This window comes from Peromyscus californicus, unplaced genomic scaffold (genome assembly GCF_007827085.1).
Source record: "Peromyscus californicus insignis strain IS unplaced genomic scaffold, ASM782708v3 Scaffold_20__1_contigs__length_68692818, whole genome shotgun sequence".
Lineage (NCBI taxonomy): Eukaryota > Metazoa > Chordata > Mammalia > Rodentia > Cricetidae > Peromyscus > Peromyscus californicus.
The window spans coordinates 44,895,439-45,035,407 of NW_026294503.1; the positions used below are offsets into that span (position 1 = coordinate 44,895,439).

A 139,969-nucleotide genomic window follows, 5' to 3' on the forward strand; every position below is an offset into this window, starting at 1 on the left:
ATTTGAATTTTTGAAAACATCTTGAATTTTTTTAGATTTATTTATTATGTACACAGTGTTCTGCCTGCATGTATGCCTGCATGTACGCCTGCACTGCACACCAGAAGAGGGCACTGGAATGCATTATAGACGGTGGTGAGCCACCATGTGGTTCCTGGGGATTGAACCCAGGGCCTCCGGAAGAGCAGCCAGTGCTCTTAACCTCTGAGCCACCTCTCCAGCCCCCGCCTCTTGAATTTGCTCGTGTGGGTATGTGTTGGTGGGAAAGAGGGCTTTCCAATGGCTCCCGTACGAAGATCAGAGGACAGCTTTGGGGAAGCCGGTTCTCTCATGTACCTCGTGGGTCCCTGGGGTTGGTCGGGTTGTCACGCTTGCTAGCAAGCTCTTTTGCCCGCTGAGCCAAGTGGAGGGGTTGCAGTGGACAGGGCTGCTGTGGCCCACAGCCCAGAACGGAGTAAGTCTTCCATGACCATGATGGCCAGGCCCATGTCTGCATCTGTCAGGCCGTGTCCACATCTCTCTCTGTACATCTGGCAGGCCATGTCTGTGTATCTCTTGCTCGCCTTGGGGATGGGGATTTGTGGGGGAGGGGGGAGGGGGTGTAAAGGAGAGGGTACTCTGGCCTCAGGCACCAGGTGCTCTCAAGTGAACCCCTGGTTCAGGGTAATTAGTCATGAGACTGTTTAAAGATTTACAAGAGCAGTGGGCAGAAGGCTTAACCAGCGTGAGGGGGACATGGAGGGGGGTATGGAGCTTACTCGGCTGCTGGCTGCCCCTGAACACCATGGCACTGGAGGGGGGAGTAGAGAGAGACCAGCTCTGCCTCCCTACCCCTCCTGCCTTTCCCCAAGGCCCTGCTGCTTTGTAAGGACCAAAGGGAACCAAGAACTCTAGCCTTGGGCAGACCTCACTGGACCAGGGCTGCGTGACTCTCCTCCCCTTTGAACCTCAGTTTCCACATCTACAGAATGAGACATGGGAGGGAGGCTTTGTGTCACGAGCTACGCAGAGTTGGTACAACAAAAGTTATATTTCATCATGCTGACGGCCATCACACAAGGTTCACACTCTCAATTCCTAACTACGGTCCTAAGCCTATCTCCCCAAGGCTGCTCACCTATGCGACATATCTTAGCTGAAGGTCAGGTCCAGTCTCTAACAGGAGCGTCTGATTCACGGGTCAGGATCCTGGGGGAGACTGTCCAGCTGCAGGCAGATCAAGGTAGCATCTCTCCAGATGTGCAGAGCAGAGCATCGCTCTTGGTCTCTGCTTATGTATACTGTCCAGCGGGCATCGTGGGGCTCTAGGACTGTGTCTGGTCATCTTGAGTGGGTTCTGGTTATCAGGTGCAGCCTTGGGTAAAGTGGGATTCCTGATTGAGCTATTTTCACATGTCTAAAAGGCATGTTTTACTATGTGCATTTACACTTTGAGAATTTAAAGACTTATTTTTATGTGCTTTGCCTGAATGTGTGTTTCACCATGTGGGTGCAGCACCCTTGGAGGCCAGAAGAGGGCGTCAGATGCCCTGGAACTGAAGTTACAGGTGGTTGCGAGCCTCCACGTGGGTGCTGTGAATCCAACTGGGCCCTCTGGAAAAGCGGGCTTTGAGAATTTGGGATAAGGATTGAAGACAACATCTACTGAGGAGATGTCAGGAACCTGATACTTAGGTACTCGGTGACAGTCCCCCAACTCCACTTTCTGGCAACTCTCTTCTGAGACTAGCAGTCAAGTTCAGTTCCAAGCCCTGGACAAGACAAAGCGGCCCTTTCCCCAGGTGGGAAGAGTGAGTCAACTTTCTCACCTAGGCCAATCCATGCATATAAGGGGGTGGGGCCAAGAGGAGACAGACAGGCATGTTCTCTGTTATTGACTGGTACAGCCACAGGCCCTAGTTGGAGAATCTAGGAGGCAGAGAGGTGGGGTAGGGGAACCACAGATGACCTAAGGCCCAGAGAGAGACAGGAATCCCCTAGGCTACACCAGCTGGGATACCCCCAGCTTCCTTCTGTCTCCCCTGTTCTATTCAGCAGAGCCCAGACCTGCCCAGCACACCCCACCCCACCCCACCCCCAGGCTGGTCCACTCCCATTCCTCCAAAGGTACCATAGGATCGGTCTGTGAGCTGTAATGACTCAGGTATGGGAAAGACCCATGAAGTCATCCAGCAGCCTGGGCCACCTTGGGGGCTCCTGAGACAATCTCTGGACTCACCGGCTGGGGAATCCCGGAAAGGGCAGTGTCTGCTCCCCTGACAGTAAGAGGGACACCCCCACTGGTGTAGATAGGGACTGTCCCAGAGGCTCCAGACCCTGGCTGAACTCCCTGACCCCAGAATGTGGCCTTAAGCAAACAGGCTCAGGTTACCCATCCCCTTTATCCAGCTGCCCTGCAGAGAAGAGGAAAGGAAATTCCTTAGACAGCAGATGGAGGCCCTGACCAGGGCGTGGACCGGGCAGGGGCCGGTCATTTGTGTTACCTGCTGAGATGTCTAAGTTTTACCGACTGTGGCATCAGGACCAAGATCCAGGCACAGGAGTACCGAGGACAAGGGCTCAAATGCCAGCACCTCCAGCTGTCGGACCCATCGTGTCCCTGGGCCTCAGTTTCCCCTTCTATAGAGTGACAGGATTGAGAACAGTCCAGCCTAGTGGTTGGGGAAGAACAAGCAAGTACAGACATCACGTCCAGGTGGGAATCACACGCAAGCCTCCGCGGGAAGAAAGCTTAGGAAGGGGCTGAGGGGCCAGAGAAGGGAAGAAGGCCACCAGAGAACTACAGTGTGGCAGGTGAGGGGACAAAGAGAAGCCAGCAGAAAGGCCCTCTCTGCCCACCCGTCTGCCGTGGGAACCCCCCCCCAGGGCCCTGTGGGGCCTGTAGGAAGGGAGTTGGAAGCAGGCCTCACCTCAATAAGAGGAAAATGCCTTCAGGCAGCAGCATGTTCTCACTCCTCGGGTGAGCCCTGGGACACGGTGATCACGGCAGGCGAAGTTACCGCTCTACAGGGAGGAGGGAGATCGATTGAGGAGGTGGTTCAGCTACCAGAGGACCCCACAGAGTGACCAGAGGACATTTGCACAGGTGGTAAACTGAGTCCCAGAGAGAGGCGAGAACTTGACTGATGTGCCTCAGTCAGGCGGCAGCACACCCTACCTGAAGCCTCTCCAAGTTACTCTTCCCAGATGCAGAGAAACGGCTTAGGCCTGGGAGGACCTTGGAAGGCCTGCCATGCTCTCCCCATCCTCACGTTCCCTTCTGCTGGCCCAGACTCTGATCCTTGACCCACAGTGTTCCGAGTGCTTGGGCTGCCAGAGGAGGGAGCCCACTACAGGGAAGCCAGCCACGGGGAGTAATGTGCTGGCATTCCCAGACAAGCCTGGCACATTCCTGCCAGGGTGTCACTCTGCCCCCCGAGTGCCCCACCCGTGCCCCGCACACAGTGCCCATTGTCTGCCCCAGACACTTTGAGCTGCCGCTGCCTCTGGCCTCCAACACCTCCCCACATCCTCCCATTCTCAGGTGGGGCCCCACAAGTCCAAACATCCATCTCTTCGTTCCCGACCCCAAAAGACAAGCGGTGCCATTTATCTGGGAACCAAGCAAAGTTCAGAGAAGGAAAGCGGTCTGCAGTAGGCAGCTCAGACTGCCAGAAACCCTAGACACTGCCACCCCCATTCATGGCTTCTCCCACCCCCCCCCACCCAGCTGGGGGTGACCTCTTGCCAGCTTAGGCTGGCTCCCTGTTCCTCTTGCCTCACCGGCCACTGGCGACCCCACAACCCAGCCCACGTGTGCATACCTCTGTTTTACAGACCAGGAGTGTGACTCAGGGAGGGGAGCCCTTGCCAAGGCCACCCAGCAAGGAAGCAGCTGAGATCTAGCCCAGGTCAACAGCGTGAATCCCCAGCCCACGCTCTTTCCACCTCCTGCGGGGAACAATGCAGGGGTGGAAGGTCCTGAGAGCAGTCAGAGAAGAAAGTGGATCCAATCAAGCCTGGCTGGAAGTGCTTGACACACCGAGGCGGGGCCGGGCAGGCTTGCCAAGCCGGCCAGGACAGGCATGCTTAGTTAGTTATCCACCCGTTAGTGGATGCCAAGCCTGGCCAGGGGGCAGACATGGTTCCACTTAGGATCGGCGACACCTGGGAACAGGCAGTGCTGCCCCGCCTTAGGGACTGGGGAAATGGGGTCAGATAAGTACTCCACAGGTGGCAAAGGCCACTCGGCACAAGCCATCAAGCCCCTTACCCTTCTAGTGTCATTATGTTTTCATGGCTGATTAGCACTCATCATGACCTAGCCAATATGTCTACCTATGTTCCAAGAGTCCACGAATTTACAGTTCCCTCCCTGGATACCCTTCCAGTGGATAGTCTCAGCTCTTCTCACTTCCTTTAAAACTAATCAGAGCCGGCCAGGCAGTGGTGGCGCACGCCTTTAATCCCAGCATTCGGGAGGCAGAGGCAGGCAGAGCTCTGTGAGTTGGAGGCCAACTTGGTCTACAGAGTGAGTTCCGGGACAGCCAGGGCTATTACACAGGGAAACCCTGTCTTGAAAAATTGAAAAAACAAAACAAACAAACAAACAAACAAAAAACTAATCAGACTAGACTACCTTGTAAAATAGCAACTCTGCAGCCTCCAGCACTTGGCAGCTGCCTAAACCGCCCTACAAGCAGGCCCATTTAGTACCCAATGCATATGCAGCACCTAGGAGCAAAAAGCACCCAACACCTACCCCAGTACTCACTTCCCCCACCTAGTACTCCTACCTAGCACCTGTTCCAGCACCCACTTCTTCCTAGCATCAAGCACCCATCCCAACAGCAATGTCCCCCAGCTCCTGTCCCCATCATGTGCATCCTGTGCTCGGGTCTGTCAACTGCCATCTCTGACAGATACGTGTGCGGCCTGGATTTTTATTCTCTTACTAGGTGACGTAAGGAGGGATGAGAAGAATCAAAACTGATGATGCTCTTTCTTTCTTTTTGCTTTTGTTTGTTTGTTTTGAGACAGGGTTTCTCTGTGTAGCTTTGGAGCCTTTCCTAGAACTCACTCTGTAGCCCAGGCTAGCCTCGAACTCACAGAGATCCGCCTGCCTCTGCCTCCCGAGTGCTGGGATTAAAGGCGTGCACCACCACCGCTCAGCTTGGTGATTCTCTTTCTAACTCCACTTACCTGAAAAAACTGGTCCATGTCGCTTCTACCCCAGAGACGGCACTAGGATGAGTATAACCACCCCTGACTCATGGACATCCACTCCGGTTCTCTCACCAGAAGCCCCAACTTCTGTTGACCTTCACAGAAATGGGGCCCAAGGGAGAGGCCACCGGGGTATACATGATCCTCCATCCCCATTGACTCTCTGCACGGGGTGAAATGTCACCATGTTCTGTGCACTGGGTATCACTGTGGTTTAACTTAAGCAGCCAGCAGAGAACAGTGCCAGTCATCAGGAAGTTACTGTCCTGCTGGGCACGGTGGCACACACCTTTAACCCCAGTACTCAGGAGGCACAGGCGGGAAGATCTCTGTGAATTTGAGGCCAACCTGGTCTACAGAGAGAGTTTCAGGATAGCCAGGGCTACACAGAGAAACCCTGTCTAGAAAAAGAAAAAGAAAAAAGAAAAAAAAAAAAGAAGCTACTGTCCTGTTTGGGACCAGAGCAGCTTCTGAGAGGTGACAAGAGGCAGCTGGGCCCAGGACTCTGAGTTTGAAGCCAGCCTGGTCTACAGAGCGAGTTCCAGGACAGCTAGGGTTGTTTCACAGGACTGGGTTAGAGACCACAGCACTGTACTATCTGGGCATGGGTGTCATTTAAAGCCATGAAAGTCCAGTCATCCTTGGCTTATCCACGATGTTGACAAAATCACTTGTTGCTTCAAGCTCCAGAGCCATGTACTCTGGTTCAGGGGTCCTGCCTCCTCTCACTAGGAGGAGCACAGAGCGCCCTGTTGGGATGGACCAGAGAGCGAAAGTGACTTGTACAAGGCCACACAGCTGGCCAGGTGTGAGGACAGAGTCCATGTCTGCCCTGGAGACTCCTGTCCTCCTTGCTCTCTAGGTGCTCCAGGTCTGCTTGAGAAGGGCCCGGACCACAGTTCCCACCCCCTTACAACCTACAGTTAAATGGGCAGAAAGGAGAATAACCCCTGAAGGTTCCCAGGAAGAAGTGTTCCCGGCACTGAGCCAGAGGAGCCTGGGGCAGGGTAAACCCCACCTGAAGTCACTGTCTCCCCGTTGGTGGCGTCACTGGAATGGCTGGATGACTGAGCAAGCAGAGGCAGGGCCAAGTGTGTGTCTGCAAACACATCAGTAGTGAAAAAGAGAAGAAATAAGCCGGGTGGTGGTGGCGCACACCTTTAATCCCAGCACTCGGGAGGCAGAGGCAGGTGGATCTCTCTGAGTTTGAGGCCAGCCTGATCTACAGAGCGAGATCCAGGACAGCTAGGAAAACACAGAGAAATCTTGTATTGAGAAACCAAAATAAATGAGTACATAAATAACACAGGTGCACACCTCCACACCTAAGTTTACGTTTTTATCTTTTAAGACAAAGTCTTGCCTTAGCTGGGTCTATTTGCTATGTAGCTTCCAACAGAGATCTTCCTGCCTCTGCCTCCAGAGTGCTGGGACTAAAGGTGTGTGCCACCACGCTTGGCTTATTTTAGATTTCTTTTCCCCCACTAGGTCTCATGTAGCCCAGGACTGGCCTTGAACTCTTGTTCCTCGTGCCTCCGCTTCCTGTGTGCTGGGATTACAGTGTGGGAACTACACTGAGCTATGCCATGCTGTGTTTGTGCCACAGCACATGGCAAATGCTACAAACCCAGGTTCCTGCCTCCCACCCGAGATCAGACATCAGTCAGCACAGTTCTGCCCACATCCAAGCTAAGTGCAGGGCTCGCTCGCGCTCTCTCTCTCTCTCTCTCTCTCTCTCTCTCTCTCTCTCTCTCTCTCTCTCTCTCTCTCTGTCTCTCTCTCTCTCTCTGTGTGTGTGTGTGTGTGTGTTTCTCTCTCTCTGTGTTTCTCTCTCTCTCTCTCTCTCTCTCTCTCTCTGTTTCTCTCTCTCTGTGTCTCTCTCTCTGTGTCTCTCTCTCTCTCTGTGTCTCCCCCTCTCTCTCCAGAGACCTCTAGAAGTGGCCACCACTGTCCCTCCTGGGTCCATCCCTTCCTTTGTCACCTGTACCCTGTTTCCCTCGCTATCTCCTCCCAGCCCATCCTCCACCAAGCAGCCCCCCAATCCTCCTAAACTTAAAAGATGGGCCTGGAGCGATGGCTCATGGTTAAGAACACTGACTGCCCTGACAGAGGATCTGCGTTTGATTTCTAGCACCCACATGGTGGGTCACAGCCATCTACAATGCCAGTTCCAGGGGATCTAGCACCCTCTTCTGGTCTCTGCTGGCACCAGCATGCACATGATACAAACTCAGGGCAAAATACCCGTACACATAAAATAAAAAACAAAACCTAAAAATTGGATCCTGCCTGGCTCTCTGTCTTCCTCCCAGTCTCGGGTCTCTGCCTGTTCTATGCTTTCTCTAGGACTGGTCCAGCCGCGTGTGTCTCCTTCCCAACCCCATCGTTCATTTCCTAGGTAAGGCATCTCCTCCAGGAGACCCTCTGCTCTCATCTCCCTCATGAAGCAGGTCCTGTCCACTCTCCACTCCAGCACCCCCTGGCTATTTCTTCCCATTAAGTGCTTTTCTCCACAACACAGGGTGCTCTCACCACGGAAGGTGACCCTGTGTGGACAGGGGTTCTCTCTTTCTCTCAGGCTTACATCCCTGCATCCAGGGCAGGCCCAGAATGTAGATGTTCAATAATGTGTGGAATGGGTATGCCATGGACTCCATGGAAGGGTACAGAGGACTCAAGCTTTGGTAATGTGTGCCCATGGAAGGCCTGTAATGGTGGACTAGGAGGTAAGGGTGAGGGGGCAAAGCCAGAACCTGTCTCTCCAACCCACCTGCCAAGTATCTCCAGGACATAGTTTCCTCTTCCCTGCTCCCATCCCCGCTGCCAGCCTCAGCCTAGACCTTCTCACAGCAACCTCTTGCCCCAGGGTTTGTGGGGAGCAATCGAGAGGAATTCCTGGCCCGGAGTCAGCGGAGGTGCCCCAGCAGGCTGGCAGGATGCAACAGTAGGCCTATGCCAGGAGATGCTCCAAATTCCAGCTCCCACAGCCCTGTGCAGAGCCCACCAAGTGGGGCCAAGATGTACGGGTGCTCCCCCAGAGCAAGGGGGCACATGGGAGGGGGGGGGTAGAGACGACAGGCAAGTATAGAATTAGCAGAGGTAGGCAATGACAACCCCAGTGAGAGGCAGACAAGATGTGGGTGTCACTCTGTAATCAGACACCAACAGCCAGGAAATGAGCAACCCCCAAAAGGGTTGATTAATATGAGACCCATAGGAAGACTCCTGACTGACCCGAGAAAGTCCCTCTTGCATTGCCCTCAATGGGACAAGGACTACCCCACCACTGGCTGGGCCTCAGCTCCCACTTACTCAGAAGTGTCTCCAAAAGGGCTCTAGCATGCTCTGCCATTGTACAATCCGTGGCAAGAAGGATCCAGGTGTTGTGGTGCGAACTTTTTTTTTTTTTTGGTTTTTCGAGACAGGGTTTCTCTGTGTAGCTTTGCGCCTTTCCTGGAACTCACTTGGCCAGGCTGGCCTCGAACTCACAGAGATCCGCCTGGCTCTGCCTCCCGAGTGCTGGGATTAAAGGCGTGCGCCACCACCGCGTGGTGCGAACTTTTAATCCCAGCACGTGGAAGGCAAGGTGGATCTCTATAAGTTCAAAACCAGCCTGCTCTACATATTGAATTTCAAGACAGTCAGGACTACATAGTGAGACCCTATCTCAAACAAAACAAAACCAAGCGGGGCGGTGGTGAACACACGCCTTTAATTCCTGCACTTGAGAGGCAGCGGCAGGCAGATCTCTGAGTTCGAGGACAGCCTGGTCTACAGAGCAAGTTCCAGGGCAGCCAGAGCTACACAGAGGAAACCCTGTTTTGAGGGGGGTGGGGGGAGAAGAACTGGAGAGATGGCTTAGAGGTTAAGGGCACTGGTTGCTTTCCCAGAAGATCCAGGTACAGTTCCCAGCATCCACATGGTAGCTCACAATCATCTGTAACTCCAGTCCCAGGATATCTGATGCCCACTTCCGGCCTTCTCAAGCACCAGGCATGCACAAACTGCATATACTCTGTGAGTTCAAGGCCAGCCTGGTCTACAAAGCGAGTTCCAGGAAAGGCATAAAGTTACACAGAGAAACCCTGTCTCAAAAAACCAAAAAGAAAAACAAAATTAAGAAAGAAAGGAGGAGGAAGGTCCCAAGTGAGCGAATGCAGGGCTGAGCGAGTAAAAGGTTCCCTTCTGGTCTCTGGGCCCCTGGTCCCTGTCACTCCCCTCCCTGGGTCAGGGCCAGGGGTGATAGGCTCAGACAACAGCCCCTGCCCAGCTGTCAGCACCCAAGCTGCCACCAACGCCCACAGCAGTGCACCTGGCCTGCCAGCACCATCCCTCCCCACCTGCAGCGTGGCCCCGGAACCACAATGCCTTTGCAGAAATTCTAACCCAAGTTCTTCCAACCAGGAAACTCCAGGACCATGGAGTGCTGGACCATGGTCCACTCTGTCTCCAAGATCGTCGAGACTCAACCACTCTCAAGAAGCCTGGTGTCGCTTCTCTTCTTGACCTTTTGGCCAAGTCTAGAAGCTCAGAGCCTTACAAAGATTAGAACCACGGAAAATCTGGGGATTGGGGGTTTGGGGAGCACGACTCTTCGAAGCTGAAGTCTCGCAGTCATAATCCCTGTGCTCCACTCAGGAGCCCCCCGACCTTCCAGCCATCCAGACTAGCGAGCTGCAGCAAGACAGAACAAGTGCTGCTTGGGAACTTCAGACGGGTACCCTGAGCCTGGGCTGCAAACAGGATAGGACAGGAAAGAGACAGGGCCCTTGTGAGCAAACCCGGGGTGCTGGAGGCCTCTCCTCCCCACCCGAGAGGCTCCTCCACAAGGCAGGAGAGCCGCAGGAGAGAAGGAACGTGCAGATGCCAAGGGGTTGGCGGGAGGGTGTGTGGTCACCGGGGGTGGCAAGATCTTTCCCTGCCGAGTTTGGAATTTTCTCCTGGCAGGGGAGGTCCACCCTCCTAGGAGTGGAAAACAATCCCTGGCATCTGGCCCCTGAGGCTGTATGGTTTCTGACAATCCACCATTATTATCCTCCCTGCCTCACCCTAGCCTGGTGCAGAGGGGAAACTGAGGCAGGCAGACAGGCAGGCAGGCAGGGCCTCTGGCTAAATTCAGAATCTGACTCATCCTCTGGAAGATTCCAGTTTTTGCTATCCCTAGCATATACAGTGTTAAAACTGTGAGAGGGGCTAGAGAGATGGTTAAGAGCACTGATTGTCCTTCAGTAGGACCCAGGTTCAATTCCCAGCACCCACACATGGAGGTTCATAACCATCTGTAATTCCAGTTTGAGGGAATCCAATTCCTTCTTCTGGTTTCCTTAGGAACCAGGCACATCTATGGTTAACATGCATGCAGGCAAACCACCATACCCATAAAAATAAATAAATATTAAAAGAAAAAAATCGTGAGCCGGGCGTGGTGGCGATCACCTTTTTTTTTTGTTTTTTGTTTGTTTGTTGGTTGTTTTTTTTTTTTTTTTTTTTTTGGTTTGTTTTTTTTTTTGAGACAGGGTTTCTCTGTGTAGTTTTGGTGCCTGTCCTGGACCTTGCTCTGTAGACCAGGCTGGACTCACAGAGATCCCCCTGGCTCTGCCTCCCAAGTGCTGGGATTAAAGGCATGTGCCATCACCACCCAGCAGCCCTCGACTTTAATTCCAACACTCAGGAGCCAGAGGCAGGTGAATCTCTGAGTTTAAGGACAACCTGGTCTTCAAAGTGAGTTCCAGGACAGCCAGGGCTATACAGAGAAACCCTATCTCAGAAGGAAGGAAGGAAGGAAGGAAGGAAGGGAGGGAGGGAGGGAGGGAGGGAGGGAGGGAGGGAGGGAGGGATTGAAGGAAGGAAAGAAAGAAAGTAAATCTTTTGAAAATATTAAAAAAGAGCTGGGCGGTTGGTGGCGCACGCCTTTCATCCCAGCACTCAGGAGGCAGAGGCAGGCGGATCTCTGTGAGTTCGAGGCCAGCCTGGTCTACAAAGCAAGTTCCAGGAAAGGCACAAAGCTACACAGAGAAATCCTGTATCAAAAACCAAAAAAAAAAAAAAAAAAAAGCAAAAAAAGTTATACAAAACAAAACCAAAAAACAGGTCAAGTAAGCACCTGGCAGGCCAGGTGGAAATTAAGACCAGAGAGGGTAGTAGTTTGCCCAAAGTGTACCAGCATGCTTCTCTTTACAGTTGGTTTTTGCTTAAGGGTTGTTTCTTGTTTGCCTTGTTAGTTACCTCCCACCTTATTCTGAGGCAGAGTCTCATGTAGCCCAGGTTAAACCCAAGCTGGTTATGTAGCTGGGGTTGACCTGATCCCGTTACCACCTTCCAAGTATGGAGGTTGACAGTAGTACACCACAAGATTCAAGCTACCATTCTCCTACTGTCCCTGCAAAAGCTCACGTCCAGGCCCTCTCCTCCGGGAAGCCCTCATGCCTCACCCTTTCCTAGGCCCCTTTGTCCCTTAAACCTTTTCCACTCCTCCCTTGGCTCCCTGCTACCCCCGGGATGAAGTCCAAGCTCCTTCCTGGGGCTGCTCACACCTAAGTCCCACTAGGCCAGAGCTGGTCTCTCCCCAGGGTCCTCTGCCTACCCCTGTGGTCCCGCTCTCCTTCCTCACTGACCAGCTTTCCCCAGAGCCTTTCCCATGGCCCTCCCGGAGCCACACCTAGTGACCCTCTGGAGCCCTGGGCTCCATGTCCGGCATTGATGGCATGTCTGCTTCTGCCTGGTCACTGAGTCCAGGAGTCATCTGGAACAAGGCCTGGCTGGGTCTTAGATTGGGCGAGAGACCAAGGTCCAGGGGTTCAGTCCAGAGTTGGGACCAGGACCTTTCAGGGGAAGGAAAGACAGAAGAAACAAACCCCACGACCCTGGAGTCTCAGGGTATCTGGGCTAGAGAGGCCTTAGTCGAACCCTCATCTCCAAGGCCCAGAAGCCCATTATTCCAGAAACACACCCCACCCAAGTCACACAGACACCCTGAGACACAGCCCGCCACCCCCACCCCCGGGGCTGGGTTACAAAGAACACTCTGCTGCCCAAAGCTATTTTCACTTCATCTTTTCCTAATTTTGCTTTAAGGAAGTCACGGTGGCTGGGCCCTCTCCCCCCTTCTCACACGCACTCCCAATGGCTTCCTTTTCCACCTCTGCTTCTCTGGAAGCTTGGATCATGGGGACCAAAACACAGGGTCCTGCCCTATAGGGCAGCAGGGTGACAAGGAGCAGGATGGAGGCCGGTACCAGCAATGGGAGAGAAGAGGTGTGCAGGGCAGAGCGCAGGGATCAGCCTCTAGAGTGGACATGTCATGTCTTCGCATTTCTAAGGAACCAAAAGGCTAGGGAGTAGGGAGAGCCAGTACGGAGGCCCCAGGCACAGTGAGCTGTGCTCATCGCTTAGGGCAGGGACAGTATCATGTCATTCATTTTTCAGCTTCTTTATGCATGCCTCAGTCTACTGGTCTTCCAACAGATTTGGGGGGGTTTACAAGAACAACAGGGCAGACGGCCCTGACTCCAGGAGATGGTGTGTGGCTCAGACCCAGAGCCGACAGCGCCAAACGCCGAGACACAGGGACAGACAGAACACAGGGTGAAGGGGCCTAGAAAGCAAAGTCCATGGGGACTCTGGAGCAGTGGGTGTTCAAGGAGGTTCCAGGAGGAGGGGCCACTGAGGTGTCAGCAGGGTGAGCCCCCAGCCCAGTGTGGAAAAGGGAAAAGCATCCACACAAGGAAACAGGACCACCTGCTTCTCTCCCTGGGTGAAGGAGCCTGGGGGAGACTGGGACTCACTCAGGCCTGGCTCTCTGCTGTGAAATGGGGGTTCCCTTAGCATCTGTTTCCCCAGATATGAAGAGTAGGTGGGACTGTATGAGACATAAGCTCATAAGTGTGGTCTAACAGGGAGGAGCCCTCTTCGCCCAGCTCATCCTGGTTTGAGAAGAGGGTTCTGTGTGGACTGAGATACAGAAACTGGATCCGGGCAGGGAGATGGTGACTCCTAGTTCCCACCTCTGGCTCTCTGCCTGTTGTCAGGTTGTTGTTAGTATTATTATTACTGTGTGTGTGTATGTTTGAGGTAGGAGGGGCCATACCACAATGTGCATTTGGAAGTCAGAGGACAACTGGCAGTAGTTGGTTCTCTTCTTGTGGTGAAGGATCAGAAGTTCTAGGTCATCCTCAGCTACGTAAGGAGTTCGAGGTTAGCTTGGGCTATACAAGACTGTCTCAAACAAACCAAAAGTAAAAACCAACCAAAAAAAAAACCCCTCAGCTCACCCAGGCTGGTGAACTTAAACACACAGTAGGCACTTCATTTGGCCCTCTGTTCCTGAGTACCTACTATGTGCCAGGCCCTGCACAAACTGCTCTAAGACAGCCCAGCCTATAGGTGGAGGCCGGTCTGGACACCAGGCACGACAAGCAGCAGGTACAGACAGCAGAGGGCACTAGCCCAGCTTCAGGCTGCTGTGACCTCACAGAACATCGTCCAGAGAAGACTGGAAGGTAGTTCTGAGTCAGAGGTGACTGCACAGTACTGATTCCATGAATTTTATTTTTCCATGTTTAGGGCCTGGGCTGGCCCTGCCTAAGATGCTGAGTGCTCCCTCTAGTTTTGTGAATCAGATCAAAAGCTCTGGGTTGGAGCGGGACATGCTGATGCATGCCTGGAATTCCCTAGCACTTGGAAGGCTGAGGCAGAAGGATCAGGATTCCAGGTTAGTGTAGGCTACATAGTGAGCTCCAAGCCAACTTGGGTAACCCCATCTAAAAATAAAAACATTTGGGGTATAAGGTTGAGGAGAGCTGTTCCCTGTGTCCCCCCTTCCCATCCCCACCCCCACCCCCTGCATCAGCTTGCCTCTCACAGACCTGCTTCTACAGTCTGGACAAGAGAACTAAGTCATCTTCTTGTAAGGCTGTCCAGACTTCTGGCAAATATTTAGAGACACAGAATGGGGCCAAGGAGGTTGCTGTGAGGCCAACACATAGTAGGTGCTTCATAACTGGCATTGACATATGAAAAGTGTGAACCATGGAAGGCCCTTCAGTCAAAAGGCTTTGCCTGGGAAGAAATGGGTAACGAAGTGCTTATAGGGAAGAGGCCCCCAACTCTGGGTCTGACACCCCCCCTCCAACTCCCTACTCTGTGCCCCAAACCTTGACTTCTAGAAACAGCACCTACCCCATCACTGGGCAGGTGAAGGCAGGTGGATCTGAGTTCAAGGCTAGCCTGGTCTACAGAGCGAGTTCCAGGACAGCCAGGGCTACCCAGATAAACCCTGCCTTGAAAAAAAAGAAAGAAAGAAAAGAAAGGAAAAAGAAACACCTGCCTAACCTGCTCTTCACTTCCAGTTGGCTTGGGCCTCTGGGAGTCCCCAGTGCAAGACCTAAAGTTGAGGTCAGTGGTGAGCTGGGAGACGGCAGCTCTCTGGCAGAAGGGCCCAGGTCTACCATGGATGAACGGGTGACTGGCTTGGTTGGTTAACAAGCCTTAGTCCTGCGGCACTGGTGTGGAGAAAGGTAGGTGGTATGAGTGTCAAGGTGCATATTGTGTGTGCACGGGGACTGCTGTCCCTGTGCTTGGACCGCCAGGAATGACAGGGTAAGGATTCTGCAGAAGCACAAGTCAGCGGCTGTCACCGAGTACCCTGTGCTATGCCCCAGGCTGGGCACTGGCCAGGCAGCCTGCTGGAGGGGTCAACTGGCCACTGTGGTGGCTGTGGTGATGGGGAAGTGGTTGCTTCAACTATCTTTAGTACCTTCCTTCAGCCTTTGACTGCCAGACTGAGCAGAGCTCAAGGCGGGAGAGAGAGGAGGGCCACTTCTCCATAGTCACATGAAGCCAGTGACCTGGAGTCACCATAGCCACCCAGGCATCCACTGTGGTGTCTGACTCTTCTGTGCTTACTATTGGGGTGAGCACCATGTCACCCCCACTTGTGAAGAGAGCAGAGCCCATGGATGAGCGTGGGGAAGGGGAAGGACAGAGGGATTCAAGGGACTGCATCCTCACATCCCTCCATCCCTCATGGATCCTTGCTGGCCCCACTTGTTGTGGGCAGTGGACACAGTGGTCCAGAGTTTAGCTTCCTGAGGCAACCAGCATCTGCCTCTGGCTTCCCTGCTCCTAGGAGTATCACCAAGGGATGGTTAGCCTCATGCTGCCTCAGTTTCCTTCTGTAGGCTGTTGGGATCACATAGTGATGTGTGTGTGACCCAAAGAAGCTCAGAAGCAGCTATGACCTCACTTCTCCGTCTGTGAAATGGGAACAACAGCTCTAGGGACTGAAGAAGGTGGCCCTGAGTCACCAGACAGGCTCTCTGCTGCCCCCAGCAGCTGGTCTCGGCTCTGCAGCTGCTCCTAGCAGATCTGGGTCCCAGCAGGGCCACCCCACAGCTGGTCACCATGCACCCTTAATCATGCTTACTCCATCCTGGCCTCAGCTTTGCATCTGTACCATGGGGTGGTAAAAGAACCCACTTCAAGGAGTGGCCCTAAAGATTCTGAAGATGGGGCTGGAGAGATGGCTCTACGGTTAAGAGTACTGGCTGCTCTTCCAGAGGTCCTGAGTTCAATTCCCAGCACCCACGTGGTGGTTCACAACAGTCTATAGTGGGATCTGACATCCTCTTCTGGCATAAAATCATACATGCAAATAAGATACTCATATACATAAGATAAATAAATCTTAAAAAAAAAAAAAAAAAAAGACTCTTAAGATCTCAGGGCCAGGCAGGGAAAAAGGAGCTACCAGGCTCTTGGAAGCTGGCCAGGGGCTAGACCAAAGACCAGGCCCCTGATGGAGAGAGGCAGGCAGGTCTTCAGGAGAGGGCAGGGCAGGTAGGGGGACCACAAGCACTTCAGACACGTAGCTGCATGCTGAGAGCTGGCAGATATGAGGTTGCCTAGTACTGGGGAAAGGAGACAGCCTGGGGACCCATCCCCACCCCAGCAAGACTGTCACCAGGGTCCAGGCTAGAGCACTTTGAGGGAGGTGGCAGCCAGCTGGCCATCCCTCTGCCCCCTTGGGCCATCCCTAGTAACTGGTAAAGACACGGCTTTGTCATGCCTTTTAAGGTAATGGTGGCTCCTGCCACTACCTCCCTGTTCCCACTTGCTCAGAAATTCCCAGCAGGTATTCTTTTTCAGGATTGGAATGCAACTCCTTGTTTTGCCACCACAGGATTCCAGTGAGGCCTGTCTGGGTTCTGGTGAGAGGAAAGCGTGACAGGAACTACTAGAGAGACACAGTCATGAGAGATGGGTGGGGAGAGGCAATGACCCAGCCCCCATCCCAGTAGCCTGCAGAAATGCTGGCGACTCCCACCCAGGTACAGATGCAATACTCCACAGTTTACTGAGCACCTACTGTGTGCTAAGCTGTGTCCTAGAAATCAAGAATCTGCAGGTAACTAGGCAGGCACAGCTCTCCTCCCTCAGGAGCTGAGACCAGAGCCCAAGAGGTCTCAGGCCTAGAGCCTCTGCACCTTCTATTTCCTCTGCCTGAGTGCCCATACTACAGAGCTTCACCTGAGGCATCCTTTCCTCTAGCCTGAGAGGCCCCATCACTGGGCAGCCAGTGGCCTGTTTTCTCTGGATTTCTCACCTGCCTCCAAGAGGTAAACAAGTTCCTGAGAGAAGTAGCTTCAAGGTACATGTCTCTCCATTCCTTGCAGCTTCCAAAGAGGCCAAGCCTGGAGTAGAGAGGCTGATAATGAATTTTTTTGTTCTGTTTTTTTCAAGACAGGATTTCTGTGTAGCTTTGGTGTTGTCCAGGATCTCGCTCTGTAGACCCAAACAAGATCAGAGATCTTACTAGAATGTGCCTGAGCCAACTGGATACCAGTGGAGCTGGGCTGTTAGCCATGTGCTGCACCCACCCTCTGGTGGCCCAGGATGTAAGTTCAGGATCAATTGCCAGACAGCACCAAGTGACCACTGAACCACAACAGCTCCTGCGTGGACCTCCTTTGGGCTCTGCTTTTAGGAATGTATTAGGCCTGTAGAAGACACTAAAGGATTCCTGACCCTTTTGCTCACTAATCCCAGGTCAGCTAGGTTTTACAGGGCCTTATTCTCTAGTTGTGGGCCAGGATGATTAGGAACGTGGTCCAGAGAACAAAGGTCTCAGGGTGGAAATGGCAGGCGCCTGAGCTTGGAGAAAGTTAACAGCCCTTGTGGGGGATGTGGCCTTTTCATAATTCACTACTTCCACCATAGGTGAGGTGATCTTTTCAGACAGTGTAGTCCTGGTGGTCCTAGAATTTCTCATGTAGACTAGGCTTTCAGATCTGCCTAGGTGATGGGATCAAAGAGCTGGGCAATTTTGCCTCATTTACTAAAGCTTTTTTTTCTTAAATTGTTCTGTTTTTGTTTTTAGAAAGGGTTTCTCTGTGTAGTTTAGGTGCTGTCCTGGAACTCAATCTGTACACCAGGCTGGCCTTGAACTCAGAAATCTGCCTGCCTCTGCCTCCGGAGTGCTGGGATTAAAGGCATGCACCACTACTGCCCGGCTTGGTTTAAGACAAAATCTGTGTAGTCCAGACAGGCCTAAAACTCATGATCCTCCTGCCTCAGCCTCCTCAATGCCAAGAACACAGACAAGCATGTACCAGTCAAGCTCCAACTGGAATCTACCATGTAGCTACCAAACCTGCAGACTTAATCAGGCCAGAAGTCCTATCAGTGCTGCCAAAGGAATGACATCAAGTCCTACCTCCACTTGTCACAACCCAGGTGTGATGTCACCCAAGCTCTGTAAACAGACCTTCCAGACCCAGAAGAGACAGGAGGGACATAATATAATATGTCGCTCAGGCATTAAGCCAAGCATTTTAACAACCCTGAAGTGTTGCTGAGGCACTAGGGCCCTCATCACTTAAGTGTCAGTATTGAATGCCCCCCCCCAATCAATGGCTGACCATGGCCCTACAGAAAAGAAAAGGAGGAGCCAATGTCACTGGAAAAACTTTTATTGAGACCCCACCAGCTGCGCAAAGTGCTTCTGGCATTAGGCACCTTCCTCCTTGGCAATGCGGTCTTTCTTGAGTGGTCCCTGCGGAAGACAAAGAGCAGGCAGGAGTCAGTCTCCACTATCCTTGCACACAGCCAAAGAGGCAAACACACACTCAAGACAAAATGGGACATGCAGGTTCTTACCATAAATGCTTTCTTCTCCTCCATGGTCTGGAAACGACCGTGACCAAACTTGGAGGTGGTGTCAATGAATTTCAGGTCAATCTTCTCCAGAGCACGTCGTTTGGTCTGCACCAGCAAGGACTGTGGGCCAAAAGGAAAAAGTCAGTGACTGACACTCAGACAGCCCAATAGCACTACACTGACATGAGGCTGAATGGCAGAACTCAGGTAAGCTATGGAAACCGCCATGTGAGGGAGGGCGGGCCATATGCCCTTCTTCCAGGAATTCAACCCCTGACAGACCTTGTTAGTCTTACCTTGCGCAGAGTGAGCACTCGCTTCTTGGTTCCCACCACACAGCCTTTGAGCATGACGAAGTCATTGGTCACCTCACCATAATGGACAAAACCACCCTAGAGAATCCAAGTTATTGGTGAAATTAAGAATGTGGCCAGTTGGTTGCATTACAGGCAATCATGGTCAGCAAAACTGTTCTCAGAAGGAAGGCAACAGGGAATGGTTCCTCAGTCTCACTCGGGCGCTGTGCCCAGCGCACATTCCAGAGCCTCATCACAGAACAGCTGGGCTGGAACCCGCTCCTCACCACCCCACCAGCATAAGCACAGCTAGGCAGTGGGTAGAGGGGGCACGTATGATGAGCGCCATCCCGCAGAAGCCAGCACTCACCAGAGGGTTGATGCTCTTGTCAGACAGGTCGTAGTCGGTAGATGCGTTGTTCTTGATCAGCTTACCATCCTTGATGAGGTAGCCTTGACCAATCTTGTAAATCTGACAAACACAACATCAGTAACTGATAAGACAGTCCGAAGGACCAAGGGTGGGTGGATCAGCAGCCAGTCTGGTACCCAGTCTGGAAGTGAGTCTACAGATGTGTTTTCCAGGTACATGGACCTGATCAAAAATACTGCTACTGCTGGAGGACAAAGTTTTAGTCTCAACACTCAAGAGGATAGGATAGACCCAGGAAAGTTCAAGGCCCAAAGTCCTCAACTAGTCACCATGTTGGGCCACATGAGTCTGACTTAAAAAAAACTTCCAAGGCAACCTATGCCATGCAGCCATTATTCATCTAATAAGCAGAAACACTGCTTATAAAATGAACGTTTCAAAAATTCCCTGGGAAAGGGCTGGAGATGTGGGTTCTCACCAGTGACTGTCCTAAGGGACTGAGCACCTCCCCGCTGCAGGATCCCAGTCAGCCTTACCTTCTTGTTAATCTCTGTTCGATGATGGTAGCCTTTCTGCCCAGCCCGAGCCACAGAGAAGGCCACACGGGCAGGGTGCCAGGCTCCAATACAGGCAACCTTGCGCAACCCTCGATGGGTCTTGCGGGGCAGTTTCTTGGTGTGCCACCGACTGGTCACCCCTGGAGAGAACATGTCACTGTTACAAGGGTCCGGACACAACTCCCTCCCTTCCCTGCTAGTGCACACTAGAATTATCTTGAGGTACTTGTGACGAGACGACTGAATTACCTATTTATGACACAATGGGTGAACTAAGAGGAGCTGAATACCATCCCATATTTCAAATTAGACTGGATGGGTGTCTGCTGAAACAGTCCTTGGCCCCAAGTATTTGCATCTGCATACACAAGTGGAGGCCAGAGGTTGCCATGTCTTTGATTTTAAGGCAGTTTAACATTTAGTGCCCAGAAGTAAATCAAAGTTTCACCCAATCCCTAGAACCTCAATCATGCTGACCAGGGATGCTGTTCTCAGAAGGAAGGCAACAGGAAATGCTTCCGCAGTGTTACTCGGGTGCTGTATCCAGCACATTCCAAGGCCTCATCACAGAATAGCCAGGTCAAGCTCCCATGCCTCATCCACGTCACAAACCACTACAAAGCTTACCTTTGTAGCCTTTGCCTTTTGTCACCCCGATGACATCAATCATCTCATCCTGTCCAAACACCTGGTTCACAGGAACCTGCTGCTCCAGCCTCTCCCGGGCCCAGTCCAACTTCTCGGCTACAGTGCCCCCATTCACCTGGATCTCCATCAAGTGTGCCTTCTTCTGGCGCAGAGGAAGCAGACGCATCTAGGAAGAAGTGGAGAAAGCTCAGATGAGGTTGTCAGCCATCTTTTTATTATAGTGATTGGCTGGCTGTCAAAATGAGCCAAGTAGCCCATACGCTGAGACAGGAAGATTTTTAAATGGTTCCTGTGACCCATCTAATGAGCTGTCTGTTTAGAAAACAAAATACATGAACCCAGGCTCCCACCATCATTTCAATGTCAATATGAGTTCCAGGTAAGCAAAGGATAAAGCAAGACTAGAAGAAGTCTATTATGGTTAACAGGCTGAAATTTTCAATTAAATACCCATGCCACTACAGGACAGTGCCAGCACCTTGCTATTAGACTCCCATCAATTAAGCATTGATGGGTGAGCTGATCACAGGAAGCCTAGATGGAGTAAGGTGCCACAGTGCCCTCTGCTGGTCAGAGGCACCATTAGAGTACACCACCCCTGGCCAAGAGGCAAGCTGAAGCTGCAAGTAAGCTGGGGACTGGCCTGTCTACTCTTGAAGGAATTGTTTTAAGACCCCCGAGTGTCCTAATGCCCCCAAATCCCTGTGGAACGACAAACTGAACAGGAGCCAATAAAAAGCCTCCCTGGCTCCTAGGTGACGGTGCTCACCTGAGTGTGGGCAATGATGCGGATGACTTGGCAGTACTTCTTCATGCTGCTGAAGTCCTTCTCCAGCTGTTTCTTGCCCATGTCATCCTGCCATTTCTTACAGTATTTGGTAAAGGCCTTCTTCTTAGATTTGTGCCTTCAGGAGCAGAGCAGAGTTGGGGGAGGGGCCCGGTGCAGGCCTTCATCACCCTTGCAAGGGGTGAGAGGAAGGCAGACTGGCACCATGTGGGCATGGGGCTCATTGCCGGCTTCTAAGGAGCCTTTTCCACCGGCAAGCGGAGCCTGGATGGAGCTCATCGGGCAGAGCCGAGCGGAGCTGAGCAGAGGTGCACAGGTTAATGTAAGCCACACACATAGAGAACACAACTCTTGCTCCAGGGCACCAGAATCTCCCTTTCTCTACCTGGGGGAACATCTCACAATAATGATATCAGGGACCCAGGAACACAGGCCAGAGGCAAGGAACTTGTCTGGTACAGTCAAGGCTCCCGTTCAATCTCCAACACAAAGGACAAACTCAACGAATGAGGCTTGTCTGTTAATTATTTCCTAGCTGCATCTGCCATTTCAGTATCAAAACACTAACTCCAACCACCCATGAGGATTAATGGAGTCAGATTTTAGCTTAAAAAAAAAAAAAGAGAAAGAAACCAAGGACTGTCTCCAGAAACCTCTGATTAATGTACTTGCACTAAGAAACCCAGTACAAGCTAAGTGGTGGCATACGCCTTTAATCCCAGCACTTGGGAGGCAAATGGATGGCCAGTCTTGTCCACAGCAAGTTACAGGACATCCAGGGCTACAGAGAAACCCTGCCTTGAAAGGGGAAAAAAAAATCCTAAATTCTAGCTCTCTGGCTTGTCCCCTCCTTACCAGTTCTTGTAGAAACGCCTTTTACACTCATCACTGATGTGCTCAGCAAATACTGTCTTGAAGGTCCGGAGGCCTCGTGGGGTTTCGACATATCCCACGATGCCCACAACTACCATGGGTGGTGTTTCCACAATGGTTACAGCTTCCACAACTTCTTTCTTATTCACCTCTGTGAAGGCAAAGGGACATCAGTGGGCAGACAACTACCAACACATTCATGGATCCACAAGTCTCTCTGGCCTTCCAGGACTGCTCCTCACATCTCCAGGCTCTGCAAGGGGAGCTCTTTACTACAGTTGAGGCCTAAGTCCCCAGGTGTTTCACAATACCTATGCTACACTTCTCACTCTGCATGCTTGCTGTTAGAACAGACATTAAGCCTGGTAGTGATTATCACCTTTGATCCCAACATTCCCGGAAGTATTGGCAAAATGTCACATGCTTCATCTCAGACTTGAAAAAACCCTTAAAGCTAAGGATGCAAGAGAGCACTCCATTCTGAGGACTAAGTTTTGATCCTCAGGCATCCACGTGGGTGGGAAAGACCAACTTTAACTCCATCCCCACAGGACTTTACACAGGGCCACATTATCCGCCTAGCACATTACACCATAAGTGGGCACTGTCACCTAAGTCACCTGTTTCAGACTCAAAAGCACAAACCACCCAAGGTGGAACATCTGCTGTGGCTTTGCAAATTTACTCCAGTACCAACCATTCCTGAATGAAAGTATACCCAGGCCCAAGTTGGGACAAGGAAGCACTCTACATACTGGATCCTGGTCTGTCAACTTCCCGGACGATATGGGTCATGCCAGCCTTGTAGCCTAGAAAGGCTGTGAGATGAACAGGCTTGGAAGGGTCATCCTTGGGGAAGCTCTTCACTTTCCCACGATGCCGGCTGCTGCGCTTCCGAGGCAAGAAGCCCAAAGACCCATGCCTGGGAGCAGAGAACTTCCTGTGAGACTGGGGGAGAAAATCACAAACATTACAACTGCTTGGATCAACCCATTATACCGAGAGCATGTCACTCTTAAATAATCTCAGATAGTAGACCTCAACAGGGCTTTTGCTAACGTTAACTTTAAACACTGCCATGCGCCCTTCATAATCAGTACAAAACTATTAAAAATCCCTAAACGAGCTGGTTTACGTTCGAGCATGTATGACTCACGGCTAAATGGCCACATGGCGGTTCGAGCGTCAGCCCTTTACAGGATGGCCTCTAGAATTCCCAACGCCAAATCAGAACATGACAATCAGCACAGAGTTTCTGTCCGCCCGTCAGAAGGTTCATCATTTGTGGCTTCTGGGAACTCCGGAGACCCCCTTTCCTTTCGCGGAAGCACATTCCACAATGGAAATTCGTTTATGCTTCGCACAATGGCTCCCGTCTTAGTCAACGCAATCCAAAGGCCGCGGCCTCTACCAGCCTGGCCAAATGCTCCACTAAGATAAAATCGGCGTCAAAAACCAAAGACTAAGCCGTTTTAAAGCAAGAAGGGCCGTCAGGCGTGCGCCCAGCCCGTGGCCTCCCCCACAGTCCTAGGCCGCACGTCCTCTAGAGAGGTCTAGGCCCCGTCGCGGCCCGCGCCATGTGCCTTGGGCTCCTAGAGCGGCTTCTCGGTGATGGGCAGGCCGCGACGGCGCCGATGGGTCGCGGATACCATGGCACAGAGCCTAGGCGACGGCCCGCATCGCGACACGTACCATCTCGCCGTCACACGCCGCCGATAGAGGTCGGCCCGGCGTTCGCGCAGACTATATAAAGCCACTGAGTGGCTCCGCCCCCCCTCAGCGTGCGAGCGTGCTGCCGCAGTGGACGTCGGGTCGAAGGACGCGCGCAACGAACGTCCCTTTCCCGCCCACTTGGGGATTGACCAGTAGCGTCCGTACGGCAAGTGGTTGGGTTCAAACGTTGCAAAAAGCCTCGGAGACGCTGCCGTACCGAAGATAACGAATCTACGGCGTTCTGTAGCAGCCAAACTTGATGATCGTGAAGAAAAATGGCTGCGCTGTTTGTGTCCGTGCGCTACGCTGTCACCTCTAGAATTGAGTCATGCCGTACTAACCCTTTCAGCCCTACACAGGATCGAAAGCAATCTCGTTGAAGCAGGCTTAGTTACATGGAACTGATGTGCGAGCTCGCGAGCTTTTAAGTTGGAAAGACTGGATGAAACTCGTTTGCTCTCTGCCTAGCCAGTGATTTTAATGCAACAACAAATTGCTTTAATACGCCATGATTTCGGGCACACCTCCATCAAGTCCGGTCTCTGCCATTCCAGTACCTAGATGCCATGTCCCGTTCACATTTTGTTCTTTCTTCCTCTTTTTGTTTGTTTTTTAACGTGCATTGGTGTTTTGCCTGCATGTCTGCCTGTCTGCCCGTGTTAGGGAGACGGATCCCCTGGAACTGGAGTTGCAGACAGTTGTGAGCCACCATGTGGGTGCTGGACTTGAACCCCGAGTCCTCTGAAAGAGCAGTCACTGCTCTTAACCGCTGAGCCATCTCTCCAGCCCCCATATTTTGTTCTTAATTTTTAGATTTATTCATGTTATAATGTATGTATGGGTATTTTGACAGGGTGTATGTATGTGCACCACGTGTGTGCCTGGCGTCTGTGAAAGTCAGAGGAGGGTGTCAGATCCCCTGGAACTGGAGTTGCAGACAGTAGTGAGTGCTGTAAACCAAACCCTGCTCCCCTGGGATAACAAGTTTTCTTAACTACAGAACCATCTCTCCAGATAAAGAAAAAAAAAAATTTAGGAGTGAGAACATAGCTTTATTAAAGAAAATAAAGCCAGGCGGTGGTGGCGCATGCCTTTAATCCCAGCACTTGGGAGGCAGAGCCAGGCGGATCTCTGTGAGTTCGAGGCCAGCCTGGACTACCAAGTGAGTTCCAGGAAAGGCGCAAAGCTACACAGAGAAACCCTGTCTCGAAAAACCAAAAAAAAAAAAAGAAAGAAAATTTCTGGAAGTGGGAGGGATAACAAGTGCAGAATATCCTTAAGAAGTTATTTAATCCTGGGAGGCAGAGGCAGGCGGGTCCCTGTGAGTTCAAGGCCAATCTGGTCTATGTAGGTAGCTGCAAGCCAACCAAGGCTTTATGGTGAGATTCTGTCTCAAAAAAATTAAAATAGCCAGGCGTTGGTGGCACACACCTTTAATCCCAGCACCCCGGAGGCAGAGGCAGGTAGATTTCTGTGAGTTCGAGGCTAGCCTGGTCTACAGAGTGAGTTCCAGGACAGGCTCCAAAGCTACACAGAGAAACCCTGTCTCGAAAAACAAAAAATAAAAATAAAAAATAAAATAAAATAAAAAACTAACACTTAAACAACTTAGGACTTTTGGGCTAGAAATTGTTCCTTACTTGCTGGAGTCTTTGCCTAGGATGCATGAAGCCAGTACAGTGTAAAAACAGTCATGAGGGTTCACCTCTGTAATCATAGCACTTGGCGGGTGAGAGTAGGAGAATCAGGATTTCTAGGTTGTTCTTAGCTACAGATTGAGTCTGAAGCTAGCCTGGAATACAAGACCTTGTCTCAAAAGCTAAAATAAGGGCTGGAGGGGTGGCTTATCGGTTAAGACTATTTACTGCTGTTCCAGATGATCTGAGTTCAGTAACTCCAGCTCCTGTGAACCAGACATCTTACAGCTTTCTCAGACACTTGCTCAGGCATGCACACATGGAGACACAAAAATAAAATCAAATCAAATACGGCCCAATGTGGTGACACACAATTTGAGGCCAGCCTGGTGTCCCCAGTGAGACTCTGTCTCAAAATAAACAAGACAGAGTTTCTCTGTGTAGCCCTGACTGTCCTGGAACTCACTTTGTAGACCAGGCTGGACTTGAACTCACACACACACACACACACACACACACACACACACACACACACACACATGCATGCAAGCACGCACGTGCACACATACACACAGGAAACAACAATGGTAACACACATGGAAAAAAAGACTTTTAAAAAATGTATTATGTTTTGCCAGGTGGTAATGGTGCACACCTTTAATCCCAGCACTCAGGGAGGCAGAGGCAGGCAGATCTCTGTGAGTTCCAGGGTAGCCTGGGCTACAGAGTGAGTGCTAGGACAAGCACCAAAACTACACAGAGAAGCCCTATCTTGGGGGGAAAAAAAAAGAAAAGAAATTTTTTTTTCTTTTTGGTTTTTCGAGACAGGGTTTCTCTGTGTAGCTTTGCGCCTTTCCTGGAACTCACTTGGTAGTCCAGGCTGGCCTCGAACTCACAGAGATCCACCTGGCTCTGCCTCCCGAGTGCTGGGATTAAAGGCGTGCGCCACCACCGCCCGGCCGAAATTTTTTTTATTATTTTTATTTTATGTATATCGGTGTTTTGCCTACATTCTTGTCTGTATACCACATACATTCAGTGTCTGCAGATACCCTGGAACTGGAGTTACAGCTAGTTGTGAGCCATTTCATGTGAGTGCTGGGAATGAACTCATGTCTTCTGTAAGAGCAGTCAGTGCTCTTAACCACTGAGCCATCTCTCCAGTCTCCCTTCACAAGTCAAATACTTTTAACCCCAGAATCTTAGAAACACAAGCCATAAAGAATAAATTGTGTCAAAATTAAGGGTTTTTTGTTTTGTCTTTTATTTTTTGCGGGGGGGGGGGGGGGGGGGGGCGGGGCTTCCAGGGTTTCTTTATGTAGCCCTGCCTGTCTTGGAACTAGCTCTGTAAACCAGGCTGGCCTTGAACTCACAGAGATCTGTCTGCCTCTGGCTCCTGAGCGCTGCGATTAAAGGCATGCACCACCACTACCAAGTTTAAAATTAAGAATTTTTTTTTAAAAGTGCAGAATATCCTTAAGAAGTTATTTAATCCTGGGAGGCAGAGGCAGGCCGGTCCCTGTGAGTTCAAGGCCAATCTGGTCTATGTAGGTAGCTGCAAGCCAACCAAGGCTTTATGGTGAGATTCTGTCTCAAAAAAATTAAAAGAGATTGAATTTAGGACTTCATACATGCTAGTTAAACATTCTACCAATGAGCTAAATCCTCCAGCATAATTACAAATTTCACCACAAGATATTTTAGATTTTATTTATTTATTTGAGACAGGGTCTCACTTTGTAGACCAGGCTGGCCTTGAACTCACAGACATCCTCAGCCTCAGCCTCCCTAGTGCTGGAATTAAAGGTGTGCATCACTATGCCTGGCTTTTATTTTTCTATGTATCAGGCAGAGACCATACCACATGCTTTGTAAATATTAACTCTACAGATTGGTATGTTTCGCATCCTCCATAAGCATGTAAACTGAGCCATAGAGAAGCAGTATTGAGAATCCTGTCAAGCCCAAGCAGTCTGGCAAAGCCCCGGCTGCCAGCCAAGCAAACGCTCTCAGCTGTCTATGTGGAGCCAGAAATGACTATTTTTGAATACACAGTGACAGAAACATTCAGCTAAAATCATCTGGACAGGTTCTGCAAGGTGGACAGGTTCTGCAAGGTGGCTTAGCCTTTAAAGGGTGCAAATGTTCTGGAAGACCTGAATTCTATCCCAGGGACTCAAAACCAACTCCCACAGTTGTCCTCTAAACCCCACAAGCACTGTGACACACACAAATACTTTTTTGAAAATCCGAACAAATAGCACCTGCAGGAGGAAAAAACAAAACAAAACTAAACTAAACTAAACTAAACTAAAACTTCATCTAATCTTCTCAGCTGATTTAAGTAGGAACTTTAAAAAAATTGCCACAGCCCTGAATCCCCTCTCTCTGGGGTGTTGATAGCCCATGAGATGATGAATGATTTTCTTTTCGGGTCACTTTTGAAAAAGTTTGTTATTAGCATGTTATTAACTCTTAGCATTAGTTAACTTCACTGTGACATCTTTATACACGTGTGTGACCCACTGCAATTGGACGTACCCCTTATTACCCTCTTTGGACCCCCTTCCACTCTGTTGATCACTTTCCTCTTCCCAGATAGTTTTCCTTCTGCTTTCGTGTCTTTCCTGTTGTTCTAATAGTTGGTGATTAGTCAGTGAGTTTTATTAGAATTACTTCCAGGTAAGGAGTTATTTATGGGAAAAGCATGGACATCTTAACAGTGGCTGAAGAAAGTGTCCCTCCCCTAGCAACCATTTAACAGCCTTTAGGTCCTCTTGGGGAGATGGGCATTTGTGAACTATGCTCTTTCTGTAATTGAACGGTGACAGGTCAAATCTTTTGCAGGTAATCATAAAGAATTCAAGACAGCAACGTTAACGTCATTCCTGGAGGACAGCATTCGGATACTCCACCCCTGCCTTCAACTCTTACAGTCTTGTCTGCCTTCTTTCCCTTTCATGGTGTTCATGAGCCTAAGAAGGGCTTTCTTTCAGGTTTGGTGTTGGTGTTGGTGTTGGTGTTGGCTATGGAAGCCCTTTGCCAAAAGAGCTATATCTAGCCCAATTCACATTAGTTTTTATTACTTTTTTTTTTTGTTTGTTTGTTTTTGTTTTTTGAGACAGGGTTTCTCTGTGTAGCTTTGCGCCTTTCCTGGAACTCACTTGGGGTAGTCCAGGCTGGTCTTGAACTCACAGATAGTCACCTGGCTCTGCCTCCTGAGTGCTGGGATTAAAGGCATGTGCCACCACCGCCCAGCTTGTATTTACTATTTAAGTGTTGTGCTTTTGCCTGTTTGTTTGTGTGTGCCTGGAGCCTATAGAGGCCCGAAGAAGGCATCTGGAGTTACAGACTATTGTGATCTACCATGTGGGTGTTGGGAATCAAACCTGGGTCCTCTGGAAGAGCAGCCAGTGCTTTTAACCTCTAAGCCAGCTCACTAGCTCCTTATTTTAGTGTTTTTTGTTTGTTTTTTGTTCTTTGAGACAGGGTTTCTCTGTGTATCCCTGGCTGTCCTGGAACTAGCTCTGTAGTCCAGGCTGACCTCAAACTCACAGAGATCCACCTGCCTCTGCCTCCCAAGTGCTGGAATCAAAGGTGTGCACCACCACTGCCCAGCTTAGTTAATTTTTTAAATGCGGCTCCTTACCCACCTCTAAATTATTATTAGTAGTATGTGTGTGTATGTATGGTGTGTGTGTTTTCCTTGCAAGATACTTGGGGAGATCAGAAAGGAGATCAGATCCTCTGGAACTGGAATTACTGGTATTACAATGGTTGTGAGTCACAGTGTGGGTGCTGGGAACTGAACTAGGGTCCTCTGCAAGAACAGCAAGTCATCTTAACTGCTGAGCCCTCTCTCCAGCCCCTTCTTTTTATTTTTATTGTTTAAAGATTTATTTATTTATTTTGTGTACTGTTCTGTCTGCATGTATCCTGGCCCGCCAGAAGAGGGCACCAGATCTCATTATAGATGGTTGTGAGCCACCATGTGGTTTCTGGGAATTGAACTCAGGACCTCTGGAAGAGCAGCCAGTGCTCTTAACCGCTGAGCCATCTCTCCAGCCCTTCTTTCTATTTTCTTTTATTTTTTATCTTTTGAGATAAGGTCTCACCATGTAGCCTGCACTCAGTATGTAGACTAGGTTATTCCAAAACATACAGATCCACCTGTCTCCACAGGGCTGTTTCCACCTTGTTTGTTTTGTTTTTCGAGACAGGGTTTCTCTGTGTAGCCCTGGCTGTCCTGAAACTCACTCTGTAGACCAGGTTGGCCTCCAACTCAGAGATCTGCCTGTCTCTGACTTCCACTTTATTTTTGACTGAGTCTTTCAATAAACCTGGAGACAGAAGCCATTTGGGGTAGCTATACTGGTTGCCCAGTAAGCCCCCAGGATTTATCTGTCTCTACCTCCTAACTCTGGGATTACAGGTGTGTCCTACTAGATATAACTTTTTTTTGAGACAGGGTTTCTCTGTAATTTTAGTGCCTGTCCTGGATCTCGCTCTGTAGACCAGGCTGGCCTTGAACCCAGAGAGATCCGCCTAGCTCTGCCTCCCCAGTGTTGGGATTAAAGGTATGCGCCACTGCTGCCCGGCTTATATATAACTTTTTAAATAGGAGTATTTGGGATTGGAACTCAGGTCCTCATGCTTTCAATGAAAGCACTTTAAATACGGAGTCATTTCCCTGGCTTAATGGGAAACCTTTGAAGGCAAAAAACAAGGAAGATTTATTTTATTTGTAATTTTTTTCCTTTATTTATTTATTCACTTATTTTATATGTATGTGTCTGTGTGTGGGTATGTACACTGGAATACAGGTGCCCAAGGAGGCTATAGGCAGCAGATCCCTCTGGAGTTGGAGTTATAGGTTATGAACCACCCAGCGTGACTGCTAGCATCTGAACTTTGGCTCACTGCAAGAGCAGCATTTGCTCTGAGCCCTCTCTCCAGTCTGTTGTTCTTTTGAGACAGTCTCAAGTAACCCAGGCTGACACTGGAACTGAAGTACTGAAGCCAGCCTTGAACCACGGCTCCAGTCTCTACTTCCCAAATTCTAGGGTCACAGCCAACCTGGTTCAGAAATTCGGAGGGTTACTCAGACATTTTGAAACTATAATCTTTTGCCAGTGCTTAATAACAAAGATGGGGTTACTCTAATGGTGAGTAGAGTTGCTATTCGGATGTCCTCCCAGAGGTCCTTTCGGTATAAGGATTACCAGAACCTCTGTGCAGGCTGGAGGCTGAGGTTCTAGTACACTCATTAGCATACAGAAAGAGAACATCAGTTTAGAGATTCCAAGAGCTTTAGGGACTGTATGCCAGGAAGCAGGACCAGGACATATACACAGAATCACATAATCTATTTCACCAGGGCCAACTACATATGAGGAATCCATCCATCCATCCCTAGCTGATTGGCAGGGCCCGTCACGCTGAATGCCTGTGGGAGTGCAGTACGTGGGTGTGAAGGCACTCCCAGATGGCTCCGTGTAGTCTGCTATATTCTTTACAAAGTGGTGTATGCCTTTATCCCAACACTGAGAAGACAGAAGAAGGCAGATCTCTGTGAGTTTCAGGCCAGCCTGGTCTACAGAGCAAGTTCCAGGACAACCAGTGTGACACAGTGAGATCCTGTTTCCAAAGAAGGCAAAAAACAAAATGAAGGTTCTCGAATTAATTACTTATGCAACTTCCAAAACAAATAAATAAATACGAGGGCTGGCAAATAAAATATGAGGCACTTTTCAAGCTTGATGACCTGAATTCAATCTTTAGAACTCACTTAATGGGAGGAAAGAACTCTCACAAGTTGCCTACTGATTTATACATACACAATGAATATAATAATAATAAATTAAAAATAGGGTCTTGAGAAATAGCTCAGTAGTTAAGAGCACTGGCTACTCCTCCAGAGGACTCCGGTGGATTCCCAGCACCCACACAGTGGCCTGTAATTTCAGTCCCAGTGAACCTGATGCCCTCATTTGGCCTCCGTGGGCACTGCCATATCGGGTGCACAGACATACATGCAGACAAAACATCCATACACATAAAAAGAATAAATAAAATGTTCAAAAAGCTTTCATTAAAAATAAATGGAATAGCTGTTCCTGGGCTTCAAGCTCAGCGCAGTCCCTTGCTGTGGACATGGCTGACTCCTGTGCCTGTCCACCTCCCTGGAGGTTTGGAGCTGGAGCTGTTTCCCCCAGGCTTGTCCTGGCATCCCCGTAGCTCTGGTTACATCTCCACTCTCAGTGATCTCTACCGCAATACCCTCTTCTCCGAGGCTGGTTGGGTTCCTTATCTGATTAAGGCAGATTATATTTGCATTTCTGTCGGCCCACTTCTGAAACCTTGTCAGTGATGCAGTAACCTTTTAAACTCTGTACTCATTTCATAAACCACATATACGCAGCTAAATTGATCGACTGACTTACTGTGTGATGTGTGACAAGAGAGTTAATTTTAGTAATTAAGATTAGCATAAGAGAACCTGGGGGCTGGAGAGATGGCTCAGAGGTTAAGAGCACTGGCTGTTCTTCCAGAGGTCCTGGGTTCAATTCCCAGCAACCACATGGTGGCTCACAACCATCTGTAATGAGACCTGGCTCCTTCTTCTGGCCTGAAGGGATACACCAAGCAGAACACTGTATACATAATAAATAAATAAATCTTTAAAAAAAAGAGAGAACCTGCATTCACCTCAGCTAGATTACCGAGGTAGGCAGGATTGATTATCTGGCAAACTGTTGCTGGTGAAATTGCTCCCCCTTGTGAATTTATTGTTATTGGATAAATTCAGACATGGAAAGACACAAATGTGTTCATCTACATTGCGGCCTCGAACTCGGGCACAGAACTAGGGATGAAGTCAATACAGACATGAGGGAGAATGTTTCAACAACCTTGAAGAACATGTAGTAAGTACGGGTTGGCTGCTCAGCCCAGGAACCCTCCTGGCCATGCACAGCTTTTCACAGCTTTGTGCTTCTGAGAAAATGCTTTGCTAGATGTGGTAGCTCATGTCCGAGATCTCAGCACATGAGATTACCCCAAGTTTGAACTGAACGTGGGCTACATAGTGAGTTTGAGGTCACAGCCTGACTACAGCAGGAGGCCTGGACACACAACAAAAGAGCTGGAGAAATGAGTTTGTAGTGAGGAGCACTTGTTGCTCTTGCAGTGGACCCAGCACCCACACAATGACTCACCAAGGTCTGTAACTTCAGGTCTAGGGGAATCTCACGCCCTCTTCTGGCCTCCCCAGGCACTGCACTTATAGGATGCACGTAGAAACATGAAGGCAAACGCTAACACAAAGTAACCAGGGGAAGCCGGAGGTGGTGGTGCACACCATTAATCCCAGTACTTGGGAGGCAGAGGCAGGAGGCTCTCAGTTTGAGGTCAGCCTGGTCTACAAAGGGAGTTCCAGGACAGCCAGGACTGTTACACAGAGAAAGCCTGTCTCCAAAAACAAAAAAGTAAAAAAGAAGAAACTCTGCCTATCCACAAGGATTTTCTCTTGTTTTCTTCTAGCAGTTTTATAGAATCATAGTGTAATAGCTGCATCAGAGATTGCTCGTTATAGATGGGTATGGTAACACAGCCTGAAACACCATAGCTGGTATAAAGAAGCAGGATCGGAAGTTCAAAATCATCCCCGTCCACACGGCATGGTGAGTTCCAGAAGCCTTCCTAGACTACAAGAGAGTCTGCTCCAAAAACAAACCAACCCTGGAGCCCTTAGGTCAAACTGTTGGGATTTGAGGGGGGAGGCAGGATGATGATGATGAGGGCTAGGGTGTATTTGCTGACCACCCACTGTTTGGGAGACTTTTGAATATAGCAAACAAGACATAACATGGCCAGCGGGAGCCCACCGACAAGCAGAGGAGACAAAGGGAGAAATAATTACATAATTAATTACTGGATTAAGAAAAGAGGCAGGGAGCGGTGGTGGAGGGGGAAGGGAACCTCACGAGGTCTGTGGTTTCCCCCCACCCCAGCCTTTGCCTCCCTTACGGTTCCCTCCAGGTTGGGGGTGCGCGTGCATGACGTCATCGGTGGGGCTAGGAGGCAAGGTGGTTCTGGGGGCCCCGAGGCTCCCCTGCAGGTCTCTTAGAGAGGGTCATTCCTGAAGCCAGCGATTCAGCGGCGCGTTCAGTGAGCCCCGTACTGTCGAACGGGAGCCCCTTCACTCTATTTGGGGCAGACAGCGACAGCAGAGGCAAATAAACAAACAAATAAATAACGAAGAGGGGTTCCCTGGAGAGCGACAGCTCGGAGGGCACCCGAAGGCGGGGACGCGTCTGCACTTTTCTGTCCACACCCCTAATCGGTGCCACTTGGCAGAGGTCATCCCGCGGGCGAGGAGCGCGCCCTGCACCGAGACCCCCACTCCGCAGCACACGCTCCCTGAGCACGCGCTTCCGAGAGCGTCGCCGGCTGTGCACACGAACGCCCCCTGGCGGGAGCCCGGAACCGCACCAGCCCGCGCGCAGGAGAGGGGGCGGGGGCGCCGCGCACGCGCACGGGTCCGCGGCGCGCGCCGAGCGGGGGGCGCCGCACGGTGCAGCCACGATGGAAGGGGGTGCGTACGGAGCGGGCAAAGCCGGGGGCGCCTTCGACCCTTACACCCTGGTGCGGCAGCCACACACCATCCTGCGCGTCGTGTCTTGGGTAAGGACGTAGCGAGGCGGGCTGGGGCGCGGGGGACTGGCGCGACCTCACCTGGCCGGGGCGGCCGTGCGGGTGCAACGGATCCCGGCCGCACGCTGCTTCCCCGGCCCCTGCCGCCGGAGTTCCTCAGCCTCATCGCCGTGACCTCCAGGCTGTCGCTGCTTTGCAGCTAGCGGCTCGGCTCGCGCGCGTCCGTGGGGACGGAGCCCGAGTTCAAGGCCGCTTTTTGGGGGGCGCGGATTAGGGTGTGGATCTTCTCGCTAGGGCGCACCGCCGCACCTGCCACGCGCGTTCGGGGCGAGGACCTGGAACCAGGTTTTGTTGCTCACCCCGCACGCTGCGGAGCCCTGAGTCTGGAGCTGGATACCTGGGTTCCGCCAAGACCCGCATCTGCTTCGCCGCGTGACCTTGGCCAGGGAACCACCCAAGAAAAGATGAGGGGAAACGAGGGATTCAGTGCCGAGCTGGGTGGGGAGCGTCACTTCTTCTGTCATGCCTTAGTTTCTCGATTTATAGGGGTGGGAGGAGCCTCCTTGAGGCCCCCTTGGGCTCTGACATTTTATGAATCGGCAGTACTCCCACCCCCAACCCCAGCATACACCTGAGTAGCCACCTAGGTGTTGTCTAGAGAAAGGTCCCTTCCACGCAGTGGAGAGAAGGGAGGTTGGTCTGTCAGTTGCAGGAGGACCCCAAGAGCTCAGTGGGGCTCAGCGCCAATCTGGGGGGTAGTGGTGGAGCAAAAACAGCTTGAAGGGAGAGGCTCTGGGGGCTTTGCACCCGAGGAAGAGGAGGCCTGTGGGCTCTGGTGTCCTTTGGGTTTGGCTAGCTTCGTGGAAGAGGGTTTTGCCTCTGCAGATCTGGGGCTCACTTCTGAAGGGCTAAGACCAGAAGAGCCTGGATTGGTGACATGACACAGGTCAGGGACCCGTGGGGGTTGTGATTGAAGTTAGCTGTGACCTAGGCTTGCTGAGGTGCCCTTCTTTCCTGGTTTTTCAGGGCCATATCAGGATCTGATGGGTGGGATGGCTTGGGATTTATTCTGGTCTTAGGAAAGGTTTAAATGCCCTCCTTTATGGGGAGCCTTGTTTCCGGCACTCTTTAGGGCCGTGCAGCCCAGATATATCCATGAGGATTTGTGACACTGAATTTATTTATTCCTGGCACTCCCTAAGTTGCAGAAGTCCCTCCCTACAGGCCCCTGGGTAAAGTGGGAATCCTGGTCAGGTGGGTTGACTGTGTGCTGCTTTCTCTGACCTCTCTGGGGCACCTGGCTGGGAGGTGGGGAAGCACACGCTTTGTGAGGGGGTGTGGGCGTTTCTTGTGCTTGGGTCATTTCTACCCGCGATGGCTTCATTTAGCAAAGCTTTATTGAGTCTGCCAGGCCCAGAGGGAAGGCAGCATGACTCAGGCTTAGCCCTGAAGCTCAGGGAGCCCACAGTCCCACTGGGGAGGGAGCCAGGACAGGGTCTCCCTGCTGTGGAATTGAGGTTCTTCATAGAGGTGATGTCATGTTGGGTCTGGTGGGATGCACAGGGCTTGAACTTGTATACATTGGGGTAAAAGGAGGACATGCTGAGCAGGAGGGAAAAAAATTAATTAGGTCTGGCACCCACTCACTGATCTTAAGAATGGCAGGCAAGCATTCAAATCCAAGTCTTCCTGTCCAAAGGACTGGATTTCTGCTCCAGGGGAGATTGCAAATCCTGTAGTTTCTAAATTGGGTGATCAAGTCCAACTCTGGCCCAAAGGCTTTCATGTTTTTAAAATCTAGATAAAAAGCCTTGATCCTGGGTGGTGGCAGCACATACCTTTAATCCCAGCACTCTGGAGGCAGAGGCAGGTGGGTTCGAGCCTAGCCTGGTCTACAGAGTGAGTTCCAGGACAGCCAGGGCTACACAGAGAAACATTACCCCCCCCCAAAAAAAAAAAAAAGCTTTGAGTGAGTGACCCATGCCTGTAACCTCAGTATGTTGAGGCAGGAGGATCAAGAGTTCAAGGCTCAATTACATAGCAAGTTGGAGCCAGCCTGAGCTACATGAGACTGTCTAAAAAGAAGATAAAGACCCCCCCACACACACACCTGATCATTAAAGTAATACCTGCTGGTTATTGGAAAGCACAAAAATCACGGTTGGTGATTGGACAAGATAGGATACATCATACCATTAAAGTACACCCTTAGAAAGGGGCTGGGGGTGTGGTTAGTGGCAGACCACTTGCCTAGCAAGTGTAAGGCCCTGGTCTCCGACCTCGGTCCTGGGGGAAAAAGGAAAAGAAAGGAGAGCGAGTGGGGTAAATTTCATGTCATGCTGTGTTGTTTCCATCCCATCTTTTTGAATAGTCTGTGATATGTAGAGACATCTTAGCACATTCTGGAGTGAGTCCCCAATGTCCTCTCTCCTCTCCTGCGGGGTCTGGCAGCCCCAGACTTCTCCATGGAGTTAAAGGAACCTGTGCTCTGGGTCTCAGGTGACTGATTTGTTCAGGTTTGCTGGAACTTTCCTGGCTTTAGCATAGCCCCAGATTCCCAGGCCACTCAGTCCCGTACAGACTGGGACCCAGGACTCCACCATAGCCATGGTCCCGGCACAGAGACTGGTGGGTTTGTAGAGGTTGTACCACCACGATAACCTTTTCTGTTGTTTTTCCAAAAGATGGCCTTCAGACCCTTACAGTACAAGCTTCGGGGCCTCACTCAGCCTTGAGCTTGTGGACCTTGAGTCCCTGGAGCCCCTTGACCCCAATGGGACAGAAGAAGCAGGGCTTCCCAGAACCCACTGAAACTGTCTCTGCACTTCCCTGTCACTCCTTCCCCCAGGCTGGGCAAGGCCAGACTGCACTTGATGGGGGAAGGCTGGGTTGGGACATTGTCCAGGGCAACTGCAAGCTGTTGCCTCCATCTGCTTTTTACTTATTTATTTATTTTTTAAAAGGCAGGGTCTTTTATAGCTCAAGCTGGCCTCAAACTTGATATGTAGCTGAGGATAACCTTGAACCGATTCTCCTGCCTCCACCTTCCTCTGGGACTGTGGCACAACACCTGCTTTTGTTAAGTGATGGTGATGGGACTCAGGGCTTCATGCATGCCAGGCAAGCGGGGGGCGAGGGGGGGGGCGGGGCGGGGGACACCCCAACTAAGCCACATCCTCAGCCCCCTTGAAACGTTTTTAAAGTGTAATTTTTTTTATGTCTATGTGTCTATGTGTGTGTACTTTCCTGAGGGGGACTGAGGACAAAAGAGATCATCTAATACCCTGGAGTTGGAATTAGAGGCGGTATGAGCCTCCTAGGGTGCTGGGAGCTGAGTACCAGTCCTCTGAAAGAGCAACAAGTTGTCTTAATTGTAGAGTGGTCTCTCCAGCACCTTCCGCTTTTTGTTGTCTTTTTTTTCTTTGGAGACAGGGTTTCTCTGTGCAGCCCTGGCTGTCCTGGAACTTGCTCTGTAGACCAGGCTGGCCTCGAACCCAGAGATCCACCTGGACTAAAGGTGTGCGCCACCACACCCAGATAGACTGATTTTTTGAGGATTCAGGGAGAGTTCTGTGAGTATGGTGGAGGTCTTTCCCCCACTTTTTTTTTTTTTTTTTTCTTTTGAGACAGGGTTTCTCTGTGTAGCTCTGGCTGTCCTGGAACTCACTTTGTAGCCGAGGCGAGGCTGGTCTTGAGATCTGCCTGCTTCTGCTGGGACTAAAGATATGTACCTCCATGCCTGGTTTCTTTCCCCCATTTTTTAGATTACAACAGCAAGCTCAGCCAGGTGACTCTCCAGGTCTAGGAACGTCCGAGCTGCAGGGCTTCATATTCCTTGTGTTCTCTGCAGAGGTCTCCGGGAGGCCTGGCTTGCAGTTGCTGCTGGGGCAGGTGTCCTGGCTGGATGTATGTGGTCATGTCCAGCCTGCTTTCTCCCAGTGCCAGGCACAGCTCTGGCACCTAGACAGGAAGGCCTGACATTTATGACTGTCCATCCTGGAGCCCTCCTGGCCTCTCTGATTGGGCCCACTCTTGGGCTTGCTCTGTGTGTCTCTCAGGTTTAGGGTGTGGTGAGCTGTACACAGGCGTGTAGGAAATTGGGCCCATGGGTTTCTGATGTGTATTTCGGTACTTTCCTTGGTGTGTAGACAGCTAGGGGCCTGAGGGGCCTGAGAGCCTGGGCTCTAGCTTCAGCAGCAAATCTTTTTCCTAGCCTCTATCATCAACTGTGGCATGCCGGGGATTGGAGACCCTGGAAGGTTGTGGCAGTGGGGAGCTGGGGAGCTCTTCCTTGCTTGGTTGGTCTCTTTCTTTATTATTATTATTATTATTATTATTATTATTATTATTATATTATTATTTTGTAGTCCTGAGCTTCATGTATGCTAGACAAGTGCTTTAATACTGTACTATACCTTCAGCCAATTTTTAATTTTTTTCTTTGTTTCTTAAGACAGGGTTTCTCTATGTAGCCCTGTCTGTCCTGGAACTCTGTAGACCAGGCTGTCCTCAAACTCAGAAGTCCATCTACCTTTGCCTCCTGTGTTCTGGTCTTAAAATCGTGTGCCACCACATCTGGCTAATTTTTAACTTTTTTTTTAAGGTTAATTTTTATTTATGCATATATATGTGTGTTTATGTGTGCATGTCATGTGAGTAGGGGTGCTTACAGAGGCCGGAAGAAGGCATCAGATCTCTTGGCCATCTTATGTGAGTCATGGGAACTGAACTCTGGTCTTCTGGGAGAGCAGTGAGTGCTCTTAACCACTGGGCCATCTTTCCAGCCCCAACTTTTAACTTTTTAGGTGAGACAGGGCTGTGTGTGTGTGTGTGTGTGTGTGTGTGTGTGTGTGTGTATGTGTGTGTTTTAAGACAGGATTTCTTTGTGTAGCTCTGGCTGGTATTGAAGATGTCCACCACCACTGCTTGGCTTGAGACAGGGTCTTGCAGTTTAACCCAGGATGACCTGGAACTTTTGATCTTCTTGTCTCCTAAATGTCTAGGATTAGAGGTGTGTAGTCCAGTTCTTTGTTTTTGTTTTTTTTTTGTTTGTTTGTTTTGTTTTTTTCGAGACAGGGTTTCTCTGTGTAGTTTTGGTGCCTCCCTGGATCTCACTCTATAGACCAGACTGGCCTCGAACTCACAGAGATCCGCCTGGCTCTGCCTCTGCCTCCTGAGTGCTGGGATTAAAGGCGTGCGCCACCAACGCCTGGCTGCAGTCCAGTTTTATCCCCACTTCAGATGGCAGCTAAAGCCCAGAGCCAGTTACTGGGGGTGCTGGGATAGGTGAGTGAGTCCTCAGCCCCATGACCCAGAGAAGCAAAGCTGAGTCTGGGGGAAAGGCCAGGAGGACAGAGAGGAGAAGCCAGGAGGGGAGGGAGGAAGGGAGAGCAGATAGCAAGGTAGTTGGAGAAGCCAGGCTTGGAAGCCAGACCGGAAAAACCTGCTGTCCTGGTGGGAGAGAAGGTAAGCAGGGCACAGGGCAAATCTCCTCCAGCCGGAGTGGCTGTGTGACCAGAGCAAGATGTTCTGTGAGCCTCAGTTTCCCCATTCATTAAGTAGGGGGAGGACAGTGGCTTGGATTTTATTTTATTTTATATGTATGTTTATACACCACTTGTGTGCCTGGTGTGGAGGTCAGAAGAAGACATCAGATCCTCAGGAGTTATGGATGGCTGTGAGCCGCCCTCGTAGGTGCTGGGAACTGAACCTGGGTCCTCGGCAAAGGTTCCTACTGTGAGCCATCCCTTCAGCCCCATGGTATGCCCATCCTTAAAGAAGCAATGTCGAAAGGCTGGGGAGATGGTTCAGTCGGTGCGATGCCTGCTGTGCCAGGCCTCGTTTGGATCTCCCTAGCACCCTGTAAAAGCCAGATGTCGTAGCGTGCGCCTGGAACCCCAGCACTGGGTGTGGGCAGAACACAGGCAGGTCCCTGGAACTCTGCCAGCCCAGCTGAGTCAGTGACCTGCAGGCTCATTGAGAGACCCTGCCTCAAAAAAAATAAAGTGGGGAGCAACAGAGGCAGACACCCTGTGCTGACCTCTGGCCTCCACACGTGTGCACGCACACACACACAGTGCAGAATATTGCTGGAGCTTGGCAGGGTGGACATACCCCCTTATTTCTGGGGGAGCCTTCTATTCCAGGCACGGAGTTTGGCTCCTCTCCTCTGTTGAGGAGGCAGGTACAAGGGAGGTGACTTGGAGGAAGTGGTAGCTCTTTGTCTGGTAGAGCTCCAAGCTGTCAGCCCAGGCTGGGACCATGAAGGAACCCCAACAAGCAAGATTGCTTAAGTAACCTGCAGTCACGGAGCAAATGGACATGGGCTGTGCCCCAGTCCTCAGCTTCCCCGTCCCTCCTGAAGCCCTAACCGATGACCTCACGGAAATTGCTCTGCAACCTGGTCCGCCCTCCAACCCTTGGACCCTGAAGTTACCCAGTGGGGGCCATCCACTTCTTCCCACCTTCCGTTTGTCAGGCCTGAGGTGAGCAGGCTCAGGGGCCTTCTGTCCCCACAGCCGCTTGGACTCGAAGGCCCTCCTCCAGCTTGGACCGCCCCCGCAGCCCTGAGACCTCCCTTCCCTGCTGACCCGCCAGTTCCAAGGTGATTTCCCCGGGCCTCACACACTGTCCCTGGCCCGCCGCTCTTCAGTTCCGGTCACGTGCCTGCTTCTCTCCCCCTCTCTCTTTTCACACCTTGGCCTCCCCTCCTCCGTGTCTCATCCTCATCTGGCACATCCACGACCACCAGCCACACCCTACACTGTGTGCATCCACATCCCATGTCCACTCGTCCCCAGCCCTCTTGCTTGTCCCCTCACCTGATTCCTGTCATCTTGGACCTTGGACCTGGGAGCCACTGACCCTCTCGGTGTCTTACCCTCATCCCCCGACTTTCTCGTCTCTCCACCTTGGGACCTCAGTAGTTATGTGTCCCTGCTCTGGCACGTCTGTGCAGCAAACAGGAAGCTGGCCCAGGGCAGAGCTGGGAAACGGGGTTGGATTTAACACAGCTGTGGCTCTTGGATATTGTCCCTCTCACGTGCTCAAGATCCTGTGTCTACATCAGGAGCTTCTCCCCTCACTCCTCTTGCCCCTCCACCCTCAGGTTCCCCTCTCTGCTCTTGCCTGGCCTTTCCCCCTCTTCAGTCTGGGAAGCCACCCCCTCCCCATTTCCCTGGTCCCTTGCAGGGCTGAGAGTGCTCAGTCTGGTATAGCATTCAGCAGGCTCCCTCCCTCCCTCCCTCCCGCCTCTCCCTCCGGTCAGGCTCATCCATGACCTTCATATTGCCAAATCCTGTGGCTGATTGTTATAAATGGATCTCCACGGTGCCCGGCTGGCAGCGAGGGCCTCTGCATGCCCTTCCACTGAATCCAGATGCATCGGATGTGGACACTCTGTCCTCTGATTTAACCTGTACTCTGAGGGTGTTTTGCCTGCGCTAGGCAGTGAAGGCTTCCACACTGATGAGGGAAATACGGTCCAGAATCCAGTTAAAATATGGTGATAAGTGTGGAGAACCAGGAGGAAATGCATACCCTGGCTTTGAGACAGGGAGGTGACACTCGAGTTAGCAGGATAAGAACCAACCAGCCAGGAGTTGATGGCATAGGGGCATAGCAGAGCCGAGTTGGGCTGTAAGCCTTGGGGACAGGGAATCTGTCAGAGCCCCCGGTGCTGGGGTGATGGCTGCCTTCTTGGGAGGACTCCACCCTGTGGGTCTGTGAGGTGGGACTTGTCCTGCTCTGCTCCCTCGTTTTATGAGAACTGTCACCTCCGCTGTGAAGCCTTCCTGGGTTCCCCAGCTTGCTCCCTGCTCCTCATTGCCCTTGTACACTGGGCAGCTAGCTGAGGAGTGGCAGAGCTGCAGCCTCTTCCACTTTGTCTCCAGAGGGGAACCCGGGCTAGGAGAAACGGCGGCAGTGTCAGCCTGGGGCTGGCATCCTGGCAAGGCGAGAGCCAGCAGCTAAGTGGTGAACCCTGACCTCACTAGCTGAGGAACTCCAGAGCCTCGGTTGTCCCATCTCCGAAGTGGATTCACCAGGGCCCACCTTGCTGGGTGGACTGGGTGTTTAGGTCCAGCTGTGATGGGGTCAGACGGTGTGGAGACGTCTCCACTTCTTCCTTCTTCCTTCCAGAAGGGGCAGAGGTGGCACTGATGGAGCAGCCCTGGCCAGTCAAGGCAGCCAGCCGTCTGGGTCTCAGTTTCCCCCTTCTTGGTGAGGCTTCGGGGGGCCCTGTGTAGCCTCAGGAGGGGGATGTTGGTTCACATCTCAGCAGTCAGTGCAGCTGGTCCCTGTGCCCTGCCCAGCCAGCCTACCCTCCGCTACTGAGACCACGTGAGGACAGCCTGTGGGAAGATTACCACCTAATCCCCAGTGGCCACATCTAAGGCTGCAGGGGAGGAGAGGCCCAAGCTCTCTAGGCTTCGGAGCTGCTGCGGTCACGCGTCCCTGTACTGGCTTCTGTTTCCCTCACATGATCTTGTGGGCTGTGAACTTGTCTGTAGTAGGGCCCTTGGCAGCCTGACTCATCTCTGCATGGTTGCCTGGCCAGGGCCCAGGAGGCAGGATTGGGGCTCGGGAGGGGGCTGCAGCCCCGAGGCTGGCCTCTGGCCAGCCTCGGCTCATGGTAAGTTTAGGGAGTGAGCACCTTGGGTTCAGGGGTGTGCACATGGTACTACTGGCCAGAGATACTGGGTTCTTTCCCGGAGCTCTGCACTCCCTGTGCCTGTCACGCTGGCTCCTGCTCCCCTCCAGGCCTCTCCTGACCTTCCTGCTGGTTCTGGGGAGACTGAACCCAACAATTGAGCTATAGGGAACAACTTACGTAATGTTACCAAGGACGCTGATTGGAAGCTGCCCTGGATCCGAGCGTCCTGAGGGCTTCCTGGGGCGGTGTGGTTCCTGTGGAGGTTCAGATGCAGAGGAGCTGGCCTCCTTGGGAAGATCTGGGGAAAGTGAGGCATCTTGAGCCAAGGGCCAGCCAAGGGCAAAGGCCTTGAGGTTTTATAGCCTCAGGAGGGTGAGCTTGATAAGGAGCCAGAGGAAGAGGGTAAGGGCCACAGTGGGAAGGGTGACTTCACTTCCTGGGTAAGTGAGTGTCAGTTTAGCAGGGGACTAACTAACATACCCAGACTTAGGTTTAAAGAGAACATCTGGTATGACTGCTGTCACTGCCTGAAGAGCTGTGGAGGTGGCCTGGATCCAGGGTGGTAACTTGAAGTGTTACAGAGTTATGTAGGGAAACTGAAGTAACAGGCCAGGTGGCCAGATTGTTTGGGGGTTGAGTTCCGGCCCAGGTCTGGGATCTGGTGGGTAAATGGGACTCTGTGTGTGAGTGGTGGATGGGAGTCTTGGAAGAGGCTAGGGGGGAGACCCTTGCTTGCGTCAGAGTTGTGCTGGGGTGAAGAGGGTATTTGGGACTCGTGATATCTGCCTAGCTGTCTGGGGCTTGGGGCTCAGTTAGAAGGCCCTGAGGTGGTGAGCATGCTGTCTGGCTACCTGCACCAAAGGCTGGGGACCAGGCTCCTCCCAGCCACCTGGCCGAGGAATCAGTGTCTGTGCAGGACCAGAGGAAGGTGTCGTTGGGAGCTTAACGGGCAGGGGTGTTTACCGGATGTTATCTGCAGCTTAGCTGGGTAAACCTGGCATTTATCTAAAGACCTTTCCAGGCTAGTGTGGTGGCACGTGCCTGTAGACCCAATACTCGGGAGGTTGAGTCAGGGGGACTGTTGTGTGAGTTCAAGGACAGACCGGGCTACGAGAAGCAAGTCCTAGTTAAGACCCTGTCTCAAAAAGAAAAAAAAAAGCCGGGGGGGGGGTGCTGGAGAAATACATCGGTGGTTAAGAGCACTTACTGCTCTTCTGGAGAGCCCACCCAAGTTCAGTTCCCAGCACTCAATGTCAGGTGGCTCACAATTGCCTGTAACTCCAGTTCCAGGGGGTCCGATTGCATCTTCGGGTTGCCTTGTGCACCTGCACACACATGGCATACGCCAACACAAATAAAAATAAACCTAAACATAAGGAAGGACAGATTTATTAGAAAAAAAAAAAGGAAAGGGAAAACCCACCTTTAATAGCTAGGACTTTGGGACTTTGGCCAGGCGGTGGTGGTGCACGCCTTTAATCCCAGCACTCTGTGGATCTCTGTGAGTTCAAGGCCAGCCTGGGCTACAAGAGTGAGTTCCAGGATAGGCTCCAAAGCTACACAGAGAAACTCTGTCTCAAAAAAAACCAATAAACAAACAAACAAACAAATAAATAAATAAAATGCGGCTGGGGGAGAGGTTGGGAAGGGGAGCTGATCTTGGGGCCATGCATTTGGCCCAGGCCCAGGCCTTGGCCGTTTGGTCCCTCTGGAAATTGGACAGGTTGCTATCATGGTGTCCTGGAACTGGGGTCTGGAATCTGTCCCTCTTTGGAAACAGCTGTAAACAAAGGGATGCTGGCTGTGTCCTGAAGTGCTCTGGAGGGGCAGGCGGGGTCAGAGGCCATGCCCCGCCTCCTGCTGAACCTCAGCTGTCCTATTGGGTAGCAGCTACTTTGTTGGGATACATGGGTCTCAATGAGGATTAATGGTCAAAATCTGTGAGGTACTTTCTATTGGCTTCTGGCCCTCTGGAGCTGCAGGCTGGCACAGAGTCTCATGGGGAGACAGACAGTAAACATCCCAACCCCTGGGATCAGGATGGGGAGAGCCACCAAGAAGGAGGTGTCCAGAAGGTTGCCAGGGTCACCACATCCTAATAGGGTCTGCAAAAGTGAGAAGGCATTGCCTTGTTCCTGTTAGATGCAATAAGGAAGGAAACAGCGTTCTAAAGGGGAACAGCATGTGCAGAATTTTCCAGCACCCTGCAGTGGTGCCATCCTTACCCTCCAGATGCTGACAGGGCACAGAAGTCAGGGGTCACAGAGGCTCAGGACTTCTGGGGTGTCTGGCTCTGCAATAGCAGCCCAGTATCCTGAAATTCTCTAATCTGATTTTTCTCCTGGCTTGCTTCTGAGTTGCCTGTGGGTCTACCCCAAGCACCATCTGGGATCTGTTTTTAAAGACAGGATGGATGGATTCAGAAGCAGGTGGAAACCATGGCAGAGGCATGCTGTTCACCTGGGCATTTCCTTTCTATTTCCTTGTTGTATTCAGGGATGACTGCCATAACACACATGTGGAGGTCAGAGGACAGCTTTAATTTTCTCCTTCCGCTGTGTGGATCCTGGAATAGAACCCAGGACTCCAGGCTTTGACAATAAACACCTTTTACCTGCTGAACCACCTCACCTTTCCTTACCATTTTCTCCAGCTAGTGGGGAGAAGGTTCATTCTGAACCTGCCATGGTCAGGTGCCCCCCTTGGGACCTATCCTCCTGTCTGGGTCCTCTGCTGTTTTTGGCCCCTGGTTCTGCCTATGAGAACCTTTTTTTTTCCCTTCCCCAAGGCACAGCAATGCATATTCCCATGTCCTGGCTGCTGCTGGATGCATATAGAGTTTCCTTCTGGTTTAGTTTCCGGTTCTCTGGTGTCTGCTTACGCTACTCCGTGTGTTCTCTGCGGTTGTTGCAGATCTGGCCTTAACGAGCTACCCAGGGAGGCTGCCTGGCACCAAGCACCAGTTTGGATTCAGAGCGCTTGGCATGCCGGTGCTGGCTCCACCGCAGCCTGGGTGACCTACTGAGTCCCCAGGCACAGTTCTGAGATAGAAACGAGTATGTCAGTCTGGTGGGTCTGAGCATCTATCAGTACACACTGTAGACCCTTTCTCTCTCCATATCTGTGAGAGGTTGAGCAGCGACCTCTGGGTCCCCACTCAGATGAGAATCTAGATCTTTGCCGCATGTGAGGCTGAGGGAATCCTGTAGGGGGCTCTGGAAACCTCCCGAGGCTGTAGGTCCTTGAAGACAGTTTGTCTGTCTGTAGGCCTGGGCCTGCAAGATGTATGGTGTTTTCAGGTGCACACCTCTCTCTTCAGGTCAGTATTCTTCTTCTTTTTCACTACGTGAGATCTGAGCACATCTGCAGACTGCACCTCCCTTGCAGGCCCAGCTCCCCCAGTTTGCTCCCTGGCTCTTTCCAGCCTGGATGCTGCAGGGGCTCCCTGCAGTCTCTCTCTGAGCAGTCCAGCGGATTCTTTGCAAACCCCGGGTCAGATCAGGTCAGTTGTTCAACCGCTTGAGTCTGCATTGGCTCTTGGACCCACCCTGACCCACCCCAGGGGCCAGCCTTTGCTTATCTTGGTGACCTTAATTCTCAGATGTCTTCCTCTGGCTCTGTGTCAGCTTCCCTCATCTTCCTCTCCACACAATGAGTTTGTTTACATCCTAGGGACTTTGTGCTGGTGGTTCCTCCCTGGGCCATCATTTTTGAGATAGCCTATTGGTTCCCGGTCTTTGCTGTGGCCTGGCTCAGTGGTCACTTCATCAGCCACCCAGTCTGTCTCCTCTTATAGCATTTAATGCTTCTTCATGGTACGTTTCAGACTTACATACATGTCTGTCTCCTTCAGTGTGAACAGGGACCTTGCCTGCCTTGTGGCTTTGGTATGGGTACACATATGAGGTGCTCAGGAGTTGCTGTTACGTGAATTAAATACTGACCTCTAGGAAGAGGCCTTCCAGGCCCACCCCGGTGCCGTGCAGATCTGGGTATGTGACACAGTCAGCTCCTAGAATAGTGTACCCCTACAGTATGTGTGCTCTCCCTGAACCTGTCACAGACCAGCATTAAGTTTGGGTGGGACCTGTGCTAGGAACAGTCTCCAAGAAGACCTGAAAAGGGGCCTGCCACGGGAAGGAAGAGGAGCACGTAGCTGAGGGGGAGCGGAGCCCCAGAGGTGAATGGGGCTGGTGTCCAGTTGGCCTCTATACCTAGAAACTCAGGACGTATCCAGATGGTAGAGAGGAACCCCAGAAGTGACCTTCCAACTGTTGGGTGGGGACACATAGGAGGGAACAGGGCTAATGGGAAGGGGTCTGTGATTCAGAGCCGGGCCTTGTCACCCAGCTCCTTCAGAGTCCCGTGTTTGGTGCACCCGGAGACAGTGGCCACCCCACGGTCCATCAGGCCTGTGCCCAACTGATTGCTGCATCAGCCCCTCTCCCTCCCGCGCCTCCGCCGTATCCTCGGCCCACCTCCAGCCTCTCTGCTTCCATTCCTCTGCCTGGATAATGTGTGCCCCAGGTCCACGCAGGGTTGCCTCTTTCTCAGTCCGTCTCAAAGGGCCTGGCTTCAGTGCTCTTCCATGACCACTGGTGCATCCTCTTGACCTTTTCCAGGACCTGCTGTCACCCTAAGCATCTAGTCCCCTTGTTGTCCATCAGTCCAGCATACCTCTGACGGTCACTTGGGTGGTCCCCTGTGGGCCTGGCATGCATGGCCTTCATTCCTCACAGTACGTTGGGAGCCCTGGGCTGTTGTTATTCCCCTTGAGTTTGGGTTCAGAGGGGTGAAATTGCATAGCTAAAGTTGCTATGATCCAGGGCCAGGCAGGGATTCTCTGATTGTACCCTACAGGGTCACTCCCCACAGGAGGGGCCTAGTGCCCTCAATGTCCCTTTCTGTAAGGTTTCAGGTACCAAGAAGCCTACAGTCTGTGCTGAGTGCCTGACCAAAGCTGGAGCCTGCTGCTGTTGTGGGGTCACAGGTTGCCCCATTCCTGTTTTGGGGGGGTGTTTTGATCTTGCTCCTCACCTTCCCAGTCACACATGTCTCCAACCCTTTTTTTTCCTGGCCCTCTCCAAGGACTCCCTGCCTGGTTCCCCTTAGAGACCCAGTCTTAATGGTTCCTCTTCAGCTTTCCCCAAGGCCCGGATTTCCGCTTGCCTGCTTCCGCTCCCAGCTCCTCCTCACAGCCTCTGGGGAGCCCATTTTCCTTGTTTTTGACAACTGGGGCCCCGTGTTGTTCTGATCTCCTGCTGCAGTGGCGCATTTTCCGGCCACAGGAAGCATGCATCTCTGAGGCAGTATTGCTCAGCAGAGGCCTCTGGCGTTCCTTCTTGCCCATAGCCTCCAGAGAAGGAAAGCCGCCTGAAAGGACCTCTTTCTTAATCCTGTGAGGCATGCCCTGCTCCGGGTACTGGTGTGCAAACCTTCCCAAGAGGAGAGGTTGGTGTTTTGTTTGTTTTTTTAAGTGCCCGGATGGTAAGTACCTGACCTACCAATGAACTGCGTCTCCTGTGTATAGATGTGTCTGCCTGAGTGTGCCTCGGCGCACACGCGGAGGACAAAGGACGACTTGGCCGAGTTGTTTCTCTCCTTCCACTTTTATGTGGGTCCCAGGAATCGAACTCGGGTCACCCAGCTTGTGCTGCAAGTGCTTTTATACTCTGAGCCTTCTCTCCAGAAGATCATTTTTCCAGAAGACCATTGTCCAGATTTGAATTCAGATTTGAATGCAGCAGGCCTGTCTGACCCCTGTGTCTGAAATCTCTCTAATCAAGAGACTTTTCCACTCTTGCTTCTTTGGTGGCGTCTGCCAGAAGAAGTCTTGGATTGTTGCAGCTGCCAGACCCAGATGGTGGTGCACAGAGACTGACTAGCAGTCGCTCCAGGCAGCTGTCCCTCAGAGCCTGCCCCCAGCAGTGTCTTGGAGACCCTAGCTTAGGCCACTCTCCTCCTGTTCCCCTGAGCACCAGCATGGACTCAGTCTTGCTGCCTTAGCCATTGTACTGAAGTTGCAAATTGCACCAAAGCTGCCTGCTAGCCTAGCCATACCTCACCACCCGGTCCCCTGGGTCCCTGGCAGCCCTCTCTTTCTTCAGGTCCTCCCCCTGAGGCTGGTGTCAGTGTGGGGCACTAGACTCCAGAGGGTCACTTGGCCTTCTGAGTCTCAGTTTCCCTTTTCTGTTAGTCAGCCAGTCTAAATCCCCTTCTGGGATTCATGGGCTCTGGTAAGGATGTAGAGGCAGCGAGTGAGCCAGGAAACCCTTCATGGGCAGGGCTGTGGTGTCCTGGGGCTGACCCAAAGAATGACCTTCATTCTTTTTGTTTGTTTTTGTTTTTCGAGACAGGGTTTCTCTCTGTAGCCTTGACTGTCCTGGATCTCACTCTGTAGACCTGGCTGGCTTCGAACTCACAGAGATCCACCTGCCTCTGCCTCCCGGTTGCTGGGATTAAAGGTGTGGGCCACCGCGGCTAGGCTGCCTTTAGTGTTTTTACGTTGTGGGGCATTGCCTAGTGCCCACCAGGCGATCGCTCTTGTCCCCCCTCCCCCCACCCTCTGCTCTGTTGCTGTTTTGCCTCTGGGGAAAACAGTGGGTGAAAGAAATCACATGGAGCCTTGTGGCATGGTGGTGCACACCGTTAATCCCAGCACTCGGGAGGCAGAGCCAGGCGGAGCTCTGTGAGTTCGAGGCCAGCCTGGTCTACAGAGTGAGATCCAGGGAGGCACCAAAACTACACAGAGAAATCCTGTCTTGAAAAACAAAAACAAAACAAACAAATAAACAAAAAAAGAAGGACAAGAAAAAGAAGTTACTGGTTGCTAAGCCAGCTCTTGATGTGGGCCTGTTGGTTCTCTGACTGCGGAGAACAGAGTAAAGTTTTATGGAAACTGAATGGGGACAAAAAGGTCAAGTAAAAAGGATTATTGTAGGCGATCAATGATAGTAGTTGACTTGGCTGGTGGTAGAGGCGGATTTTATTTAAGGTATAAAATCACTGGGGCCTGGGGATTGGTCTGGGGTAGTTTGAAATGTGTCCTCTAAAAGTTCAGTTCAGCCGGGGCTACACAGAGAAACACTGTCTTGAAAAAACAACAAACAAACAAACAAAGCCCAGGGCCTCATTCATGCCAAGCATGAACATACGCTAAGCGTATATCTGCCGCTGCACCCCGCCCCTAGTCCTGTGTCTGGTTTCATTGCTTATTTCAGTACTTTGTTCCTTTTTATGGCCCAATCAGAATCCACCCTGTGAAGGGCTGTGGTTTCTGTTTTCACTTTTCCTTCAGTGTACATGTAGGCCGCCATCTTCGTGTCCTGAACCAGTGGTCTCAAGCTCATTCTTTCTCCCCGGGAAAGTCCTGCATGAGTCCTCTGAGTGCAGCTTTGTCTGTCTTCTGTGTATTGTGCTCTGCACCCTGTAGAATCTTGTAAATGCAGCCACTTAGCGGAGATTCATGCTAAGAAGTTCAGACATCACAGTGCGCTGAGGCCTCGAGGGAGTCATGAGGCAACAGTTGAATAAGACCATTGTTGTATGATAGAAACTTCCCACATGCAGGAAGACAGGACAAGAAAACATTGCAAACGGTCCTTGGCTCTTCCCCTGTTCCGTATCATCTGTGCCTTACTAACCCTCCTGGGTTGTCCGCTGTGGCAGAGAGCGTGCCTGGCTTATACTGAAAGATAGTTCTTTTTCTTTCTTTTTTTATTTATTTATTATGTATACAATGTTCTGTCTGCATATATGCTTGCAGGTCAGAAGAGGGCACCAGATCTCATTACAGATGGTTGTGAGCCACCATGTGGTTGCTGGGAATTGAACTCAGGACCTCTGGAAGAGCAGCCAGTGCTCTTAACCGCTGAGCCGCCTCTCCAGCCCGAAAGATAGTTCTTTATATACAAATGAAAAGTAGGGGCTGAGGAGATGGCTCATCAGGTCAGAGCACTGGCTGCTGCTCTTCCAGAGGCCAAGGGTTCCATTCTCCGTACCCACGTGGAGGCTCACAGCCATCTGTGACTGCAGTCCCAGGAGGAATCGGACGCCCTCTTGTGGCCTCCACAAGCATTGGCGCACAGACAAACATCCATGCAAATAAAATACTTTTAAGTAAATGGGAAGTAGGGCTGAGGAGATGACTCAGTTGGTAAGTTCTTGCTATGTAGGCATGAGAACTGAGTTTAATCCCTAGTATTCATCTACAAGCTGAGCCCAGGGGCCCAGTAATACCAGTGCTGTAATACCAGTGCTGGGCAGGCAGAGACAGGAAGATCTGGGGGACTCACTGGCTAGACAGTCTAGCCGAATCAGTGAGCTCCAAGTGGAGTGAGAGACCTTGTTTCTGAGAGTTAGGTGTAGCGTAATAGAGGAAGACCCAGACACTGCCTTCTAGCCTCCCCACACATGTGTGCGTATACGCACAGAGAGGCAAAGCAACGGTAAGATGGGACTGGACAGCAGCAATCCCTCCAGCTTCCGCCTCCTGCTCACCTCAGGCCACACTTGGGTGCAAGCCTTTTTCAGTGTCCTCTCTGAGATCTGAGCTTTCTCCATCCACTGTGGTTTCCCTGGAAGAAGAGCAGCCCTAGAAGGAAGCATGGATGTTTGGAGCCCATTCCTGTCACTTAGCAGTTGTACAACTTCAGGACATTCATTGATTGACACCAGCGCCTCTGATAGCCTCGTGTACAGATTCCTAACAATACTGCTATATTAGCTAGCTACTGCCACATAATAAATTGCCCCCAAACGTATGGCCTAAAACAGCGGCCACAAGTTATCTCAGTTTCTGTGGGTCAGGAATCTGCTAAGGTGGGTGCCATTGCCTCCAGGTCTCTCACCGGCTAAAGCCACGGGGTCAGCCAGGGCTGTGGTCCCATGTGATGACTGTACTGTGGATCCGTCAGTTTCAAGTTCACAAGCATGGTACTGTAGGTTTCATCCCACCCCCACTCCGTGGACTGCTGATGGAGGGCTTCAGCTCCCTTCTGGCTGTCAGCCGGAGACTTCCCTCTGCTCCTTGTCACAGCAGTCGCCTTCCAGTAGAGCAGGCAGGGACGGGAGGCCAGAGAGTGAGTGACGTGGGAACCAGAAGCGATACCTCATCACTTAAATTATCCTTTCATAATTTCATACTTACATAATGTACTTTGATCAAATTTCCCCCAGTTAGTCTTTCATCTCCCTTCTGCCAAACCCCTCCTTCTCAACAAGCTCTTACCTTCATGTCTTTGATTATTCCTATTTTATTTATGTGTGTGCGCATTTGTGTCTATGTATGCTATGTGAGTGCCATGTCCACAGAGGCCAGAAGAGGGCATCAGACCCCCTTGGAACTGAAATTACAGATAATTATGAACCACCCCAAATGGGTACTGGAAACCGAACCTGGGTACCTCGCTCTTAACCCCTGGGCTCTCTCTCCAGCCCTGTGTCTTTGCGTTAAGGTTGCTTGCATGAGCACAGTAGGAGTTTATTTACTTGGCAAGGGCAGTTCACCATGAGGAAGATGGCTGCCCCTTCCCCAGCAACCACTGGCCACCTGTAGCTCCTCGGAGCAAAGTGGGGCCTCATGAACCCAGACTTTTAGGGGTGGGATTCAAGACAAGGTTTTGCCTGCCTCTGCCTCCTGAGTGCTGGGATTAAAGGTGTTAACCACCACCACCTGCCTTTTTTTGTTTGTTTTGTTAAGACAGGGTTTCTCTCTGTAGCCCTGGCTGTCCTGAAACTCACTCTGTAGACCAGGCTGGCCTCGAACTCACAGAGATCTGCCTGCTTCTGCCTCCCAAGTGCTGGAATTAAAGGCGTGCGCCACCAGTCCCAGCTCTGCCCAGACACTTTAACCACATTTTGTCTATTAGAAGCAGATCACTGGGTCCAGTCACTATCAGGTGTGGCCAGCAGGAGGAAGGGTCACGACAGCCTGAGCTAGCTGCCAGTCCAGCTGAAGTGATGAGGCTAAGTGATTGGCTAAGACTGTAAGTGAGGTGCCTCATGGGATGCATCTGGCAGGATTGTTACCACTGTGAGTTTTTGATTTTGTCATTTCGTTCACCTGGGTTAGGACCAGGACTTGTGGCCTGAGACACCAGACTAGAACAGCCCTAGGCAGTTCAGAGAGGAACACAATACCGGGCTGGGCTGGTGTTAGGAACTGTAGATGTTGACCCGGAGGACTGGGGATTGACAGGCAGGGTTATGACTGAGGGGTACCCAAGTTACCCACTCTGGGGTCCAAGCTAGCCCCGGAACCCTTGGTGTCAGTGGCAGGAGGGGCCGAATGTGCCGTCAGAGGTCCCTTAAGCCCTGCAGCACTGTTAGGAAGTGGTTGATGCTGACCTCAAGTGCTGTGACCTCAAGCAAGCTGCCCTCCTCTGGGCTTCCTGCTCATACCTCCCTGCCGTGTGTCCACAGTGGATCGGGCGATCACTGACAGGGTTGGGGAGCCCGGCTGTGCTCACACCTGCCCCTCCCCTGCAGGTTTTCTCCATTGTGGTCTTTGGCTCCATCGTGAACGAGGGCTACCTCAACAACTCGGAGGAGGAGGAGGAGTTCTGCATCTACAACCGGAACCCCAATGCATGCCGCTACGGCGTGACGGTGGGCGTGCTGGCCTTCCTCACCTGCCTGCTCTACCTGGCGCTGGACGTGTACTTCCCGCAGATCAGCAGTGTCAAGGATCGCAAGAAGGCCGTGCTGTCGGACATCGGTGTCTCGGGTGAGCCTGCTCGGGTGGTCCCCCGTGACAGCATGTGGCGAGTTTCCTCTCCCACCCTCCCGTGAAGTGTAGGTAGTGAAGCAACAGACTAGGGGGGGCCATGGCTGATGAGGGGAGGGTCTCAAGTCAGCTCTGGGCTCCATGCCCTTCTGTACCACTCCCTGGGGATGCTGGAGCCGTCCTTCCTTTGGTCCTGGGCAGGACTACCACCCTTTGCTAGTCTTCCACCCTTGGGAGTCCCAGAGTCAGCCTGGTAGGCACTTTGGGCATGATTAGAGGTCTGTGGGCCCTGCTTCCTAAGAGACTGGGGACCCTTTGACCTTCCAGAAAGAACTCGGACTAAATGACTATTCCCCAGTTTCCATGGAGTTCCCAGAAGCTCCTCTCAAGGGCAGGATGGTACATCCCAGGCACTGTTTCAGACAGCTCTGGGGAGACCCTGGGTACCCACAGATCTTGCTCTTCTACCCAGCCACACACCTCAGCTTCAGAGGGGCTCCATTTGCCGGGGGCACAGGGGGTGAGTGAGTGGGTGGGTGGGTGGGGGCTTCTGTAAGTTGCACACATGTGGAAGTGGAGATCCAGGCCTTAGGCTGTGCGGCCACTCTTGTCCTTGTCCCAGATGTCCCCTCCCCCAGTTCTCCAGAAGTCTGAGCAGGGCCGCTGCATCCCGCCGCCTCTGCGTTAGCAGCTGGCCTTCCAGACCAAGGCAGGGAGGTGGCAGGCATTAAGAGAGACCCCCGAGCTGGCTGCCCACCCCCTCCCCATTGTCCTCCCACCCCACAGCTTGCCCTGTGCTCCTCGCCCTGTGCATCTACTTGCCTTTGACCTGCCCTCTCTGTGGTCCCCCCTCACCCCAACTCTGTCATTCCCAATCTGCACCTTCTCCTTTCTCCTTCTCTCTGCTCTACCTCCTTGCTCATCATTTGGGGGTCGGGGAGCATGGGAGCATGCTCTTGAACGGTCCCCCTGTTCCTGGGTACCCTGTTTTCTCCCCCTTCTCTGTGTGTGTCACTGACATGTGGCCTGGCCCTGGGCACCCCAGCCTTCTGGGCCTTCTTCTGGTTCGTGGGTTTCTGCTTCCTGGCTAACCAGTGGCAAGTCTCCAAGCCCCAGGACAACCCTCTGAATGAAGGGACGGACGCAGCCCGGGCCGCCATCGCCTTCTCTTTCTTCTCCATTTTCACTTGGGTGAGTACGGCGTCAGTAGAGTCCCCACTTGCCCCAGCCACACCCCAGGCTATGGCCTGATGAGTAGATAGATAGGCTGAGCTCCGCTTCCTGGAGGGAACCTCGCTCCACCCACAGCGCAGCCCAGACTGGTCTTGAACTCAGGATCCTCCTGTGTGTCTCTCTCCCCGAACACACGCCATGAGTCTTCACTCATGGGGGCTCCTGACTTCAGGAGGAAGGTTCCTATTGGTTCTGCTTCCAAACAGGGAAACTGAGGCTCAGGCACTTAGCAATGTGTTTAACTTTTTGGTATTTTGTTTTTTGAGACAGGGTTTCTCTGTATAGCTTTGGTGCCTGTCCTGGATCTCGCTCTGTAGCCCAGGCTGGCCTCGAACTCACAGAGATCTGCCTGCCTCTGCCTCCCGAGTGCTGGGATTAAAGGCGTGCGCCACCACCACCCAGCTGTTGTTGTTTTCCTTTCCTTTTCTTTTTTTCTTTTTTTTTTTTTCAGAGCTGAGGACCGAACCCAGGGCCTTGCGCTTGCTAGGCAAGCGCTCTACCACTGAACTAAATCCCCAACCCGTGTGTTGTTGTTTTTCAAGACAGGGTTTCTCTCTGTAGCCCTGGCTGTCCTGGAACTTGTTCCAACACACCCAGCCTAAAAATAAAATTCCTTAAAACAGACAAAAAATAATCTGGGCAGTGGTGGCACACTCCTTTAATCCTAGCACTCAGGGGGCAGAAGCAGGTGAATGTCTGTGAGTCTGAGGCCAACTTGGGCTACAGAGAAAATTCTAGGACAGCCAGGGCTACAGAGAAACCCTGTTTCCAAAAATGAAAATCTTGCATATGGAGGAAATCGTATTTAGGGGTCCAACATGCTGGAGCCTGTTCTTTTCGGGGCTAACCCAAGGTCTCAAGGACTCCACGTGCCACAGCCAGGCTAGCCCCTCTTTGCGTGGGTCTAGGTCACATCTGTTTCCTCCTTTCCTAATCTCCCTCCTGTTGAGAGGTTGGGTCTCAGCAGCTCCCTCTTCCCAAGGCCTCTTTCTTCTCCCACTGCACCGTCCTAAGCCCCACATTCTTCAAGAAACCCCTCGGGCTGCACACGGTCAGCTTTCCCTGTCCCTACTCTCCCTGGAGTGACTTCTTTTTCTTTTTGAGGACCCCAACACCCATCTTCTGGGGCCTTCAGCAGCCCCCAGTATTGGGAGCTAGAATTTTGTGGTTCCCAGAGGCCGGCCATGGTAACCATAGCTCTTGATGCCTTCAGGGCTGGGCAGGAAGATCAAAGTGACCCCAGGGGATCTCAATTGGGAAGAAGGTATCTGGAGAGTAGGCCTTCCCCACCCCTGCTTCTGACTGAGATGGGTGGAGCTGATGGACTGGTGCTGCTGGCCACAGCTGGCCTTCCTGAGGCAGCTCTGTCCTTCCACCTGCTCAGTGGCCTCACCCCTGCTCTCTCCGGCAGAGCGTGACTGCAGCCCTGGCCGTACGCAGACTCAAGGACCTTACCTTCCAGGAGGAATACAACACACTGTTCCCTGCCTCAGCACAGCCGTAGCCCCTGAAGGGCAGGGAATCCATGCCCCAGCAGGGCCCAGTTGCAGGAATGGCCCAGAGCTGGAGATGCCTGACCACTAGGACAGGAAAGACAGGATGAGGCTAGCTGGAGGAGTGAGCTAAGGCTCACCACTGGCTCACCCATGATGCATTGCTTCCTTTGTTTATTCTTTACATTTGTTCCTTCAGTAAACATTTATTGAGCAACTATTTTGTGCCTGTGTGGATTAGACAGGTCCCTGGTCCCAGGAACCTATAGGCTGGGAAGGGAAAGATAGCCAAACTTCTACAAAGTGGGGTGAGCTCTCAGAGGGTCTGAAGTGCCTCCAAGGAAGGGGTTGACAGTGTGATAAGCTGTCCATGATTGTGGTGTGAAAGGCCAACTTACTGTCCCCCTGGGGTGACTACCTAGAGAGGACTGGCCTGCAATGTTGGAGGACCTTTGGCCCGGCTCAGTTTTCCTATGCTGTGTGATCAAGAGTAAATTGTTGCACCTCTCTGAATCTTAGTCAATTGTCCTAGCCTGACCGATAATGGATGAACTTCTTCAGGCAGCTGAGCAGGCTGAACAGGGGCCAGCACAGGCCTTGGCACAGGATGCTCAATAAATGTCCGTTTTGTTGTTCGTCTGTTTGCTCATTCATTCATTCATTCATTCCTTGAGTAAGGTGCATCTCCATAAACCCTCCTTTGGGAGTGGGTCTTGTAGTAAGTACTTGTTCTGCCTGAAGACTGCGGCCTTCGGATCCTCCTCACTGCCTCCTTTGGGCCCCCAGAGCCTGGGCAGCCCACCTGTGCTTGTCCTCTCTGTGGGGGATCGGGATGCAGTGGGGACAAGCGGACCCCAGAGCACTGCCTCTGCCCTACTGTAGCTGAATGCAGAGAGTGAACCTGCAGGCACTGGAGGCATGCAATTACACACAGCCTGCTGCCTGGTGAGATACCACGTGGAGTGCAGGTCCCAGAGCACTGAACAGAGTCCCTCAGCCTCCCTCATAACTGCTGGGCCGGGTCCTTCTCTCTTCCTGTACGTGGCCCTTTGTACCGGCTGGCCAAGGTCGACATTGACTCAGGGGCAGGGGACTAGCCACAGACAGCCTCCAGTGCCTCTAGCTCAGGGGTTCTCAACCTCCCTAATGCTGCAACCCTTTAATACAGTTCCTCAGGTTGTGGTGACCCCCAACTGTAAAATTATTTCATTGCTACTACTATAATTTTGTTACTCTTATAAATCATAACTTTTTTGTTTGTTTGTTTTCTCCTCCTCTTCCTCCTTTTTTTTTTTTTTTTTTTTTTGTTTTTTTTTGTTTTTCGAGACAGGGTTTCTCTGTGTAGCTTTGCGCCTCTCCTGGAACTCACTTGGTAGCCCAGGCTGGCCTCGAACTCACAGAGATCCGCCTGGCTCTGCCTCCCGAGTGCTGGGATTAAAGGCGTGCGCCACCACCGCCCGGCATAAATCATAACTTAAATAACTGACATGCGACCCCAAAGGAGCGGCGACCCACAGATTGAGAACCACTGCTCTCGCTAGCGGCCTCTCCCTTGGAAGGGTCTGTGGAAGTCATTGCTCTAGTCTCCTGCTTCTGTACAGGCATCATGAAGCCAGAGAGTATAGGGAGAGCCTGGCCTCCATACCTCTCAAGGAGTCATCCTATTTGTTTCCTGCCCTCTAACCACAGCTCCAGAGAGCCCTGACCACTCCTGAGTATGTCGCAGGCCAGGGCCCCCCCGTGTTTGGGGCTGAGTTTCGGCACTCCCCCTCTCTGCCTTCATCTTCTCAGCCGTGACCTGGGACCGTGGGCCAGCAAGGCCTAGGGAAGGCTTCCTCTGCGAATTGCAGAGCCGATTTGTTGTTTAGGTCTCTGTGGTCAGCATCCTCTCTCTGCATGTGGCTGCAGTCAGACCTTTTCTGTACTCCATACTGAGAGAAACAGGACCCAGCATGTATCGAACAGTCAAGGTTCTGATGAGTCCTGTGGTTCTGAAACGTGTTGTACGGCTTCGTTCCATTTCCCAAACTTGTCTGGCCATGTGTTTCGGCTAGAATTAGCTTTAGTGGCAAGTGATTTCAATTCCAAATAATAGTAATTTCAACAAGTTCCAAGTCTGGAAGGATGCTGCAGGGCTTGCATAATGCCTCTAGGTGTCCCTTCAGTGATGAGACACATCCTTATCCCTTACCCGTCACCCATCCTAGTGTGTTTCAGCAACCAGAGCTCCAGCTGTCACAGCTATTTTCCAGGTATTAGACCTGAGAGTGGGACATAGAACGTGGCTGTGCCTCATTGGCTGGAAGTTAACCCCATGACTGTGCCTAGCTGCAAGAGAAAGAAAAAGACGGCTTTTAGGAGATGCGAAGAGTTCTCTGTTTTAGGTAGCCTTTCCTCCCATTTCACCTAACACCCCTGAGAACACAGTTTGGGAGCAGGCTGTGGGCCTTTGGGCTGCCTTAACCTCTGAAGTGGAGTCGTCTTGGCTTGGGACACCTGGGCCAGGTGACTTCTGAGGTTCTTTTATTATTATTATTTTTTTTTTTTTGGTTTTTCGAGACAGGGTTTCTCTGTGTAGCTTTGCGCCTTTCCTGGGACTCACTTGGTAGCCCAGGCTGGCCTCGAACTCACAGAGATCCACCTGGCTCTGCCTCCCGAGTGCTGGGATTAAAGGCGTGCGCCACCACCGCCCGGCCTGAGGTTCTTTATGGATAGATGATGTGGTCCTGGGCCTCGGACGGGTGGGTGTGTGAACAGTCCTTCCCCTTAGGCTTGGTGCATCGAACATCTGTAACCATCTGTATCCTGTCAACTAACCTCTACTAACCCAATGCTCTTGTCTGTCTCTCCCCTAACCATCCCTCCCTCCTGTCCTCATCCCTGCCTGCTCCCATCCCAGGCGGGCCAGGCTGTGCTGGCCTTCCAGCGGTACCAGATTGGCGCCGACTCGGCCCTCTTCTCCCAGGACTACATGGATCCCAGCCAGGACTCCAGCATGCCTTATGCACCCTACGTGGAGCCCAGCGCTGGGCCGGACCCTGCTGGCATGGGTGGCACCTACCAGCATCCAGCCAACGCCTTCGATGCTGAACCCCAGGGTTACCAGTCGCAGGGCTACTGAGCCCCCATGATGGTGGTGACAGTGACCGCCTACCCTGTCCCTGTCCTTTCATCCTAGCTCCCCTTCCAAACACCCTGTTCCCTCCCAGGTGACCCTGCCTAGCACCTGCTCAGCCTCCAAGTGACTCCACTGAGGCCCAGTGCAGCTGGGGTGGGGGAATCGGGGAGCCAGGTGGGGTGTGTCCACATGTGTGTGCAAGCGTGTGCCCAGCAGGGGTCTAGAGGGTGGGGCCCAGGGGTCACAGTCATTCATTATGTCCTTGAGCATTCACTGAGCACCTATTGTATGCCAGGCTTTGCTCAGCTGGGGAGTGAGAGAAATGGGGAGGGAAGGTGGACTGAGAAGGCCCTGCTCCAGGTGCAGGAAAGGTAGACAGACAGACAGACAGATACTGGCAAGTTTGGCTGCAGGGGGACTCAGCCACAGGTGAGTGTGGTCAGTCACAGGATGTGGGTCATCATCTCCAGAATCCTTGATATATAACTGTCCTCCTGGGATTGCCAGGGCTATCTCCATTTTATGGTTGAGGAAACTGAGGTCTGAGAGGTCAGAGTACTCTGTCCAAGGTCATTCAAGCAGCTGATGTGAGGCCACATCAAGGTAGGCCGGATACAGAGCTTCTGCCGGCCTGCCTCTCCTTATTTCCTTCTACACCTAGGCTTTGCCACTCAGTGTTACTCTGATTGGGGGGGAGGGGGGCGGTGCTTCAGGACTCGAGTCCAGTGAGACACCATGATCTGCTGCAAACAAAGGACCTCCTCTGCCTCAGCTGCTTCCCTCCATTCGGGTCCCCTCCTCAGTCCTGGTCTTCTAGAGGGCTCCCCAGACCTGCCCCTGTCCCCTTGTGTTGTTCCAAGCCCAACAGGTCCCACAGGGAACTCCTTCGGGGTGTGTCAGCCACCCCCTCTGCAGTCTCCCAAAGGAGTGGAGGCCGCCCCTGCCCCTTGGAGGGCTCCCTGAGTCTTTGCTCATGGCTGGGCAGACGGGAGGCCAGGTGGGAGTGGAGAGTGACCCAAGGTCCCAGTGAGGAAGCGGTGGTAGAGCGGCCAGGCCGGGAGCTTTCGATTACAGGGTCAGTTTGAGTGCAGGTCACACTGCCCCAGATGACTCACAATTGAGACACTGCAGGGTAGGCTCAGGGAGACCTTGAGCCACGGGAGAAAAAAAAAAAAGAGAATACCAGGTGATTGCAGAGACAGGGGAGAGTGGGCGGGGCCTAAGGGGACAGAAGATGCTCCCCTCTCCATCACAGCAGGAACCCAGAGGGAGAGTGTCTGTGCCATCTTCCTGTGCGTACCCGGTATACACCACCTGGTTCCTTGTGAAGCAGGGCAGTGGGCTGTGAGTCAGCTTCAACAATGGGTGTCCCCACCATCTCACCCCATGCCCTACAGGATGCAGATGGGCAGGTTTGCTCTATGTGAGTCATCGGGTGTCAGCCAGGTTAATCATGACATGGGATCCCTGCGGTGTGCCCACAGTGCGAGCCTACCATTTTCAGCTGAGAAACTGTAGCTTTGGGGTTATTTCTACCAGCGACACATAGTTGGCTCTTCTGGTACCCATGCTGGTGTGGCGTCACCAAGGGTGTCCTCTGAGGGCCTGTGGACCACACAGAGATACAGGACCCATTACAGTAGGAAAGCACGGTGTGAGTGTAGGCCTAAGGAAGTCAGTCAAGGAGAGGACACCACTACCCCTCCTGAACAGAAGGGGAAACTGAGTCTCTGTGAGCGTGGAGAGTGAGCATTGGAGATTGGATCCAAACTGGGGTCTCCCAAGTTCCCTAGGGGGCCACAGTGTTGGGAGAGGACCCCAGGCAGCTGAGTGACAACTGGCTGTTGCTAACTTCCATTTTCCACATCTGGGAAGGGGCTCTGTGTACACCCCCGTGCCCCAACCAGGCGGCTCAACTAGGGACAGCTTGGGTGACTTGACTGGTTCCAGACCAGAGGGGACAGGCAGTGTGGCTACTGGAGTGTTTCTGTGCCACCAAGAGGCTGTGAGAAGTCCTGGCCTTCACTACTCCTGCTGGTGAGCACTAGAGACCCAAGGACTGCCCGTCCGTTTCTCCCTGGACAGCACCAGGCAGCTGGTAGTGGCAGGCAGAGGGCAGAGTGCTGGTTAAACTCTGCCCAGCCTTGGGTGTCTGTCCTAGACCCTCGTCCTCAGGCTGGGGAGGTTTACAGGACCAGGAGCAGGGCTGCTGGGACCTTGGCAAGCACCTCCCCTTTTTCCAGATGCATGCCACCATCCTGGTAGTGATGTCAGCCTAGGAGGACTGGAGTAAGACCCAGGCTTCTGACTCAGTGGTTTGGGCGGGGTCCACCCCACACCCCCTTGGACGGAGCATAGCCCTGGGAGGACCCAAGGCCAGCAGCATCCCGACTTCCTTGCCCTCTCCACTGTCTCTGCTTTCCTCTCCTCCCACATTCTCCTTGGAGACAGCCCCCCACAGCTGAAATTGGGGGCCCCCCTTTCCCTGTCAAGCACAAAAGAAGGTCTGGGAAATATGGGTTCCACGTGACTTTATAGCTGCAGAGGTCCTTCAAGAGACTCATGTCTCATCCAAGGTCAAGCACAGAGAGAGAGATCGGGAGCCCTGTCTTCTGCCTTCTGAGATGACATGACCTGCAGTCCCAGGCCAACATGCCTGGGTGGCCCCCAGTCCACCTGGGATGTAGCAATCAAGGGGCTAATTCCCAGGGGACTGGCACCAGGCTCCGCTCCGTCTGTCCCTAATGATTCTTGATCTTCAAAGACTCTTGGGGTTCTAGGCTTTTCCCATGTAACCAAGAGATCCCACTTGTTACCCCTGAGGCACCCCTACCCTTGATCCACAACCCCTTTGATCTCTTAAAGAGCGTGAGCAGGAGTCCCCAGAGTTTATGGAGGGTGGACTGGGCTAGCCGTCTCCGAGTGCTACCCCTGATGTGACACTCCCGCCCCTGGCACCCGTGGCTCTTGTCTGGGTGCCCTCCCCCGCAGCGTTACTGCCTGTGTATAGTATAAATATATATATTTTCTATATATAAGATGTATAATATAAGGCTCCACAATATATCTGTGAGTGTGTGTGCGCGTGTGTGTGTGCGTGCGGTGAAGGGTGGCCCCCCACCGTGGGCCCTGCTCTAGACCCTCCCCCACCTGGTTAAGCCTCTCCAGAGTGGATCCAGTGGCCCTGTGGCATCCTCCTCTATGACATCCATCCATCTGTGGTGAACCAAGTGAAGGTGGTGACTTCTGGTGATATAGTAATAAAGTGAAGACTTCCAACTCACCAGTGGGCTTGTGTGACTGTTTCTTTGTCGGTCCCGAGCATGGCTTCGGCTTGTTGATCCCCTCTGTCTCCTCTGACCTGGGCCATGTTTTATTTGTTTACTATTGTTTGGTTAACTCGTTCTTTCCACGACACGGTTGCGTGTATCCTAGGCTGGCCTCCGATTTGCTCTATAGCTGTGGTTGACCGTGAACTGTGTGTGTGTGTGTGTGTGTGTGTGTGTGTGTGTGTGTGTGTGTGTGTATGTGTATGTGTTTGACAGACACACATGCCCTGATGGGCATGTGGTAATCGGAGGACAGTCTGTCAAGTCTGTTCTCTCCTGCCTTTTCTTGGGTTCGGGGGATCTAATTCAGATAGCCAAGTCTGCGTGACAAGCACCTTTACCCACCGAACCAGCTCACAGCCCCTCTGCCTTATGTTTTTGAGACAGGATCTCTCACTGAACCTGGAGTGCACCAGTTTAGCAAAGACTAGCCGATCCATAGTGGGAAGAGCTCCAAGGATCTTCCTGTCTACACCTCCCCGGAGCCAGGATTATAGACACACTGCCAAGCCCAGTTTTCACATGGATGCTGGGAATCCAAACTCCGGTCCTCATAGTTAGATAACAGACGCTTTGCCAGCCGAGCGGTCTACCTGTCTGATCCTGCCTCCGCCTCCCAAGTGCTAGGATGATAAGCACATGCCAGCACTCCTAGTTTATGTGGTACTGGAGAGAGAATCCAGGGCTCTGCATACGCCACAGCCCTGTGCAGATAAAGCTATATTCCTGACCCAAATAGACTTCTAAACATTTACATATTTAGTGGCGGGGGGATGCCACAGAGCATATGTGGAGGTCAGAGGACAACTTTTGGGAGCTGGTTCTTTACCTCTACCATGTGGATTCTAAAGATTACATTTAGGTCGTCAGTCTTGACAGCAAGTGCCTTTCCCCACCGAGCCAGCTCCCCAGCTCCAAATAGATTCTTGTTTGTTTGAGTTTTGGTTTTGTGAGAGGATCATCTCACTATGCAACTTTGGCTGGCCTGACATTCACTACCTAGACTAGGCTGACTTTAAACACCCAGAGGTCCTCCTGCCTCTACCCACTGATTGCTGGGATTAGAGGAGTGTGCTGTCATGCCTGGCTCATTGTAAATATTTTAATTTTTTGTTCATGCAATTACAAGTATTTATTCATTTTTATGTGTATGAGTGTTTTGTCTGTCTGTCTGTACTGTGCATCATGTGTGTGAAGCCTGTGCGGAGGTTAAGAGTGCAGTGGATCCCCTGGAACTTGAGTTTTCTGTGGCTGTGAGCTACTTTGTGGGTACTGGGAATGGAACCCAGGTCCTCTGCAAGTGTAGCAAATGCTCTGAACTGCTGAGCCATCTCTCCAGCCCCCAGATTGTTTATGCAATTTGATTTCCTCAATTACAGAGAAAATGTTATTGTAAAGTAGCCTTTGTTAATGATGAAGCATCTTGAGAACACATGTAGTTCTATAGACTGTGGTGAACTTTTAGATTTCTGTGTCTGATGTTTGCTTTATAATGTTATAAATTCCTATAAGAAGTCTTCCCTGGGGCTGAAAAGATGGCTCAGTGGTTAAGAGCACTGGCTGCTCTTCCAGAGGACCCAAGTTCAATTTCCAGGACCCACATGGCAGTTTACAATTGTTTATAATGCCAGTCCCAGGAGATCCAACACCCTCTTCTGGACTCTCTGGGTACCAAGCATGCAAGTGAGTCACAGATAACCATGCAAGCAAAAGACCCATACATGTTTAAAAAAAAAAAAAAAAAAAAGCCTTCCCTTTTTGGTTCTTTGAGTCAAACTGTGGGCTTTAATGCAACCTTCAGGTACACCTTTTACTTTACAGTTTGTTATCAAAAGTCCCTGCCCGAGTGCTGGCGGTGATGCCCGTTCCTAGACACCAGAGCTGCGTTTGTGCACACCCCACGTGATCATGCTCTTCCACACGAAATCTCTTCTCTTGCCATGGCTTTGGCGGGCTTCTGCCCACACTGTATCTTTTGTTACTATCCATCTAGGCATAGATCCTTGCTCCCCATTCCCTTGCATCTCCACAGTGGCACAGACTGCTCAGCCACATGAGTGAATGCCAGGTGGGCAGGCCAACTCCGAGGCACCTGTGCTGCCCACCACCTACCACGCTTGCTGGCCCGAGCCTGCTGAGTGCCATCTGGCATATCTCCCCTGCTCATCGGCACACTGCTTCGCGTACTGGATTTCCTTACAAAATTCAAGTGCGAAGGTAAAATCAGAGGCCGGGAAGATGGTTCAGTTGGTAAAGAGCTTGTTGTACAAGCGTGAGAACCTGAGTTTGGTTTCAAGCATCCATGAGAAAAGTTGGGTGTGACTGTGGACACTAATGGCTTGTATTCTCAGGACTTCGGGCAGATGGTGACTGGAGGACTCTGGGGCTTGCTGGCCAGTCAGTCCAGCTGAATGTTTCAGAATCAGTGAAAGACCAACAAGGTCCACAGCTCCTGAGGAATGACACCTAACATCCAAGACCTTAGGTCTCCACATGGAAAATCAGATGAGCATGAACACATGTGCGCACACACACGCCCGCGTGCACTTTCTCGCGTGCGTAAAATTATTTAGAATTTCAGAATGGCTAAGGCAGGGTGCTGAATCAAGTCCCAGACTTATTCTGAGAGTAGGACCCTGTTTGACAACAGGTGGCATGCCCACAAATCTGCTCCTGCTCAGAATGTTAACTCCAGCCCCTCCATTTCTCTTTTCTCTTTTCCCTTTTTTTTTTTTTGGAGCTGAGGCCCCAACCCAGGGCCTTCCGCTTGCTAGGCAAGCGCTCTACCACTGAGCTAAATCCCCAACCCCATTTTCTCCTTTATACCATTTTAGGCCTTCATTTTCTTCTTTTAGTCCCCTTGTCGGTGAGCTACACCCGACTGTGCGCTAGAGCTACGCCAAGCACTTCGTAATCAACTTCCCGTCTTCCAACATCTGTGACAGGTCCTTTTCCAGAGGAGGAGCTGGGCGACAGACGGCACAGGGTGACATGAGCAGAACCTGACCCCGCCCTCTGGTCCTGCTTTGAAACCTGCTGGGGACTTGGCTTCTTCCCGTTAAGTTCATTCTATTCCGTTTCGTACGGTGGATATCCTTAGCCTGCTTAGTTATTTTTGCTTTTGGCCGTGTGCATATTGACAGTGCTGGGGACAGACCCCAAGGCTTCCTTCTTACCACCGAGCCACATTCCAGCCCCTTAGAGCCTGCTCTTGGGGAAAGATTCCTCCCTTTTCTATGTTTCTGGACTGGAGATTTTGCCCTTGCTCATTATCTGTCTTCTTTGCTCCCCCGGCTGTAGTGTCTCCCCAAGCTGTGTCCAATGTGTATACCCTAGAAATGCTACTTCAGACATTTAATTTTTATTTTTTATTTTTTATTTTTTGGTTTTTTCAAGACAGGGTTTCTCTGTGTAGCTTTGCGCCTTTCCTGGTACTCGCTTTGGAGACCAGGCTGGCCTCGAACTCACAGAGATCCACCTGCCTCTGCCTCCCAAGTGCTAGGATTAAAGGCGTGCGCCACCACCGCCCGGCCATACTTCAGACATTTAAGAGAGTCCCGACCAAATGGGAAGCCATTTCCTCCAAGATGATTCAAAGTCCTCAGGCTTGTCACTTGTCACCTACTTTCCTTGGGCCAGGCATGGGTGGTGCTCTCTAGGACAAGGTGACTTCTGAGGCCTCTTCTCCACCTTTACACATGTCCTGACCAGCCTGTCTGGTCCCATGGTTCCGTGTCCCAATACAGGCTGGCCTTGCTATATACTCTGTGAACCCAAGGATGAGCTTAAGGTTCTGATTCTCCTGCCAGCACCTCCCAAGTGCTGGGATTACAGGTGCACGGCTTCTGTGGGGCTGGAGGTTGAACTCAGGGCTCGGGGCATGCCAGGCAGATGCTGCCAGCTGAGTCACACTGCCAGCTTTGGTTTCACATCTTTAAGTTTTTGTGTGGCTGAGCATGGTGACACACATCTTTAATGCCAGAACTTGAACTTGGGATGGAGAGGCTCGTGGATCTCTGTGAGTTCTAGACCAACCTGGTCTACATAGTAAATTCCAGGACAGCCAGAGCTACATAGAGAGACGTTGTCTCAAAAAAAAAAAAAAAAAAAGTTCATCTATATTGACCACTTCTTAGGTGGAAACGATGATCAGAGTCACAGAAACCAAAGACTTGTACCACTATCACAAAAGCATTAAACCCAGTACCTCTCCACAGAGAAGGGCCGAGTCACTGAGAAAGGTATGAGCTTTCTTTTTTTTTTTTTTTTTTAAAGATTTATTTATTATGTATACAGCATGTGTGCCTGCAGGCCAGAAGAGGGCACCAGATCTCGTTACAGATGGTTGTGAGCCACCATGTGGTTGCTGGGAATTGAACTCAGGACCTCTGGAAGAGCAGTCAGTGCTCTTAACCTCTGAGCCATCTCTCCAGCCCCTGGCTTTCTTTTGTTAAAGGCTGGAATTCCGGGGGCTGGAGAGATGGCTCAAAGGTTAAGAGCACTGGCTACTGTTCCAAAGGTTCTGAGTTCAATTCCCAGCAACCACATGGTGGCTCACAACCATCTATAATGAGATCTGGTGCCCTCTTCTGGCCTGCAGGCATACATGCAGGCAGAACACTGTATACATAATAATTTAAAAAAAAAAAAAAAAAAAGCCTGGAATTCCCCCTTCCATCATGTGGGTCCCAGGGATTGAACCTGGGCCATCAGGCTCGGCAGCAAATACCTTTACCAGCTCACTGGTCCAGGATTGGAGTTAATATAAGAGTCAACAAGGAGCTGGGGCTGGGCAGTGGTGGCACACACCTTTAATCCCAGCACTCGGGAGGCAGAGGCAGGTGAATCTCTGTGAGTTCAAAGCTAGCCTGGTCTACAGACTGAGTTCCAGGACAGCCAGGACTACACAGAGAAACCCTGTCTCAGGAAAACAAACAAACAAAAAATGAGCAAACAAACAAGAGTTGAACCAGGAAAACACACAAGGCTGGCTGCAGATTTTAGGAGCTGATTTGTCCAATGATTGTAGAAATGTCGAACAGGGCCTGCTATTTTTCTTCTAGGATGTAGTTGTCTATGCTTGTTCCTTAGCTGCCTAAATTGCTATTTCAGCAAGCCCCAGGCCAGATGTCACTGAGTGATCCCAGTATGTCGCCATCCAGTTAGAGCTCAAAGAAAACAGGGTTAGGACCAGAGGAAGCCATTTCAACTCCAGGGTCACTTTGTACTTGTCCGTTCCCTGTTCTCCATGTTCACCTCTAACCAGAGGCAACATGGACTTGCAGCTGCTTTTACGAGGCAGTCGTCCTGCGTCTGCAAGTTAATGTGCTCAAAACCAAATTCTTGAAGTTTTCCTTGGTAAGGCTCCTCCAGCTTCCCCATCAAAGCAGATAGCAGCTTCACCTTCTGCATGCCTGGGACAGAATCCTCGGAGCTGTATTCAGCCTCCCTTTTATTGTGCACGCTTGGTCTCTGTGCATACCTTGCCAGATTTTTCTGTCCTGGCCTCTTTACTTCCGCCATGGCCACCCAAGTCCCAGGCATACTTGGCAATCTGTTGGGCTACACAGGTGTCACTGAAATGATAGAAACAGATGGCACAGAAGGGGAAGAGGACAGAGATGCTCAGAGTAGACCTGGTGTTTCTGAGCTCAGCAAGGCTGAGCCTTCTGCATCAATCCCTGCAGAGGAGGGAACTTTTAAAACAAAAATGCTAGTGTGCAAAATTTGCAAAACCCAAGATAGCATTTTAAAGTCGTGGAGGAATGGAGAGACCACTCAGTAAATGAATTTCCTAAGAGCTTGGCTTTCTGTAGGGAACAAGAAAAGTGGATCCATTAAAAAAATTCCAAATAGGAAAAAAAAATTCCAAATAGGTATCCGGGAAGTGGTGGCACATGCCTTTAATCCCAGCACTTGGGAGGCAGAGCCAGGCGAATCTACAGAGTGAGTTCCAGGACAGCCAGGGCTATGTAGAGAAACCCTGTCTCCAAACAAACAAAAACAACAACAGCCCAACAAACAGACAAAAAAATCACCGTGGAAAAACACCTCTAGGTGGGTCAGTGAGGCTATTTCTAGAAATATTTAACTGAAGAAGGAAGACTTACCCTGAATGTTGGTGGCACCAACCCCTGGGCTAGGGTCCCTGACTGAATAAAAAGGAAAAGGTGATCTGGACACCAGCACTCTCTGCTTCCTGAGTCTGGATGCTCCTGTTGCCATAACAACACCCCTGCTTTGATGGATTGCGCCCACAAAACTGTGAGCCAAAACGAGCCCTGCTCTCCTCATGTACTTTTGTCACAGCGTTGAGACATGTCACTGATGCATGCTCCGTGCCCTCCTGTGCACCTTCAGAACTCAGGTACGATGCCACCTCTGAGGGGGCGCTTTTCCAAGCCCGGTCTCTTCCCAAGGCACCACAACAGGGTCTTGCTGGACTGTAGGCTCCCTGAGAGGACAGGACTCTGTTTACATTTCTCTTTGTAATTGGAAAAAAAAATATTTTAATCAGGCTGGGTGGTGGTGGCACATGCCTTTGATCTCAGCACTTGGGAGGCAGAGGCAGGTGGGTCTCTGTGAGTTCGAGGCCAGCCTGGTCTACAGAGTGAGATCCAAGACAGGCACCAAAGCTACACAGAGAAACCCTGTCTCGAAAAGCCAAAAAAAAAAAAAGAAAAAAAATTTTAGTCAGAGCCTCACCAAGCCCATGGTGGCCTCAAACTCATGGTGATCCTCCCCTCCTCAGCCTCTCAAAAAGTACTGGGATTACAGGCATGTGCCACCATATCTGGATCTGAAATTTTTGAAGTACATACAACCAAAGAACCCTCCCATGTGAAATCCCATCTCTATCCCAGCCCAGATCCCTTAGGGATCAAGTTTTGACTCCACTGACTCCATCCCTTCTTGGTCCTTTCCTTTGTTGAAGTATTATAAAACCGTCCCCTCCCAATAGTTCATCATGCTGCTGTGGGGCTGGTTATACTGGAGGCATGTTTGCCATCGACCATCTCCAGTAATAAACAGAATAGATGTATCTATTAAAGTGGCCAGTATGGGGCTGGAGAGATGGCTCAGGGGTTAGGAGCACTGACTGCTCTTCTAGAAGACCCGAGTTCAATTCCCAGCACCCACATGGCAGCTCACACCTGTCTGTAACTCCAGTTTCAGGGGACCCCAACACCCCTGGCAAAAACACAAATGCACATAAAAATAAAATTATAAAATATATAAAATAATATATATATTTTTATATATATTTCTACAAAGCAAATTCAGCCAGGACTGTTACACAGAGAAATCCTGTCTCAGGGGTGGGTGGGGTGGGGTGGGGTGGGGCAGCCAGTACTGAGACCACTCAAGCACATGGCAAAATCCTGCAACAGAGAAGATACAGAGAGGAAAGGAGCCCTGACCAGTGGTGCTTGCCCTCCTGTTGGGCAACACGGCTACAATACCTGCTTGGGGTCCTAGACAAAAATGGAGAAATCCAGGGGGAAGCTGAGGATCGGGGTGGAGATGGCAAGCCTTTTATTTTTTTCATCCCAATGTTCTCTAGGGTCCCTATATCATCTGCTCAAGCCAACATCTTCCTGAAGCAGGTCAAGGATTGACTAGAACCTGCAGGTGGGGTGGGGCTACAGGAGCACAGAGGACCTCAGTGCAGACTCCTGACCTGAGTGAGGCCTTACCAGCCTTCCTGCAAAAGCCCCATTTTGTTTTGTTTTTTCCTTCGAGACAGGGTTTCTCTGTGTAACAACCCTGGCTGTCCTGGATCTTGCTCTGTAGACCAGGCTGGCCTTGAACTCACAGAGATCCGCCTGGCTCTGCCTCCTGAGTGGTGGGATTAAAGGCATCTGCCACCACCGCCTGTTTTTTTTTTTTTTTTTTTTTTTTTTTTAAATAACTCTTTTGGCTCTTTGCTCTTTTGAGGGGCCCACCACCTAGCTCCAAAATAAATCACACGGAGGCTTATTCTTACTTATAAATGCCTGTCCTTGGCTTGTTTCTTGACAGCTTTTCTTAACTTTAAATTAGCCAATCTACTTTTGCCTTTGGGCTATTTCTATATACTTTTCATTATTTCTTACTCCATGGCTTGCTGTGTAGCATGGCTTGCTGTATAGCTGGGTGGCTGCGTGACTGGCCCCTGAAGTCCTCCTCCTTCTCTTGCTCCTTCTTTTCTTCCCAGATTTCTCCTATTTATTCTCTCTGCCTGCCAACCCTGCCTATCCTTTCTCCTGCCTCGCTATTGGCCATTCAGCTCTTTATTAGACCATCAGGTATTCAGACAGGCAAAGTAACCCAGCTTCACAGAGTTAAACAAATGCAACATAAAAGAATGTCACATCTTTGCATCATTAAACAAACGTTCCACCACATAAACAAATGTAACACATCTTAAAATAATATTCTACAACACCCCCCTCTGATCCCAGGAGGTCAGACTGACTGCAAGGCTGCCTGCTTTGTGTGCTGTCAGGGGTGGGGAGGTCACCATGCAGTTATTGGATGGTCTAGAAAATGTGTGCACCCAAAGGCAGCCTGCCCATCTGGATACCCATGATAAGACGGTGAGCCAGCCTTAAATGGTTCTCAGGACCAGCAATTGCAGTAGAAGCTTATCTTGAACTGATAAGTGTGATACGTCGGTTTGTCCCGGGGAAAATGAGACCCATTTTAGAGCATGGCTTATAGGCATACAGAGGGTCAGCAGACCTCCTTATATGAATCATCCAGTCTTTGGAAGCTCAGAACCCGGCAAACAGAAGGTGCTGACTTAATGCTCATTCTCTCAAGTGCCATGCTGAGTCCAGGGTTATCTTCACCATCTCTGGAGAAACAGAGATGATTGTGGGCAGCTAGAGAACTCCAAGCTGTATTCCGAGCTGTGCACTTAATCACTTGGGGACCATGAGACTGGCATGGCTCAGTTTCCTTCATTTGTCAGCATACTGATTCCTCTCTGCTTGGGCCTTTAATTAATTTGATGTTGCAAACATTTGCTAAGCCTTAAGAAAACCTAGGATCAAAACCAACCAAGCAAGCAAACAAAAGCTGGGTGTGGTGGTGTCCACATTTAATCCCAACACTTGGGAGACAGGCAGGGGCAGGTGGATCTCTGAGTTCCAGGACAGCCTGGTCTACAGCGTGAGTTCCAGGACAGCCAGGGCTATACAGAGAAACCCTGTCTTGAGAAAAAATAAATAAATAAAAGTCCCCCTTCAATCCCATGATTCCTTCTCTGTCTCTTATTCACCATCCACAAACTCAAGAACCGTCTACTCTGAGGTCTCCATGTCTCTATTCCCAGCCAGTCTTCCAGGCACTGCAACTCACACTATTCCACCTGAATGATCTCGGCTCAGGGCTTCTAAATGGAATGGAGTTACCTGCCAATCAGATCTCTCCCAAAGCTCTCACACTGTTGCTCACTCCTCCTTGGACCCTGCCCACCCTACCACCCTGCCCCTTCAGCTGTACGATCTGTGTTGTTTTGGCAGGCTCAGCTTCTGTTCTGAGCTCTAGCCTCCACTGACTTCACTTCTCATCTCCAAAACACAGCAAACTCAGCATGCTAGAATGGAGCTCACTCCCTTCTCTCTCCCTGTAATCCTGCCTGCTCCTGTGAAAAATCTGCAGGGATCTCTGACACCTCTTCCCATCACACTGCCTTAGGCCTTTTTCTGTTATTTTTAACAAAATACTTGATACTGGATTATTTATTTATTGAAATAGGGTGTCATGTAGTACAGGCTGGTATCGAACTTCTGATTCTCTTGTCTTTTCTTCCCAAGTGATGGGGTTACAGGCAAGTATTCACCATGCCTGGTGAGACTGGAAGATATAAAAAATAGAACTTGTGTTTGGCTCAAAGCTCTAGAGGCTGGGAAGTCCAAGAGACAGCACTTGCATCCAATGCCTTTCTGCTTCATCATGGCATGGCAGAGTATCACCTGAAGGAGTAAGTGTGTTATCTGGTTTCTACAAATTTCATCATGGGGCCCTGACCTCATTTAATCCTAATGCATCCATCTCCCAAAGACCCTACCTCAATGACCATGACCAAGTACTAGATGAGTTTTACGTTTACATTTCCAAGAACTGAACTTTTAGAGTACACAATTCAAACTACCCCAAACCAATACCCAAGCCCCAGTGATTTTATATCTTAAATAAAATCCACCCTCTACCACCAGCGAAGTCAACTACTATCATTGATCGCCTACAATAATCCTTTTTACTTGACCTTTTTGTCCCCATTCAGTTTCCATAAAACTTTACTCTGTTCTCCTCAGTCAGAGAACCAATGGGCCCATGTCAAGAGCTGGCTTAGCAACCAGTAACTTTTTTTCTTTTTCCTTTTTCTTTTTCTTTCTTTCTTTCTTCTTCTTTTTTTAGACAGGGTCTCTTTATATATAGCTCTGAGTGTCTTGGAACTCACTATGTAGATCAGCCTAGCTTTAAACTCTCAGAGTTGCCTACCTCTGCCTCCCATGGCCTGGAATTAATGGCATGGACCACCATACCCTGCATAGCCCAGTAACTTTCCATTCGACCTCCAAGTGACCACCACCTCCAGCCTGCAGCCACATTCTCTTCATTCCTCCTCCATCTGTTTCAGCCTTGGGCCCTGTGCTTCTGCTGTAACTGGTTTTGAGACAGGATCTTGCTATGTAGTTGTTAACAGAGAGGTCTCCAGTTTCCTTTGTTGTCTGTCCCAGTTCGTTCTTATGCTCTTGGGAAAGAAGAATTCAGGCAGGACACAGTAATCAAATTTAATTAGAGCAAGCAAGGAAGAATATAAGAGAAAGAGCAAGTGAACCCAAGCATCAACTGCCCCAATCGATCTTAGCAGGCAAGATGCTTACATACCTCTTTCCCTTATCCCTCCCCTAGGGGAGGCATTTCCACAAAAGGAGCCCGTATTCCCAGAATTCACTCTGCCTAGATGTATGAGATGCAAGAATATGTCTGAGGCTTAAAGTAGCCTTAAAAGTTCACTAGGGGAGAGAGTAACAGACCTCTGCTGTCCTGGAGAGGAAGTCCCCTAAGGTTGCTTCGATCTGACCTGGTTAAGATCCACCACTGTCACGCCTCATTCTTTGCATCCCGTTGTTGGTCTCCTGAGCTGGCCCATCTGGGTTTGATCACTGTCACTATCTTTATGTCTTGAGTGTCAGCCCACCATTATCTTTACACCCTGTCTCAGGGCCCTGAGCTGGCTCAGCTGAAGGACCTTATTTTTCATGTCTTAGTTTCGGGAGTCTATTTGTCAATCCCTTCCAGAACTAACTCAGGCTACCCTCCAACTTGTTATCCTCCTGCCTCAGCCTCCTAAATTCTGGAATTACAAGTATGACTCGACTCTCCACATCCAGTTTCTGCACCGCTGTGGAACATACTCCTGCTTTGAGCACCAGCAATACCTGTCAGGTGCCAGCTGACGCCACACTCCCATGCTTAACTTCACTCCTGAGCATTTACAACTATTCGGAATTGCAGTTTTCCCCAACGCTAAGGTCAACTAGTTTGGCTCCGTGTGGCCTCCACTATAAGGTCAAGCAGTCACCCAAGGCTCTTGTAGACTGAATCATTCGCTCTCCCCTGCCCCCTCCCCGACAAAGCGCCTTAAATAGGATCTCGGGATCCCCATAGAAAAGAATCCTGGAGAAAGCGCACACATAAGGACCCCAAGGAATAAGAAAGATTGCCAAGGTGCTTCGCATTCTTTCCGCTGGGGGACGAGAGTAGACAACCGCGCCTGTAGGACACGCTCTTCTGCTGCACCTCCTCCGCTCCGCAGGGGGCGCTGTGGATAAATGGGGGGGGGGGGGGTGAGACGCCGTCGGCGGGGCCGCTCTAGCCACCCATTTATTTCGCTGCTCGGAGAGACTGCCGCGCCGCGGGGGCCTCCAAGATGGCGGCGCAGAGGAGGAGCCTGCTCCAGAGTGTGAGGAAACCGACCCGCTCTCCGGGCTGGGAGGGTTGGGAGCTCGGGGGTGTCCTCGGTGCAAGAGCGGTTGTCTTTAGATGGCAGGGTGTGGACCTCCTCGCCCCAGAGATCCGTGGGTGTTTGCAGCGCGCCCGCAGCCCGTGGGAGGCTGGCGCCTCGCCTGCTCTGCGCGTGCGCGCTGCAGGCCGGGCCTTCGGGGGGTCAAGGGCGCCGGGGTCCTGTGGAGTGGGAGCGTCCTGGAGCCGGAAGGGGACGTGGCTCCGCCGAGCGGTCCATCCGGAGCGCGGACAGGACTAATAATAAATAGCCCCGGTTATGTAAGGCGGGCTGTATCTCGGGCATTGTGTTGACCGCCTCACACTCATAAACTTCGCAGCAACACCAGAAGATAGCTCGGTACAATAGTTAACTTCTTTTTCAACAGATGAGGAAACCGAGGCCACACAACGGGTGTGAACGGCAGAGGCAGGATTAAAATCAGTCTGCTTTTAGAAATGTCCCCGAGCTTTAGGTTACTCAAAGAAGTGGTGACTTGGAGTTTTGGTTCTGCCTCCCAATTCACCAGATTCCCTTTGGCCTCACTCAGGGTCCTTTCTCTAAGGTGAGAATGCCACCCCTCCATGGTAGTCTGGACCTCCGCGGGTTTGATGCAGTCTTCCTGCCCCTGCATCTTTCCCACACGTGTACACAGTTACACGTGCATGGTTGCAGCACAGATCTTTGGATCGGCCAGAACGCTGATCCCCGGGTCGATGTCTGTGCCTCCTGAACTAGAATGTGGATTCCTTGAAGGCAGGGACTTGTGACCCCCTGCTTAGCGAGTTGACTCCACCACTAACCATTCTTGCATGCTAGGCGCTTGGTCGGTGTTTGTAACATCAGGAGAAAATTGGTCTGGAACTAGGCCTTGGCTTTGCAAGGAAGAGGGGAAATGGCACGCCTGCTCTTGAGGGTCAGAAGCGTGAGAAGTGGAAGGAGGGGGATGACCTTTACTATTGTATGCCTGTGTAGGCCTTTGTAAAACCGGAAATGGCGAGGTCTGGCTTTCTGCTTTGTTGGGTCCCTGAGGGCAAGGCCCTTGGATAAATGTCTCCATTGTAGAAAACATCTCTGGAACATTGATATGTTGTGGCCCCGAGAGAAAGAGGGGCTGGAAAAAAAAAATAGTAAATGATGCATGCTGAGTTGGCTTGCTAAGGAGAGAATAGTCACCTGGGTCAAATCGCTTCTCTGTCTCCTAGATGTGATGGAGCCCAAACAACTCCAGTCAGGTAGAAGGTAGACTTTTCCCAGCACCAGAATGTGTTCTCTGCGTGCTGGTGGACTTAGGTGGGTGGGGAGTGGATAGCTTTTAACACATAGTATCTTGATGTAAGGGAAGGGGCAGGCAAAGATAACTGCCATCCTCAAGGGTATGTTAGTGTCCAGGCCAGGCGGGATACAGGGCTTGTTGACCTGTCCTCTGTCCTGAATCTGGTGAGAGCAGTTCCAACACCTGTATTCTGCAGATGGCCTGGAAAGCGGTTAGTCTGCGGCTCTTGGGCCTTGGTGGTGGGAAGATGCATCGGCAGGTGCCCGTGCTCACTATGTTCTCAGCCCAGCTTGGGAACAGGAGCATATGCCATAGCACAGTGGGTAAGGTATAGTCAGTGTGGACTTCTGTCAGGAGCCCTGGACAGGCAGCAGAGAGCCCAAGAGGCTTTAAAGGATGCTATTTTTGCAAGATGGGAGAGGACGGACACCCGAAGGGAATGCAGGTTTAAATGTGTGTGAGGTGTCTGTATAACCCATCATGGTCAGATACAGCTCAGTGCTATAGGTCTGTGTGTTGAGAGGTAGTGAGGCTTGTGGGATAGGCTGGTGGTGGGCTCATACTTGGCAGGTTGGTAGAGTATCTGGCAGAAAGGTATGCTAAGGGATTTTTACCTACCCTCTCTAGGCAGTGTGGTACTTTAAAAGGTCTTTTGAAGAAAAGAGGTTTTTTTTTTTTGATAGCTTTGTGTATGTGTATTTCATTTGTTTTTAATTAATTCATTATTATTATTTGAGACAAGGTTTTTCTGTGTAGCCCTAGCTATCCTGGAACTCACTTTGTAGACCAGGCTGACCTTGAACTTACAGAGATCTGTCTGCCTCTGCCCCCCAAGTACTGGGATTAAAGCTGTGCACCACCACCAGGCTAAATTAATTTTTCAAAAATTCTATGTGTACGAGTATTTTGCCTGCATATAAGTGTTCTAGGTGCATGCCTGGTGCCTGTGGAGGCCAGAAGGAGGCACCAGGTTCTCTGGAACTGAAGTTAGACAGTTGTAGGTCACCATGTGGTGCTCGGAACTAAACCTGGGTCTTCTGGAAGACAAGCAAGTGCTCTTAACTACTAAACCATCCCTCTAGTACAGAATTTGTTTCTTTGGTTGTTTGTTTTGAGACTCCAACATAGTGATGTAGCACTGACTAGCCTCCAATTCACTATGTAGATCAAGCTGGCCTTGAACTCAGAGATCTGCTTGCCTCTGCTTCTGGAGTGCTGGGGTTAAATACATGCATCACCACAGCGAGCTCAGAAAAGTGGTCTTAAAGGAAACTTTAGACCAGTGATTCTCAGCCTTCCTAATGTTGTGACCCTTTAATACAGTTCTTCATGTTGTGGTGACCCCCAACCATAAAATTATTTCATTGCTACTTCATAACTGTAATTTTGCTACTGTTATAAATCTTAATGTAAATATCTGATATGCAACCATTGTGGGTCCTTAGACCCACAGCGAGACCCACAGGCTGAGAAAAAGCTGCTTTAGAAAAACCCAGCCGGGCTGGACGATGGTGGCACACGCCTTTAATCCCAGCACTTGAGAGGCAGAGGTAGGCGGATCTCTGTAAGTTCGAGGCCAGCCTGGTCTACAAAATGAGTTCCAGGACAGCCAAGACTGTTACACAGAGAAACCTTGTCTCAAAAAACAAAGAAAGAAAAGAAAAACCCAGCCCTTGTGGCCTGAAAAAACCAAGTCCCTTATAGCAGTTTCTCCAATCCAGAAGGGCTGCCCCAAGAATTGATACTATTAAATGAACTGTCACAATACTCTCCAAGTTTGGTTACCCTCAGCTATGGGGGCTCTGTAAACACCAGGGCCAACAGAGTAACCATCTGAGTGAGTGAAGCAAGAAGGAATTCCGCTTCAACACGACCTAGTTACTGGTGCTGGTTCAAACCTCTAGAGTCTGACACTGAGCAATTTATTTTAGACATATTTAAGTACAGTTCAACTTTGGAAAAAAGTTTCCCGGTGACAGTTATCACAGTAATGCTCAAGGAGTGACTACGTCAGAACTCTTTGCAGTCCGTGAGAATTAGTTCTACTGACTGAGGAACTGTGCTCAGGATAAAGGTCTAGGGAGGAGCAGTCTGGGATAAACAGTAGTCTGGAGATTGAGCTGTGGCCTGGCCCTACAGACAGCACAGATCACCAGACTCTCAACTACATTCATTCTCAGCCCTTCAGGCAGAAACTGGTATCCAGCCCTTCCAGTGAAGAGACAACCATGCGTGCTTAACATTCCTGGTCTCCCTAGTGCTCATCTGTGCCCTCTACTCTCAACCACCAACTTCTGCCTTAGTGCTGCCCAGAGTGGTCCCCTGAAGTGTCTGAGTGTCCCTCCTGTGGCAGGCATCGTGCAGGTGCTGGGGACACTGCCCTCATGAAGCTTATATTCTCGTGAAGGAGCCAGGTGGCAGACAGCGAATACAGATTATGTATAATTTATAGTATCTAGTGCACCCTGAAGTCCAGAAACAGAAGGGCAGGGTCGTTTCCAACACGGTGGTAGGAATAATAACAACATGGTGGGATGTGGGAGAGGATAACGTGTTTGAAAGCCTGCCATTTTCAGGAGTGCCATTTTCAAAGAGGCCAGTGTGGCTGGAACCCTTGGGGAAATAACCATAGTCTAACGGCACTATTGGCTTAGTGACTGCTGCTACAGCCTTCAGATTCTGCAGGTGATGGGAAGTTTCTGAGGGATTTCAGCAGGGGCCTGATGACATCTGATTTTTGGTTAGAGAAAAAAATCCTCTTGGGTTTGAGTGGTAAGAGGGGAAGCCTGGGGCCTGCTGAACATCTGGCTGGTGTGAGAGAACATTGGTTTGCCCAGGATGATAGAGTGGGTGGGAAATATCAGTGTGGCTGCCTTTTGGAGACAGCTGACAGTTACTGGTGAATGGAGTTGCCTGTGAGGTACGTGGCCGATGGAGACGAGCCAAAGACTCCAGGGTGCTGTTTGAGCATCACCTGTTGCCATACATGGAGTAAGGAGCCCTGGAACAGGAATGCCTTTGGGGCAGGAGAACTGAGGGTTTGGTTTGTCACTGTGGCACATAACTGTAATACCGGCCTCAGAGGCTAAGTTGGAAGTTCTGGGTCACTTGAGACCAGGTGTCTGAGGCCAACCTCGCAACATAGTAAGATGATGTCTCATATAGATATAGAGTTTAAAAAAGAAAAGAATATCAACCCGAAATCATTTTTAGACTTAGATTTGTCCTGAGCAATTATATTTACTAAATCACAGGTGCTACGTAGATATTTTTTTCTGGTGTACCTTAAATAAGTACTGGGCTGGTGGGTGTACTCCATTGGTAGTGTTTGGGTTTGATTCCCAGCGCCTCATTAAACTGAGCTTGATGGCATAAGCCTGTAATCCTAGCACTTGGGAGGCAGGAGCAAAAAGGTCAGGCTATATGAGACCTTGTTGCTAAACAAGTTTGTCCACTGAAATGAAAACATCTATTTAGGAAGAAGAAAAAAATCCAGGGCTGATGATATAGCTCAGTGGAAGAGTATTTGCCTGGTGTGCACAAGGCCTTGGGTTCCATCCCCAGACACTGGGTGGGGGCGGGGGGGGGGGGGGAATGGGACGGCGTGGAGAACCAAGTTGGTTAGGTCATCACCTGTAGCTGTTCACCAGCCATCAGGAACGAGGTCCAGCTGCTGTGCTGGTCCGCAGAGACCACACCACAGTTAGTAGTCCTTTGAGCATATATCGTGGAGACTGGCAGCAGCACAGAGAGTATTTGATGGAGGCTCTAGAGGGCAGTGGGAGCCTGGAGTGAGCTGGCCTCAGAGAAGTGGGTCACACAAGAGGTTTTGTGGAGAGAAGAAACTGCAGTCCCCCACCCTAAGCCATCTTCCCAGGGACATTGTTCTCCCTTCCAAGCTTCCTTTTGGTCTCTTTAGCAATGGGTTGCTTTCACCACAGAACACTCAGCCTTTTCATACCATAATTTGATATTCAAGCTGTGGCCTGAACTGGGAACGGGGCTTTGTCCACTTGTCTGCCCAGAGTTTTGAGATGAGTCCGAGTGGGGACAATTCTTCGCTCCTTGATTTCGATAAGAGTGCATGAGAATGTGAGGAACTCTTGCTTAAATAAATACACACAGGTGTATGTGAAGCCTCTGACGCTACACACACAAGGGTTACTTTTCAAACCATAGCAGGACACCCTCTCAAAATTAGGCTGGAATTGGGTCTTTTGAAGTGGTCTTTTCTCTTAGCACGTTTTCTGTTGAATTTTATGAACAGCTCTTTTGAATGATGGAGGAGTCATGGTTGGTTTGTGTGTGTGTGTATGTGTGTGTGTATATATGGCTCTGTGCTGGGGCTTGGAGTGTGAAACACCCCCTTCTCAGCTTCCCCAAGGCTAGCGCCCCCTGAGCTCACGGGCCTGGCATTTGGGGACGTGGGAGAGACTATGCATCAGTTAGTGCAGGGGCGGAGGAGTGGGTGGTTTGTGTGAGTAGCAAATATGTGACCTTTCCAAAAATTGTTCAGCAGTGTGGAGGAAGGATGAGACTTGGCAGACATGCTAATAGAATCGCTGGGGATGCTTCTCATGGATAGTCCCTGGCAGAATAGGAGAGGGATAGGAGAACACGCCCAGAGCTTACTCAGCCACAGTACAGCAAGTGGATCGGTAAAGTCAGGGAGGACCAGATACCCCTGGCTCACACTGGTACAACCTTCTGGCGTTCTCTGGCTACTTGCTACTAAATCAGTGTCTGAGGCCCAAGGTGACTGGGCCCCCTGTTGAAGGAGCACCCAGAGTACAGAAGAAACTGCCCATTTGTCACAAGGCCTAAGGCACTATTATGATGAGGCCAGTGTACTACAGGTGAATTACCTGTACTACTAAGGAAAAGCACATTAATTGCCTTGTAACATCTCCAGCAATGATCACACTTGAGTAATGAAGGCCTTCAAGTAGTCAACCATTTAACAGTACCAGGTTATAGCATGACAGTGGCCAGAGGCCACACGCTTAGTGACCTGATAGTGGAATGCCCCGTACTTATGCTGAAGCCAAATGGAAGCAGGATCGGGGTGGTGGGGGGACCTTAGTGTTCTCCTGGAGCCCGTGTCTCCATTATGAGGTTTGGTACGTGTTGGAAAAGCAGCAAAGAGATGGTTACTGATTGGGAAGGCGCTTGCTTTTCAGTTCCCTTCAGACTCCAGATGCTGTCAAGAGAAGGAGGGCTCAGTTTGGTCTTTTCATGCTCTCATTACTTTGATGACTTTTGCTGGTCTTTTTCTTTTTTTAAAAGAAGACTTATTTTGTTTTAATTTGTGTGTGCATGCCACTGAAGCCCCCCCTCCCCCCTTTGAGCAGACGGCAGTTTCAAGACTAGCCCTGGCTAGTCTGTACCAGGTTGGCCTTGAACTTGTGGTGGTTATATTTCTACTTTTCCTCCTGAGTGCTAGATCTAGCTGCTAATCTCTTTTAAAACCTAGATAATGGGCTGAAGAGGTGGCTTAGCAGTTAAGAGCACTTGCTGCTCTTCCCGAGTCCGTGACAAGCAGTAGATTAAGTAGATTTTCACTTTTTTGTCTTCCAGATACTGTAAGTCACACTGGCTTTCCACTTATTATAGTACTGGAAAAGTACTTGCATTCAAAACAAAGTCATCTGAGAAACTGATAAAATTGGAAGTGGATTGATGGCTTTTAGATGGATCTCAGCCTTTGGCCGAGGTCAGATGTAAAATTGGAAGTGTATAATTTATTGAGGACGATGTGTGGCTCCCAAGGTGGATTGGAGCAGGGACTGGGGGTGGGTAAGATTGAGAAATGCAAACAGGTGGATGTTGCCTCCCATGCTTGCTTTCAGTTCTGCTTGTTGGGTAAAATTTTGTCTTTATCTCACTAGTAAGCCAAGGCAAACTGGCCAGGAACTTACTGCTTAAAGATGGCCAGTGTAGAGCCTGGTGGTGGTGGTGGTGGTGGTGGTGGTGGTGGTGGTGGTGGTGGTACTGGTACTGCACACCTTTAATCCCAGCACTCGGGAGGCAGAGGCAGATGGGTCTCTGTGAGTTCGAGGCCAGCCTGGTCTACAGAGCGAGATCCAGGACAGGCAGAGCTACACAGTGAGAGAGACCCTGTCTCAAAAAAACAAACAAAAGGATGGCCAATGTAAAGTAAGTGGGACTCCTTTGGCAAGGTGCACTGGCGTAAGTAGTTGGCTTCAGGGTGTGCTCATCTCTGTGATTGTGGCAGTAAGACCAGAAGCCTCTCCATTTGAGGCCCCAATCAATGTATTGGGCTTTGCTTTTTTTTTTCCACTTTTATTTATTTATTTTTAATTTTGTGAGTGAGGGGTGGGATGGGGTGCATGAATGTTATGTGGAGGTTAGAGGACAACTTAAAGTCATTTCTCTCCTTCCACCACGTGCATGGATTCTGGGGCTCAAACTCGGGATTCCAGGCTTGGAAGCAAGGGACCGAGCCATTTTGCCCACTCTGTTTGAGCTTTTCTTTGTTGTTGTTTTGAATTTTGTCTTTTGTTGAGACAGGATCTCTCTAAATAATCCATGCTGCTCTCTAACTCACTCTGTACACCAGGCTGGCCTCGAACTCACAGAGATCCGCCTGCCTCTGCCTCCCGAGTGCTGGGGTTAAAGGCGTGCACCACCACACCTGACTCCGTGGTGGACTTTTCAAGGAATGTAAACTCTTGGTGTGGACCCCTTCTGCCAGAGGTGAGTTTACTTCCCCTACCTTTTGTCAGGGCAGTGTTTTAGACGTCGTTTTGAAGTGCTGTGTGGAAGGCTTTGGCTGAACAAGCTTCACAGCTGTGTGAGATTGTTGGCCTGTCAGGGTGAGGTTCAAAGCTCTGTCAGTACTCTGGAAGGCTGGACGGACTGTTAAGGTGTCATGTGACCTATGTGAATGTAGGTTTAAAAGTCTTCCACAGGAGTGTGATTGGGGGACACTAACCTGCCAGACTTCTCAGGAAGGACTGGCTTTATCTGACAGTGGGTGTGTGCTTGCCCTGAGAGGCTGGCTGCCTCTTCCCTGACTCAAAGCTCTTCTTTCTCATATGTTGCTTTTTTTTTTTTTTCTTTAAGAGACAGGTTCTCTCTTTGTAACCCTGTCTGTGCTGGAACTCACTATGTGGACCAGGCTTGCCTATCTCTGCCTCCCAAGTGCCAGGGTTTAAGGCGTGTGCCACTGCACCCGGCATGTGGTTTCTATCTTGCCACTTGATTTTTTTCCCCTTGTTTTACTTTTATCATTACTCTTGAGGGCTTTCAGTAGTGTCACCGTGTCACCTGCAGGGAGAAAAGGCTTTAGTTCTTGGTCACATTCTACACTGTCATTCTTTTTTCTTTCTAATTGTCTGGGCTCACACATCCAGTTGAACGTTTTTAAGTTGATGCAGAAAGTAGGCAGCCTTACTGTATTCTAATGAAAATGGAAGTTGCTCCTCTCTGGGTTAGCCACTAAATGAGATGTTGGCATCGACATTATGACAGACTGAAGTATACACTTGTAATGTATACACTTCTAACATCGGTTAGGGGGAGGTGGCTCTGTCGATAAAGCACTTGCTGTACAAGGACCAGAGTTTGAATCCCCAGCACCCATGTAAAAGCAGATGCTGTGTGTTGACCTACCTGTAATCCCAGCACTCACCAAGACTGGCTGGAATTGTGTGTCTTCCAGGTTCAGTGAGAGATCCTGCGTCAGTGAATAAAGTGGAGCGCAATCAAGGAGACTCAATGTCAGTTTTAGCCCCTTGCCCCGTACACACCCAGACATGTGAACACACATACACTCATCCTGTACACATACAAAAAGAAAAGAAAGTGCAGTAAACGTGGTTTTGGGGTGCTTTTTTCAAGATAAACAAAGACTGTGTAAGTGCACAGTGGCACTGAAGTCTTGATAAAAATATTGTTTGCCAGCTAGTAAAAGGATAAATCTCCAGAATTTACTGACTCAACATTGCAAAAATCAAATTAAAAAGAAAACAATGATTTAGAGTCAGGCATGGTGGCACATGCCTTTAATCCCAGCACTTGGGAGGCAGAGACAAGTAGATCTCTTTGAGTTCAAGGCCAGCTTCGTCTACATAGCAAGGAGTTCCATGGCTACCCAGTGAGGCCCAGTTTCAAACCTCCCCCTACAAAAGAAGTTTATTTTTATTTCTTGTGGATGGATGCTTTGCCTGTAAACATGTCTGTGCATGGTGTGTGCAATGCCTGTGGGCGCCAGAAGAGGGCATCAGTCAGAGCCTCTGGGACTGGAATTACACAGGGTTGTGAGCCACAATATAAGTGCTGGGAATTGGACCCTGGTCCTCTGGAAGAACAGTCAGTGCTCTTAACTACTGATTCATCTCTCCAGCCCCTGAAAAAGAGATTTTTAAAAATATAGTGTATGAGTTGTAATTACTGAAGGTCAAGGTACCAACTGGGTACATTGACATTGTTATGCTCACAGGTTTTTGATTTGGGAGTGTTTGTTATTTCTTTATCAGCTAAATATGGCCTTGGTGGTCAGTACAACATCGACCCACCCAGAGCATCTTCCTGGGTTCCCACCATGCATTGCTTCCTGAGTAACACCAAGGCAGGTTTTCCAATAAGTGTATGTGTCCTTTATTTGCACATGGTAGCAACTAGCTTTTTTCTTTAAAATTTTTCCTTTATTTGTGTGTGTGTGTGTGCGTGCGTGCGTGTGTGTGTGTGTGCGTGTGTGTGTGTGTGCGTGTGTCTGCAGACATGCATGTGGAGGTTGGAGGACAACTTGTAAGAGTTGGCTCTCTTTCCACCATTTGAGTCCTGGGATCAAATCCAGAAAATTAGGCTTGGTGGTGCTGCAGGCCGCAGGAAAATGTATGGAATCCAGACACTATCAGCTACTACTTGGAAAGGTCAAGGACTTTTCCGAAGGTCAAGCCATGGCTTAAGAAGTCTTGGTATTTTAGCCTTTGTGTATTTATTAGCTGATTCCCGCAGTGATTTTCTTTTTATGCTGAGTATGCTTCCAAGAACTAACAGTGCATTGACCTGAAATTCTTCCCTAGCATCCTAGGCATAGCTTTGTTTCTTGTGCAAATGAAGCTCAGACCCTCCTTCCTCTCACAGCCCAAATGGCATCCCAGAGCACTTGACTCAGAACAAAAGGGTTTTTTGCATACCAGGTGCAATGTAGCTTTGAGGCAGAATTCCTAGCTCCTAGCAGAGTTACCCCGCCCTGCCAGTATATGGCAGCATAGGAAAATAGAGGCAGTTTTATTTTAGTGATTTATAGACTCGTTACCTAACCACCTGTAAGATTGTAGTTTGAGCACATTTATGATAGACTCGTAACGTTTCACCTAACCACTTATAAGGATATATTTTGAGCACATAAATTCCCTTTCTGATTTATTCCAGGCCTTATCTGACCCCATTTCCTCTATTCACTTCCCTTTGGGTTGCAAATGAAGTTGGCTGTCTTGGCTCTTGTAGGGAGCTTGGAAGCCTTGCTTTGAATAGGTAAGAGTCAGGCTGCTGGTAAGACAGGGACCAGTTCTAGAGAGGAAGGGGAAGGAACAAAGATGGAGAAGGAGGAGGCTGAAGATGAGGACGGAGACGGAAAAGAGAGGACAGGAGGAGAAGGGACAGAGAGGAGCTAAGTATAAGAACAGGAAAGAAGCTATGTAGAGAGAAAACTAAAGAGTTTCATCATGTACATCATAGATTAGATTATTAGCTGGTCTTAGATTCTTCCCAGGCCCTGGGAGAGGGCTATCAAGGGGCTCAGACTCCCCAGTGCTGGGATTACAGGTGTATGCCATGTTGTGCCCTGGCGCAAGACCCCCAAAGAGACCATCAGAGACACGAACTCACCGAAATGCAAAAGCAAGGTTTAATGAAGCAGTTCAAGCCGAGGCAGGGCCCTCGTCAAGCCATCCAACACAGTAGAGGCTGGAGGAGGTGCCCGCCCCTCTGCAAGCTCAGTTTTTAAAAACAAGGTTACATCATTTAGGGGTGCTAGTATGGGTACAATTGCTATACATAGTCACAATTCTCCAGTCTTACAACACAAAGCAAACTCTTAACAGAACCATTTGAATTAACATATATGGTGCTATAGATAACAATTTTCTCAGTCTTACAACTTTAATAGAGCCATTTGAATTTTCTTGCTAACAAAACATAGGAAAAACTTCTGATGTATTCACAAACTTAAATATTTCCTTAACTCCACAAAACCAGGGTGCATTAATATCAATAAATTAAACATAATTTCTGCGAACATACATTCAACCTTAATTCACTCATAACTCATCCTTTTCTTTATAATTTTTAAAACAAACTCAAACCTAGTTAGAAGAAAACCCAAACTCATACAATTCCTACAAACCCATATTGAAAAGCAATATTCTTAATCTAACCATTAACACTTTGAAAACTTTTAGCAAAACATCCAAAAGCAGTTTCTTAATAAAACTCTTTATACTTTAAAAATAGTCTCTTAGTATACTCTTAGTATACCCCATTTGCATTTCTTACTAACAAAATATGACATTAATCCACTCAACAATTTTTTAAATTAAATAGACTAAGGAATATTAACTCCCTTTTCTTTATAATTTTTTAAGCAAAATCTCAAGCCTAGTTAGAAAACCCAAACTTTTCTGTTTAAACAGTTCCATTTGTAACACAAAACCAGTTCCATAAGTAATTACATTTTTATATAAACAGTTCCACAAAACAATTGCATTTTTAACACAGAACAATTCATGAATCACCAGCATATATGCATACAAAAAACTGCAACTTGAGTCAAGGTAGAAACAATAAATTTCTTAATCTAAACAGTTGCATTTTAACACAATTCCAGAAAACAGTTTCTAGGTCATTACTGTAAGTAAACTCAAAATTGTCCCGTTGCAGTGAAATCTATTGTTCATTTCATTAAGTCCCAAAATTCAAATGATAAATTCTGGTACGAGCCTTCCAAATATGAAGAAATCCATAACAAAAATCTTTTTGTAGTTAACAATTTTAGTTTAAACAAGCATCTCTGCAACTTTTGTTCTCACAGAGATCTTTTTAGTTACAGTAGTATTCTAAACCTCACCGTTTTTGATGTTAGCTCAGGTTTTTCTGTATTGTTTCAGCTAAAGATGGTGATACTGTCCAAAAATTTTTCAGCTAAGAATGAAGTTTCTTTTTTTTTTTTTCTTTTTTAAAGATTTATTTTGTATACAGTGTTCTGCCTGAAGGCCAGAAGAGGGCGCCAGATCTCATTACAGATGGCTGGGAGCCACCATGTGGTTGCTGGGAATTGAACTCAGGTCCTCTGTAAGAGCAGTCGGTGCTCTTAACCACTGAGCCATTTCTCCAGCCCCCTAAGAATGAAGTTTCTTAAAGCAATGCTAGAAAGCTTAATCTTACCTCTTGAAAACTCAGATCAGATAAAAGGCTACCTATAAGAGCAAATAAACCACTTTAAAATCCTTAAAACAGGGAAAGCAGTTTATACACTGAACATTGTCTTAGATATGAAGAAACTTACGTGAAATTTAAAAAGTTCTCTGATAGAAAAGAAAGCTTTACTCCTGGATAGTTCTGTTCTGCCCTGGCTGGGCTCTTTCCCCAGACAGCGTTCTGATTCAGCAGCACAACTGCTTCAGACACAGTTCAGCTTTACTGTTTTCCCAGAAAGGTCCTTTCTCTGATAGGAAAGCTTTTCTCAGATTTCTTTTTGCAGCTGTGGACCTATCAACCCGGGACTTGTAGAAAAGCGGGCAACTGTGCTGTTCCCACCGGCTTTAGCTTTGTTTGTTCAGTAGCACCTTCCTACCTCAGCTTATGCTCCAGGAAGTTTACAGCTGCAGGAACCCTAGTATCCCCGAAATGCACTCCAACTCAGAGATGCTGGCCAGTTGCCTCTGGGTTTTTGCTCAGAAGAGGTATAATGCTTCAGGGGATCTTTTCGTTAGGAAGATTAGGAGCACCTTTTCATAGCTCACTCAGAAACAAAAGCCTTGATGCCTCAGCTCAGCTGTAACTGAAAAGCTTGGCTTTTTTTGCTTTTCTCAGGTAAAGTTTCCTGCTCTATTGGGCTGGCTCGTTATGGCTCTTCACTCACACTCTCCCAAGCATTTCCCCCAGGGTACTCTGACCCACTGTCTTGCTATCTTGAAGAGATAGAGCTTAAAAGACAGGCTTTTAGGAACTTGCCCTGTCTTCTGCATTGCCGGGAGGATTTTTAAAGCTTGAAAGAGAGCTTAGAGAGGTTTTGCTGTCTTTTTTTTTTTTTTTTTAATTTTAAGATTTATTATGTATACAGCATTCTGCCTGCATGTGTCCCTGCAGGCCAGAAGAGAGCACCAGATCTCATAACAGGTGGTTGTGAGCCACCATGTGGTTGCTGGGAACTGAACTCATGACCTTTGGAAGAGCAGTCAGTGCTCTTTCTGTGTAGCTTTGCACCTGTCTTGGATCTTGTTCTGCAGACCAGGCTGGCCTCGAACTCAGAGATCCACCTGTCTCTGCCTCCCGAGTGCTGGGATTAAAGGCGTGCGCCACCACCGCCCGCAGTCAGTGCTCTTAACCACTGAGCCATCTCTCCAGCCCCAGGTTTTGCTGTCTTAAGAGGTTTGTTGTTTTCCCTTAGAACTTATCACAGGTGGTCCCCATACTAGTATCTTCAGGTGATTCTAATTTTTGTCCTTCTGAGAGAGAAAGTTAAGGCTTTAGTTTTTAAGTTTAAGAGATCTTTTAGTTTGAGAAAGATTAAGGCTTTTTAGAGCTTTTTAGAGTTTTTTTCCGAATTTTTCAAGAAAAGCTTTAAGATTTTTTTCCCAAGAGAGAAAGACCAACTTTTCCCAAAGCTTCCCAACTTTAAACTTTTTGGTTTTTTACACCTGCATTTTTGCCTCAGGGAGAAATCACTTTCTCCTGCCGCTTGGCCTTAGCATTTCAGCTGTCCCTAGGCCAAAATCTTCCATAGGAAACTTTTTCTTCCCCATAAGCTCAAAGAAGAGCTTTTTTACTACCCATAAAGCTCAAAGATTTTCCCCCCCAGTTTGCGTTCATAGCCCCCCAAATTAGAAAATTGAAGAGTTTTTCTGTCTAGTTGCCTTACTTATTTTTTCCTACACGATCTTACACTTTTTCCTATACTATATTACTATACTATACCTTATACTTATTTTTCACAGAAATTGAGAAAGGGATAGAAGATAGAAAATTTTGACAGAAGGGAATTTTGCGCTGCAGCATCGGATATCCTTCCAGTACGTTTTCCTTTTCTCTCGAGGATAAAACCCCTGCCCCTCAATTTTATATATATATACACATACACTGGCATGCCACTTTCCACTGGCAGGGCTGACTCACACTTTCGCCAAAAACTCTGTAATAAAACTATTATTTTCCTTTTTCTTTAGTCCCTGTTCATGGTGCCATTCTGTGGGGCATTTACCCACCAACCCCGCAGTTCCCCAGAGTTTTCTTGAGGGCGAGCAGCAGGAAATATTAGATAGAAGGATTTATATTGCGGAGATAAACAGATAGAAAATAAAGGATAGCCTCGAGAGGGAATGGAACCTTTTCCAAGGGCCCTGACTGTCTCTGCCCCAGGGTTATTATAGAGATGCCAAGGGGTGGAGCGAAAGGCCTCCTCCCCCAGCACAGCCAAGTGCAGACCATTTCAGACACCCTGCATTCAGGCCCGTGGCCCTAATCATCCTCTATGCGGACCTGCTGGGTAAAGCCACGAGGAACCTGAAAACGGGCTCCCACAGAGCATTGTCAGTTTAATTTGTGCAGGTATACCCATGATGGCCATAACTTCTAGCAAATGAGTGATTATAGAATCAGCTTTTTCAGAACTCAAAGTTCATATTTCAGCACAATTAAAATATCACCACAGCTCTCACTTGACCTAATGTCACCAGAGCTAAGCAGAACTTGAGCCATTTCATTTCCAGAGTAACTTTTAGATATAATCCTCAAGGACTAATGGGAGACCCAGAGACTCTTCACATCCTGGGGTGAAATTGTGACTGAAGCGAACATCCCATGAGGAAAACATGAATGAGTGTGGAGGCATACCATATTCATGGATCAAGAGTTTGGTGGAGTGGAGATGGCAGTTCTCCCCAGGCTGGCCTGTGATTTAAGTAATTGCAATCATTTATTCATTTGTTTTTGAGACAAGGTCTCATTGTGTTACCCAGCCTGGTGTCAAACTTGTGATCCTACTGCCTCAGCTTCTCAAATGTTGGAATTACAGGCTGGTACTTGTAGGCCTGGATTCCCGACAAGACGTGTGTGTGTGTGTGTGTGTGTGTGTGTGTGTGTGTGTGTGTGTGTGTGTGTGTGTGCGCGCGTGCGCACACACACAGACATATAGGGAAAGTAATTCTAAAATTTACATGGGAAGGCAGAGAAACTAGACTAGCCAAACAGTCTTAGAGAAAAAATAATACAGTAAGAGAAATCCTAGGTCAGCGGTTCTCAACCTGTAGATCCTGCATCTCAAATATTTCCATACGATTCATAACACTAGCAAAATTATAGCAATGAAATAATTTTTTTTTTTTTTTTTTTTTTTTTTTTTTGGTTTTTCGAGACAGGGTTTCTCTGTGTAGCTTTGCGCCTTTCCTGGATCTCGCGCTGTAGACCAGTCTGGCCTCGAACTCACAGAGATCCGCCTGCCTCTGCCTCCCGAGTGCTGGGATTAAAGGCGTGCGCCACCACCGCCCGGCTCGCAATGAAATAATTTTATGGTTAGGGTCACTACAACCAACAAGAGGAGCTGTATTAAAGAGTCACAGCATGGGAAAGGTTGAGAATCACTGGTGCTACAGGTGAATTTAAGATGTCCTATAACAAAGCTGAAGGGATAAAATGTTCATCACAGAGATGAACAGAACAGAGTCCAGAAACACAGCAGAGGTCTGATGGTAACTCAGTGGAGGATGCTGATCTTCAAGGGTGGTGTTAGAACCATTGGACAGCTATATGCAGAGGGACATTGACCTGGAGCTTCCTGCTACAGAGATTAATTCAAAAGAGGTCTCGAATGGAGACATAGAACTGTAAAATTTCTAGTGAATGTGAGGTTCTCATGGCCTAGGCTGCTCAAGGAGCTCTTGGATATGACTCACAGCACAGACCATAAAAGGAAGAAATCAATAAAATTGAAATCATCAAAAATTTATGTTTATTCTACCAAAACCAATATGAGGTAAATGGAATGGCAAGCTACCGACTTGGGAAAGTATTTACAAATCATGTAGTCAACAAAGGACCGTACTGCAAAATATATAAAGAACTCTCAGAACTCTGTTGTTAAACAATACAGTTCAAAAGGAGGCATAAAATAAAATGCTTGCCAGAGAGGACCTGTGGGTAGCAAGTAAAAAGATGTTTTAGTATCATTAAGTGTTAGGGAAATGCAAATTACCCCACGAGATCAGGCATACTTTATAGAGTCTCTGAAGTAAAGAACGGACAGATGATACCCAGTGCTGACCAGGACGCCGTCCCCTTGGAGTGCTTGCTGCTGGCCAGAGTACACGTGGTGCAGCTGCTCTGCTAAAGCTACACACCCAGGGGCTGGAGCAGTTAAGAATCCTTGTTGGCTCCTCCAGAAGACTTAATTTTACTCCTCGAACCCCTGTCCAGTGGTTTACCACGCCTCAGGTTCTAGTTCCCCCTTTAGGCTTCCAGGAGCAGCCATGCACATAGGGTATTTGCTCACATATACAAATACATAAGTTTAAAATAGTAAGTATCAACCTATCTCTCTGTCATATTTGAGACAGGGTCATCAGCTCTGGCTGGCCTGCCTCCCAAGTACTGGGACTAAAGGTGTGTACCATCACTCCCGGCCCTATAAAGAAATTTAAAAGAAAAAGCTAAACATCCTTTTAATTGGACCTGGTGTTTTGTTTGTTTAGTTTTTTTTTTTTTTCTTTTTTTTTTTTTTTTTTTTTTGGTTTTTTGAGACAGGGTTTCTCTGTGTAGCTTTGCGCCTTTTCCTGGAACTCACTTGGTAGCCCAGGCTGGCCTCGAACTCACAGAGATCCGCCTGGCTCTGCCTCCCGAGTGCTGGGATTAAAGGCGTGCGCCACCACCGCCCGGCTTGTTTGTTTAGTTTTTAGAGACAGGGTTTCTCTGTGTAGTTTTGGTGCCTGTCCTGGATCTCGCTCTGTAGACCAGGCTGGCCTCGAACTCACAGAGATCCGCCTGGCTCTGCCTCCCGAGTGCTGGGATTAAAGGCATGTGCCACCACCACCCGGCCGGTGTTTTGTTTTTGTATGTGTGTGTACCACATGCATGTCAGCCTTCCAGTAGATGTTTGTGACCCAAGCAGCTAGGTAGTTACCAAAAGAAATGAAAAGTTAGGCAGGGCACACGCCTTTAATCCCAGCACTCAGGAGGCAGAGTCAGGTGGATCTCTGAGTTCAAGGCCAGCTTGGTCTACAGCATGAGATCCAGGACAGCACCAAAGCTACATAGAGAAACCCTGTCTCAAAAAGAACCAAAAAAGGAAAAAAAAGAAAAGTTAAACTCAGATAAAAGCTTGCACATGAATGTTGCCCAAATGTAGTCCTTTAGAGCATTGGGGATAAGCAGACTCCTCCTTTGTCCAACAATGAGAAAAGAGAACTATGGGAAAGATGAGCAAGCTGTTACTGCATCCAAGCAACAATGTGGCTGAATCTCAAGGGCAGCATGCACAAAAGAAGCCAGCCTTACAGGGTTGTACACCAACCACATGCTTTGACAGATGGCCTTGCACTGGGGACTCCCAGAGGCCTAAGCCAACTGGAAGTGCAGAGCAGGTTAGGCAGGTGCTGTTTCCTTTCCTTCCTTCCTTTCTTTTTTTTCAAGACAGGGTTTCTCTGTGTAGCCCTGGTTGTCCTGGATCTCGCTCTATAGACCAGGCTGGCCTTGAACTCACAGAGATCCGCCTGCGTCTGCCTCCCAAGTACTGAGATCAAAGACGTGCACCACCACCACCCGGCTGACAGATGCCATTCTTAAAAAGGCAAAACCACAGGATGGTGAACAGGCCAGTGTGTCAGGCCTGGGGTGGGTGGAGCAAACTCCCAAGGGATGTGAAGTGTCAGGCATTCTGTGTCCTGACCAGAGGTAGTAATACAGATATCTAGTGTATCAGCATGACTACACACCCAAAGAGATTAACTTCACTACATGATCATTTAAAATAAAACAGACTCCCACACCCTGCAACAGTGGCTCCAGGGCACTAAATACTGAACAAAAGCTTTGAAATAGATGAATGTGGTATAAAAGCAATTAAAATCGGAGGATGTGTATGTCTATAAACTGACTTCTCACTATGTAAATAGCAGAAGGTGAAATTTGCCACAGAAGCTAGCTCTTTCCATATCTGGAGCAGCCAGCTGAAGTGGTTTTACATCTTTTTCTTTCGTTTCTTTTTCTTTTTTGCCTTTTTTTTTTTTTTTTTTTTTTTTTTTTTGAGGCAGGGTTTCTCTGTGTAGACCAGGCTGGCCGTGAACTTAGAAATCCACCTGCCTCTGCTTCTGCCTCCCAAGTGCTGGGATTAAAGGCATCTACTACTACCACCCAGCTGTTTTACACCTTTTTTGAAAACTAGCATGTAAGAAATTGCATCTGGTGGTTGTAATTGTTTAATATTTCAATAAAACTTTCCAACTTTTTCAAAGTATTTTTATGTTATATGTATGAATGTTTTGCCTGCGTGTGTACCACATATAGGTCTGATGCCTGCCGTGTGGGTACTTGCTTTCTGGACCTTTGAGATAGCCTTCCAGTGGGTGTTTGTGTCTTTAATCTTATGCTGTCTCAGTCTAGGCCTCAGCTGTATATGCAGGGTGCTTTGGGGAGCCTCAGGGCACACTGGCCACAGTCTACCTTAGCCAGGTCCTTCTGCCCATCCTCCCTAACTGCAGGATAGAGAATGTATAATTGAGGCCTTGCACAAGACCAAGTTCCCTGGCTGCCAGATAGGGTCTTCTCCAGTTTATTGCACATGAACACGAAGACATGGCTGATAAGCAACCCATCCCCAGTGACCATGGGGTCAGATAGTCCTGAGTCCTGCACTCACGAGGGCTTCCATTGTGCTGCTTCCTACTGCTGTGTCTTGCCTACTAATAAGTCCTACCTCCAAAAGGAAAGGGGAAGAGAAAGAAATAAAAGAAGATACAGATGCTTACGGGCCACCTCTAGGAACCTTACAAAATTAAGAGTTTGGATGTTTGCCTGGCAGTGGTGGCACATGCCTTTAACCCCAGCACTCTGGAGGCAGATGCAGGCCTGATCTACAGGACGAGTTCCAGGACAGTCAGGGCTATACAGAGAAATCTTGTATTTAAAAAAAAAAAAAGAATTGGATGTTTAGGCCAAAACTTGGAGAGAGAGAGAGAGAGAGAGAGAGAGAGAGAGAGAGAGAGAGAGAGAGAGAGAGAGAGAGTGTCTGCAGTTATTTTGCAAAACATCTTGGTTTGAGATCTGGTAGGATGGGATAAAAGTCAATTGTAGGCATGAGAGATGGAACCAGGGTGCAGTATGAGTACACTAGGCAGTGACCCCTCAGTCGGTGATCCCAGAAGACTTGGTGGACAAGAAAAAGGGTGTGCATGGTCCTTCAGGCCGCAGCTGTTGGAGAAGATGTGGTGGGGGAGATGGGAAGGGACACAGGTGGAGGCCTCCATATCAGGAAGGATGACAGACTGACTTGCAGGCTGGAGTTTCCGAAGGCCAGGTCCCAGCTACCTTCCTGAGAGCATGTGTGGGAAGCTGTTTATAACGCAGACAACCCAGGCTGCACCCAGGTCAGGCATTGTGCCGCCGGGGCAGCGTTCTGCAGTTGGTTTCCTTCGTGCTGCCCAGTCAGAACCTTTGTGGGAGGAGTGTGACCAAAGAGTCCTCTAAGTTGGGCTTAGGCCTGTGTGCTGCACTAGCGTTCCCCGCCTTGTATTGCAGCTCTCTCTGAGAAGCCATGCTGAGCTTTCCACTTGGGAATGCTGCCGTTTTAGGATTTCCATGGGAACCAGTTTGTGGATACACCACGAAAACAGGAAACCTTTTTGTAAGGGTCTCTTCAGAGAAGTGCCATTTCCCAGACAAAACCATCTTCCGGGACTTGGAGAAGCAGGTGCAATGGGATCTGGGGAAGATGGCGGGCTTTCACAGTTGCCTGGTGTTTCTCAGGAGCAGCAGCCAAGCTGGACGGATGACCTGCCACTCTGTCATCTCTCTGGAGTCGGTTCAGCTTCCAACCGTAGCTATTCTGCTGATGGTAAGGGCCTCGAGAGCCACCCTCCAGAGGACAACTGGCTCAAGTTCAGGTACGTGTGGCATTGCTGTATTGGATAGAGAAAGTCGGTTCATGAGCAGGAAAAGATTCTGTCTTGCCACTACTGTGTACGAGGCTTGCCTGTGAAGTGGGGCCTGTGGGAAGTGACCACTACTGTGGTCCTTTCCATGTCTAGTTAAGCCAAGGGCCTGCTATGGGGTAAGGATGGAGTAGGCTGAGAGGGAGGATCAGCAAGCAGGTCATTTTCATAGTGAAATGATGGCCACCATGTGGGGCCTAGATGAATACCTGAAGCCTTTTCTGCCTTTAGCCCCTCCCCGATTCCGTTCCTCCTTCCCCATCACCTTCATGCCCCTGGTCTCAGCCCTCTTCCTGCCCTCCCTCTGTTAGAAGTGAAAACAACTGCTTCCTGTATGGGGTCTTCAATGGCTATGATGGCAACCGGGTGACCAACTTCGTGGCCCAGAGGCTCTCTGCAGAGCTGCTGCTGGGTCAGCTCAACACTGAACACACTGAGGCTGATGTGCGGCGGGTCCTGCTGCAGGTAAGGGGTTGGGCTGGCTGCCAGTAGCCTCTCTTCTCTGGAACTTGGGCCCTGCAGTTCTAAATGTGGACAGGGTGATTTGAAGATTACCTGCTTTTTCATCCCCTACCAAAGATCAATTCCGGGTACAGTTGATAGTAGCAAGGGTTCCTTGCCCCCCAGGAGTCTAGGGCAGGCGGGGAGCAGCAGCTTTTCCATTGGTAGCAGGGCTGACTTGGGAGGAGGCATCACCTGGAGTGGAGAATGGAGGCCCTGGGAGGATAAGGTCCTTACCAGTGACCTCTTTGCTTGGGATGTGGTTAGGTGCTCATTCTCCAGTGCTGACGGCATCCTGCATGTTCAGCAACTATCCCCACTCCGGTTCTGGCCTACACCTCATTGGCCAGGGCTGTGTTTCTTTTGTTGGTGTGCTGGGATTTCCTTCTACCCAGGAAGGCTTCTTGGTCTTTGAGAAATTGCCCCAGCCTTTTCCCGTTCTCCATTGCCTCAGGGCTCCTAGACTGGAGTTTTGCAGAGGCTATACCAGGGGAAGCTTTCTGCTTCCCCAGTGACCATCAGGTCCTGACCAAGGCCTCTTCAGCTGAGGTCTCCATGTCACCACAGACTCATTGACCAAGCACTCCTGTGAGCCTGGTGCTGTGGGTAGAGTCTCTCACTTCACACGAACCCCAGTGTGCAGCGCTAGAGTTTACACCTCACTAGTCTTGAGCACAGGACTTGGCCCTTGCTCCTGCCTCTCTGATTCCTTCGCAGGCTGCCTAGGTAGCACCCTTCTCCCATCCCACAGCTAAAGGTCTTTGTCAAACAGTGGACAGGAAGGCCCACATGTGAGGCAGAAATGATGTGTGTCACCCACCCGTCACATGGGATCTGCCATGAATGCCGTGGATCTGTTACTCTCCATAGGGACATCTTAGCAGGAGGTGATGGTATTGTTTGAGCCAGCCCTTGCCTTGCCCTGTGTCCCTTCAGGCCTTCGATGTGGTAGAGAGGAGCTTCCTGGAGTCCATCGATGATGCCTTGGCTGAGAAGGCCAGCCTCCAGTCCCAGCTGCCAGAGGTAATGGCCTGTCTGTACTGCTGGGTGCCAGCACTGATCCTCTGTGTCGCTCGTCACCCACGGGCTCAGAAGGCCTGCAGGAGGAATCATGAGTCAGCATCCTGATGGGGAGGCTGGGGTGGCAGTGAGTGTATCCCTATGGGACTCTTGGCCTGCAGTGGGCAGCTTTTTTCCAAGGATCATCTTTGGGTAGCAGAAATCGGTGGAAGGAAAGGCCTCTCTAGGTTCTGTTATCTGGTTCAGTCCAGAGTCAGGATCACCTTCAGGTTAAAGCACCAGTGGCCTTCCCAGGCATCCTCCAGGTATCCAGCCTGGCTTTGTCTTTGCTGTTTGTCATCTGTCTGTCTTGGCTGCTCAGGGCCCTCACATGCTTTATCTTCAGGGAAAGAGAGGATTGGTAAGATGGTCCTCAGGCACCTGTGCTGCTCTGATCTCTCTTGATGACTTACAGGGTGTGCCCCAACACCAGTTGCCACCTCAGTATCAGAAGATCCTTGAGAGACTCAAGGCATTGGAGAGGGAGATTTCAGGAGGGGCCATGGCCGTCGTGGCAGTCCTTCTCAACAACAAGCTCTACGTTGCCAATGTTGGTGAGCCACCACCCGCCCCACACCCACCTGCGTTCTGTGCATGCATACCCCGAGCTTCCCAGGGCTGCTGGGCCTGTTCCCCCCTCACGCTGTTGTGTATGTCAATCCCAGATGGAAGGCGAGCAGATGAGGCAGGGCAGGTGTCCTGGCTTTGGATGAATTGCATCCATTTTATTTTTGTTTTTAATTTATGTGTATGAGTGCTTTGTCTACATGTATGTCTGTATACCACATGTGTGCCTGGTGCTTGTGGAGGCTAGAAGTGGGCATCTGATCCCCTGGAACTGGAGTTAAAGATGGTTTGTGAGCCACCATGTGGGTCCTGGGAACAGAACTGCATCCTTTGGAAGAGCAGCCAGTGCTCTTAACTGCTGAGCCATTTCTGTGTGGGTCTCTGCAGACACCAGGGCTAGTAGAGTAATGATCTAATCCCTGTGAGGCAAATCCAGTTCAACATGATTCAGTAGCCTGTTGTTGGTTCAGACTTTTAGAGCAATGTCTCTCAACCTAGGGGTCAAACAACCCTTTCACAGGGATTGCCTAAGACCATCAGAAGACATAAATATTAACATTATGATTCATAACAGTAGCAAAATCAGTTATGAAATAGCAATAAAATAATTTTATGGTTGGGGTCATCACAACATGAGGAACTGTATTAATGAGTATCAGCATTAGGAAGGTTGAGAACCACTGTGCTAGAGTCTGACACCAGGCAGTTTATTTTAGGCATATTTAAGTACAGTACAGTTTGGAAAAATGTTTCCAAGTATAACACAATCCCGTGTGCACAGTAGAGTATAATTATATCAAAACTCTTTTCATTTTTTTTTTTTTTTTTTTTTTTTTGAGATAGGGTCTCTCCTGGCTGTCCTGGAACTCACTATGTAGATCAGGCTGGTCTTGAACTTACAGAGATCCCCTGCCTCTGCCTTCCAAGTGCTGGGATTAAAGGCATATGCCACCACACCCGGTGAAACTTTTCCAAGTACAAGTCACTTCTTCCATGAAAATGTGTTCTGTAGATAGGCTCCATTTGTTAAGGACCTAGGGAAGGATCTGGGGTGGTCTTGGGCACACAGAGAGCTCAGAGGTCATCTGAGCTATTAACCACTTGAGTCAGGTCCTGGAGGAGCCACACATGACCTGGCCCTAAAGATAGCACAGAGGTCATCTAGGCTGTTAAGTACCTCCGTTTCCAGAAAACAGGTTATGTATCTGTTCCTTTGAAGAGACAACCCTGCATGTCTGACATTCCTGATTTCCCTAGTGCTATCTATGAGTGTAAGAACCTCTATGCTCCCAACACCTCCTGCCCCATGGCTGCTTCTTTTCAAAGAAGTTACCTAGAGTGAAGGCCTGCTCTGCACTCTCCAAAACAGCAGGAAGCTGGGTGACAGGGACATTGGTATTTAAGGCCAGAGGAGGGGCTGTCAGGGGACCCAAGAGCTGGTGCAGGATGCTTGTCACTGTCAGGGCTGTAAGAGACACCATGACCACAGCAACTCTTATAAAGGAACCATGTTTAATTGGAGTGGCAACTTAGAGTTCAGGGGAGCATGCAGATAGACATGGTGCTGGCTGCATCTCGATCAGAAGGCAACAGAAAGGAGACTGTCTCACTGGGTGATATCTTGAGCTTATATGAGACCTCAAAGCCCACCTCCATAGTGACACACGTCCTCCAACAAAACCACACCCCCCATTAGTGCCTTTCCCTTTGGGGGCCATTTTCTTTCAAACCACCATTAGGGCTCATGGCATTCCTGACTCACTCCCCCTCCCCGCTTTTTTTTTTTAAGATTTTATTTATTATGTATACAGTGTTCTGTGTGTATGCTTGCACACCAGAAGAGGGCACCAGATCTCATTACAGATGGTTGGGAGCCACCATGTAATTGCTGGGAATTGAACTCAGAACCTCTGGAAGAACAACCAGTGCTCTTAACCTCTGAGCCATCTCTCCAGCCCGCTCCTCTTCTTCCTTCCTTCCTTCCTTCCTTCCTTCCTTCCTTCCTTCCTTCCTTCCTTCCTTCCTCTCTCTCTCTCTCTTTTTCTCCCTTTCTTTTTAATAGTTTATTTAAATTTATTTTATGTGCATTGGTGTGAAGGTGTCAGATCCCCTAGAACTGGAGTTACAGACCATTGTGAGCTGCCATGTGGGTGCTAAGAATTGAACCTGGGTCCTCTGGAAGAGCAGCCAGTGCTCTTAACCGCTGAGCCATCTCTCCAGCTCCTCTTCCTCCTTTTCTTAAGATTTCCTTAGGGATCAACTTGCAGAATGTAAAACGGCTGGTAAATAGTAGTTAGTGAACCGACATGCCCCATTCCAGCCCCGACAGTTACTGTCCTGTGGCCAGTCTTGTTTCCTCCAGGGCCCCTTCTTCCCAAATGGTTTGAGAGCAACCACAGAGACTGTGCCATGATGATCTGCAGACTTGGTATCGGTCCCTAAGGACAGGTATCTTAGTAAGCTCAGTCCTCTGAGCACACTGTAACATGTAGCCTGCTTCCGTCCTGATTCAGCTGTCCTTGCTTGGCGAGTCACCCCGTGTCTGAGCCCCTTGGTGTGTGACGTCTGCATGTCCCCCCTGTTGTGTCGGTGGGTGCTGTGTCTCCCTCGGCTTACTCTTGGTCACACTGTGCCGCAGGTACGAACCGGGCCCTTCTGTGCAAATCTACGGTGGATGGGCTGCAGGTGACACAGCTGAACGTGGACCACACCACGGAGAACGAGGATGAGCTCTTCCGTCTTTCACAACTGGGTGAGTGGGGAGACGGGGCTCGGGGACCTGTGGGAACAGGGAGGCCAGCTCCTGGGCTCCCTCTGCACCTTCCTTTGGTGACTGGGAGAGGGAGGTGCATGCCAGAAGGACTGGGCCTGTAGCCAGGGCTGCATCTGCTGCTGGACCGTTGTGGCGTGGGAACCTCTTCATCTGCGCTGAGGGTGGTGGTAACCCCCTTTGGAGAGTTAGTGAATGTAAACTGCTTCCCAGAGGAGTGCCTGGAACGTCGTAGGCACAGATCCCTGTTCCTGAGAGATTCCAAGAGAGCAGAAAAGCCCTGCAGTCTCAGTGTGGCTGGAGCCTTCCCTTCCCTCCCAGCCCTGCAGACATGGCTGCCTTGTGGGCTTTGAGCAGAGGCAGACAGGACCGCACTGACTAGGGCTACAGCGCCTGCAGGGAGAAGCCTAACTTGAGTTACTTTTCTCTTCACTGCAGCCAGATGCCTGACAGAAGTAGCTGAAGAGAGAAAGGGCTTTTCTTGACTAATCCTGTTAAGGGATACTGTCCGTCATGATGGGAAGGCATGGTGGCTGAGTCTCCACCTGTGGGGGCAGGGTTCTGTGACAGCTAATTATTCAATCTTAGCAAATCAGGAAGCGAAGAGAGGACCAGAAGCTGGTTAGCCTATACCTTCCAAAGCCCACTCTGCAGTCCTGCTACCAGCTAGACCCCATATCCAAAAGGTTCCATAGCCTCGCGGAACAGCACCACCAGCTAGGAGCTAAGTGTTCAGACACATGAGGCCATGGGGACATGACACCCTCCAGCCATAGCAGGGCCCGAATGAGGGTTGTTCCCTTAAGGTTAGGGACTGAGAATGGGGACACTGGGTTGTTGCGCTCTGTGGTACCTGGGCATCGTTTCCATTTCCCTTTATTTTGTCCTCACTCACCGGGTGTGTGGCCGTCTCGTCACCACCCCCTTCCACTCTTCACGAGGAGGAAGGGGCCTGTCGAGTTGTCCTCTCTTCGGTAGGTTTGGATGCAGGCAAGGTCAAGCAGGTGGGCGTCATCTGTGGACAGGAGAGCACCAGGCGCATTGGGGATTACAAGGTCAAATACGGCTACACTGACATTGACCTGCTCAGGTAGGTGGTCATCCCTGCAGCCCCAGCCATTTGTGAGACCAGAGGAGCTGGGGTAAAAACAGATCCCAGGCTGCAGCGGCAGGGGTGCTATGGGCCCTAGAAGATACTTTCTGCCTCCGTGTGGAGTGGCCCCAGGCCAGCAGTCTGGTCCTGTGAGCGAGGCCCACAAGGGTCAAGGATGGAACTCACCAAGTCCAGGGCAGCAAAAGTGCCACAGAGCCTGGCGGGAGGGTCCAGTGACCGCGTGCGGTGGTGCCAGCGTGAACAGGAGCTGACAAGACCAAAGGGCTCTTAGTCCCTGTCTGTGACTTAGGCCAGGTAGAGCTGGGGGATGACTCGTCCATTCCCTTCCAGGGCCGCTCCCTTGGGTAGCCTGGGCTACCCAAGTCCCCACGGCAGTGATGGTCCTGGTGAGCCTTTGCTATGCCTAGTGTGCTCACTCCTTATGCATGGCCTCTTGTCCACCTCCTCCTCAGACCCTCTAAGCTGGGTCCTGTCATTAACCCACAGGCATGTCCATGAGGGGAAACTGAGGCATGGAGACATTCAGGACCCTGGCCAGTCATGGTATTGGTGGTGGGCCCAGGCAGCCTGAATTTGGTCCTTCACCTCTGGCTAGCTGTGGTGGGTAACTTCTCACAAGCGCCTAGGTGGTGCCACTCCAGCATTGTGTCACAGCCAGAAAAATTTACCAGAGACTCCCTCAGCAAGGCCAGGCTTCCTGGCTAAGTTAACATTCCTTCTCCTCCCAGAATCTGAATGTCCAGTGTTGGAAAGCTTTGCCCCTAGTTTGCAGGGTTCTATTTACTTCATGGGGTAGGAGGTCTGTGACTTAAAACACTCAGAAAGGGTACGTGCAGCCTTCCTTCCCAAGCCAGACCCCACCCCCCACCCCGAGGCTGCTCGTCCCTTCTGTATCCTGCCTCCAGATGTTGTAGCACACACACACATGCACTGTGTGCTTCTGTGTGTCATGGGAGCGAGGGTGCACCCCCAAGCTCTACCTCTGTCTTCTCCCTGAACCACTTTATGAATATCTAACTGACATGACAAGGAGCAGCTCAGGGTGGTCAGGACAGGTCACGTGCCTCTGCTTCCATGAAGGTGTCTGTCCCTCCACACCTGCACAGCTGCCTCGAGCCTTATAACAGACTCGGTGACTCCAGCAGATGGCTGTGTCAGCCTCTACCTGAGCAACCCCGAGTAATGACACTCGGTGACTCCAGCAGATGGCTGTGTCAGCATCTACCTGAGCAACCCCGAGTAATGACACTCGGTGACTCCAGCAGATGGCTGTGTCAGCATCTACCTGAGCAACCCCGAGTAATGACACTCGGTGACTCCAGCAGATGGCTGTGTCAGCCTCTACCTGAGCAACCCCGAGTAATGACACTGCGGATGTTCCCAGACTTCCCTCCTCGCAGTGTTTTGTCAAAAATGTCCTCACAGGACACATGTGCTAGAGTGTTTTGACACTATAATGATTGACACACATCTGCCATGGTATTATATGGGATCTTAGTTGAAATAGATACTATCTTGGCAGAGTTCAAGTTATAGCAAGAGGATGGGCTTTTATTTGCTTTTAAATTTATTTTTATTTCAAAATAGCTCTTACTAGTGACCCAGACTGAGATGACCCATAGTAGTGCCTATGTTGTGTTGACTGTGACATCCTCCTCCTGTCACAGCTGCCCAAGTACTGAGAATACAGGCATCCATGGCATCACCCAGCTGACATGCAGGCCTTTGAAAGATAACCTCCCAGCCAGGTGCCGTGGTGGTCCAGGTTTGTCATCCAGCACTTGACAGGTAGAGGCAGGAACATCAGGAGCCCGAAGTCATCCTTGGGTACATAAATGTAAATCAGCAGAGGCTACTCGAGACCTTGTCAGTTAATGCGTACATAAGTAACAGCCATTTTGATGCTCCGTTCCACCCCGCCCTGCCGCACACCAGGCTGTGGCAGGAAGCCCAGAATGGAGCCCAAATCTGCCCTCTGACCTTTGTCTTCATGCCCCTGGGCTTTACTTTAGGGGCTGCCTCAGGAGACAGCTCTGCTTTCCCTCTTAGGAAGTCAAATGTTTTCTGTTCTGAGTGTAGACTCTTACCCTCAGCAGAAGCAGTGCCCCCTGGGGACCTTTCCACACCAAGCCCTCACTCCACTCTCCCATAGTGCTGCCAAGTCCAAACCCATCATCGCGGAGCCGGAAATCCATGGCGCACAGCCTCTGGATGGCGTGACAGGCTTCCTGGTGCTGATGTCCGAGGGACTGTACAAGGCCCTGGAGGCAGCCCATGGACCCGGGCAGGCCAACCAGGTGAGCTGGGTAGGGCAAGCAAGTGGCATGGAGCACAGCAGGCCAACCCATGGGCAGTGTGCTGGTGACCCGGAGCCCTGATTCCCAAGTACTGTCACCAGACATATTTTTAGGGCTCAAAGCCAGGACCTGAAGCAAAAAGATGGGAACTGTACTGCCTCTGGGGCTTCAGGAAAGGAAGGTAACAGAGTCAGAAAGGGCCTTGACAGGACTGAAGAGATGGTTCAGTGGTTAAGAGCACTAGCTGCTCTTCCAGAGGTCCTGAGTTCAGTTCCCAGCAACCACACAGTAGCCCACAACCATCTCTAGTGAGAGCTGATGCCCTCTTGTGGCACAAGGTGTACATGCAGATAGAGCACTCATACATAAAATAAACTGAAAAGAAAGGAAAAGAAAAGAAAAGGGCCATGGCCTGCTGCCCAGAATGCTGCCAGGCTTTGGTCTCATTTCCCTTCCCACTGGGCCTGGGGCTACCTTTGCCTCCCGTGTGGCAGATTCTCCCTCTGGGGACTATGGGGAGCTCCACGGTGAGAGGACAAAGTTACTCAGTCACTGGGAGCTCCTTATTTCTCTACACCTTAGAGATACAAGACAGACAGACAGTGGCCGTCAGAGAGACTTCCAGGGTCACACAGGACCTGTGTGTTCTGTGCCCTGAACTCGGGGCCTTGAGGCTGCTTGGCAGGCACTCTACCTCTGAGTTACAGGCACAGCCCATTCTGTTTTTGTTTTGAGACAAGCCGTTGCCTAAGCTAGGCTTGAACTTACTTTGTAAACCAGGCAGGCCTCAAACAGCATCCTCCTGCCCCAGCTCCTTAGGTAGCAAGGAATACAGGCCTGTGACACAATGCTGGGCAGGCATTTGAAGGGGAGCTGCCTGTTCCTTGAGTTCAGATCTGCCCGCTCCTCTTTTTTTGGTATGGTTCTTGTACGTGTGAAAAGGTAATCCTTTATCCTTCCCTGCTCTGCTTTGCTTTGCTTTGCTTCTTCCTTCCTTCCTTCCTTCCTTCCTTCCTTCCTTCCTTTCTTTTTCTATTTCTTTCTTTCTTTCTTTCTTTCTTTCTTTCTTTCTTTCTTTCTTTCTTTCTTTCTTTCTTTCTTTCTTTCTTTCTTTCTTTCCTTTTCTTTCTCCATTTTGAGATGGAATCTTGCTCTGTAGCCTAAGCTAGCTTAAAACTAGTGGTGTAGTCCAGGCTGGCCTTAAATTTGGAATCCTCCTGCCTCTGCCTCCTGAGTGCTGGGGTTCACAGGTGTGTCCCATAGCCCTCAGTTTGCTTCCTCCGCTCACTAAAGCCTGACTGTCTGTCACCTAGTCCCTGTGTCCAGGGTTTCCTGCCCATTATATTTCGTCCTTCATTCCAGCAGCCTCTAGCATAGAGGGCCAGTGGTGACTTCCTCACAGAGGAGGTCTAGGATCCTGTCTCAGGTGGTGTGGCGGGCCAGACACAGCCACACCTCAGTGCCAGGTCCTGGTGCTCCCCGCCCCCCACCCCCAGGATGTGACAGCCCGTCATCAGGCAGAGGACGTGAGTTTGTGCTTTTGGTCTTTTTGTTTGGTTTTGTTTGTTCATTTTTGTTTTTTGAGACAGGGTCTCACTATGTGTGGCCTGGAACTTGCAGTGATCCCCCTGTGTCTGCCTCTTGAGTGCTGGAGGACAAACATATATACCACCACATCTGCTGAGCTTTTGATCATTCAGTGTGATTTTTTTTTTTTTTTTCCCTTTTGGTCTTCACAATAGATGCACTGAGAAGCATCTACTAGGTTCTAGAATACACCGGACAGAGGACTTCTTGGAGGGCAGTTCCTGACAAAATGCCTTGCACGTAGCATAGGTGTTTTCTCCGGGAAGATGGCATAATCACAGCCTTTGCCCTGCATTTCTTAGCAGTCCTCAGAGCGCCCTTGCATCCGTTAGGTTATGTAATCCCACTGAGGTGGATGTTACCCATTTAGAGGCATGGAAGCCAGTAGAGAGATCACAGGCTCCCACACCTTTTCTACACAGTGTGTTCCAGAAGGATTATCCTGAACAGCTTGAAAAGCTCAGATTACAGTTTAACTGGCAGAGACTTTCTTCACCTGCTAGGCTAGTGATCCCTGAGTCTCCTACACTGGGCCCTGGAATTTTGGCGCCTTCCCCTGGGCCACGTTGCATTCCCCATCAAGTTCTCCCTCCACACCCCCAGGAGATTGCCGCAATGATTGACACCGAATTTGCTAAGCAGACCTCCCTGGATGCAGTGGCCCAGGCTGTGGTAGACCGTGTGAAGCGTATCCACAGTGACACCTTTGCCAGTGGTGGGGAGCGTGCCAAGTTCTGCCCACGGCATGAAGACATGACCCTGCTGGTGAGGAACTTTGGCTACCCACTGGGTGAAATGAGCCAGCCTGCACCAACCCCGGCCCCAGGTATGTATGCCATCTGCTGTACAGACAGGAGCACCTAAGATGAGTCCTGGGCTGGAGGCAGTGCAGAGTGGGATGAGGTGAGCTCACTGCTGGGAATGCAGGTGGAACCAGTGGCCTGGCCTTGCTCAGCACAGGCTGCCAGATGTATAGACTCTGAGCTGCAAGTCTGTCCTTAGTCCTTTTGTCTGTACAATGAGGATAATATCACTGGCCTGGGCCACCCCTAAAGTGGCCACCCCTAAAGTCTTGATACATGAGCACACCATGTACCATCACAAAGGCAGGTAGCAGAGGTGATAGTTGCCACCATTGATGGTGGAGTGCCTCCTAGCCTGTGCCCTGCCAGGAGCGTGGTCACTTCTCACCCTCTTTAGCAACCCTAACAGGAAAGGGAAAGGCTCTAGCATGATGGGACCTGGATGAGGTCAGGTGTGGGGACAGATGGTCCACCCCAGAACCTGGCACTGTGTCGGACCACTTTGGGCTGAGGAGACATTTCACTCTGTCCCTATTTCCTCTTTAGTCCTTGAATAAAGTTGCTTGGACAGAGGTCAGACCTTCTGTACTGGTCCTGAGGGCTATATTTCCTTCTGTTTTTAAACAAGCAAACTCTGGAGCTCCCGCCTCCGCATGGTTTTGCTCTCCCATGGACACCCGGGTTCCTGGAGTCCCTCTGGCCTGTTATTGCAACCATATTTTCATTGGGTCAGCCTCAGCTAGAAACAGACTACCCTCTGGATTGAGGCATCTGTGCAAAGCCAGGCAGTAACCCTTTCATTAGGCCGGGCAGCATTTCCTTCCACTCCTGCCTCGAGCCTCAGTGGGCTTCCTTGCTGGAGGGAGGTTCCACTGCCGCCGTTCAGGAACATCTACCCAAGGGTGGAGGGCCATGCTGGGCCTTTAGGTGCCTCTTAGCTCTCACTTAGCCCTTGTCACTTAAGAGCAGCCTCGAACCTACTACCCTGCTTCCCTCCAGACTTATCTCCATTCCTCCTGCTCTCTCTCTCTCTCCTATTGCAGGGGGCCGTGTGTACCCTGTTTCTGTGCCCTACTCAAGTGCCCAGAACACCAGCAAGACCAGTGTGACACTCTCCCTCGTCATGCCTTCTCAGGGCCAGATGGTCAATGGCGCCCACAGTGCCTCCACCCTGGATGAAGCCACTCCCACCCTCACCAAGTAAGCTGTTGTACTCTGGAGAGAGTCCTGGGGGCCTGGACAGAGAGAGCTGTGCAATCAAGCCCTGGGGCCCAGTAGAGTGGGATGAGGGAGGCCCTGAGGTCTGGGGACCCTGGAGGCTTGGACCTCTCCAGTTCCCCACAGGAGTCTCCTTAGACACAGGCAGGAAGGAGCTGTACATTCATTAGTTCTAGTAGGTGTTAAAACTGGACCTGGGGCAGGTGGAGGTTTAGGACAGGGTAGAGAAGGAGGCCTGAGAAAGGAGCGAGGCAGCTGACTGATGGTGTTTCGGGCCAGCATTCATCCGTGGGCAGCTTCTCTGGTTTTCCTCCTGTTCTGGAGCTTGTGACAGAGGGTCACTGGTTTCATGCATCTGTAGTTGGGGACGTTGCCTGGCCTGTACTGGCTCCTCAGAGCTGCTGCTCTCTCCCTCATTACCATCCCTGTCAGCTGTCTAGTTTAAAGGGCACTGGGGATGGAGGCCATGGCCTGAGAGGAGGGGCAAAGTGCAGACCTGCCAGACAGGTCTGTGGGCCACCCTCCCCCTTGATTTCTGTGACTGTGCACCCTGCCCCCACCCGGCCCCTCCAGGGGGATCTGGTTTCCACATTCCAGCCCTACATTGATGGAATAATACAGCTGCCACACCCAGCCCCTCTACATGGATAGAACTTAGCCGGATGTGGCCAATTAGAAGGGCTGGCGGGGAGGGAGTGTCCTGTTTGCCTCTGCCTCTTGAGAGGGCCTCCCTTCTGTCCCTAAGTCTTTGCTGCTGCTGCTGTTCCTGCAGCCACCTCTGTGGATGGGAGGGGCTGATCGACATCTGGGAACCATGGGTAGCCTCTCCTCCCCACCAGGCTTCCCCAGGAAACCACCAGCTGTGTCCACAAAGCTGACCAGGCAAGAGTTCATGCTTCTCTGTCTGACTCCCCAAGCCTCACAGCTTTCCTCCTCTCCTGGTGCTGAGCCTTATTCTGTCACCTAGGCCAGCCTTGAGCTGTCATATAGCAAGCTCTGTGAAGAAAGGTGGGCCACTGGTGGATGTATCTTAGTGAGCAGGCAGTGGACTAGCATGCATGAACTCCTAGGTTCAATCCCCAATAGCGTTCCTCTTACCACAGTGTTAAGGGTGCTGTGGAAACACTATGGGCTGGAGAGATCGCTCGGTGGTGAAGAGCATTTGTTGCTCTTGCAGTGGACCTGAGTGGTTCCCTATCAGGGATTATGGGGGTCCAGCCCCTCGATAGTCCCCTCCCAGGGTCCGGGAAGAATCTATAACCAGCTGATAATTAATCTTTGATGAAAAGAAATGAATCTATGTACACAAAACTCCTTAGTCAATTGGGAAAACTATGAAGGCACACATGATTTTTATAACAGAAGACAGCTGATATATAACAAGCCAAGTAACACCAAAAACTCCTTGGGATTTGGCTTCCTCTGGAGGAATTCCCTGATTCCTCCAGGTAGTGACTTTCCCATAACCAGCTGAGTTCTTATGATATATTCCTGCGGCCTGCAGCAGTTCCCAGCACCTGTATCAGGTGGTTCACAACCACCTGTAACTCCAATTCCAGTGGGTCAGATGCTGCCTTCTGGCTTCTGTGGGCACCCCTCAACACATACAGAAAAGGAAAAAACAGTTTGAAGGCTGTTCATGGTGGATGCTAGTGATCTAGCGCTTGGGAGAGTTAAAGAGGATCAAGAGTTCCTGTCTATATAGCAAGACTCTCAAAAAAAAAAAAAAACAAATAAGTACACTTGCCCTTTTATCTGTCTCTAAGAACATCTGTCCAGCTGGCTTTTATGAGATCTTTGTCAGAGAGGCCCGTGGCTAAAGAACCACTCTTGTCTCTAGGTTGGAAGTTGGGGTCCCTGCTGCAGCTACCCCAGACTGATCCTTCCCCTCTTCTTCTGCAGCCAGAGCCCCACTCTGACCCTCCAATCCACCAACACACACACGCAGAGCAGCAGCTCCAGCTCCGATGGGGGCCTCTTCCGCTCCAGACCTGCTCACTCACTCCCACCTGGTGAGGACGGCCGTGTTGAGCCCTATGTGGACTTTGCTGAGTTTTACCGCCTCTGGAGTGTGGACCACGGCGAGCAGAGCGTGATGACAGCACCTTAGTCTGGCCTTAGAGCAGTCTTGGCGCAAGTTTGTGTAGGCACAGAAGGCTAGTGCCAAGGCAGGACAAGCTTCTTGACCTTTGCAGGTGCCATGGAACCAGTGGGCAACGAGTCATTGACGTGCTGCAGGTTCTACACCATGACTCTGGGCGGTGGTCTGAGTGCAGACTGCATTGCTGGTCCACACGGCGGCTGGAGGCCAGACCACAGGCATCCTTAGACAGGGCCAAGTGTAGAAGCTGCAGGTGGCTGGCAAACCATCAAGAGTGCCTCCGACATGTTCAAAGAATAGCAAGAAGCTGTCCTGTGGACCCCAGCTACCACAGGCCTGACAGACACTGCTCCCTCAAGACTGCCCTCCCTGCCTCAACCTCCCCTGGAATAGCCCGGGACCTCTGCTAGTGCCCCTTGCTTCTGGATGGCTATCCATCCCCTGCCCCTCTTTCAGCCTAAACTCCTAGATCCACAGTAGAGAACAGTTGGAGTGGGTGCCTGTCCCTGGTTGTCACTGGAAAAGCTTAGGAAAGCCAGGAAAGCAGTGGGGCCTGTAACAGCCACAGGAGAGCAGGACTGGGGAGGACCAGAGAGAGCTGGCCAAGGAATGTGAGTCCTGGGCTGCAGGACAGCCAGCTGGCAGCTGAGCTAACCCGGGGAGTCGGCTTCCCAACGGGGTGCAGATGGTGAGGGCAGGCCAAGTCTGAAGCAAATGCCCACTAGCCCTCCTCCCAGCTGGTACTGGGGAGACTGTGATGGGGAGTGCTGAGTGCGGTGACTTCATGCCGATGAAGAAGCTGCTTGACTCTGGCTCTGCTGAAAGGAGAGTGGAAAGTGGCTGTGGGAGGAAGAAGTTCTCGCCCACCCAGAAAGGCCACTGGCACTGAGGATGGGACGATGTTTTTGGACATGAAGGGGAAAGATGGTGCCGCTCAGACCCTGAGTTGGACCAGTTCACAGAAGTTTCCTGCCTCCAATCAGGAGGGCAACCACATGGCTGCCTGCGGCATGGCCGCCCCCGTGCTCAGAGGAGGAAGCAGGCCATGGTGCTCCCTTGCCTGAGCCCTGCCATCAGGACTGGAGTCCAGGCTCAAATCTGTGGCCTTGTAACTGTGGTGTTCGCAACCCCTTTTTTGGTGTGTGCAGCCGCTAGGCAGCGTCCAGTGTGTCTCCTGTTGGCAAAGGCCAGTTCAGATTACTTCTCACTCAGATTCCATGTCTCTAAAGTGAGGCTGCTCCCCCAGTGCCGAGGAGAAGCTGGGGTTCCTTGGAGGGTGGGTAGAAGCAGAGGAGGAGGAGGCCTTCTTTGCTCTTCTCCACTAGGCAGCCGCCTGCCCTGCAGGTGAGCAGGGTTCAGCCGATGCACGAAGACTTGGGACAAAGGAGATTCTCCCCCAGGAAAGTGGTGCTGTTTGGTCTCTAGAGATAGAGCCATGTTCCTAATTCAGTGAACTAAAGATAATGGTGTGTCACTTGTCTGTCTCGAACCTAAGCGCCCAGGTGACTGCCTCCTGTTCCGCTCAGGAGGTTTGAGAACCGAGTCTACCACACTGGTAAATGACAATACCACATCACCGCCCTCACCCACGGAGCCTGGGTTTTGCCACAGGCCTGCCATCTGAGCTAAAGAGGCCAGTGCTGCTGTTCTCCCCAGGGAGCAAGCCCAGGGATGGGGGTGGGGTGTTTGGGTCACCGGTCAGGGGCCTTGCCCCCTCACCGCTGGTTGGTTGGTTTTATTTGGCTTTATTTGGTGGAAGGATATCTTTAGCATGCTGCTTCTCATCTGAGGACTTTACTCATCCTTCTCGGGATTGCCTGCCTGCAGGCTGAAAAGCTGTGTCTGCTCAGGAACAAAGCTAGGTTCTGTCCACTACAGTCACTGGGTCCCACGTCCTCCCCTCCGCTGGGCAGAGACTCTTAGCAGAGGGCTGTATTCGCAAAGCTTCCTATCAGAGTCTGCTCCCCTCCTCCTATCCAGTTCTGCCCTCAGGTGTCCTGAGGACTACCGTGGTCCTCCACACACTCCCGAGACATGCTGCTCAGGGCCAGCTTTTCTCACAGGGCTGAGGCACTGTGCCGTAGGACTCTGGCTATGGTACCACCTGGCTCTGGTACCATGTGAACCTGTTTTCGTTGGGGGAGTATGTTCTTTCAACCCCCAGGCTCCCTTGGTTGTGAGATGGCCTGGGGCAGACTGGAAGAGTCTGGGAGCCTTTGAACTTGAGGAGGAGCCCAGTGTTAAGACCAGGAAAACCTCAGCAGCTAGACAGCAGTGTCAAGGCCAGGTAGGCGAGTGGCCTATGCTGGTCTAGGGCTCTCTCCACCCCTGCCTCACCTTCCCTGAGGCTAGATCAGACAGAGATGCTCACACTCTTGAGTATTTTGTACCTTTCACCCTCTCATAACTCAGCCCTAGGCTACCTGAAACACCTGCCTGGCTCAGACCAGTTGGAGTCAGGTCCTCAGAGTTAGTGTCCTTGGGCCTAGTCAAGACTCCAGAGTGCCCTTGGGTATCACCAGGCTTCTTGTGGCCAGGCATGGCTTCTGGTTCTCCCACCAGGCTGAAGACTCTCAGATGTTTGTATTGACAAGGGTGGCAGACCTAGAGGAGAGCCCACCCAGAGGATCCCACCCACTGACTTCAAAGGAAAAACAATGATCTCTTAGCGCTCCGGATCCTCTTGTCACATGGGGCTCAGCATAAATGCCAACTCCTGGGAGAGGCCCGCTCCACCCTCCTCTGCTACCCGTTCAGCTTTCGTTCAGAAATTCACTGCTGTGCCTAGCCCTGAGGTCCGTGCCTAGCATGTAGTGGTCCCTTACAGGGGTTAAGCAACTAGGACAAATGAAGAGGCGGTTGTGTGGCCTTGGGCAGGGTAGGGTCGGCTTCCTAATAGGATTGTCCGGCCACCGTGGGCAGTCTTACAGTGAGATGTAAGTCCACCCCTGTCCTGCCATACTACGTGGGCCAGGGACTGGGACAGGTCACAAGAGTGTCAGACAAGATCTACCAAGTACCAAACTCAAGACTCTGTCTAGTGGTAACTCAGCCAGAGCCTCGCCGCACAGGTGCTGGGCCAGTACCACCTGCAGTTTCATCCAGGGGCCCAGACGCAGGGCAGTGGCTTCTAAGCTCAAGTCCAGATGGACGCCTTTGGCCAGGCTCCCAAATCTTTCCTATGACACAGGAATCTCACGATTCTTCCTTCTGGGTCCCTATTTGGAAACCAAACAAGAACACATCACTGCCAGCCTCCTTGCTCCCCCCCCAGGCTCAGCATGAGCATGCGCTTTGTTCCCACGCAAAGGTGACGCGCCAGCTCAGTGCAGACAAGCTCTTGACATTTCTGCGAGCCTGGGTGGCCTCATCGAGGACAGACTGCCTGGCAGCCAGCTTTGAGCACTATTGACCCTACTGGCTGGGTCCATTTCTGCCCTTGGAGGCTGCCTGAGCTAGCTTTCTCTTTTACCGTCTTAGTCTGGAGGGGCCTGGGGCAGGAATGGACTTACAACGCGTGTCTCTTTCCCCTACCCGCCATGATGAGGCTCCTGCCTGTGTCGCTTCAGCCAAATCACTCTGGTCCAACAGTGCTGAGCTTGAGAACCGTCCATGGCTCCATCCTCTGCCTCCCAGCACCTGCTTTCTGAGTCATTTGTCAGCCTGCTGGTCCCTCCCAGCTCTGAGTTCTGCTCCACACATCCCACTAGCCTAGGACCAATTGGGAAGTATTTAAGAAATGTCAGGTGATGGGCCTGGAGAGATGGCTCAGCAGTTAAGAACACTGGCTGCTCTTCTAAAAGACAGGTTCAGTTCCCATCACTCACATGGTAGGTCACAACCATCTGTATATCCAGTCCCCCAGGGAATCCAACATCCTTTTTTGGCTTCCTTGGATACAGGCATGCACCTGATACACAGATAGGCATGCTGACAAAAACACCCATACATATAACTTTTTTTTTTTTAAACCAGGCTTGATTGAACATGTCGTTAATACCAGAACCCAGGAGGCAGAGATAATCCCTCCTAGTTCGAGGTCAGCCTGGTGTACATAATGAGTTTCAAGACAACAAGGGCTATATAGACTCTGTCTCACCACCCCTCCTCCGACACCCCCCCCCCCCCAAATGTCAGGTGGAGACTGGAGCGATAGCTCAATATTCAGTGCTTGCAGCTCTTCCAGAAATATTAATTCCTATCACCTACATCAAACAGCTCACAAGTACCTGTAACTCTAGCTTTGGTGAATCCAGTGCCCTCTTATAACTTCTCAAGGGGCTACCCTCCCCCACATATAAATAAACATTGTAAAATATTAAGGACAAATGACAGATAGCCAGGCATGGTGGCACATGACTTTAATCCCAGTACTCGGGAGACTGAAGCAGGCAGATCTCTTGAGCTTGAGACCAGCCTGGTCTACATTGTGAGCTCTAGGGCGACCAAGGCTATATACATAGTGAGACCCTGTTTAAAAAGTAAATAAAGTGACAGTGATAGACGAAAGCATGAACTATCCAGAGCCAACCTCCCACAACATGGCTGCTGGGAATAGCTACAGAAAATTGTCCCACCTTGTCCAGAGGTCGGGCTTGGTAGTCAATTAGATGTCTCGTGATTCATTTTCACATTGGTCTGTTGATTTGTGTATCTGTGTGGATGTGTGTATGCCACAGCACGCATGTGGAGATGAGAGGACAGCTTGTAGGAGTCAGTTCTGTCCTTCCACCGTGTGGGGCCCAGGTTGACCAACTCAGGTTGTCAGCCTTGGTGGCAAGTACCCTTCCTGCCAAGCCATCTCTCCAACCTCTCAAGAAACAAACAAAAAACCCAAGTCTGCTTATCAGGTGACTTGATGTGCCAGGATGAACACTGTGCTAATGTCAAGATTGTCTTTGGCTGTACATTAAGTACAAGGTCAGCCTGGCCTCTAAGAGACTCAATAAATAGGGCCAATGAGATGGCTCAGCAGCTAGAGCAGCCTGCTGCCAAGTTTGATGACCTAAGTTTGATCCCTGGGACCTACACAGTGAAGGGAGGAACCAGCTCTGGACAGGTTATCCCCAGGTCTCCACATGCCTCTCCAACACACAAAAGAGGTTAAGAATAAATAAATAAAGGAACTGGGGATAGAGTTTCGTGGTAGAGTATTTGTCAACTGTGGTGTACATAGCCCTGGGTTCAATCCAAGGTGCCACTGCTCTAAAGGATGAACGGCGCTGGTGGGTAGGCAGAAGGAAGAGTTACAGCAGAACCCGATATTCGTTTTTAGAGCTTTAATGGAGGGAAAGGGCAGGGGGAGCCAGGCCTGGCGGAGTGAACAGAACAGGGACAGAGAGAGGAAACACAGGAAGAGAAGTGCAGAGAGAGAGAGCGTGGGGGTCTGTGGGTGGCTTTTTAAGGCGAGGACACAGTCGCCCGTTAATAATGTAAGGCGCCAGACAAGACCCCGAGCTGCGCATGTACAGAATCCTACCAGCCACGAAAAACAATAATAAAACATGCTTGCTCGCTGGGCGGGTGGTGGCGCACACCTTTAATCCCAGCACTCGGGAGGCAGAGGCAGGCGGATCTCTGTGAGTTCAATACCAGCCCGGTCTACAAAATGAGTTCCAGGAATGCCGGGACTATTACAGAGAAACCCTGTCTGGAAAAACAAACAAAATCAAATGCTTGCTGAGGGTTCACCTTCCTCACTGAGGCCCTCCTCTGTAGAAATTTGCATTCACAGTCCTCAGCCCAGATGTTTCAGGGTTTTTCAAACAGCCTGATGGGGGCAGGGGTGGAAGACAGGAAAGGAATGGGGCCACTCCCTTGCTGTGTGGTGCCCATTCTCTGGGCTCTGAGGACCCTGTGGACTCCAGGCTGTCCCGTGGCTGTTGGTGTCTAGGGAAAGTGTCATCCCTCCCTGCTCTAGCTGAGCTCTTAATAGTTGCCTTGTAGGATTGGTTCTCTAGGTGGGTAGGCAGCATCAGGGATGAGGGGCAGTCTCAGGAGAGGAGAGCCTTGGAAGATTTTCAGACAACATCTTTGTTTCTGTTCAGACTTGACACACAGTAGCATCCTGTCCCTGCAACTGTAGCCCCTTGTTGCAACTTGGGCTGAACTCCATGGGAAGTGTGCACCTGGTTCAATCCTAGGGAAAGGTATTGTTTGTTTTCTTGAAACAGAGTCTCAATACGTCGCATAAGTGCTGCCTCACACCTCCCAAGAGCTGGGAGTGTACGTGTGAAACCCCCAGGCCTGACTTTATTGTTTCTCATTGGTTGGTCTGGAACTTACTGTGTAGACCAGGCTGGCCTCAACCTCACAGAGACTGGCCTGTCTCTGCCTCCTGAGTGCTGGAAATAAAGGTGTGAGCCACCTTGTAGGGTGTTTGTCTTTGTCTCCTCGCTCCCCCATCTCAAGGAGTCCATGTTGGCCTTGAATTCATTATGTAGCCTAGGCTGGCCTTAAACTCCTGATCTGGCCGGGCGGTGGTGGCGCACGCCTTTCATCCCAGCACTCGGGAGGCAGAGACAGGCGGATCTCTGTGAGTTCGAGGCCAGCCTGGGCTACCAAGTGAGTCCCAGGAAAGGCGCAAAGCTACACAGAGAAACCCTGTCTCGAAAAACCAAAGAAAAAAAAAAAAAAACCTCCTGATCTGTCTTTCTCTTTCCAGTGTTGTGATTCCATACCACTGCCCCTGCCACCATGTCCAGATTTATGTTTTGATGTTTTTTCTTTTTTCTTTTCGAGACAGTATCACACTGTGTAGCCCAGGCTAGCCTAGAACACTTGTTGATCCTCCTGCCTCAGCCTCCAAAGTGCTGGGATCACAGGTGGATTCTACCATGCCTAGCCCTGGAGAAATGTTTTTGTTTTTTTTTTTAAGATTGATTTACTTATTATGTATACAGTATTCTGCCTACATGTATGCCTGCAGGCCAGAAGAGGGCACCAGATCTCATTACAGATGGTTGTGAGCCACCATGTGGTTGCTGGGAATTGAACTCAGGACCTCTGGAAGAACAACCAGTGCTCTTAACCGCTGAGCCACCTCTCCAGCCCCCTGGAGAAATGTTTTTAAACTCAAACCACTCAAAGCCCAGGAGCCTGATGTCTCTTTCTCTCTCTCTCTCTCTTTTTTTTTTTTTTTTTTTGGTTTTTCGAGACAGGGTTTCTCTGTGTAGTTTTGGTGCCTGTCCTAGAACTCACTCTGTAGACCAGGCTGGCCTCGAACTCACAAAGATCCGCCTGTCTCTGCCTCCCGAGTGCTGGGATGAAAGGCGTGCGCCACCACCGCCCGGCAGAGCCTGGTGTCTTTGATGAGGGTGGGTTGGGGACAAGGGAGAATGACTTTTTCCCTCTGCACCTACATCATCCTCAGTCAGTGGAAGGGAAAGTAGCCAGTATCTGTCATGTCAAGTAGAGCAGTGATAGGAAAGGACCATCAACTGGTAGGATAGGACTGTTGACTCCCCTCCATGGAACAGCAAGTGGCTGATAGAAATGGCTCCTGTTTCCAGAGGTCAACCCTGGGCCAGCCTGAGCTCAGCTCAGCACACTGGCACCTCACTACCCTCAACTGTCTGCCCTGTGGGTGCCAGGCTGCTCTCTTCATGATCTCTCCCCAGTGGCAGAGTGACCACATGCCTCCATTTCTCCCTGGAGAAAACAGTCCCCTAAGGCCTGGAGGCACAGACCTGGGGATGTTCTGGTCACTCTCATTTCCTTACTAGTGATCAAATCAAGTCACAGCTAGCCCAGGTTCTGGGAGGAACTGTGAGAGGTGCTGTGGCCACAGGAGGTGTGGCCACAGGAGGAACTGATGGGCAACTCGCTCGGCAGACTCTTTCCCACTGTGGCTGAAGACTTCCAGGGGCAGATATGAGAGCAGGCAGTACCTGGCTGGGTGGGGCAGGCAAGTTAAGCCGGCCTGGCCCTGGCGAATCCAAGGCTCTGGACCCCTTCAAGCTTCACCCTCCTCCGTGATCCCAGCTACCCTGCTTGCTGTCACCTTTGAAGAAGGCCCCAGTGAGGAATGAGGCCAGGCCTGCTCCTGTTCATAACGTTTCTCAGGTTAGTGAGATGGCCCAGCAGGTAAATGCATCTGCTGCTAAGGTCAATGACTCTGTTTGACCCCTGAGAACCACATGGCTGAATTAGAGAACTGATTTCTGTAAATTGCCTTCTGACCTACACACACTCAAACACAATTAATAAAATGGAATTAAAAGAAGTATTTCAGGGGCCAGAGGAGAGCACTTGCTGCTCTTGCAGAGGACCCAGGTTTGGTTCCCACCACTCAAATGGTGGCTCACAGTCAGCTGTGACTCCAGCTCCAGGACATCTGGTGACTTCTTCTGGCCTCCGTGAGCGCTGTGTGAGTGTAGTGCATGTCCATACATGCAAGCAGAACATCCACACACATAGAAATGTAAAGTGTATTAGGGGCTAGAGAGATGGCTCAGCGGTTAGGGAGCAGTACTCTTCTTTCAGAGGACCTGGTTTTGGTTCCCAGAACTTACTTCAGATGGCTCCCAAGCACCTGGCCTTGAACACCTGTACCCACTTGCACATACTCATACACAGATGTACATATTATTAAAAATTTAGAAAAATAAGTAGCCACACCAATCTTGACATGTGTGAGATCAGATGGCAATGAGGTGTGTGACAGTTTTCTCCTTTCTCCATGTGGGTCTCAGGGATTGAACTCAGATCTTCAGGCTTGGTGACTGTGGTGGTTTGAAAGAAAATGTCCGTCCCCCCCCCACCAGGAGTGGCACTGTTAGGATGTATGGCTTTGTTGGAGTAGGTATGACCTTGTTGGAATGTGTCACTGTGGGGGTGTGCTTTGAGGTCTCCTATGCTCAAGCTATGCCCAGTGCAGATCAAGATGTATAACTCTCAGCTCCTTCTCCAGCACCATGTCTGCCTGCATGATGATAATGGACTAAACCTCTGAAACTGTAAGCCAGTCCCAACGAAATGTTTTCCTTTGTAAGAGTTGCCGTGGTCATGTGGTGATATTTTATTTGTACTCTAACAAATATCTGGGGATCAGAGGACAGAGCCAGCCACTAGATTAGACATAGAGTAGTGGCACACACGTCTTAAATCTTATCACTCAGGAGGCAGAGATCCAGAACAGAGATCCACCTGGATCTCTGTGAGTTCAAGGCCACACTGGGAACAGAGCTGGGCATGGTGGCAAACACCTTTAATCCCAGCACTTGAGATCTCAAGTCTTTGCTTGGGAAGGACATGCATCTTTAATCCCAGGAAGTGATGGCAGGAAGCAGGAAGGAATATGAGGACCAGGAACTAGAAGCCTTTAGCAGCAGTTCAACTGAGGGGTGAGGACTCAGAGGCTTAAAGTCTGAGGATTCGTGGAAACAGGATAGGCTGAGGAACTGGCAAGGTGAGGTTAGCTGTGGCTTATTTTGTTTCTCTGATCTTTCAGCTTTACCCCAATACCTGGCTCCGGGTTTTTTATTAATAAGACAGTTTAACAATTCGTGTTACATGGTCATGGTGTCTCTTCATGGCAGTAGAAACTCTAAGACACTGACATACTCCTTTATCTGCTGAGCCATCTTACCCACCCTCAATTCATTTCTCCACTCAGTTCCAGACCCCGATATGACTGAGATTGACATAGTTACTTATGTTGATTTCTTGTTTGTTCGTTTGAGATAAATTTGCATTTACCCCAGGCTGGCCTCAAAATCCCTGGGTAGCTAAAGATGACCTAGAACTCCTGATCCTCCTGCCTCCACCTCCCAAATGCTGACTTTATGGTGTTGCACCACACCTCCTGTTTATTGTTGGGAGACATGTTTTCTCACTGTGCAGCCGAGGTTGGCCTGGAATCTGAGATTTTGCCTCTGCCTCAGAGTGTTGGAATTACAGGCATGCAGAGCTGGGCTTGGTGAAGGGAGTGAGACCTAGGACCTTGTACACACCTACCAGGCACTCTCTGGTGAACTTCACCTCAACCTCTAGCTGAGGTTTGAGGAATGAGACCTAGGACCTTGTACACACCTACCAGGCACTCTCTGGTGAACTTCACCTCAACCTCTAGCTGAGGTTTGAGGAATGAGACCTAGGACCTTGTACACACCTACCAGGCACTCTCTGGTGAACTTCACCTCAACCTCTAGCTGAGGTTTGGTCGGTTTTTTTTGTTGTTTGTTTGTTTTTTAAATCACAATTGTTGCTGGGCATGACAGTTCATGCCTGTAATCCCAGGAGAATTGAAACTCCAAGGTCACTCCATATCGGGTTCCACACCAGCCTGCGCGATACAAAAACCCTGTCTCAAAACAAAACAGAGCAAAAGCGGAATTGTTTGGGAGCCTTTAAGCCTCTCCAGGTGCCAAGCCATACGCCACCACAGTGGCAGGTGGCTATCTAGAAATGCCCAGCAGGGCTGTGTTAACCAGGGACAGGCCAATTGTGTGTCTGTGCCATCAGGCTACATTGGTATCAGAGGGTGCTGGAGAACCTTGGAGAGAAGGGAAGGACTGCCAAACTACCAAGGGAAAAACCAGACCTGCCTTGACCAGCCCCAGGCAACTGGTTCTAGAAATTTCAGTGAACTGCTTCACACCCATTGTGGTAACTAGAGCTGTCTTTTGTGGGGTTTTTTGTTTGTTTGTTTGTTTTGAGAGTGAGCTCCACATGTGGCAAGAAAGATGTGGCAAGCAAAACTACATAGGCTGGGACCCCAGAGGTGACCCCAAGGTCCTCACCAAGTTCACAGGTGTGAGGTCAGTCTACAATCAGACTGCCTGTGTGTTACAGGTCAATCCAAGTAGACAGTAGGTCCAGTGGCCTTTTTGTAGCCAATCTTGGATTTCATGGATGAATTCTGCTGCTCTTCTAGCTCTACCCTCTATCCTGGCTCCAGATACACGGCCTGGACCCTTGACCAGGACTAAAGCAGCACCTGGCCATATTATATTTCTGCTCATCAAATGGGCCATGGAAGTGTCTGAGCCATGCAAGCCACCTCTGAGCCCATCCATAGTTTTCAGGCTCAGATAAGCAAAGGCAGAGTATTTCTGAGGTTGCCTTCAGACCCAGCCCAGTCATCCCCCTGGAGACACCAGGATACTGGGTGAAGTTCAGCATAGTGATCAAAAGGATAGACATTGAACGTCACTGGCCAGCCCAGCTGCTGAGGCTGAGAGCAGGTGGCCGGGCCCCCAGTCAGCATCCTGGGCCTGTGTCCCGACTCTGAGTCATGGGGCCCCTTCCCTGAAGCCTGCATTGCTGTGCATGCAAGAGGGATATAGAGGCAGAAGAAGAATTCTAGGTAACTCTATGCCACCCCCTGTCAGGGCCTCTGCTTAGTTCCCAGCATTTCCCTCCCTGTGGTGCCCCTGTGGAATGCTGTGGTATGGGTTTTTGGGGAGTGCCCAGCAAGGGTTTGTGGACTCTAGGATTTGTCCTGGGTGTGCAGAGGTGGTATTTGTGTATACAAGGCTGTGTGACTATGAGACATAATGAGTGTGTGACACTAGTGAGGAGATACCCAGTGGGTGCAGCTTGGGACAGGTCAGGGATTGGTCTCTGGGTGTCTGCAGAGGTATGCACACAGTAGTGGGTGTGCCTGCTTCTCTTCAAGAGTGTTGGGGACACTGTGTGACTCATTCTACTCCCCACAGTCATCTGACCTCCTTCTGATAAAGCCATCCTCAGGGGCCAGTAAGAGATGTCACACTGCTCAGCAATTTCCCGAAGACACTCCAGCATCCGGGACTTTCTCAGAGCTCCATAGGTCCTCAACCTGAGTTTCCTTTCCTCACACCTCCCCTACTCCCATCTCCAGACCATGGATTGCACTGCACTGTGAACCTCCTGCCTTTGCTTATGATATTCCTCGGCCTGGATGCTGTTCGCTTCCAATACTATGTTTCCACATCTGCCCTGACCCCCAAGGCCAGGCTAAGCTGCTGCCCAGCATCCCTTGCTTTTCTGCTGTCAGGGGCCCAGGTGTTCCCGTTGACAAGAGGCTCACTCATTCTGTTGCCTGGTAGCCTGGAGTCCAAGGCTAGGCTATAGTGTTCTCTCTGGAACTAACCTGGTGACTGGAGCCCTGACTCTGGATCTGGGACCTGGGCTGAGGCCCTGGCTCTGCTGTTCAGACACCTCGCCAGTCTCGTCTTGCCTTGCTTGTCTCCTAATGGGGGTCTTGGGCTGCCCAGGAGGGCACAGGGCTAGGGTGCCCTGGTTGCGATTGGAGATAGAGCAGGGGCCCGAGTTTTGCAGGGTAAGAAGGATATTGTCATCCTAGGTAACATGCTGTCAGCACATAGCAACCTTGGCCCACGGGGTGTGTGTGTGTGTGTGTGTGTGTGTGTGTGTGTGTTTTCCAGTACAGAGGCCTCCTTCACCAAGGGGCTGGCACTTTCATCTGTGTCCTTACCTGCTTCTAGCTCCTTGCAGACCCTTCTGTTGAGAGGCATGCCTCAAAAAGGAGACAACAGAAGCCAGGGAGGGTGCCTGGGGCTCCTGACCATTTGGCAATGTTTGTGGAGTTCCTGCTGTGTATGTGCCAGGCTGTGCTGGGCGCAAGCAAAGTCAGCAAAGCTCCCTGCCCTCCCAGCGGGAGACGAGCGAGGCCACGGGCGAACACAGTGAATTATCTGCTACACTTGCAGGTGAAAAGTCCATGGATGGGGAGGAGAAGTGGGAGGGGAGGAGGCAGAGGGAGATAAGAAGGAGAAGGGCAGACCAGGGGCCCAGGGAGGCTGTGCTTGGCAGAATGATGGAAACCTGGTGTATGAGCAGAGGCTGAATAGGAGCCCTAGGAGCCAGAGGAAGGCTGGACCTAGGATGGTTCCTGACATGCTAAAGAGCCTAGGATTCCTAAATCTGATTCCTGACTCCTAAGAGTTGACAGTAGTCTTGAGCCCTTCCCCAGGAACACATGCACTGAGCATGCCCATTTCCACACACCTCTGTGTGTGTGTGTGTGTGTGTGTGTGTGTGTGTGTGTGTACATCACAGGCCTGAGTCAGATCCACATGCTCATGCACATGCTCACATATGCTTACAAGCACACATGCTTCTGAGAATTCTGGAATATTCCTGCATACCTTGCAATAATGGATCCCTATTTATCCAATGGAGCCCTGGCTTGACCAGAGTGGAAACTGAGATTTGCAGAGAGGAGACTTATTCAGGGTCACCCAGGTGGGAACTCTCTAAATGAAACATGGGCTAGCTCTCCGGAAGCCAGAAAGCCCTCGGGCCTTCAGAGAGACGGCATAACTGGCCTGGAGAAGAATGAGTAGGAAGCCCTCACCTGGAGACCCGTCGGCCAGGTGAGGTGACCCAGGGAGGCAAAGGCAGCTGCCTAGCAGGAAGAGCCAATGCTGGGCTAACAGACCCTGCAATTGTTCCCAGAGCCAAATCAGCCCCAGAAACAAAGAGGCGGCCCACGCTGTAAGGTGACACCGCGTAACATGCTGGGGGCAGGCTAATCTTGTATCTGGGCGTCTCCTAACTCCAGCTCCCACAGCCTCCAAACCTACCAGCCAGTCCCCAGAGGAGGGGGCAGGGAGGAGGACCACCTACCAAGCCCCTCCCTGCCTACACACAGGAAGTGCCTGGAGGGGGGAGCCAGATGCTGCTGCTGTCAGTGGGATGGTGGATGTAAACATCCTACTCTGCACATGAAGAAACTCGTGTGTAGGCCAAGGGTGCACAGTCGGGCAGGACTAGAACCCAAGCTTTAATAAGCCCATATTCCCTGCCTCAAGCTGCCGAGTGGGCATCCCTTGCCGGAGGGACGGAAAGGTGACTGGGGAAGGGGAACCAGAGGCTGACCCTCGTTTCCCTGCCAGCTCCGAGGGGAGGTGGGCTCCTCCTCCCACTGGGCCTAGGCTGAGAGGGGAGGGGCATGTGCTGTCCTGGGCTTTACCAGGGCCTGGTTGAATGTGGCCCAGGAAGTCACTTGCCGTCTCTGAAGGACTGGAAAAATCCGTACTCACCCACTGTTCCAACAGACTGTGAGAGAAACACTGGGGAACGGAGGTGGACTTTGGTATGACCCTAACCAAGGCAGCTCCCCCTCCCTCCCTCCCAGAGGCCTCCCAAGAAGCTTGGGAATCTGGAAAAGGCAGGAAAACAAAGACTCCAGGGTGGTGGGGGACAAAGAGCAAACAGCAGGTCCCCAGAAGCTTCCAGAAGTGGCCAGCTCTGGGCAGGGCAAGGCAGAGCTATCTCCCTCTTGTCTCCATATAACTGCCTGGGGTGGTGCTGGGAGGAGAGCATACTTCTCACTGCATTCTGGGAGCTGATGCTGAAGGCTCTGGACAGGCAAATGTGAGTGTTTTGCATTGTATTGAAATCAAAGGCCATGGGAGTTAAGTGTGGAATACAGTTCAGTGGTAGGGTGACCTCCTGGCATGTGGGAGGCCCTGGGTTCCATCTACCGTACCACAATAAATAGATAAATAGACAGACAGACAAGTAGATAATCCAGCCAAGCAGTGGTGGCACAACAAGCCTTTAAATCCAGCACTGGGGAGGCAGAGGCAGGCCACTCTCTGAATTTGAGGCCAGTCTTGTCTACAGAGAGAGTTCCAGGACAGCCAGGGCTACACAGAGAGACCCTGTCTCAAAAAACAAAAATAGATAATCCAAGAGGGTGTCAAGCTATAGGGGTGGTGTACTGGTTTTTAGGTCACAGCAAAATGCCTCATACCAAGTGTCACAAGGGATAGTGGTTAAAGAGCAGTTGCTGCTCTTCCAGAAGATCTGAGTTCAATTCCCTGTGCCCATTTCTGGCAGCTCCCAACTGCCAGTAACTCCATTTCCGGGGGTCTGACGCCCTCTTCTGGTCCTGAGGGCACTTGCATACACACACAGCATGCACACACTCACACATAAACATAAATAAAAATAAATATTTAAAAAGAAAAGAAGTAGGATTGGAGAGATGGCTTAGCAGTTAGGAGCATTTGTTACTCTTGCAGAAGCCCTGGGTTTGGTTCCTATTACCCACATGGTAGCCTACAACCATCCTGAACTCCAGTTCCAGGGACCCAATGTCCTTTTCTGACCTCTGAGAGGACTCCACCCCTAAAAGAAAACATTGTATCATAAAGTTGATACTTACAGGGACTCTAGAGGTGGGAGCCATGGGTGGGCTTCCTGTTCAATGAAAATTACCATCTGAAAACAACCTTTTGATAAATTTCCAGTTTACACTGTAGCTGCAATAGTCTATTCCATTAAAGTCATCCAGAAATGAAGGGACTTGGAACTAGGGATGTAACACTGGGTAGAACACTTGTCTGCCATGTGTGAAGCTCTGACTTGGATCTCTAGCACCACAGAAAACCACATCTGGCCGAATATTTGTTCATCACAGGGATCCAGAGGAGCAGGAGTTCCAGTTCACCCTTGGGTATATACTAACTTCCAGACCAGCCAGGGATACAAGAGACCTTATCTCAGAAAAACAAAATGACAAAAACCTGGGGAACATTTGAGGGTAGCTCAGCCAGTGGGCACTTGTCATGAAAACCTGACAACCTGAGTTTGATGCCCAGATCCCACTGTGGAAGGAAAGACCAACTCCCAAAAGGTGCCCTCTGACCTGTGCTCCAAGGCAAGGCATAATAAACATGGTCTCTTGAGCCAGTGTGCACATACCAGTAATAACAAAAGGGTTTTGTTTTGTTTTGTTTATTTGTTCGTTTGTTTGTTTTTTTGAGATAAAGTTTCTCTGTGTAGCTCTGGCTGTCCTGGAACTCACTCTGTAGATCAGACTGGCCTCCAACTCACAGAGATCCACCTGCCTCTGCCTCCCAAGTGCTGGGATTAAAGGCATGTGCCACCACTGCCTGGCCTTACAACCTCTTCTGAACTCCATGGGCACCAGTCATATATGCAGACATAACACTCATATAAAATAAATAAATTAAAAAGTTGTAAGACAACTAATTAGAGGCTATACTGAGATGGCTCAGCCGTTAAGAACACTATTCTTCCAGAGGACCTGGATTTGAACCCAGAACCCACATGGCCGCTCACAACTGTCTGTAACTACAGTTCTAAGGAATCCAGTGGGCACTACATGCAGGTAGTGCATATACATACAGGCAAAACACCCACACATAACATAACTGTTAAAAATGCAAAGACATAAAAAAAGAAAAGATGTCGTAAGTAGTTTGGTGGCATGAGCCTGCAAATTTAGCAGCTTGGGAGACTGAGGCAGGATGATCACAAATTAGAGGCCAACTTTGGCTACACAGTGAGAGCCGTCAAAATAAACTAACTAAATAAATGGTAAAACAGGTACATTGTTATTCCAGACTTGTCGAGCACCTAGTCTTGGGGAGCAGGTCTTGTCTTGGGAAGAAAGAGTTTACCACAAGCCAGGTGTGGTTAAGCCATGCATTTTGTCCCAGCACTTGTGGGGTGGGCAGCAGAGGCAGGTGAACATCTGAATTCAAGGCTAACCTGATCTATAGAGAGAGTTCCAGGACAGTCAGGCCTACACAGAGAAACCCTGTCTTGAAAAACCTAAATAAGTAAGCAGATAATAGTCTACCGCGGGTGATATGAGTGCTAGAGATTGCCAGTCATGAACATCCTGGGAAAGGGAGGGAAGAAGTGTAAAACCCTCCAAGCCTGGGGGTGAATTCCAGATCCAGCACATTGCCATTACCTTCACTATGACCCTCTGGGTCTCACCTGGAGAGGGTATCATGGGTGGCTTTGTGCACACCCATTAATGAAGCAGGGACAGAAGGATGGAGGCCCGTGTACAGAGGCCAGAGAAAGACACAAACCAGCCTGGACACTGCGGCGACCCTGTGTCTTGTACACTTGCCCACCACCAGGCCTCTGCACGGGGCCACAGCCGTATGTACACTTCGTCACAGGGGTCAGGACCATGTGCACACCACCACACAGGAGGCCTGCGCCCCCAGCCACAACGTGCTCACAATCACACCACAGCACAGATCTATCTACACGTCCATTGCGCACACAGGGGCTGACCTGCCACACGCTGCAGAACACAGACACACAGGTCCACGCACACGCAGAGCCGGACACGGACTCTGGCCAGCCCCACCTTACACAGCACCCACACACACCCGCACAGGACGCCAGGGTCGTGGGCCGGCGCACGCACGGTCCCAGGCAGGGCACGCGCACACTCGCGCATCCGATCGCTGCACACACGCGAGGCGCGGGGAGGCGGCGGGAGCCCGCGGTCCAGGCGCCCCCGGCCCCGAGCGCGCCGAGCCCGGCTGGAGGGGGAGGGGACGCGGCCGCGCGGGGGCGGGGCGGGGGCCGGCGGGAGCGGGCACCTCCAGCGCAGCGCTCGGCCTTGCCGCCGCGCCCCCGCCGCCGCCCCAGGGTGCAGTCAAGCGGCCGCGCGGGGCCCGCGGGACGGGGTGGAAGTGGGGTGGGGGGCGGGGATCGGGCCGGGCCGGAGCCGTGCCGCCTGCGATGCCGGGCGCCCGCCGCAGCCGCCGCCGCCGGAGCCCGGGATGGGGCGAGGAGAGGCTGCGGCGGACGCCAGCATCTCCCCGCCGGGGGCCCCGGGGGCCGCGGAGCCGCCGTCGCCGCTGCTGCTGCCGCCGCTGCTAAGACCCAGCGGGCGATGGGTGAGTTGACCCTGGAGCCAGGAACCCGCGCCGCAGCCCTGCATTCCCCGCGCCCCAGGCCTCGCCTCCGGGTCCCTACCACCGCCCCCCGCTAGGGTCCCGAAGCCCCGGGACCGGGGGGCCTGGAGCCAAGGAGGGGCGAGATGTGGGGGGGCTGCTTAGCCGGCGCCCCCCTGCCCCCACCCGCCTCCTCTCCGCAGCTCTCCCTGGCCGCAGGGCAGAGCCTGGCGCGGGGACCCCCTCCTCTGACTGGACTGGGGGTGGGGTGGGGGCGTCCCAAGGCGCGGGGCTCCAGCCGTGCTTTGTGCGGCGCCCTTTCCCTTCCACCTCCTGCACGGCTTGGGGCTGGGGGCGCGAGGCCTCAGCTCTTGCCTTCCCCACCCCCGACCCCGGCTGCTGCGGTGGCTGGCCGAGGCCCAGGCGCGGTCGGTCGGGGTGCTGGGCGGGTGCGGGGGCTGTGGCTGGAGCTGTAACTACAGCTGCCTTAGCGGGGAGCAGGCAAAAGCGAACGGTGAGAGAGCCCCCTCCCCGCCTTTTACTGGGGAGCTGAGGGGGGCTCCCTCTCTTTGCACTGCACTGTCCAGGGCGGAGGAGAGCTCCTGGCTGGGGGAGGGCGCTATAAATATCTGCAAATAGTTCTGGAACCGGGGGTGGGGAGGGGAGCTTGCTTGGTTGTGCTGGTGTGTGTGTGTGTGTGTGTGTGTGTGTGTGTGTGTGTGTGTGTGTGTGTGTGTGTGTGTAGGGGGGTGCCTGAGCTGGGGCGCAGCAAGCAGAGGTGCTGTGCCCCAGTCTGCTCTGATGGCCTGAGATCTGATGATGCTCCCTGCCCTACAGAACACCCTAGAAGGGGGATGAAGTCAGGAACATTTCCCTACTGGGATTCTTCTATGGCCCCCTAGCATCCCTGGGACATGGGTCCAGATATGACTTCATAGGGGACTGGCCTGTCACCTGGAGGGACACAGTTATTAAAGGTCCAGGCACTGAGCCAAGCATGAAGATGATAGGGAGAGCAAGAAAAATGCTCTCTCCCTCCAGGAGCTGGCAACTCTAGGGTTAGTGCTGCCCAATGCTAAGGAGATAGGCAGGGGTCCTGGGAAAGTTGGAAAGAGGGGCTCTCTGCCCTAGGGAGAAAGAACCTACTGGAATAGATGACAGGAAGCTGGAAGAGTTCCCAGGACTGAAGAAATAGCAAGAGCAAGCAAGGTCCTAGAGGTGTGAATCCCTGGTGTGATGAGAGATGGGGTGCAGGATAGTGGGACACTGGCCCACCATGAGAAATGAGCTGGGGAGTAGGAGGGGCTGGAGAGGGAAGCCAAGGCTTCAGGACAGGAGGGCCAGATGGAGAAGAGGTGGAAGGTCACACCAGGAAGCTGGTACTAACTCCTGAGGACAGCAGGGAGCTGTCCTCGGCAGGGATTGAGCAAACTGCCTCAGCTGCCTCCTTAGAGAATCTGTCTGTGTGTCCTGTGGTCAGGACTCCTCATTGCCCATCAGTTAGCCCGTCTGCTTTAGCAGCTGTCTCACTCCAGGAAGTCGGTGTTCTGAGCCTCAGTTTCCACCTCCATTGAGTGGAGAGAATCCCACCCCCCAGGATTTTGGAGAGGATTGAAAATGATGAGGCATGGAGGATGCCTGGCACCTGAACCGTGTTGGGAAATTGCTGGCTGCTGCGTTGGTATTATTACCTGTAAAATGAGGCCATCTGATGCCAGCTGGCTGTGAGGCCAGTTTCATGGGGAGGGCAGGCTATGCTGAGGATCATGGGAGGACCAGTGTAGAAGGGAGGGCCGAGGGCTCGCTGGGGAACTGCGCAGGAATTTCTTCTGGGATTCTGGGAGGTGAGTGGCGAGGAATGGCTGGCAGGAGGATGATCTGCAGATAGTCTTCTGGTCCCTTTGGTCCCCACCACAATGCATGTCCTCTCCCCTCAAGAGACTTGAGGTGTACCGCCCTGTTCCTTGAGTGCAAATGATTTTTGTTCCCCATACTGTATGATCCTTTCCCTCTTCCTGAAGCCAAGTCTAACTCTCCACATCGAGACCCTGGCTTCCTTCTAGAAGTTTCTTCAGACATCCAGGCCAAGAAACATGTTTCGTTCAGCTGAGGAGTAGGGTTTGGGAAGAGACAGACCTTCTTGGATTCACATCTAACTGGGCAGAAGGTCCCATCAGTCCCTGCCCTGTGCTGGCTGCCTGGAACCCAGGCATAACTACTTAAAACAGACTCTTGATCCAGCAGCCAAGTTAAGATTCCAGCTCTGCCACTTCTTCTTTTTTTTTTTTTTTTTTTTTTTCCGAGACAGGGTTTCTCTGTGTAGCTTTGTGCCTTTCCTGGAACTCACTTGGTAGCCCAGGCTGGCCTCGAACTCACAGAGATCCGCCTGTCTCTGCCTCCCAAGTGCTGGGATTAAAGAGGCGTGCGCCACCACCGCCCGGCCAGCTCTGCCACTTCCTATTTTGTGACTATATCGCCGACCTCAGCTTCCCTGTCTCTCAAATGGGGACAATGCCTAGGTTATCATTTGCGCAGCTTAGTATGATTTCTGCTGGGCGTTTACTGCGCCCTCTAAGAGTGAGCCTTGGAAGCTTTGCAGTCTGTTCCATGGGTTGTGAATGTTCCTATGGTCGAGAGCCTGCCTTTCTGTGTCATCACTCAGGCAGGGGAGATGGGTATGCTGACATCTGGCTGTCTGGTAAAATAAAACCCCTGGTGATGAGTGTTGGTACAAATCATCCCAGCCCTGGTTAACAGGAGCTCTTAACGGGAGGTGGTACACACCATCTTTGACACCTAGACAGACATTCAGGAGGTGCCTAATAGTGATGGTTGATGAAAGAGAAAAGGACTCAGGAGCTGTTGATGAGATGAATCTGAGGCGCTGCCAGGCAGTGCCATACGTTTGATAGCTTTACCGGATGGGATTGGGCAGGCCTCTGGGCTAGGGGCAGAAGTCCACCCTAAAGGCCCTGATCTGTAGTGGAAAGTAGGGGCAGGACCAAGAGGTTAGGAACCCTTTCCCAAGACACCCCACACAGGCACATCACCGGCACTCTTCTGTTCCAGCTCTGCTCACAAGGGTTCTCTTCAATCTTGGCCTGGCCATCCTCCTTTTTGGTTTGGTTTGGTTTTACAGACGGGTCCATCTGAACCCCTAGACTGTAGCCTAAGAGCTTGGAGATGAGCTCCAAACAGCTCAGTTTTCATCCCCTAGCACCCCTTCCTGCCCATCAGCAGCTTCCTCTCCTCGTATGCCCATTCCACAATGCCAGCTTTTAACCCCAGTTCAGACCAACGCCCTCTGTGCTGCTGATACTTGTGTCCACACAGCTCCTGGGATGTGCACGTCTTCCCGTGGAAATTTGTATAAGTATATTCATGTTGGTGTGCATGCATACATGCCTACATGTGAAGACAAGAGGTTGACATTGTGTGTCTTCCTCAACAACCCTACTTTATTTTAATTTTTAAAAATCTTATTTCACGTGAGTGGGTGTTTTGCCTATATGTATATCTGTGCGTCACACGTGTGCCTGGTGCTCCTGGAGGCCAGAAGAAGGCACTGGATCTCCTGGAACTGGAGTTACAGATGGTTGTGAGTTGTCATGTGACTTCTGGTAACCAAACTGCAGTCAGTGCTCTTAACTGCTGAACCCTTAACTCCACCCCAGCCACCTTATTTTTTTTTTTTTTTTTTGAGATAAAGTCTCTCCTTGAACTCTGAGCTACGGACTTGGCTTGGCTGGCCAGCAAGCCCCAGGGATCCACCATCCCTGCCTCCCCAGGACTAGGATTACAGGCAGTGTGCATGCACTGTGTGTTGCCTTTTTTTTTTTTTTTTTAAGTATGGATACTAGGGATTGAACTGGTTTTCGTACTTGCCTGGCAAGTACTTTTCCTCAGCCCCTGGCCATGGAAATGTGAACAGGTGTATATGGTACTTAACAGTAACCCATACCAGGAGTACCACAGAAGTCCCCCTGCAGAGGGGGACATTGAGGTATAACTCTTAGTTCAGGTCGACTCATCGTCCTTGTTCTCATAGCTTGGGCCTCACAGTGTCAGGGAAACCCATGTGAGTCCTGGCTCTTTCCGTAAAGCCACAGAGCAGGTTCCTCCTGCCATGGCATGTTTGTATGCTCCTGTCTGTGTGTGGATTCTTTTCAGTGTTACTTCGGTGTATGTGTCTGTATTTGTGTGAATGTGTGCCTGTGTGTGCAGGTGTCCGAGGAGACCAGAAGAAGGTGTCAGAGCCCCTGAAGCTGGAGTTACAGGCATTTGTGAGCTGCTTCATGTGGGTGCTGGGAACTAAACTTGGGTCTCTGGAAGAGCAGCAAGTGCTCCTAACCACTGAGCCATCTCTCCAGTCCTGGTATGTTCGTTGTTATGTGAACAATAACTAGTCAGTGAACAATGGATATACTGAGGAGCCTTTGGCAAATGTGGTAAATGTGAATGCACGAATGGATACATAAACAAATGATTCCTAGGCCAGGCGGTGGTGGCGGCGGCGGCGGCGGCGGCGCACGCCTTTAATCCCAGCACTCGGGAGGCAGAGCCAGGTGAATCTCTGTGAGTTCGAGGCCAGCCTGGTCTCCAGGGATTTCCAGGAAAGACTCAAAGCTACACAGAGAAACCCTGTCTCGAAAAACAGGAAAACAAACAAACAAACAAACAAAATGATTCCCAGCCAAGTGTTTGGTGTTCTGACCTTTTCTCTCCCTTCTGCATCCCTGATGAAGAAACCTCACACACACACACACACACACACACACACACACACACACACACACACCCTGCTCCCAAGGGCAGCTTCACAATACAGAGAGATAGCCAGGCAGTGGTGGCGCACGTCTTTAATCCCAGCACTCAGGAGGCAGAGCCAGGCAGATCTCTGTGAGTTTGAGGCCAGCCTGGTCTACAGAGTGAGATCCAGGACAGGCACCAAAAAACTGCACAGAGAAACCCTGTCTCGAAAAACAAAACAAAACAACAACAACAACAAAAATACAGAGAGATGGTCACAGGGACCCTGTTTCAGAGGAGTTTCTGTCCCCACCTCTCAGAAGGAGACAAGGGTAGGGTTTAATTGTCCATGACCTCTCCTGTGGTCTAACATGAGGCAGACCTGGGGCCCCTTCACCTTTCTCATATCTAGAAAGTTTACAGGATCCTAAAGTAATTTTGCTTATGTTGCCTCAAGTGGAAATGCCTCTGTTGGCTTACTTGTTTTCATCTTTTCTAGAAACATAAAATTGAAGCAATGGAGACCATTCACATACCTAATCACTCAGTTGTTTTATGAACTTAGAGGTTATATGTCATAAAAGTTTGGCTCCCACTGAAGTGGAGTCCTCTGTGAGGAGAAAGAAGGCCTGGACAGCCTGTGTAGCCTTCCTGCTGTCCTGTCCCCTCCCAGCTTGGAATTTTCCAGAAGCAGCAGCCTGGAACTGAGCGGTCTCAATGGGCATTGTGGACTCAGGGTATCTGGCTGGCAGAGACCCCCCAGGATGAGTGGCCACCTAGGTATCCTCCCAGCTGCACCTTCTGGTGAATGACTTGCTCCTGTTCTTGGGATACTTCCCCACTGCCTAAGGGCCAGATGCCTTCTGTGTGTGTTCACTGTGACATCGGGCAAAACGTCTGGACGCAGGCATGAGCATTCTTCCCGTGGGCCAGTATGGGATGCCTGGAAGGGAGGCTCACAGCCAGGAAGTCGTAGGATTGGGCTTGCACTCTGTTTGTCGGGACCGTTTGTCCAACTCCCTGAGTCCTCTTGATCTTTCAGACCTGTCCTTTCTCTCTCTGTCCCTTCTCTCTCTGCATGAACCAAGGGCCTGCATGAACCTTTCCCAAAGCAGTGAGCTGCAGAGCCTCCAGGCTAGTCTCCCTTTGGTGCGTGCTTCTCTTACAGCTGTCCCATGTCTATCTCTGGCCTCCCCTGCCAGTGTGGTATACATACTAACCAGGCTCTACCTGGCTGTTTGGTAGAGCCCCTCTATGGCAGAGCTAGGAACCCACAAAAGAATGTAGTGGTGTGGCATGGTGGTGAGGGTGTTTTAATTCTAGCACTCGGAAGGCAGAGACAGGTGGATCTCAGTTTCAGGCTAGCTAAGGTTTCATAGTAAGAGCCTCTCTCAAAAGCAAACAAAAGTTTGATTACACTCTGTTGTCTGTCTCTCTCTCTCTCTCTCTGACAGAGGATAGCTTGGGGTCAGCTCTCACCTACTACTATGTGAATTCTGGGGACTGAACTCAGGTCACCAGACTCAGTGGCAGGTGCCTTTACCTACCAAGCTATCTAGCTGGCCCTATGTGAGATTTCTGTTTCTAGGGATCGAAATCAGGGCCCTGGGCTTGCTAGGCAACTGCCCTACCATCAAGCTACGTTCCTGGTTCATGCAGCTTTAAAAATGTTATGCTGAAGATTGCAGGGTCCTTGAACTCCCAAGAACCACTGCTTGGCCCCATGAAGTCCAGGCTGCCTCACAGTGTCTCTGGCCCTCTGGCTTGTTCTTGGCCTCAGTTTCCAATCACCTAGGCCTTCATTCACCATGCTATTTCTGAACTTTTTTTGCCTCATCTGGAGGCTGAGTCTGGTCTGGGCTGATCTCCGAGCTTGCCTGTATTGTGGGTAGTTCCTGGTGGTCGGAGTATTGCGGCAACTGACTAGTGATGCCCACAAGGGACAGGACCACAAGGAGAGCCGCAGATGATGGGAGGGGCTGGCACTGGGCCTCACGGGTCGAAGGCATTCAATAAGTATTCCTTAAACATTTGCTGAATGTGATTGCAAGGACAGCAAGTGAGGGCCATTTCTGGAAAGGACACAACATGACTGGCATGGGTAAAAGATCTAGAAGGTGTTCCTGACCGCAGCCCAGTGAGGAGGTTTGTAGCGTTGTCTCCTGTCTCCAACTAGGACCTAGTCCCACCCTCCTCGAAGAATCCAGGGGGCAGACGATAATGAAACAACACGGGATTTAAATGAAACAGGCTTTATTCTCAGGGGGATGCCAGCCAAGAGCAGAGACAGTTCTGAGAGGGTACAGCTCAAAGCTCTCAGAGGCCTCAGGATGCCAACCAAGAACCAGCTCTGAGAGGTGTTACAGCGTTGGAAGACTACCAGAAGAGCAGGTCTTTGAGGTGATGGGTAGTCTGGACACCTGGAAGCTGGAAACTGCCTCTTGTTGGCAACAGAGAGCTGGAGTCTCAGGGGCTGTGGTGGTGTGAATGAGAACGGCCCACTTAGGCGCATATGTCTGAATGCTTGATCATCAGGGAGTGGCACTATTTGAGAAGGATTAGGAGGTGTGGTGCTGTTGAAAGAAGTGTGTCACCAGTGGACTGAAGTTTGAGACTTTGAGGTTTCAAAAGCCTATGCCAGGCCCAGTCCTGCTCTCTGTCCTCCTGCTGCCTGTGGATCAGGATGTAGAACTCTCAGCAATTTCTCCAGCACCATGTCTGCCTGTGTGCTGCCATTCTCCCTGCCGTGATGATAATGGACCAAGCCTCTGAAACTATAAGCAAATCTCCAATTAAATGTTTTTTTTTTTTGTTGTTGTTGTTGTTTTTTTAGTGGGAGGAGTTTGAGGCAGGGTTTCTCTGTGTAGCCCTGGCTTTCTTGGAACTTGCTATGTAGACCAGGCTGGCCTCGAACTCAGAGATTTGCCTGCCTCTGCCTCTCGAGTGCTAGGATTAAAGGCGTGCACCAGCATGCCTGGCTTTAATACTTTCTTTTGTAAGAGTTGGCTTGGTCATGGTGTTTCTTCAGAGCAATAGAAGAGTGACCGAAGGCCTTCAAGATAATAGAGTCTTTCAGTCTGAAGTAGCCTCAGGTTGAATCTGGAGGACTGGAGCAAACTCCCTACCTGAGGTTTAAAAACAGTTGTCTCTTCCTTTCTGTGGAATGCTAATGCATCCTTCAGGAAGCCCAAACTTATAGGTCACTATCTGGGTTCCATTGGTTGAGTGTGTGGCATGAGAATAGGCTGAAAAATAGGACCAATCAGGGAGGGGCAATTAAACTTGGTGGAGAGGCCTAAGACAGTGAGCCTACCAAAAGTAGTTAAAAGTTGACAAGTAACTTGTTACAATGTTTCCATTGGTTCCTGTGCTGTTTGCCGGTGAGCTGCGGCTTTGGTCAGGTTCCCCAAGGATTCCTGTGGTTGCTGCTGGTGGGCTGCTCAGTAACAGTTACCAGCATTAAGATTTCCCAGCTTAGCCAGGTGGTGCTCATGCTTGCCTTTAATCCTAGCACTGGGGAGGTAGAGGCAGGTGGATCTCTGAGTTTGAGGCCAGCCTGGTCTACAGAGTGAATTCCAGGACAGCCGGGTCTACATAGAGAAACCCTGTCTCGAAAAACCAAAAACAAAAGATTTCTGTGATGAGCCTGGTCTCTGAATGGGGTATGGACCTACCATTAACACAAAGAACTGTGAACCTGAATGGTTATAACTCGTATTTATAGTGTCCACAGGACCAACATACTAGAGTTTTATTTGTTACTTACTAATTAATTTATTTCTGCAGGCTTACACTGTAGCCAGGCTGGTCTGGAAATTACGATGTAGCCCAGGCTGGCTTCAAACAGATTCTAATCCTCCTGCCTCGGCTTCCTCATTCTGGAATTTACAGGTGTGGGCTGGCTATCATGCCCGTCTCTGGGCTTTTCTTTCTCTTTCTTTTGTAGTACTGGGTGTGGAACTCACGCCTTGTTTGTGTGAGGCATGCGCTTTGTATCAGAGCTATATTTCTTTGTTTTTATTATTCATTTATTTTTTAAAGTTTTCCCCCCCTTTTTCAGATTTCTTTATTTTATATGTATGAGTGGTTTTTTTTTTTTTTTTTTTTTTTGCATGTATGTATGTGCAGCTTGTGTGTGCCTGGTGCCCATGGAGGTCAGAAGAGGACATTGGGTCTCCTGGAACTGGAGTTATAGGTGTTTGTGAGCTGCTCTGTGGGTACTGGGAGTCTAACCCAGGTCCTCTGAAAGAACAAGTGTCCTTACCCATTGGTCGATCCATCATCTCTCCAGCCCCTCTTTTATTAAATATATTATATATTCTGTGATGAGCCTGACCGTGACCAGGCTCAAGCCCCCAAAGTCTTTTTGTTGGTTTGTTTCGAGACAGGGTTTCTCTGTGTGACAGCCCTGGCTGTCCTAGAACTCACTCTGTAGACCAGTCTGCTCTCAAACTCAGAGATCTGCCTGCCTCTGTCTCCTGGGTGCTGGGATTAAAGGACTAAAGGCATGCATCACCACACCTGACTTGTTTTTTAATTATTTGTATGCATGGATGTCTGTATACGTGAGTGCAAGTATGTGAGGAGACCAGAAAAGGGTGTTGGATTCCTGGGAGCTGGAGTTATAGGTACTTATGAGCTGTTTGATGTGGGTGCTGGGAACAGCGCTCGTCTCTACAAGGACAGCATGGGCTTTCAACTGCAGAGCCATGTCTCGGGTCCAGTGCATGTCTTTCTTGGGTGGTATCATTCTCGTATCTCTTGAGTCCCCGGCGGTGGTGCCAGGATAATTCTCTTTTCACTGTGTGGAAACTGAGTCTCAAGCTGGAGCCGTCACAGGAGCAGGGAGAGGTGCTGTAGGAAGAGTCTGCCCTGCTCATGGTATTCTTTTTGCAGCTTTCAAAGCATTCCACAGTGGGGAGGAGGGACGGCTCTGCTTCCTGACTTGTCATAGCCTGGGTTCAGAAACCATTTCAAGGCAGTCCACTGTCATACTGCGTGCTCCCAGAGCGTGAGCTGGAGTGTGACTAACTTGGAAGAGGTCATAGGAGCTGAACAGGAGGTTACCGTTTTGTAGAATGGTCTGGTAGAATGACCAAAGGACTCTGTGATTGGGTCCAGCCTTGGGCGGAAAATGCACTCCAAAGGCCACCTGGCACATTTCCATGCAGGGGATTCTAGAGACCAGGCATCCAAGGGCTGACTAGGGCCTCACATGTCACCACAGTACTGTAGTACAGACTGGTGACTTGTGCCCACTGCTGGGGAGAATGTGACAGAAACCACGGTCCCTAGGCACGTGCATTGTGGATGAATGGTGTGCCTCACATTCTTGGGGTGAGTGTACCAGTACCTTCACTTTAGAAATGCAGGAGCTGAAGACAGGCAGTGGTGGCCCATGCCCTTCGTCTCAGCACTTAGGAGGTCAAGGCAGGTGGATTTTTTTTTTAGTTCAAGGACAGCCTGGTCTACCTAGAAATTTCCAGGACAGCCAGGGCTATTACACAGACAGAGAAACCCTGTCTGGGGGGAAGAAAAAGAACCCGGGACCTTGTTTTCATTGCTGGCTTTTGTCCCTTTGTCCAGAGCCCTGTCCCCCCTCTTTTCCGTATCCTTTGTTCATTGATGTGTCATTGAGGCTCCTACAGAAAGCTAGGTCTACTCCCCAGGGCCAGCAAGGATGGCCCATATTGCTCAAGGCTGTGTGGTCTGTCTGTCCGGGGAAGGCAGGGTACATGTGCCGAGGGCATTGTGCAGTGAGGAGGGAGCCTCCTGGAAGCACTGTTGGAGCAAAACAAGAGGATTGGCCAGAACTGGAGGGTGGAGGGCCAGCAACAAGGCTTACCTGTGGTTCCTTGTGTCTCCACAGCAAGAGGAGAGGGCGATGGGACAGACTTTCTGGCTCAGCTTCTGAACGTATAGGAAAAGTGAAGCTGAGCCCAGGTGATTGTCACCTCAGCCAAGAGAAGAGGCTGAGCTGGCAATCTCCAGGCTTCATGGCCACATAAAACTGCCCATTTTACAGGAGGAACACGGAGGTCTGTGGCACTCAGGACTTATTCAGCATTCCACAAGAAGAGGCTAAAGGTCCCGGTGATGTGTGAGAGCCCAGAGCTCTCTGTACCATTATATTCCTTGTACTGTCCCTGTCCCCAAGCCAGGGAGTTTCTCCACAGGGTCTGGGTCAGGTCTGGGGTGGATGAGGAGTGAGTCAGATGGAGTTTCCAGGACCTGAGCTCCCATCCTGTCCTGTGCAGAAGGACAAAGTCTGATAGAGAAAAATGCGTGTTGCTCCAAAGCTGGCAAGAAATCTATGGAGATGGTTTATTCCAGAAAAAAAAAAAAAAAAAAGTGTGTATGTGGGGGGGGGAGCCTGTGAGAACTCAGGCAGGAGAGTGGCCATGCTGCCCACTTTCTTTGGCTGTTTTTTTTTTTAAATAATTTATTTATTTTTATTTTATTTGCATTGGTGTTTTGCCTGCATGTATTTCTAAGTGAGAGTGTTAGATCTTGGAGTTAAAGATAGTTGCTAGCTGCCATGTGAGTGCTGGGAATTGAACCTGGTTCCTCTGGAAGAACAGTCAGTGCTCTTAGCCAATGAGCCATCTCTCCAGCCCCTCTTTGGCTGTTTTTTGATTTTCTAAAGTGTATAAGAAACCGTCATAACAGAGAAACGAAGTTTCGTCTTGTAAAGGCAAGAGGGAAGAGAAATTCCCCGATTACAGCTACCGCCTCCCTCCGTCTGGTTCTGGTACCTTCAGCTGCCGGCAGCTGCCCTGTGGCTGGCTGTGGGAGCCCCTAATAGGGGCTCTAGTGTGTGCGGTGCAAGGAAACAATTTCCTTTCTTTTTTCCTTTCCCTTTTTTTTTGTTTTTATTTTGGAGACGGGGTCACATGTAGCCCAGGCTGGCCTTGAACTTGATATATGACTTTGGACTCCTGATCCTCCTGCCTCTACCTCTCAGAGTTACTGGGGTATGTAAGCACTTAGATGCCTACCTTTTAGCATTTACTGGGCCTTCCAGGTGAGAAAGTTAAGTAATTGATGGGGCAAGAATTAGCTGGGTGGTGGTCTCATGGAAGTCATGAGTAGTGAGTGGGCTTAGCCCCTAAAGCCCTTGCATGGTAGCCCTGATTTTTGTAAAAAACAAACAAACAAATAAATAAACAAATAAAATGTTTATTTATTTTAAATTATGTGTGTGTAGGTGAGGCCAGAAGAAGGTGTTAGAGCCCCAGGAGAGGGAGTTACAGGTTATTGTGAGTTGCCCAGCATGGATTCTGGGCAGCAAACTTGGCTTCTCTACAAGGTCAGTATGTGTTCTCAACTATTGAGATATCGCTCCGGCTCCATCCATGCCCTTTGATGATGGATGGCCTCCTGTGTCCCCGGGGGAGACAGTTAGATCCTAACCCAAGGCTCCTGTTGGAGGAGCTGCTGGAGTGACTGCCCCTTAGTCCTTGCCAACACTCAGAAATACCCTCCCATAATATTGAGTCTCCCTTGTGCCTTGGGTCCTGCCCTGTCATCCTTTAGAGGCTCTGATAGCATGGGAAAGTACTTAGTTACAGTTTTCACTCATTGGACTAGAAAGTGTGTGTGGAACTGGCAGCATTCCTGCAAGAACACCCCCTGTTAGGGTCTACACAGCTGGCTGCCAGACAGGCCTGCATCTCAGGAGAGCCTCGGGCAGAGAGCAGAGCCTAAACGGGTGGTCCAGAGTATTTGGGAAGGAGGAAACTCAGAACATAGTGAGGCCTAGAGCCAGCAGCTCTCACTTGCTCTACAAGGACCGTGTTCATTGTGATGCTCAGGTGCCTAGACACAGGGGAGCACCACAGGCCTGCCCCCTGCTGCATCCTCCCAGTTAGGGACCATTTTTTTCACACAATAGGAACAGCAATGTGGACACAATGAGGAGGATTCTAACCTGCTTCTTCCAGCCGTTCCTCCTGATTTCCCACATTCTTCATCCCCGCGTGTGAGGGTCCCTGAAAGCGCTAGCGCTACAGAGGGCAGAGTAGCAATCCACGAGAGAAGGGAAGTCAGCTCAACGTGACTCAGCTGGGCTGGTTCACGCTTCTAGAGTCTGACACTGGGCAGTTTATTATGGACATATTTAAGTGCAGCACAATTTGAATAAACGCTCCCTGGTGTGATAGATCTCAAGGAGGCACGATTGCATTAAAACTTAAAGTGCATGTCACCTCTTCCAAGAAGGTGGGTTCTAGAGCTAGGCTACATGTATTAGCTTAAGGGCCTGGGAGGGCTCTGGTGTGGTCTTGGTCGTACAGATCGTGTAGGGGTCATTTGGGCTATTTAGCCACCTCCAAATCCTGGTTGTGGGAGAGCTTGGGGGAGCCTCTTGCCATACAGATAATACACAGGTCACCTAGACTGTTAGCCATCTCCAGTCCTGCTTGTGGGGGTTGGGCGTGGCCTGGCCCTACAGATACTATAGACCAC

General features: G+C 50.6%; 4 protein-coding genes and 4 non-coding genes across 9 annotated transcripts in view; 3 read left to right on the forward strand and 5 right to left on the reverse strand.

Moving 5' to 3' along the window:
* Positions 1 to 18,157: 18,157 nt before the first annotated feature.
* On the reverse strand, positions 18,158 to 23,694 carry Rpl3 (ribosomal protein L3). The gene is made up of 10 exons (XM_052748373.1): positions 23,587 to 23,694; positions 22,650 to 22,842; positions 21,877 to 22,045; positions 21,004 to 21,139; positions 20,214 to 20,400; positions 19,566 to 19,726; positions 19,027 to 19,128; positions 18,657 to 18,752; positions 18,361 to 18,480; positions 18,158 to 18,256 (listed from the first exon to the last, which is right to left on the reverse strand). The coding sequence occupies exons 1-10, from the start codon at positions 23,587 to 23,589 to the stop codon at positions 18,212 to 18,214; spliced, it is 1,212 nt and encodes a 403-aa protein (XP_052604333.1). The 5' UTR covers positions 23,590 to 23,694; the 3' UTR covers positions 18,158 to 18,211.
* Positions 18,828 to 18,921, reverse strand: LOC128117250 (small nucleolar RNA U83B). The gene has a single exon (XR_008220741.1). It is a non-coding gene; the product is annotated as a small nucleolar RNA U83B (small nucleolar RNA).
* Positions 20,071 to 20,162, reverse strand: LOC128117251 (small nucleolar RNA U83B). Its single transcript, XR_008220742.1, has one exon. It is a non-coding gene; the product is annotated as a small nucleolar RNA U83B (small nucleolar RNA).
* On the reverse strand, positions 21,140 to 21,194 carry LOC128117253 (small nucleolar RNA U82P). The gene has a single exon (XR_008220744.1). It is a non-coding gene; the product is annotated as a small nucleolar RNA U82P (small nucleolar RNA).
* On the reverse strand, positions 23,118 to 23,181 carry LOC128117300 (small nucleolar RNA SNORD43). Its single transcript, XR_008220781.1, has one exon. It is a non-coding gene; the product is annotated as a small nucleolar RNA SNORD43 (small nucleolar RNA).
* A 10,079-nt stretch (positions 23,695 to 33,773) lies between the features above and the next one.
* On the forward strand, positions 33,774 to 62,405 carry Syngr1 (synaptogyrin 1). 2 transcript variants are annotated; one of them, XM_052748376.1, is made up of 4 exons: positions 33,774 to 33,929; positions 53,041 to 53,278; positions 54,324 to 54,469; positions 55,923 to 56,639. In XM_052748376.1, exons 1-4 carry the CDS (start codon positions 33,831 to 33,833, stop codon positions 56,013 to 56,015), a joined length of 576 nt encoding a protein of 191 aa, XP_052604336.1. In that variant the 5' UTR covers positions 33,774 to 33,830; the 3' UTR covers positions 56,016 to 56,639. The 2 variants fall into 2 exon arrangements, with proteins under 2 accessions (XP_052604336.1, XP_052604335.1); XM_052748375.1 differs by lacking the exon at positions 55,923 to 56,639 and adding an exon at positions 58,904 to 62,405 and having other exon boundaries at positions 33,780 to 33,929.
* An 11,884-nt stretch (positions 62,406 to 74,289) lies between these two features.
* Positions 74,290 to 110,601, forward strand: Tab1 (TGF-beta activated kinase 1 (MAP3K7) binding protein 1). Its single transcript, XM_052748374.1, has 11 exons — positions 74,290 to 74,410; positions 94,926 to 95,062; positions 95,422 to 95,575; positions 96,548 to 96,634; positions 97,086 to 97,224; positions 99,876 to 99,989; positions 100,986 to 101,097; positions 103,274 to 103,418; positions 105,609 to 105,831; positions 106,852 to 107,008; positions 108,929 to 110,601. The coding sequence occupies exons 1-11, from the start codon at positions 74,378 to 74,380 to the stop codon at positions 109,134 to 109,136; spliced, it is 1,509 nt and encodes a 502-aa protein (XP_052604334.1). The 5' UTR covers positions 74,290 to 74,377; the 3' UTR covers positions 109,137 to 110,601.
* A 15,992-nt stretch (positions 110,602 to 126,593) lies between these two features.
* The window catches only part of Mgat3 (beta-1,4-mannosyl-glycoprotein 4-beta-N-acetylglucosaminyltransferase), a 42,141-nt gene continuing 28,765 nt past the window's right edge, over positions 126,594 to 139,969 (forward strand). Inside the window, exon 1 of the mRNA XM_052748379.1 lies at positions 126,594 to 126,757. The gene's annotated coding sequence lies outside the window, so the exon portion shown is untranslated. The remainder of the gene's footprint in view (positions 126,758 to 139,969) is intronic.

Excerpts from the sequence above, each read along its gene's own strand:
- Rpl3 (XM_052748373.1), bottom strand. Across the intron at positions 22,046-22,649 it reads AGTTGACAGACCAGGATCCA|AGGTGAATAAGAAAGAAGTT; the intron begins GTATGTAGAGTG and ends TTGCCTTCACAG. Across the intron at positions 21,140-21,876 it reads AGGCGTTTCTACAAGAACTG|GCACAAATCTAAGAAGAAGG; the intron begins GTAAGGAGGGGA and ends CTGCTCCTGAAG.
- Syngr1 (XM_052748375.1), top strand. The coding sequence starts at position 33,831 with ATGGAAGGGGGTGCGTACGGAGCGGGCAAAGCCGGGGGCGCCTTCGAC. Across the intron at positions 53,279-54,323 it reads GTCGGACATCGGTGTCTCGG|CCTTCTGGGCCTTCTTCTGG; the intron begins GTGAGCCTGCTC and ends TGGGCACCCCAG. Across the intron at positions 54,470-58,903 it reads TCTTCTCCATTTTCACTTGG|GCGGGCCAGGCTGTGCTGGC; the intron begins GTGAGTACGGCG and ends CTCCCATCCCAG.
- Tab1 (XM_052748374.1), top strand. The coding sequence starts at position 74,378 with ATGGCGGCGCAGAGGAGGAGCCTGCTCCAGAGT. Across the intron at positions 99,990-100,985 it reads CTTCCGTCTTTCACAACTGG|GTTTGGATGCAGGCAAGGTC; the intron begins GTGAGTGGGGAG and ends TCTCTTCGGTAG. Across the intron at positions 105,832-106,851 it reads TGCACCAACCCCGGCCCCAG|GGGGCCGTGTGTACCCTGTT; the intron begins GTATGTATGCCA and ends CTCCTATTGCAG.